Here is a 144,179-nt window from a genome sequence, read left to right as displayed (position 1 = left end):
GAACACGTCCGCAAAATCTGCATAACATTCTGGCAATCCTGGCAAACTTAGCTGCGAAAGCCTGACTGGAAGGCTCAAGCAACTCCTGAAACAATCAGTACCCCAACTAAGAATCTCCCCAGAGACCCAGTCAAATTGAAGATTGTGGGCCCTTAACCAGGGTAACCCCAACACCAATGGGGCAAAAGTACAGACAGTCACATAAAAGGACAATTTTTCAGAGTGTGTGGCTCCAATAAACAAAGAAATCTGGCTAGTGCAAGAGGTAATTTTACCCTGGGATAATGGTTCCCCGTTTAACCCACAAATCTCAATTTCCGATGCCAAGGGTACTAAGGGAACAGAGTGTTTCAGGGCGAATTGGCGGTCCATAAAAACCCCGTCGGCCCCACTGTCCACAAAGGCCTCAGTCTTGACAGTTTGACCGAGGATCTTCAAGGTCACCGGAATGATAAAAGTCTTCTTGGGAAATTCTGACTTCTGGCCTGACAGGATATTTCCCATCACCCTCAGGCCCTGAAGTTTTCCGGCTTTTCTGGGCATGATACTACCACATGACCTTTATTCCCACAGTACAAACATAACCCCTGCTGTCTCCTCCGCGTCTTCTCACGCGAGGAGAGGCGGGTAGCCCCAATCTGCATAGGCTCCTCGGAAAATTCCTCAGAGTCTGAGGTTCCCTTGGGAAAGAAGGAAACCTCGGTCTCCCTTTCAAGCCTGCGCTCTCTCAGCCGTCTATCCACCCGAATGGATAACTGCATGAGCTGATCCAAGCTATCAGGCAAGGGATATTGTACCAGTTGGTCTTTTAACTGGTTAGAAAGACCTCTTCGGTACTGGTGTCTCAGGGCTGGGTCATTCCACTGGGTATCATGGGCCAACCTCCGAAACTCCGTACAATAAACCTCAACTGGCCTTCACCCTTGCTTAAGGATCGAAATCTGAGCCTCGGCTGAGGCCGTCTTGTCAGGGTCATCATACAACATGCCCAGTGCCGTAAAAAAGCATCAACACTTTTAAGCGACGGACAGTCAGGCTGCAACTCATATGCCCAGACCTGTGGGTCTCCTTGTAGCAAGGAAATCACTATGCCCACCCGCTGAATCTCCGACCCAGAAGACTGAGGCCTAAGCTGGAAATATAGCTTGCAGCTCTCCTTGAAACAAAAGAACTGCGAGCGATCTCCAGAAAAATGATCCGGGAGATTTACTTTCGGCTCCTTAACCCCTGAAGGTACTGCTGCTGCGGGAGCTCCGCCAGCGGCCTGCGAGGTGTGCATTTTAATGGACAAATCATTAAATTGTCGAGTCAGGACTTGCACCTGATCGACCACCTGTTGCAAAGTATTTTGAGGGGTATGCTCCATATTCCCACAAAATTTCAACAGGAGTATTAGGCTGCTGAATATGTTATGCACACCAGTGCCAGCAGGAATGTACTGGTGTCTGAACGGAGAGGGATGCAAAACAAATGAACTCACAGACAGACTGGGGAATATGACATTACATACACAGAAGGTGATAGGGTAACAAAATAAACACAAAGTGAACAGAGAAGCCCAAAGGCTAAGAAACTGGGTGTCTCCCTAGTATTAGGAATGCTCAGATGGAAAGAAGCGAGATGTTGTGATTTAATACGTAGAGAATCCGAAATGCTGTTGCTAAGGGCAACAGCAAAACCCTAAAGGGTTACCAACGGGTGTGGCAGTAAACTCCTTGGTCAGAGATGGAATAATAGACACAAGGAGAGTCTCCACAATCCTAGTCTTCACTTGCAGTGCACTGGTTCAGCTTACTGCCACTAAACTGACACCTGAACACCTTGCACAGTGAGAAAGGATTTTGGCAGGCAAGTCTGAGAATACAGCCGCAAACTTGCTAGGTTCACAGAGTAGCAAAAGAACCCCAGCAGGTTAAACGACTGACTCCAGTCTTACTGCTAGGTCTGGATTGGCAGAGTGTAATACCAAATCCCAAGGCCTATTTGCAGTAAGCAACAAACAAATACAAAGTTTACACAGTACTAGCTAGCTTTCAGGAACTGACTAACCAACAAAGATTCAGCAGCATCTGCCTAACCTGAGAAGAGGGTTTATATAGCAGGTGCTGTCCATGCCCCACTCAGACCTCACAGACTGTGAGCACAAAAACCAGCACCGGATCCCCTGCCGTGCACAGAGCCTGTAACCACTGCACAGCAAAAGACCCGAACCGGAGTATCAGCTACGCTCAGGATACTCTGCTAGCACTTGTCTCCCGGTTGCCATGATGACGTGGCAGCACAGAGCAGGAGACCCTAACAGTACCCCCCCCCCTCTGACGAGGGGTCAAAGAACCCCTACCACCGGGTTTATCGGGGAACTGCGAGAAGAAAGAGCGTAACAGTCTGGGGGCATGAAGATCACAACTGCGCACCCACGACCGCTCCTCCGGGCCATACCCCTTCCAGTGCACCCAAAATGACAGCCGACCCCGAACCATCTTGGAGTCAAGAATCCTTTCAACAACAAACTCCCTCTGGCCACGTATCAGAAGAGGGGAAGGTCTTCCACTGGAAGAAGGATTACAAATCGCCCGTTTTAAAAGGGAACAATGAAATGTTTTATTGATACCCAAAGAACGGGGTAGATCTAACTGAAATGCCACCGGATTGATAACCCTAGTGATCTTATAAGGACCGATGAACCGGGGGCCTAACTTATGAGATGGCTGTCTCAACTTCAAATTCTTGGTAGACAACCAGACGAAGTCTCCTAATTTGAAGCTGCAGGGTCTCTTCCGCTTATCAAAAACCCTTTTGGTCACTAATGACACAGACACCAGGGCTTTCTTCACTTTCCTCCAAATACCTCTAAGGACCGAAACCACAGAGGAACCACCAGGCGTGGAGTCCAGGGGGTCAAAAGAATTGGCCTTAGGATGATGCCCATACACACAAAGGAAGGGAGAGATCCCTGTAGCAGAGTGAGCCGCGTTGTTATAGGCAAACTCCGCCATGGACAGATGAGCAACCCAGTCAGTCTGACACTTGGAGACATAACACCTGAGGAACTGCTCCAAGGACTGGTTCACCCTTTCAGTCTGCCCATTAGACTGCGGATGGTAGCCTGACGACAAGCTGACAGAAATCTGGAGATCGGAACAAAATGCCCTCCAGATTTTGGCCACAAACTGAGACCACATCAAGTGGCAACCCGTGGAGGCGCACAACATGCAGCATAAATAATTCTGACAGGCGTCTGGCCGATGGCAGCCCAACCAATGGAACGAAGTGCGCCATCTTCGAAAACCTGTCAACGACAACCCAGATGGCTGTCATCCCCGAGGATTTGGGCAAGTCCACCACAAAATCCATTGAAATGTGGGTCCATGGCTTAGATGGAATAGAGAGTGGATGTAATGGGCCAACAGGAACCCCTCTAGGAGTCTTATTTCGGGCACAGATGTCACATGCCCGAACCCACTGATCCACATCCCTAGCCACCGAGGGCCACCACACCGCCCTAGATAGCAACTCCCGAGTTCTGGCAATACCCGGGTGACCTGCCGACTTCTTGGCATGGAATTCCAGGAACACTCGCTGTCTTAACCTAGGAGGCACAAACAAAAGACCTACCGGAAGGTCTGGAGGAGCCTGCTCCTGTGCTCTAAGGACTAATGACAAGAGGTCCTGGGTAATGCCCACTTTAATACATGATGGGGACACAATGGGCAATGGCTCCTCGGTGGTCTCCTTGATTGGAGCAAAACTCTGCGAGAGCGCATCAACCTTGATGTTTTTTGACCCAGGGCGATATGTTATCAAAAAATTAAAGCGAGCAAAAAACAAAGCCCATCGTGCCTGCCTGGCATTGAGGCGCTTCGCTGACTCTAAATATGCCAAATTCTTATGGTCGGTGAGCATTGAGACCACAAACTTAGCCCCCTCAAGCCAGTGTCTCCACTCCTCGAGTGCATCCTTAATAGCCAACAATTCCCGGTTACCCACGTCATAATTCATCTCGGCAGGCGAAAATTTACGGGAAAAGTAAGCACAGGGATGAAGGCGATTATCAGACACCCCCATCTGAGAGAGCACTGCCCCAATACCCATCTCAGAGGCATCCACCTCCACCACAAAAGGACGCTCTGGATCTGGGTGTCGCAGCACCTTGGCGAGACAAATGCCCTTTTGAGACGGGCAAAAGCCGCTTTGGCCTCACAAGACCAGTGAGCAACATCCGCCCCTTTCTTAGTGAGTGCCACCAAGGGCGCCACTATAGACGAAAATCCAGCGATAAATCGTCTATAAAAATTCGCAAAGCCCAGAAAATGCTGAAGCGCCTTCAAACTAGTGGGCTGCACCCAATCCAGGACTGCCTGTACCTTGGAACCCTCCATTTGGAAACCTTCTGGAGAGATAATATATCCTAGAAATGCGATTTGCTGAACTTCAAATTCGCACTTCTCCAGCTTCGCCCCAAGCCGGTGGTCTCTGAGTTTCTGGAGGACTAAGCGTACATGCTTCCGATGTTCCTCCAGGGAATGGGAGAAGATTAGGATGTCATCTAAGTATACAACTAAGAATCTATCCAAATATTCCCTGAGCACATCGTTCATAAAGTCCTGGAAGACTGCCGGGGCATTACAGAGCCCAAAAGGCATCACCAAATATTCATAGTGCCCTGAGTGGGTATTAAAGGCAGTCTTCCATTCATCCCCCTCTCTTATTCGGATTAGATTGTACGCACCGCGTAGGTCAATCTTAGAAAAAATGGTGGCCGTACGAAGCTGGTCAAACAAGACCGAAATGAGAGGCAGTGGGTATGAGTTTTTAATCGTGATACGGTTCAATTCCCTGAAGTCGATGCAGGGTCGCAACGAACCGTCCTTTTTACCCACGAAGAAGAACCCCGACCCAAATGGAGACTGTGAAGGTCTGATAAATCCCTTAGCAAAGTTCTCCTGAATGTACTCTGCCATAGCCTGAGTCTCAGGACGTGACAGGGAGTACAACCTGCTCTTGGGAAGCTTAGCATTCGGCAACAAATTAATGGCACAGTCATAGGGGCGATGGGGAGGTAGTACCTCTGCAACTCTTTTGGAGAACACGTCCGCAAAATCTGCATAACATTCTGGCAATCCTGGCAAACTTAGCTGCGAAAGCCTGACTGGAAGGCTCAAGCAACTCCTGAAACAATCAGTACCCCAACTAAGAATCTCCCCAGAGACCCAGTCAAATTGAGGATTGTGGGCCCTTAACCAGGGTAACCCCAACACCAATGGGGCAAAAGTACAGACAGTCACATAAAAGGACAATTTTTCAGAGTGTGTGGCTCCAATAAACAAAGAAATCTGGCTAGTGCAAGAGGTAATTTTACCCTGGGATAATGGTTCCCCGTTTAACCCACAAATCTCAATTTCCGATGCCAAGGGTACTAAGGGAACAGAGTGTTTCAGGGCGAATTGGCGGTCCATAAAAACCCCGTCGGCCCCACTGTCCACAAAGGCCTCAGTCTTGACAGTTTGACCGAGGATCTTCAAGGTCACCGGAATGATAAAAGTCTTCTTGGGAAATTCTGACTTCTGGCCTGACAGGATATTTCCCATCACCCTCAGGCCCTGAAGTTTTCCGGCTTTTCTGGGCATGATACTACCACATGACCTTTATTCCCACAGTACAAACATAACCCCTGCTGTCTCCTCCGCGTCTTCTCACGCGAGGAGAGGCGGGTAGCCCCAATCTGCATAGGCTCCTCGGAAAATTCCTCAGAGTCTGAGGTTCCCTTGGGAAAGAAGGAAACCTCGGTCTCCCTTTCAAGCCTGCGCTCTCTCAGCCGTCTATCCACCCGAATGGATAACTGCATGAGCTGATCCAAGCTATCAGGCAAGGGATATTGTACCAGTTGGTCTTTTAACTGGTTAGAAAGACCTCTTCGGTACTGGTGTCTCAGGGCTGGGTCATTCCACTGGGTATCATGGGCCAACCTCCGAAACTCCGTACAATAAACCTCAACTGGCCTTCACCCTTGCTTAAGGATCGAAATCTGAGCCTCGGCTGAGGCCGTCTTGTCAGGGTCATCATACAACATGCCCAGTGCCGTAAAAAAGCATCAACACTTTTAAGCGACGGACAGTCAGGCTGCAACTCATATGCCCAGACCTGTGGGTCTCCTTGTAGCAAGGAAATCACTATGCCCACCCGCTGAATCTCCGACCCAGAAGACTGAGGCCTAAGCTGGAAATATAGCTTGCAGCTCTCCTTGAAACAAAAGAACTGCGAGCGATCTCCAGAAAAACGATCCGGGAGATTTACTTTCGGCTCCTTAACCCCTGAAGGTACTGCTGCTGCGGGAGCTCCGCCAGCGGCCTGCGAGGTGTGCATTTTAATGGACAAATCATTAAATTGTCGAGTCAGGACTTGCACCTGATCGACCACCTGTTGCAAAGTATTTTGAGGGGTATGCTCCATATTCCCACAAAATTTCAACAGGAGTATTAGGCTGCTGAATATGTTATGCACACCAGTGCCAGCAGGAATGTACTGGTGTCTGAACGGAGAGGGATGCAAAACAAATGAACTCACAGACAGACTGGGGAATATGACATTACATACACAGAAGGTGATAGGGTAACAAAATAAACACAAAGTGAACAGAGAAGCCCAAAGGCTAAGAAACTGGGTGTCTCCCTAGTATTAGGAATGCTCAGATGGAAAGAAGCGAGATGTTGTGATTTAATACGTAGAGAATCCGAAATGCTGTTGCTAAGGGCAACAGCAAAACCCTAAAGGGTTACCAACGGGTGTGGCAGTAAACTCCTTGGTCAGAGATGGAATAATAGACACAAGGAGAGTCTCCACAATCCTAGTCTTCACTTGCAGTGCACTGGTTCAGCTTACTGCCACTAAACTGACACCTGAACACCTTGCGCAGTGAGAAAGGATTTTGGCAGGCAAGTCTGAGAATACAGCCGCAAACTTGCTAGGTTCACAGAGTAGCAAAAGAACCCCAGCAGGTTAAACGACTGACTCCAGTCTTACTGCTAGGTCTGGATTGGCAGAGTGTAATACCAAATCCCAAGGCCTATTTGCAGTAAGCAACAAACAAATACAAAGTTTACACAGTACTAGCTAGCTTTCAGGAACTGACTAACCAACAAAGATTCAGCAGCATCTGCCTAACCTGAGAAGAGGGTTTATATAGCAGGTGCTGTCCATGCCCCACTCAGACCTCACAGACTGTGAGCACAAAAACCAGCACCGGATCCCCTGCCGTGCACAGAGCCTGTAACCACTGCACAGCAAAAGACCCGAACCGGAGTATCAGCTACGCTCAGGATACTCTGCTAGCACTTGTCTCCCGGTTGCCATGACGACGTGGCAGCACAGAGCAGGAGACCCTAACAGTACCCCCCCCCCCCTCTGAGGAGGGGTCAAAGAACCCCTACCACCGGGTTTATTGGGGAACTGCGAGAAGAAAGAGCGTAACAGTCTGGGGGCATGAAGATCACAACTGCGCACCCACGACCGCTCCTCCGGGCCATACCCCTTCCAGTGCACCCAAAATGACAGCCGACCCCGAACCATCTTGGAGTCAAGAATCCTTTCAACAACAAACTCCCTCTGGCCACGTATCAGAAGAGGGGAAGGTCTTCCACTGGAAGAAGGATTACAAATCGCCCGTTTTAAAAGGGAACAATGAAATGTTTTATTGATACCCAAAGAACGGGGTAGATCTAACTGAAATGCCACCGGATTGATAACCCTAGTGATCTTATAAGGACCGATGAACCGGGGGCCTAACTTATGAGATGGCTGTCTCAACTTCAAATTCTTGGTAGACAACCAGACGAAGTCTCCTAATTTGAAGCTGCAGGGTCTCTTCCGCTTATCAAAAACCCTTTTGGTCACTAATGACACGGACACCAGGGCTTTCTTCACTTTCCTCCAAATACCTCTAAGGACCGAAACCACAGAGGAACCACCAGGCGTGGAGTCCAGGGGGTCAAAAGAATTGGCCTTAGGATGATGCCCATACACACAAAGGAAGGGAGAGATCCCTGTAGCAGAGTGAGCCGCGTTGTTATAGGCAAACTCCGCCATGGACAGATGAGCAACCCAGTCAGTCTGACACTTGGAGACATAACACCTGAGGAACTGCTCCAAGGACTGGTTCACCCTTTCAGTCTGCCCATTAGACTGCGGATGGTAGCCTGACGACAAGCTGACAGAAATCTGGAGATCGGAACAAAATGCCCTCCAGATTTTGGCCACAAACTGAGACCACATCAAGTGGCAACCCGTGGAGGCGCACAACATGCAGCATAAATAATTCTGACAGGCGTCTGGCCGATGGCAGCCCAACCAATGGAACGAAGTGCGCCATCTTCGAAAACCTGTCAACGACAACCCAGATGGCTGTCATCCCCGAGGATTTGGGCAAGTCCACCACAAAATCCATTGAAATGTGGGTCCATGGCTTAGATGGAATAGAGAGTGGATGTAATGGGCCAACAGGAACCCCTCTAGGAGTCTTATTTCGGGCACAGATGTCACATGCCCGAACCCACTGATCCACATCCCTAGCCACCGAGGGCCACCACACCGCCCTAGATAGCAACTCCCGAGTTCTGGCAATACCCGGGTGACCTGCCGACTTCTTGGCATGGAATTCCAGGAACACTCGCTGTCTTAACCTAGGAGGCACAAACAAAAGACCTACCGGAAGGTCTGGAGGAGCCTGCTCCTGTGCTCTAAGGACTAATGACAAGAGGTCCTGGGTAATGCCCACTTTAATACATGATGGGGACACAATGGGCAATGGCTCCTCGGTGGTCTCCTTGATTGGAGCAAAACTCTGCGAGAGCGCATCAACCTTGATGTTTTTTGACCCAGGGCGATATGTTATCAAAAAATTAAAGCGAGCAAAAAACAAAGCCCATCGTGCCTGCCTGGCATTGAGGCGCTTCGCTGACTCTAAATATGCCAAATTCTTATGGTCGGTGAGCATTGAGACCACAAACTTAGCCCCCTCAAGCCAGTGTCTCCACTCCTCGAGTGCATCCTTAATAGCCAACAATTCCCGGTTACCCACGTCATAATTCATCTCGGCAGGCGAAAATTTACGGGAAAAGTAAGCACAGGGATGAAGGCGATTATCAGACACCCCCATCTGAGAGAGCACTGCCCCAATACCCATCTCAGAGGCATCCACCTCCACCACAAAAGGACGCTCTGGATCTGGGTGTCGCAGCACCTTGGCGAGACAAATGCCCTTTTGAGACGGGCAAAAGCCGCTTTGGCCTCACAAGACCAGTGAGCAACATCCGCCCCTTTCTTAGTGAGTGCCACCAAGGGCGCCACTATAGACGAAAATCCAGCGATAAATCGTCTATAAAAATTCGCAAAGCCCAGAAAATGCTGAAGCGCCTTCAAACTAGTGGGCTGCACCCAATCCAGGACTGCCTGTACCTTGGAACCCTCCATTTGGAAACCTTCTGGAGAGATAATATATCCTAGAAATGCGATTTGCTGAACTTCAAATTCGCACTTCTCCAGCTTCGCCCCAAGCCGGTGGTCTCTGAGTTTCTGGAGGACTAAGCGTACATGCTTCCGATGTTCCTCCAGGGAATGGGAGAAGATTAGGATGTCATCTAAGTATACAACTAAGAATCTATCCAAATATTCCCTGAGCACATCGTTCATAAAGTCCTGGAAGACTGCCGGGGCATTACAGAGCCCAAAAGGCATCACCAAATATTCATAGTGCCCTGAGTGGGTATTAAAGGCAGTCTTCCATTCATCCCCCTCTCTTATTCGGATTAGATTGTACGCACCGCGTAGGTCAATCTTAGAAAAAATGGTGGCCGTACGAAGCTGGTCAAACAAGACCGAAATGAGAGGCAGTGGGTATGAGTTTTTAATCGTGATACGGTTCAATTCCCTGAAGTCGATGCAGGGTCGCAACGAACCGTCCTTTTTACCCACGAAGAAGAACCCCGACCCAAATGGAGACTGTGAAGGTCTGATAAATCCCTTAGCAAAGTTCTCCTGAATGTACTCTGCCATAGCCTGAGTCTCAGGACGTGACAGGGAGTACAACCTGCTCTTGGGAAGCTTAGCATTCGGCAACAAATTAATGGCACAGTCATAGGGGCGATGGGGAGGTAGTACCTCTGCAACTCTTTTGGAGAACACGTCCGCAAAATCTGCATAACATTCTGGCAATCCTGGCAAACTTAGCTGCGAAAGCCTGACTGGAAGGCTCAAGCAACTCCTGAAACAATCAGTACCCCAACTAAGAATCTCCCCAGAGACCCAGTCAAATTGAGGATTGTGGGCCCTTAACCAGGGTAACCCCAACACCAATGGGGCAAAAGTACAGACAGTCACATAAAAGGACAATTTTTCAGAGTGTGTGGCTCCAATAAACAAAGAAATCTGGCTAGTGCAAGAGGTAATTTTACCCTGGGATAATGGTTCCCCGTTTAACCCACAAATCTCAATTTCCGATGCCAAGGGTACTAAGGGAACAGAGTGTTTCAGGGCGAATTGGCGGTCCATAAAAACCCCGTCGGCCCCACTGTCCACAAAGGCCTCAGTCTTGACAGTTTGACCGAGGATCTTCAAGGTCACCGGAATGATAAAAGTCTTCTTGGGAAATTCTGACTTCTGGCCTGACAGGATATTTCCCATCACCCTCAGGCCCTGAAGTTTTCCGGCTTTTCTGGGCATGATACTACCACATGACCTTTATTCCCACAGTACAAACATAACCCCTGCTGTCTCCTCCGCGTCTTCTCACGCGAGGAGAGGCGGGTAGCCCCAATCTGCATAGGCTCCTCGGAAAATTCCTCAGAGTCTGAGGTTCCCTTGGGAAAGAAGGAAACTTCGGTCTCCCTTTCAAGCCTGCGCTCTCTCAGCCGTCTATCCACCCGAATGGATAACTGCATGAGCTGATCCAAGCTATCAGGCAAGGGATATTGTACCAGTTGGTCTTTTAACTGGTTAGAAAGACCTCTTCGGTACTGGTGTCTCAGGGCTGGGTCATTCCACTGGGTATCATGGGCCAACCTCCGAAACTCCGTACAATAAACCTCAACTGGCCTTCACCCTTGCTTAAGGATCGAAATCTGAGCCTCGGCTGAGGCCGTCTTGTCAGGGTCATCATACAACATGCCCAGTGCCGTAAAAAAGCATCAACACTTTTAAGCGACGGACAGTCAGGCTGCAACTCATATGCCCAGACCTGTGGGTCTCCTTGTAGCAAGGAAATCACTATGCCCACCCGCTGAATCTCCGACCCAGAAGACTGAGGCCTAAGCTGGAAATATAGCTTGCAGCTCTCCTTGAAACAAAAGAACTGCGAGCGATCTCCAGAAAAACGATCCGGGAGATTTACTTTCGGCTCCTTAACCCCTGAAGGTACTGCTGCTGCGGGAGCTCCGCCAGCGGCCTGCGAGGTGTGCATTTTAATGGACAAATCATTAAATTGTCGAGTCAGGACTTGCACCTGATCGACCACCTGTTGCAAAGTATTTTGAGGGGTATGCTCCATATTCCCACAAAATTTCAACAGGAGTATTAGGCTGCTGAATATGTTATGCACACCAGTGCCAGCAGGAATGTACTGGTGTCTGAACGGAGAGGGATGCAAAACAAATGAACTCACAGACAGACTGGGGAATATGACATTACATACACAGAAGGTGATAGGGTAACAAAATAAACACAAAGTGAACAGAGAAGCCCAAAGGCTAAGAAACTGGGTGTCTCCCTAGTATTAGGAATGCTCAGATGGAAAGAAGCGAGATGTTGTGATTTAATACGTAGAGAATCCGAAATGCTGTTGCTAAGGGCAACAGCAAAACCCTAAAGGGTTACCAACGGGTGTGGCAGTAAACTCCTTGGTCAGAGATGGAATAATAGACACAAGGAGAGTCTCCACAATCCTAGTCTTCACTTGCAGTGCACTGGTTCAGCTTACTGCCACTAAACTGACACCTGAACACCTTGCACAGTGAGAAAGGATTTTGGCAGGCAAGTCTGAGAATACAGCCGCAAACTTGCTAGGTTCACAGAGTAGCAAAAGAACCCCAGCAGGTTAAACGACTGACTCCAGTCTTACTGCTAGGTCTGGATTGGCAGAGTGTAATACCAAATCCCAAGGCCTATTTGCAGTAAGCAACAAACAAATACAAAGTTTACACAGTACTAGCTAGCTTTCAGGAACTGACTAACCAACAAAGATTCAGCAGCATCTGCCTAACCTGAGAAGAGGGTTTATATAGCAGGTGCTGTCCATGCCCCACTCAGACCTCACAGACTGTGAGCACAAAAACCAGCACCGGATCCCCTGCCGTGCACAGAGCCTGTAACCACTGCACAGCAAAAGACCCGAACCGGAGTATCAGCTACGCTCAGGATACTCTGCTAGCACTTGTCTCCCGGTTGCCATGACGACGTGGCAGCACAGAGCAGGAGACCCTAACAGTACCCCCCCCCCCTCTGACGAGGGGTCAAAGAACCCCTACCACCGGGTTTATCGGGGAACTGCGAGAAGAAAGAGCGTAACAGTCTGGGGGCATGAAGATCACAACTGCGCACCCACGACCGCTCCTCCGGGCCATACCCCTTCCAGTGCACCCAAAATGACAGCCGACCCCGAACCAACTTGGAGTCAAGAATCCTTTCAACAACAAACTCCCTCTGGCCACGTATCAGAAGAGGGGAAGGTCTTCCACTGGAAGAAGGATTACAAATCGCCCGTTTTAAAAGGGAACAATGAAATGTTTTATTGATACCCAAAGAACGGGGTAGATCTAACTGAAATGCCACCGGATTGATAACCCTAGTGATCTTATAAGGACCGATGAACCGGGGGCCTAACTTATGAGATGGCTGTCTCAACTTCAAATTCTTGGTAGACAACCAGACGAAGTCTCCTAATTTGAAGCTGCAGGGTCTCTTCCGCTTATCAAAAACCCTTTTGGTCACTAATGACACAGACACCAGGGCTTTCTTCACTTTCCTCCAAATACCTCTAAGGACCGAAACCACAGAGGAACCACCAGGCGTGGAGTCCAGGGGGTCAAAAGAATTGGCCTTAGGATGATGCCCATACACACAAAGGAAGGGAGAGATCCCTGTAGCAGAGTGAGCCGCGTTGTTATAGGCAAACTCCGCCATGGACAGATGAGCAACCCAGTCAGTCTGACACTTGGAGACATAACACCTGAGGAACTGCTCCAAGGACTGGTTCACCCTTTCAGTCTGCCCATTAGACTGCGGATGGTAGCCTGACGACAAGCTGACAGAAATCTGGAGATCGGAACAAAATGCCCTCCAGATTTTGGCCACAAACTGAGACCACATCAAGTGGCAACCCGTGGAGGCGCACAACATGCAGCATAAATAATTCTGACAGGCGTCTGGCCGATGGCAGCCCAACCAATGGAACGAAGTGCGCCATCTTCGAAAACCTGTCAACGACAACCCAGATGGCTGTCATCCCCGAGGATTTGGGCAAGTCCACCACAAATTCCATTGAAATGTGGGTCCATGGCTTAGATGGAATAGAGAGTGGATGTAATGGGCCAACAGGAACCCCTCTAGGAGTCTTATTTCGGGCACAGATGTCACATGCCCGAACCCACTGATCCACATCCCTAGCCACCGAGGGCCACCACACCGCCCTAGATAGCAACTCCCGAGTTCTGGCAATACCCGGGTGACCTGCCGACTTCTTGGCATGGAATTCCAGGAACACTCGCTGTCTTAACCTAGGAGGCACAAACAAAAGACCTACCGGAAGGTCTGGAGGAGCCTGCTCCTGTGCTCTAAGGACTAATGACAAGAGGTCCTGGGTAATGCCCACTTTAATACATGATGGGGACACAATGGGCAATGGCTCCTCGGTGGTCTCCTTGATTGGAGCAAAACTCTGCGAGAGCGCATCAACCTTGATGTTTTTTGACCCAGGGCGATATGTTATCAAAAAATTAAAGCGAGCAAAAAACAAAGCCCATCGTGCCTGCCTGGCATTGAGGCGCTTCGCTGACTCTAAATATGCCAAATTCTTATGGTCGGTGAGCATTGAGACCACAAACTTAGCCCCCTCAAGCCAGTGTCTCCACTCCTCGAGTGCATCCTTAATAGCCAACAATTCCCGGTTACCCACGTCATAATTCATCTCGGCAGGCGAAAATTTACGGGAAAAGTAAGCACAGGGATGAAGGCGATTATCAGACACCCCCATCTGAGAGAGCACTGCCCCAATACCCATCTCAGAGGCATCCACCTCCACCACAAAAGGACGCTCTGGATCTGGGTGTCGCAGCACCTTGGCGAGACAAATGCCCTTTTGAGACGGGCAAAAGCCGCTTTGGCCTCACAAGACCAGTGAGCAACATCCGCCCCTTTCTTAGTGAGTGCCACCAAGGGCGCCACTATAGACGAAAATCCAGCGATAAATCGTCTATAAAAATTCGCAAAGCCCAGAAAATGCTGAAGCGCCTTCAAACTAGTGGGCTGCACCCAATCCAGGACTGCCTGTACCTTGGAACCCTCCATTTGGAAACCTTCTGGAGAGATAATATATCCTAGAAATGCGATTTGCTGAACTTCAAATTCGCACTTCTCCAGCTTCGCCCCAAGCCGGTGGTCTCTGAGTTTCTGGAGGACTAAGCGTACATGCTTCCGATGTTCCTCCAGGGAATGGGAGAAGATTAGGATGTCATCTAAGTATACAACTAAGAATCTATCCAAATATTCCCTGAGCACATCGTTCATAAAGTCCTGGAAGACTGCCGGGGCATTACAGAGCCCAAAAGGCATCACCAAATATTCATAGTGCCCTGAGTGGGTATTAAAGGCAGTCTTCCATTCATCCCCCTCTCTTATTCGGATTAGATTGTACGCACCGCGTAGGTCAATCTTAGAAAAAATGGTGGCCGTACGAAGCTGGTCAAACAAGACCGAAATGAGAGGCAGTGGGTATGAGTTTTTAATCGTGATACGGTTCAATTCCCTGAAGTCGATGCAGGGTCGCAACGAACCGTCCTTTTTACCCACGAAGAAGAACCCCGACCCAAAATGGAGACTGTGAAGGTCTGATAAATCCCTTAGCAAAGTTCTCCTGAATGTACTCTGCCATAGCCTGAGTCTCAGGACGTGACAGGGAGTACAACCTGCTCTTGGGAAGCTTAGCATTCGGCAACAAATTAATGGCACAGTCATAGGGGCGATGGGGAGGTAGTACCTCTGCAACTCTTTTGGAGAACACGTCCGCAAAATCTGCATAACATTCTGGCAATCCTGGCAAACTTAGCTGCGAAAGCCTGACTGGAAGGCTCAAGCAACTCCTGAAACAATCAGTACCCCAACTAAGAATCTCCCCAGAGACCCAGTCAAATTGAGGATTGTGGGCCCTTAACCAGGGTAACCCCAACACCAATGGGGCAAAAGTACAGACAGTCACATAAAAGGACAATTTTTCAGAGTGTGTGGCTCCAATAAACAAAGAAATCTGGCTAGTGCAAGAGGTAATTTTACCCTGGGATAATGGTTCCCCGTTTAACCCACAAATCTCAATTTCCGATGCCAAGGGTACTAAGGGAACAGAGTGTTTCAGGGCGAATTGGCGGTCCATAAAAACCCCGTCGGCCCCACTGTCCACAAAGGCCTCAGTCTTGACAGTTTGACCGAGGATCTTCAAGGTCACCGGAATGATAAAAGTCTTCTTGGGAAATTCTGACTTCTGGCCTGACAGGATATTTCCCATCACCCTCAGGCCCTGAAGTTTTCCGGCTTTTCTGGGCATGATACTACCACATGACCTTTATTCCCACAGTACAAACATAACCCCTGCTGTCTCCTCCGCGTCTTCTCACGCGAGGAGAGGCGGGTAGCCCCAATCTGCATAGGCTCCTCGGAAAATTCCTCAGAGTCTGAGGTTCCCTTGGGAAAGAAGGAAACCTCGGTCTCCCTTTCAAGCCTGCGCTCTCTCAGCCGTCTATCCACCCGAATGGATAACTGCATGAGCTGATCCAAGCTATCAGGCAAGGGATATTGTACCAGTTGGTCTTTTAACTGGTTAGAAAGACCTCTTCGGTACTGGTGTCTCAGGGCTGGGTCATTCCACTGGGTATCATGGGCCAACCTCCGAAACTCCGTACAATAAACCTCAACTGGCCTTCACCCTTGCTTAAGGATCGAAATCTGAGCCTCGGCTGAGGCCGTCTTGTCAGGGTCATCATACAACATGCCCAGTGCCGTAAAAAAGCATCAACACTTTTAAGCGACGGACAGTCAGGCTGCAACTCATATGCCCAGACCTGTGGGTCTCCTTGTAGCAAGGAAATCACTATGCCCACCCGCTGAATCTCCGACCCAGAAGACTGAGGCCTAAGCTGGAAATATAGCTTGCAGCTCTCCTTGAAACAAAAGAACTGCGAGCGATCTCCAGAAAAACGATCCGGGAGATTTACTTTCGGCTCCTTAACCCCTGAAGGTACTGCTGCTGCGGGAGCTCCGCCAGCGGCCTGCGAGGTGTGCATTTTAATGGACAAATCATTAAATTGTCGAGTCAGGACTTGCACCTGATCGACCACCTGTTGCAAAGTATTTTGAGGGGTATGCTCCATATTCCCACAAAATTTCAACAGGAGTATTAGGCTGCTGAATATGTTATGCACACCAGTGCCAGCAGGAATGTACTGGTGTCTGAACGGAGAGGGATGCAAAACAAATGAACTCACAGACAGACTGGGGAATATGACATTACATACACAGAAGGTGATAGGGTAACAAAATAAACACAAAGTGAACAGAGAAGCCCAAAGGCTAAGAAACTGGGTGTCTCCCTAGTATTAGGAATGCTCAGATGGAAAGAAGCGAGATGTTGTGATTTAATACGTAGAGAATCCGAAATGCTGTTGCTAAGGGCAACAGCAAAACCCTAAAGGGTTACCAACGGGTGTGGCAGTAAACTCCTTGGTCAGAGATGGAATAATAGACACAAGGAGAGTCTCCACAATCCTAGTCTTCACTTGCAGTGCACTGGTTCAGCTTACTGCCACTAAACTGACACCTGAACACCTTGCACAGTGAGAAAGGATTTTGGCAGGCAAGTCTGAGAATACAGCCGCAAACTTGCTAGGTTCACAGAGTAGCAAAAGAACCCCAGCAGGTTAAACGACTGACTCCAGTCTTACTGCTAGGTCTGGATTGGCAGAGTGTAATACCAAATCCCAAGGCCTATTTGCAGTAAGCAACAAACAAATACAAAGTTTACACAGTACTAGCTAGCTTTCAGGAACTGACTAACCAACAAAGATTCAGCAGCATCTGCCTAACCTGAGAAGAGGGTTTATATAGCAGGTGCTGTCCATGCCCCACTCAGACCTCACAGACTGTGAGCACAAAAACCAGCACCGGATCCCCTGCCGTGCACAGAGCCTGTAACCACTGCACAGCAAAAGACCCGAACCGGAGTATCAGCTACGCTCAGGATACTCTGCTAGCACTTGTCTCCCGGTTGCCATGACGACGTGGCAGCACAGAGCAGGAGACCCTAACAGTAGCCCCCCCCCCTCTGACGAGGGGTCAAAGAACCCCTACCACCGGGTTTATCGGGGAACTGCGAGAAGAAAGAGCGTAACAGTCTGGGGGCATGAAGATCACAACTGCGCACCCACGACCGCTCCTCCGGGCCATACCCCTTCCAGTGCACCCAAAATGACAGCCGACCCCGAACCATCTTGGAGTCAAGAATCCTTTCAACAACAAACTCCCTCTGGCCACGTATCAGAAGAGGGGAAGGTCTTCCACTGGAAGAAGGATTACAAATCGCCCGTTTTAAAAGGGAACAATGAAATGTTTTATTGATACCCAAAGAACGGGGTAGATCTAACTGAAATGCCACCGGATTGATAACCCTAGTGATCTTATAAGGACCGATGAACCGGGGGCCTAACTTATGAGATGGCTGTCTCAACTTCAAATTCTTGGTAGACAACCAGACGAAGTCTCCTAATTTGAAGCTGCAGGGTCTCTTCCGCTTATCAAAAACCCTTTTGGTCACTAATGACACGGACACCAGGGCTTTCTTCACTTTCCTCCAAATACCTCTAAGGACCGAAACCACAGAGGAACCACCAGGCGTGGAGTCCAGGGGGTCAAAAGAATTGGCCTTAGGATGATGCCCATACACACAAAGGAAGGGAGAGATCCCTGTAGCAGAGTGAGCCGCGTTGTTATAGGCAAACTCCGCCATGGACAGATGAGCAACCCAGTCAGTCTGACACTTGGAGACATAACACCTGAGGAACTGCTCCAAGGACTGGTTCACCCTTTCAGTCTGCCCATTAGACTGCGGATGGTAGCCTGACGACAAGCTGACAGAAATCTGGAGATCGGAACAAAATGCCCTCCAGATTTTGGCCACAAACTGAGACCACATCAAGTGGCAACCCGTGGAGGCGCACAACATGCAGCATAAATAATTCTGACAGGCGTCTGGCCGATGGCAGCCCAACCAATGGAACGAAGTGCGCCATCTTCGAAAACCTGTCAACGACAACCCAGATGGCTGTCATCCCCGAGGATTTGGGCAAGTCCACCACAAAATCCATTGAAATGTGGGTCCATGGCTTAGATGGAATAGAGAGTGGATGTAATGGGCCAACAGGAACCCCTCTAGGAGTCTTATTTCGGGCACAGATGTCACATGCCCGAACCCACTGATCCACATCCCTAGCCACCGAGGGCCACCACACCGCCCTAGATAGCAACTCCCGAGTTCTGGCAATACCCGGGTGACCTGCCGACTTCTTGGCATGGAATTCCAGGAACACTCGCTGTCTTAACCTAGGAGGCACAAACAAAAGACCTACCGGAAGGTCTGGAGGAGCCTGCTCCTGTGCTCTAAGGACTAATGACAAGAGGTCCTGGGTAATGCCCACTTTAATACATGATGGGGACACAATGGGCAATGGCTCCTCGGTGGTCTCCTTGATTGGAGCAAAACTCTGCGAGAGCGCATCAACCTTGATGTTTTTTGACCCAGGGCGATATGTTATCAAAAAATTAAAGCGAGCAAAAAACAAAGCCCATCGTGCCTGCCTGGCATTGAGGCGCTTCGCTGACTCTAAATATGCCAAATTCTTATGGTCGGTGAGCATTGAGACCACAAACTTAGCCCCCTCAAGCCAGTGTCTCCACTCCTCGAGTGCATCCTTAATAGCCAACAATTCCCGGTTACCCACGTCATAATTCATCTCGGCAGGCGAAAATTTACGGGAAAAGTAAGCACAGGGATGAAGGCGATTATCAGACACCCCCATCTGAGAGAGCACTGCCCCAATACCCATCTCAGAGGCATCCACCTCCACCACAAAAGGACGCTCTGGATCTGGGTGTCGCAGCACCTTGGCGAGACAAATGCCCTTTTGAGACGGGCAAAAGCCGCTTTGGCCTCACAAGACCAGTGAGCAACATCCGCCCCTTTCTTAGTGAGTGCCACCAAGGGCGCCACTATAGACGAAAATCCAGCGATAAATCGTCTATAAAAATTCGCAAAGCCCAGAAAATGCTGAAGCGCCTTCAAACTAGTGGGCTGCACCCAATCCAGGACTGCCTGTACCTTGGAACCCTCCATTTGGAAACCTTCTGGAGAGATAATATATCCTAGAAATGCGATTTGCTGAACTTCAAATTCGCACTTCTCCAGCTTCGCCCCAAGCCGGTGGTCTCTGAGTTTCTGGAGGACTAAGCGTACATGCTTCCGATGTTCCTCCAGGGAATGGGAGAAGATTAGGATGTCATCTAAGTATACAACTAAGAATCTATCCAAATATTCCCTGAGCACATCGTTCATAAAGTCCTGGAAGACTGCCGGGGCATTACAGAGCCCAAAAGGCATCACCAAATATTCATAGTGCCCTGAGTGGGTATTAAAGGCAGTCTTCCATTCATCCCCCTCTCTTATTCGGATTAGATTGTACGCACCGCGTAGGTCAATCTTAGAAAAAATGGTGGCCGTACGAAGCTGGTCAAACAAGACCGAAATGAGAGGCAGTGGGTATGAGTTTTTAATCGTGATACGGTTCAATTCCCTGAAGTCGATGCAGGGTCGCAACGAACCGTCCTTTTTACCCACGAAGAAGAACCCCGACCCAACTGGAGACTGTGAAGGTCTGATAAATCCCTTAGCCAAGTTCTCCTGAATGTACTCTGCCATAGCCTGAGTCTCAGGACGTGACAGGGAGTACAACCTGCTCTTGGGAAGCTTAGCATTCGGCAACAAATTAATGGCACAGTCATAGGGGCGATGGGGAGGTAGTACCTCTGCAACTCTTTTGGAGAACACGTCCGCAAAATCTGCATAACATTCTGGCAATCCTGGCAAACTTAGCTGCGAAAGCCTGACTGGAAGGCTCAAGCAACTCCTGAAACAATCAGTACCCCAACTAAGAATCTCCCCAGAGACCCAGTCAAATTGAGGATTGTGGGCCCTTAACCAGGGTAACCCCAACACCAATGGGGCAAAAGTACAGACAGTCACATAAAAGGACAATTTTTCAGAGTGTGTGGCTCCAATAAACAAAGAAATCTGGCTAGTGCAAGAGGTAATTTTACCCTGGGATAATGGTTCCCCGTTTAACCCACAAATCTCAATTTCCGATGCCAAGGGTACTAAGGGAACAGAGTGTTTCAGGGCGAATTGGCGGTCCATAAAAACCCCGTCGGCCCCACTGTCCACAAAGGCCTCAGTCTTGACAGTTTGACCGAGGATCTTCAAGGTCACCGGAATGATAAAAGTCTTCTTGGGAAATTCTGACTTCTGGCCTGACAGGATATTTCCCATCACCCTCAGGCCCTGAAGTTTTCCGGCTTTTCTGGGCATGATACTACCACATGACCTTTATTCCCACAGTACAAACATAACCCCTGCTGTCTCCTCCGCGTCTTCTCACGCGAGGAGAGGCGGGTAGCCCCAATCTGCATAGGCTCCTCGGAAAATTCCTCAGAGTCTGAGGTTCCCTTGGGAAAGAAGGAAACCTCGGTCTCCCTTTCAAGCCTGCGCTCTCTCAGCCGTCTATCCACCCGAATGGATAACTGCATGAGCTGATCCAAGCTATCAGGCAAGGGATATTGTACCAGTTGGTCTTTTAACTGGTTAGAAAGACCTCTTCGGTACTGGTGTCTCAGGGCTGGGTCATTCCACTGGGTATCATGGGCCAACCTCCGAAACTCCGTACAATAAACCTCAACTGGCCTTCGCCCTTGCTTAAGGATCGAAATCTGAGCCTCGGCTGAGGCCGTCTTGTCAGGGTCATCATACAACATGCCCAGTGCCGTAAAAAAGCATCAACACTTTTAAGCGACGGACAGTCAGGCTGCAACTCATATGCCCAGACCTGTGGGTCTCCTTGTAGCAAGGAAATCACTATGCCCACCCGCTGAATCTCCGACCCAGAAGACTGAGGCCTAAGCTGGAAATATAGCTTGCAGCTCTCCTTGAAACAAAAGAACTGCGAGCGATCTCCAGAAAAACGATCCGGGAGATTTACTTTCGGCTCCTTAACCCCTGAAGGTACTGCTGCTGCGGGAGCTCCGCCAGCGGCCTGCGAGGTGTGCATTTTAATGGACAAATCATTAAATTGTCGAGTCAGGACTTGCACCTGATCGACCACCTGTTGCAAAGTATTTTGAGGGATATGCTCCATATTCCCACAAAATTTCAACAGGAGTATTAGGCTGCTGAATATGTTATGCACACCAGTGCCAGCAGGAATGTACTGGTGTCTGAACGGAGAGGGATGCAAAACAAATGAACTCACAGACAGACTGGGGAATATGACATTACATACACAGAAGGTGATAGGGTAACAAAATAAACACAAAGTGAACAGAGAAGCCCAAAGGCTAAGAAACTGGGTGTCTCCCTAGTATTAGGAATGCTCAGATGGAAAGAAGCGAGATGTTGTGATTTAATACGTAGAGAATCCAAAATGCTGTTGCTAAGGGCAACAGCAAAACCCTAAAGGGTTACCAACGGGTGTGGCAGTAAACTCCTTGGTCAGAGATGGAATAATAGACACAAGGAGAGTCTCCACAATCCTAGTCTTCACTTGCAGTGCACTGGTTCAGCTTACTGCCACTAAACTGACACCTGAACACCTTGCACAGTGAGAAAGGATTTTGGCAGGCAAGTCTGAGAATACAGCCGCAAACTTGCTAGGTTCACAGAGTAGCAAAAGAACCCCAGCAGGTTAAACGACTGACTCCAGTCTTACTGCTAGGTCTGGAATGGCAGAGTGTAATACCAAATCCCAAGGCCTATTTGCAGTAAGCAACAAACAAATACAAAGTTTACACAGTACTAGCTAGCTTTCAGGAACTGACTAACCAACAAAGATTCAGCAGCATCTGCCTAACCTGAGAAGAGGGTTTATATAGCAGGTGCTGTCCACGCCCCACTCAGACCTCACAGACTGTGAGCACAAAAACCAGCACCGGATCCCCTGCCGTGCACAGAGCCTGTAACCACTGCACAGCAAAAGACCCGAACCGGAGTATCAGCTACGCTCAGGTTACTCTGCTAGCACTTGTCTCCCGGTTGCCATGACGACGTGGCAGCACAGAGCAGGAGACCCTAACAGGGACAAAGAGATGGCAAAGCTGTTATTTCTGGTCCCAACCCTCACAACTTCTACCCTAATCTAGCCCATCATACTATTTTCTTAACAACCATTGGCCACTTTCTAGTGAAGCTCCAAAGCCCAATTATGTTTGTGGCCCATAAAGTGGGACTGATTTACTAAAAGTGGGATAGCTGTGAAGTATACTGTACATAATGTGTACTCGTTTGATGCAGTCGAAATTTATGGGACATCGAATACAATTCTGTTATATCTATGACCTAGTTGGGTCAAAATCAGCATCAGTTTTGCAGTCTCTCAAAATAGGGGTTGATCCAATAGTGATAAATATTTTTAAATGGTTTTGGTGTTTTATTGGTTGTTACATCTATACTCTGCAGCATAGTGCAAAATCAATGACTGTGGCCAAAGTCCATACCTTGTGTAAGCTACATAATTTATCATATCTAAAGCAGAAATCATTGCATGTGTAACATTGCGCCCATCTGACAGCTCATTAAGTTGTGGATGCATACAGCACAGTAGTAATGGCTAGGAAGGCAGTGTAATATGTTCCCTAGGGCTGGAGAGGAAGTGAATTGTACAATAGTTCCGTCTGACCCTGCTACCAATAAATTACCAGAAAGAGGAGAGGTGAGCCAGAACCAGAGAGTGGCTAGAGGGGAAGTGTCCCTAGACAGTAATAGGGATAGATATAAATGTGCTCATTTTAACTTCTGGGGATTTTTTTTCTTTTAGCTGACCCTTTTGGGCAGTGAAACTGTGCGCTGTATTCTCTATCTAAATGCAAGCTTGTATTGAGATGTTATTGCATTGTGGTGTTCTGGAAAACAAGTTAGTACCTAATTACAATGTGTTCTTAATTTGGAGTAAACAACATCTTGTTTGTGGCACAACAATGCAGCTATGTCAGGAGAATAAATGCCTAATGTGAATGGCAAAACATTAAGTATAAAACAACACTGAGTTTAAGGGAGTCCAACCAAATGTTGTCCATCCATAAAGGGCTACATCACAAGCAATAACTGTCCACTGATCAACTCTGGTATCAATGCACATTCACATAATACAAGAGCAAATCATGAGTAATTGTTAGAGGTGTGACCATGAACCAGGATAACATGGTGCAAAATGCAAATAATAAGGCCGGCCATTTTGAAAATAAATCAAGAGGAATATTGTTGGACATAGGGGACTTTTGTGGCCTTCATTTTGTTTTTTATATAAGGACTAGATATTCACATTTGGTATATAAATTCCTTTTTTGAAATTGGATAAATATGTGGAACATTCGTGGAGGTTTTTTCAGAAATGCTTTGTGAGCGATATACCATGGACAGGCAACTCACCCAACTTCTCCACCAGTGGTGCAAGTAGAAATATTTTCTTAGTGGCACTGAGTGCCAAAAAATGGGCATGGTCACGTGTTGTGAGGGGGCTTGGCCATATGCTGCTAGTGGGAGTGTCTATATGACAATAGCGGCGTGGCCACACCACAGCCCCTTTTTTTGGAATCTGGAGACAAGGCTAAAAATATATAGTAATGCCTCCAGTATAATAGAAATATATAGTGATACTTCCGGTATAATAGAAATATATAGTAATGCCTCCAGTATAATAGAAATATATAGTGATACTTCCGGTATAATAGAAATATATAGTAATGCCTCCAGTATAATAGAAATATATAGTGATACTTCCGGTATAATAGAAATATATAGTAATGCCTCCAGTATAATAGAAATATATAGTGATACTTCCAGTATAATAGAAATATATAGTAATGCCTCCAGCATAATAGAAATATATAGTGATACCTCCAGTATAATAGAAATATATAGTAATGCCCCCAATTTAATAACAATATATAGCAATGTCTCCATTATAACAGGAAAATACAGCCACTGTCGCACTCCCAGTAACCCTGACAAAGTGGGAGGAGCCGTCATGCTGCCAAGAACCATGGTCTTGTTGCTTTGTGGCACATTATAATTGTGGTAATGGCAAAGTGTGTGGCAGGTGGTACTGCATACCCGCTGCCAAATCCTTATGGTACTTCGTACCCGAGCGTACCCGCATACTTGCACCGCTGTTCTCCACTAACCTCACCACTTATTTGCTTGCAAAACTCTGTCTGGACACATTTTTTCTCAAGCCAATGAAGCATATATTTGAGATAGGTGATGGCAATTGCACTATCTACATATAATAAAAACTGTGCCACACAAATACAGTCTCTTAATACAATAAAGTTCTCCAGAGGTAATATACTCCCTGATTTCCAAGTGGCAACTCTCAATCAAAGTCCATAGGTGGTTTATCTGAAAAAAGTGCCATGATCCATGTGATACTATCAAGTGCACACATAACATATTTGTCAGGAAAAAAAAAATGAGTAACTTTTTTATCTTTGCTCCCACTTCAGAATCCGGCCCTTGGTGTGTATTTCAAAGGTGTGTCCAAAGATCATTCTGCCAAAGTATGAACAGTATTCATGGTTCTAACCAATTTTCTGCGTATGGGTTTGATTGCAGTCCACTCTGTAACGTGACCCTTGCTTGCTTGGAGTACAGTGTTAGGACGCTGCTGGACACTTCTCTCTTTTTTATTTGATCTTTACTTATTTAGACTATTATTAATTTTTATCTTATTAAATATGTATCGCTTAATTTTTAGTTACTGAGTTGTAGTCATTTTTATTTTTATTGTTTGAATTTTATTAATTTATACTTGCTATCATTTCAGATATGTAAATGTGACCTGGGGGGTCCAGCGGAGTTTGGATGGCTTCGGTAGTTGTGTAAATGAGAATGCTGACCCGCAGCTGATCCTGGAAGAAATTTTAGGATGGAGATCTAGATAAGATTCCCTCACCTAGACTTACAGTCTCCATGGAGCAAAATGATTGGGAACTGCAATGTATCCAAGTATGAAACCCCTCCAGATGCATACATGTGCACAGTGCTTGCATCGGTATGGATTGGGTTATGAAACACGAGCTACCCCCTGTTGCATTGTGTTCTGAATAAAATAAGACCAAACAGTGTTTAAAATCTGAATTTCTCAATATCTTGTGTGCTGTGTATTCCCAGTACCTTCAACTGAGAATGCTGTCATAAGGACTTTTTATTAGTGCTAATAGACATCTACTTGCTTCCACACACCTGCATCTTCTTGTATTCTGTGAAAACCAGATAAACACCAAAGGCTTATACATTATTTGGTTGCCCTCAGCTTGAACCCAGTGTCCCCAAATTTGCCCATGCTTGCGACCATACACAGAACTGATCCATAATAAGCGACCAGTGGGGAAATGCCATAACCATGCAGTAGCTGGAGCAGATATACACCCAGAAGTAAGTGATTCCAGGTGCTGATGCAGGACCACAGTAGGATGAGGCAGAAACATTTGGTTACTGATGGAAAGGGAATACCTATACTCCAAGACTAGCAAAGTAATCCCACTCGAGTCACTCAGGAATAGTGACCCCATCTATACTGGCTGGCAATTTCAGCATTATACGAGATGTTAGATATACAGGGGATGTTCAATAATTTAGCATATACGTATAATCACTAGTATGGCCTTTGTGCAGAATTTTTTTTCCATTTAGTCCCCATATTAAGCATTTGTTCCAACGGTAAATCAGGCCTCTATTCTGGCATAGAATAAATCAGTGTCAAGCGCCTGAAGCCAGGACATGATTGTTTGATGAACTTCATCGTCGGTTGCGAATTGACTTCAACCCAGGTGCTTCTTCAATGGTCAAAAGTACTGGAATCACTCAGTGCCTGGTCAGGGCTGTAGGGAGGATGTTACATTACATGACAATGATAGCCCCATAATTACTCATTTATGCAGTTGGCTGAGTATGGCCTGCCATTATCGTGCCGCAATATGTCTCCTGTTCACTCCCAAGGTTTCTTTGCAGCTAATTGGATACCCCCTTAGTAGGCATATCTTTGTACTAATTTAGGGCAGGCGCACATAAACAATGATGATGATAATCTTCTGTGAAACTGGCACATTTGTGTGAAAATATGCTATTTAGGTGTGCAAAACAAATTGTTCGCTCCAGAAATTGTTAGACATTTGTGTTGGTGGAAAATCAGGAGAGTCTTAAATTTTCGGAAGTGACACTAGCGGGTCAGTGGTCAGAGCTGAGTGCAGGAATCTAGATGGCTTGATTTCATTCTTGTGAATGCTGGAGGATGAGGACTAGCAGTATTGGGGAGGAGCAGGATGAGACTGTCAGGGTAACACTGAATAGGAACTGGATGGATGAATGCTGAAGTCAGGCTAGGACTGACAGAGTTTCTTTAGCTGGACTGGAAGACAGACTGGAGCTAATAATGATTCTTTAGCTGGTTGGACCCAGCAGGAACAGTACTGGAGTCAGACTGGAACTGACAATGCTTCTTTAGCTGGACTGGGACCAACAGGATTGGTACTAAAATCAGGCTGGAACTGACAATGCTTCTTTAGCTGGACCGAAAATAACAGGACTGGTACTGAAGTCAGGCTGGAACCAACAATGCTTCTTTAAGCCAGACTGATTCCGGCTGGAGTGGAGTAGAAATTCAGCTGCAATACTGAGTACAAAGCAGGCAGATGGTATTTGCAGAGTAAGGCTGAAGCATTGGGAACTCCTCAGAGTAGTGCAGGCTGGGACTTGCAGTTCTACAAGCAGAACAACAGAACTACTATGGAGTGAGACAGAATCACAGGAGCCTGGAGCCAAGGAACACAGCTATGGGGTGCAACATTGTTCTGGGCACCTGCTGCTTGTCTAGACTGGCCTTTGCCCAGCTGTGATTGGAGGACTCAGTCAGCTGACCACTGTGGTGCTTGTGGTTGGAAGATTGGGAGTCTGTTAACTGCAAGTGTAATGGCGGCGCCCATCCGCTGGAGATCGTGGGACATGCCGTGGGGTACACACAGGGGAGAATAGGACACTGTGGCCAGCAGTGGGCTCCAAGGGTCAGACAGCAAGTGTGCCCACTTGATCTCCGCAGGTCAGTACACTAGTAAGCACTGTTGTGCAAAACTCTGTGTCCTGACAGTCTAGAGGAAATAGTTTTTAGCAGGTTTCCTGCTGTCATTTAACTATTGTGGGGGGTTTTGCACAAGGGCAATAGAGACTGTATAGTCTATCTGGGGCGCACTTGTAATATAATGTAAAGTAATAATGGTAGATCAAAATATTATATTAAAACGTAACTTTTATAATAAACGTTTAAAATGTAAAGACGATCACACACAAAAATTTTTTTTAAATTAAAAAGTATTAAATTAGTTCCTCCAATCCTTTTCTTTAATAGGTTGATTTTGCCTGGGATGGCTGCAAAAATGAAGACCTATGTAGTAGAATGTATCAGGTGAAGGAACAGCTTTAGGGTGAATAAAAAGATCACCTGTTAGAATATAGATAAGAGTGAAAATTTCTATCCAACTGTTCTCTTGTTAGTGTAATCAATCAGGACTGTGTAATAATCAGCACTTAAATAAGTTGAGAACAATTGCCGGGCTATATAACTCCACTACTCCCACAGTTGAAACCAGATTGAAGGTTCAGTCTTGAAAAATGTAATGACCGAACACAATCTTGAGTATGTTGTAATATATTTGTGGTAAAGTACCCGTTTTAAGGAAATATGTTCAAGTGAATAAGAAAAGAATATAGGTGAAATAAAGAGACCAGTCACTTCTATTTAGTACAAAGGTGTAAATTTTATATAAAGTAATGGAATTCTTTATTTATCATTGTGGTGCTCCGAAATAAGACAGGACCTACTCCACTGGTGGATTTAAGGTTACCGTCAGTCTGGGATTCATCTTGACATCCCATAAATGGCAAAATCTATCCAGAGTCCAGAGGCTGCTTACTCCTGGATAGGTGGTGTCTGGAATTCACAAGCCCCTGTGCCACTCTACCTACAGTACCTGCTGGAACACATCCGCTATCTTCCTCATACCTGCTTGAGTGCTTCAAGGTCCTATCATTATAAATCCCTCATGATGGAGCCTGAGGGATGTGGTGGCACATACAGGAAGCCAGGCAGGGACATATTCTGCAGTTCTTGGAGGAGCCGAGTCCTGGGGGGGGGAGGATTTACTCAGAGAGTTGCAGTCATTGGATTGCCAGCAACTCCAGAGGAAATACCATTGGGTAGATAAGACTTATGCTCAGGAGAGCAGCACCATGCAGTACTTAAATGATCAGAGGTGTACAGTACCAACTGAGTTTCTGGATAACACTAGAAAAAGTCCACCCGAACAGCTGATCTCCTGGGAGAAGGAAACTGAGCACTCTACATGCCCTAATATTACTATAGTATCAGTGTTTAATAAAGTCATCCAATGTCAGGTCTGGCAACAGAAATCTTAGGGCCTGGCACAATCATATTTTTGGGGCTCCCTATTTCTCCCTGATAGGTAAAGTCAAGTCATCAATCAGATCACCCCTCTCCCCCTGTGTCTCTCCAGTCTCATCTCCACTGCTGTCTCTCAGCCTTACTCCGCCCTTTGTATCTCCAGCATCCCAGCATCATCCCTGTAATATCACTCCAGCATTATCCCCCAGTGACTCCGCTCCCTCATCCCCTTTGTGTTTCTACAGCACCAAATCAAATGTATCTCTCCTGCTCCAACTATGTATCTTCTGCACCATTCCTTCTCTCCTGCCTCATCCCCCATGACTATCCATCTCTCAGCTAATTGCTCATCTGCCCTATTTACCTCATGCTCGTCCTTCCTCCATGTGTCTCTTAGCCTTATCCCAACATGTCTTTATGCCTCACCTCCCACTGTGTCTTTCAGCTTCATCCCTCCCCCTGTGTCTATAAACCTCATCCCCTACAGTGTCTCCAAACCTCATAGCCTCCCTGTGTCTCTCAGCCTCCAGCACAACAATCTATGTTGTATGCAGCTTCTGTGTACTGACTAGCTTCTGTGCTGACACACTGCCTGTAAACACTCTGTGCTGTCTTTAATATTTGCCATGTGGCATTCTGGACTGAATACATCAGTATGCTGCTCTGTGCATCCACAATCTATTGACAATGATATGTGGACAGGTGTTGTGTTATAGAGGCACACACCAGACGATGACTCAAACTATGAACAACCCAGTTATTTAACCAGTGGTTAACCGGGGGAGGGGTATTATCCCCTTGTACCCCCCTGTTGCCAGCCCAACCTGTGTGCCTCCAATAACCTGTGGCAGAGTACCCCACAATCCCAGTGACCCTAATCAACAGAGTATGCCAACAATATCAGTGTCCCTGATCCACAGACTGTATACCACAATCCCAGAGACTCTGATCTAACAGCTTAACATGCTTCTGTAACTGGGAGCATACAACAGCAAACCTTCAGGAGATCAATTTTGTATTATACATTGCCCAAGTTATTATTAGTTGTTAATACTTTTAATTGACATATCTATACAAATTAAGTAGTTAGTGGTTACATTAACATTAGATTATTATGCTCCAGATAACTGCATGTAAGTAAGCCTGTCAGACCCATATATTTTGCAGAAGCAAAATTCGGTTGTAAGAGTCCAGTAGTTAGAACAACAGTTGGACAAGTGTATACTCAGCTTTAGGGGGGGGGGGGGGGGGGCTCTGAGATATATGAAGACATGAGGAGCTTGGAGGCACACAAAGGGGCATGAGAGAGCTCTGATGCATATACTGTACATGTGGAGACTGGAGACTTAAAATCTGGGAAATAAAATGGTTGTAGCCTTACTGCAGTTTTGGCCATGACCCTTGACATGCCACTTGGTCATATCAGCCTCTCAATAGAGCCCGCTTAATTGCAGTCAATAATTCTTCTGTGTGGTATGATTTGCAGCATGACTGGGAATGTGTAGGCCAAATTCTGGTGGGAAGCCTGCAAAATTTTCCAATTAGGAATGGTTGCTCCTCTGCAGCCCATCAATGCTACAGAAAGAAACTGAGCTGGGTTAAAAGTTATCAATAGAGGTCACAGTTACAGTTGTGACTGTTGGCAGGGCATAACCACTTCTGTAGTCTGTGATTCAGATTGAATCTATGGTGTGTGCACTGGGGTGTGTTATCATGGCATCAGTGGAAGAGGGCATGGCTTTGCCTCTCCTGCCCACCCATACAGAGACAAGTCCCGAATAACACATACCTGCTCTTCTCTCCAGCTCATCATCCCTGAGTGCCAGAATCCAACTAAGTAAAGCAAATAATGTGGGTCTTATGCTAAGGACCACCACCGAAGTACTAATATTGGGAAGTGACGCAATTTTATTTTCTGTTATAGAAAATCCCTATAACTTTACATTGCTTTTTAATATACCGTACTTGGAATGGTATAAATAAATGATCTCACAGGAATAATAAAATAAAAACATATTTTGTCATGTAATTCCTAAATATGGTTTGATTTGAAAAGTATGATTGGTTACAGAATGTAACTCAAAGTTTTGGAGTTGAATAAGTACTTAGTGTTTCATTCAGTTTATGGTAAAGTCTAATCTATGGAAGTGAAGCATTTACTACATGTAATATAGAACACAGACACTTTCTCCTCATCTGCAAACAGAGCAATAAGCCAGAGGAAAAAAAATCCCACATGCTAATATTGACAGGAGTCAAGTATGGCAGCCATCTGAAACTTTACCTCAACAATGTTTGAAAGCATTACCAAGCCAGCGCAATGACAGTGTACATTCACTAGTGTGAAGCATGTGTAATAAAGACATTTCTAACAGATACAAATACCAGCGATTTTAGATGCTCAGTACAATTAAAGTCAAAATAGGCAGCTCTGTGTAATTAATTGCCAGGAGGCTAAAAAAGATGTTGACTAGAAGTCTTCACAGCTAAACTGGTAATACAGAACGTATGGCGAAAGGTCCAAGCTGCTCATTCCAAATTGGAATGTAAAAGAAATGTGTTGGAAGGTGATGACAGAAATGAAGTAAAACAGTTGTTTCCTGATCCGAGTGCCAGATGTGTCACATACTGTGATAAATAAGATCTGTGTCTTGCACTCCAGATATTGGGGAATATTGCAAGCGTTTATTATAATGAGGTACTAGAATTGCTTTGTTTCTGCTGGCACCAAGCAGGGAGCTGTTATTACACAATGCCTGGAGCTGCTAATTCTTTTGTTTAGGTTCAAGCCAACATGGCCTATTAAAAGCTTAAGTTCAATTTTATTGTTCAGGTATTTATTAACTGATTATGAAAAGACATTAAAAAAGTCATAATTAAGCTACCAATTGTTCTTACTTTGTATATTCTTTTTTTTTTTAACTCTTTTCAACTGCTCACATCAAGCATGTTGTATGTCACTGTATTTATTTTCACATTTTCCTCCAGCAGCTGGCCACTAAACTAAGTAACCGCAGTCCTTAAACCATAAAAATATAGCTATAACCACGGAAGTGAAGGATTTTACAGAAAAAAGTGTGCTCTTATAGTTGTCACACACGTTTTCTCTCAGCTGCCGTGCAGTTTTGCTCTGCCATACTGCATAGTACGGTGTTATTTAAAATAACTTAATTCTTATTTTATTACTCCGCCACAACTGTCTTGAACGATTGTGGGAGAACGTACAGCTATTAATATCACACATTCCCAGGCAGGCATAATATGGCTTAGATTTACTCAAGGGTGGATAGGGCTTAGTTTCAGGCATACACTAAAATTTAGTGAGGAAGGAGATCCGCTCATTTGCAAAAGCAGTTAGGTGTCTCCTGCTTGCACAGGTATAAGAACAGTCTTATGGGAAGGGAAAAGATGCACGCATATGCAAAGGCTTAAACAGATTTATTGCCCTAAAATAGGAAAATTAAGAAATACTCAATGTTTAACTATGTATGTTTGAATATGCTAGAACTACCCTTACTAAGTGAAATTATCCTACACTTAATATTGACTGGCTTGTAGTCTGTGGTTGAAGTGGGAATTTGGAAGTTGCGGTACAGTAAATTTAACCGACTAGTCAGTAGCCACCGAGCCACCATAGTTTAAGGATTTGATAGGTTTAAAGTTTGGTCCTTATTTTAACATGATTAAGATACAAAAAAAAAAAAAAGGTCAATTATAGCACTTATGGGGACATTTACTAAGCAGTAATAAGAGTGGAGAAGTGAGCCAGTGGAGAAGTTGCCCATGGCAACCAATCAGCACTGAAGTAACATCTATAATTTGCATACTATAAAATTATACAGAGCTGCTGATTAGCTCACTTCTCCGCTCTTATCACTGCTTAGTAAATGTCCCCCTAAGTATGTCTTTCTGTTATAGTAAAACGTGTTTAAAAGCATCTAGAATGATGGCTCTGTCACCCAATTCTATGTCACAAAGACACAAACACGATACAGTACACAGACTAACACATGAACACACACACATACTGACAGATGCACACATAACACTCAGGCTGACATAAAGACAGACATACACACAAATACACAGACTAACAGACAGACAAACAGACACACACACACACACACACACACACACACACACACACACACACACGAAACAGAGACTGAGAATAGCATCCATTAAACAAAAACCGGGCTCTGCAAAAGTACCCGTCTGTGACAGATTCTGAAATGGGATCATTAAACCATGAAGAAATAAATAGTAGACTGAACAAATTCCGGGTACCTTTGAATATAATCAGAAAAAGCACTACCATCCTTACTTTCCTTATCATCTGAAGATCTTCAATAACTGGCCAAATAATATCATACAGCAATACATACAATACAGTTGGAATTTCTTTTTTTTTTTTTTAAATATCCTTACAGCCCCCGGCAATCAGTGATCTGGTGATCTCCTCTGGCTTTCAATCATGTGATCTCCAGCTCATGCACTGTAACCCACGTCATCTACTGTAAGACGGCATTTACAGCAGTTTACAGCATCAGATGACCGGGTCACAGTGCAAGAAGCCAGTGATCACATGACCGGAGCTGGAGAGTGCACCGATCACTGGGTAGTTATGCGGGGAAGGGGGGGTTAGTGCCGATGTGGAGGAGGGTGCCTGCGATGCCTCAAGCAGTGGTGATGTTGGCAGGCTGTGCATAACTCAGGGTATTTTTCATGAAAAATACCCCGATAAGACTGCAGAGTGGCTTTCTCACAAGCTACGTCCCTGCATCTGATTACTTATACATCTATGTGATGTAATCAGTAATTGCACTACAGATTGGGTTGTTGTTATCACCTCATTTCCGCATCATCAGATGCGGATGATTATAAATCAGCCTCTAAATGTTAACGGATTGAATTCACCAAACAAGGAATAGTGGAACTGCAGTTTCTCAAGAGGGGCTGAACTGATACCATTCTGCTTCAGGAAACCTACAGTGCTGTACTTAAAAATAATCAAAGTTATTCCAAATGTTCCGTCTGCAATTAAATTATCTTTCTCAAAAGCCGACCAAATTCTAATCTCAAATGGCAGCTAAAATATGCTCCAGTTGCAAAAATGCAACAGAATCCATTCAACAAAAGCTCTCCCAGAATGACTTAATGTACTGCATAACATTTTCAAGTATTTTACATGAAGATCTATGATCTCCTCCATGATCTCCTCACTAATAAGTAAAACTCTAATATTGACACCCGGATATATCAGTTCCTGGAATCAGTTCCCTAAAGTACCTGTAATTTCCTTTTTCCAGTTGTACTTTCTTAATTAAAAGATTGCTTGGACCTTACAGTTGTAAAGCGCAATGGAATTTGCTGCGCTATATAAGAAACGGTTAATAAATAAATAAATAAATAAATAAATAAATAAATAGAAATGGTAAAAAACACATTTGCTTCTGGCCCTAACAGCCTCTAGCCATTTATAAAAATGTAATTTCAAAGGGTCCACATCACAGTCCTGGGAATAATCTGTAATGCCATATATTAACACAATCCAAGTTTGATAGTACCACGGCAGGGCAGAAATTACCTCAAAGTAAAATGCTTGCTAACCACTTCTCCAGGTTTTTACAGAATGTTAAGTTTTAGATAATATTTGAAAATCTCTTGACTAAATTCTAATTTTATGGGTACTCCTTCCTTGATGGTGTCTCTGGGTATTGAGAAGGCACTTAATAGAGTCTCCTAGACTTTTGTTAGTATGACTTTACATGACTATGGGTTTTCCAGAGGTTTCCTCTTGGGAGTTGAATCACTTTACTTTAAACCAATGGACTCTTGGCTAATGGTCTTGCCTCTTCACATTTTTTAATCAGTAATGGGACTAGGCAGGATATCTCTTGGCCATATTAATTCTTCCTGTAATGGCAGAATCATTAGCATCCACTATGATACACACCTTAGATATTACAGGGTAAATTTACTAAGATGGGAGTTCTCTTTAAGATGGGATGTTGACCATAGCAACCAATAAGATTCCAGGTATTATGTTCAAGAAGATGCTAGATAAATGAGAAGTAGAATCTGATTGGTTGCTATGGGCTTAGTAAATTTACCCCTACAAGTATCTGAATGTGGACCGTGGTCTATAAGATATCTCTTTACAACAATTTACAGACTTTCACAGACTAATCTGTTAATCTTTCTCTTAAACCTCTTGGCTTTGGTGAGCTCTCCAATTTCAAAATAAACTCCTCATAAACTCGAATCATGAAAATTCATATTTTCATGCAATTCCCCATTACGATCTTGCTGGGAGACGGGCTCCAATAAGTGCCCATCCCGGCAGAGAGCTGGAAGCATAGTGATAGCTTATGCTATCACTCTGCTTCCTGGTTTAGGTTATAAGTGCCTATCATGATCCTGAGCTTATAACAGCCGAGGTTCAAAATATACTTAAATTATTAACACACAGAACACAACACGTGCTTATCACAAAATATGTGTATCTGATTTCCAGTTTGTACATATGTATCTAGATTAGAACCTTGGGGGTAATTCAGACTGCATCGCTGCAGTGGCAGCGATCGCAGTCAGAATTACTTTGTGGAGTGCGCACATGCAACCGGGAGCCCAGTGAGATGATGCTATAAGCATCTCACTGGTGCGATCGTCTCTGCCTGATTGACAGGCGGAGGCGGTCGCGGGGCAGGAGGGGGTGTGCCAAAGGCATTAGAACGCCATTGGCGGGACGAGGTATGGACAACGAAGGCATGTCCGGCCATTGGGGGGCTGGGCTGCGGTGGCTGCGTGACGTCACATGCAGCTGCTGTGACCCGGGACGTGGCAGGTAGCGGCCTGCCAGCGCGCAGGAGCTGCGCTGGCAGGGAACTGCTCGTCATGTACAAGAGCATCGCCACCGTGTGGTGGGGTAGGGTCTGACATGCAGGGCAGACTAACCCTGTGCTGGGCATCCCCCCTGTCAGAGTAAATGATCGTAAATGTGCTAAATGTAGCACTTCTACGATCAGATCTGAATTAGGCCCCTTTTGCATATGTTGGTGCACACTCACTAAATTGGCTTGATTCATGTTTCTAAGGAAAGAAAAAAAGTAAGTATCTTTGTGTCAAACCATGTTGCCATGCAAGGGGAGCAAATAGATTTATATTTTTTTTCTGTGCAGAGTAGAAACTGTCTGCTTTTGCATGTAGACCACAAATGTTAGACATCCTTATTTTTACACTGCAAGTTAGATTTCAGTTTGTACACATCTCAACCAAATCTAAATCTCTCTGCACATGTCACATCTGCCCCATATGCAGTGCAACATGAGTTTGCCCGATTGCTTGTTTTTTTGCTTTACGTACAAATATGACTTAGGCCCTATAGGCTAGTTTCAAAGCGGCTATTGTACACAAATCGGTCATTGTCTTCTTACTGCGCGTGCGTTTGAGTCTCAGTGTCCATGTGCAGTGATTGAGTTGCGATTGTGACCACAATAAGCTATTGATTGCAAAGTAAGTGACAGGTAGACAGCATTTGGGGGTGGTAACGGGAAATGGTCAGGTAAATGTAAGCGTGTCATGGCCATTCCGATGGCGTTTTCTGGGCATGCAAAAATTATCAGTTGTGATCTTACTTGCTACTGAGGAGCTCTTGGCGTCCCAGGAGAGCAGCTTAAACTGAGGTACTCAGAATCTGCAACAAAACCCAATTTACCGATGAATCAGCAGTTGTACTCCGTCGGACGGAAATGAAGAGACAGCAGTGGGCATCCCATCCCTATGTTTAGATTAGCTTCCGCTCATATTAGCATATAGTCGCAATCAGGGCCGGTGCTAGGGTTTTCAGCGCCCCCTGCAAACTATAAATTTGCGCCCTCCCATACTTTACAAAGGGACAGCGCACATAATACCCTCTGTAGTAGTGACGCTTACACACGTAACTGGTATGGGTCGTTGGGTCGACACAACTTAGGTCGACAGTCATTAGGTCGACCTAGTCCATGTCGACCTAATGACCCTGTTGACCTAGTGACCCTGTCGACCTAATGCATGTCGACCAAAAGTGGTCAACCTAATGACTGTCGACCAAAGTGGTGTTGACCTAATGACCATATCCCCACGTAATGACCCCTGTAGTAGTGACGCTTGCACATGTAACACCGCCTGTAGCCGTGCCGCTTAGACATGTAATACCCCCTGTACCAGTGCCGCTTACACACGTAACACCCCCCTGTACCAGTGCCGCTTACACACGTAACGCCCCCTTTACCAGTGACGCTTACACACGTAACACCCCCTGTACCAGTGCCGCTTACACACGTAACGCCCCAGTGCCGCTTACACACGTAATGCCCCCTTTACCAGTGCCGCTTACACACGTAACACCCCCTGTACCAGTGCCGATTAGACACGTAACTCCTCCTGTACCAGTGCCGATTAGACACATAATGCTCCTTGTACCAGTGCCGCTTAGATACGCAACGCCATCTGTACCAGTGCCGCTTAGACACGTAACACCCCCTGTACCAATGCCGCTTACACACGTAACGCCCCATGTACCAGTGCAGCTAACACACATTATGCCACAGTCACACATACACACAGATACACACACCACATATATATATACATACATATACATATATATACACACATACACATACATACTGTACATACATTACACACATACACAGTCACACATATATACAGTATACACACACACACACACACACACACACACACACACACACACACACACACACACACACTCACTCTCTTTCCAGACACTTACCTAAGGAAGTCTGGCAACTGGCTGGCTGGAGCTAAGGCAGCTCATCCTCCTGCTGGAGCCTGGTCCAGTCTAGCTCTGCCCCTTAGTCCCATCTAGCCCGGGCCCCTTTTGATCCCTTCCGGCCACTGCATTATCACACAGGGTGGGAGAGGGGGAGATGTGCTGCCAGTGCCAAGGGGGAGAGGTGGGGGCTTTGTGCTGCCAGCGCCGAGAAGGAGAGGAGGGGGCTTTGTGCTGCCGGTGCAGCTGCATGTCATAGAGTGTGACAGCAGCAGCCGGCAGCAGTAGCAGGGACAGCAGCAGCAGCAGCTCAGCACAGGGATGCAGAGCAGGAAGAGCACCTCTCCCACCTATGAGTCCTGTTAATGCAACGCTTTATGGCCCTCATTCCGAGTTGTTCGCTCACTGCTAATTTTAGCAGAATTGCTAATAGGTTAAAATCCGGCAGTTCTGCCATGCGTATGCACAGCAGGGCGCACGCGCTAAGCAATTTTACACAAAACTATGCTATTTTACTCACGGGCGAACAAAGCTTTTAAATCGCTCTGCTGATCGTAGTGTGATTGACAGGAAGTGGGTGTTTCTGGGCGGAAACTGGCCGTTTTCTGGGAGTGTGCTAAAAAACGCAGGCATGCCAGGTAAAAACGCAGGAGTGGCTGGAGAAACAGAGGAGTGGCTGGCCGGACGCAGGGCGTGTTTGTGACGTCAAACCAGGAACTAAACGGACTGAGGTGATCGCAATCTAGGAGTAGGTCTGGAGCTACTCTGAAACTGCAAGGAAATACTTAATAGCAGAATTGCTAATCTTTCGTTAGCAATTCTGCTATGCAAAGATACACTCCCAGAGGGCGGCGGCCTAGCACGTGCAATGCTGCTAAAAGTAGCTAGCGAGCGAACAACTCGGAATGAGGGCCAATGTCAGGTGAAAAGTAAGATGACTATGACTCACACTTAGCCAACCAATAACTCTACTAATCAAATTGCAGTGTGAGCAAAAAGACAATACATGCTGCATACCACTAATAGAGAAGGAGAAAGTAGTAAAGCCTTTGGAGAATTAGTAATGCAAGTCATATTTCATCATTTTAAAGAATATATTTTGTCTTTGATATTAAATAACCTATGGATACATTATGACTCTTTTTAAAAGCTGTAGAAAAAGGAGAGTTTGCGGACCGCACAGTCTTGAGAACACTGATTTTTATCAAGGTCAAAAAAGGACAATATGAAAAATTTCAATGTACTCTTACCCCAAATTTCTATATCATGCACTCTCGTGCCTGTGTTTTATTAGAAAAGGATGGGGGGTGCTCCCTGAGAGTTATATTAAATTTTTATACAAAACTATACCAAGAGAGGTAAACAAGAACTCTCCTATAGTGGGGCACTCAGTTAGTATTTAAATCTGTATGCTACACCGTTGGATCAAATATAGGGAGGAAAATATAGAAAGGATAAAGAAAAGATGGAATCACATTCTACTAAGACTTAACTTTTATTAGATCATTATTAAAACGTAATTTAGAGATTACACTCTCATATTCTAAAAAGGCGAAATATAGACACACTACATACAATACAACATGTAACAAAATAAAAGGTACAGGTATTTGGTGAGTTCCTGCGGGCCTCAGCCCTTTCAACTATTGAAAATTGTATTAATGAGTAATCCTGTTGGGAGGTTAGCTGTTCCCCCCTCTGTGAACAAGCCACGGGCGAAACGTACGTTAGAGGAAGGAGTGTTAGGGCGCCCTGCCAGGGCGCACGGCGGGCTGCCCCCTGGTACAGGTTGTATGAAATGATCCAACGGTGTAGCATACAGATTTAAATACTAACTGAGTGCCCCACTATAGGAGAGTTCTTGTTTACCTCTCTTTTTAAAAGCTGCCTTCATGTACAAATAAATACTGCTCAAGCTAAATTCATTCCTACAGCTGTGGAACTTTGCAGTATGGTTTGTGCTTATAACAAAATCTCATAGCAAAAGCATTTATGAAATTAAATATATATATATATATATATATATATATATTTGCTTTTTGCTGCCCCTTCATAAGCAGAAAGTGAATAGTTGCCAATATGTTACTGTATTTGGTACTGAGGACGGGGCGTGAGCTCCGAAACGTCTGCCTTCAATACAATTCTTTTTTGCATATACAAGCCTCCAGTTCCGTTTTTCTTGGATCTATATATATATATATATATATATATATATGCTTTTTGCTGCCCCCCTCATAAGCAGAAAGTGAATAGTTGCCAATATTTCCATACAATTATGCTGCCTACATGCTTCATGCAAACCAATAACTTTTGTCCATACTAGGGTACATTTATGAATAATTGCAATTTTGTCCAATAAATATAATTTCTTATCTTATTGATATTGGGGGTCATTCCGAGTTGTTCGCTAGCTGTTTTCGGTCGCAGCGCAGCGATTAGGTAAAAAGCGGCACTTCTGCGCATGTGTATGGAATGCAATGCGCACGCGCGTCGTACTTTCATAAAAGCCAATGCAGTTTCAAACAAGGTCTAGCGACGCTTTTCAATCGCAATGCTGGCCGCAGAGGGATTGACAGGAAGTGGGTGTTTCTGGGTGGTAACTGACCGTTTTCAGGGACTGTGTGTAAAAACGCAGGCGTGTCAGATAAAAACGTGGGCGTGCCTGGGGAAATGTAGGCGTGGCTGGCAGAACGCAGGGCGTGTTCGTGACGTCAAAACAGGAACTAAACAGTCTGAAGTGATTGCTAGCTAGGAGTAGGTCTTGAGCTGCTCAGAAACTGCACAATCTTTTTTTGTAGAAGCGCTGCGATCCTTTCGTTCGCACTTCTGCTAAGCTAAGATACACTCCCAGAGGGTGGCGGCTTAGCGTTTGCACGGCTGATAAAAGCAGCTAGCGAGCGAACAACTCGGAATGAGGGCCATTGTCCCAGCAAAGCATTTTCAGTAAAATAATGGCAGAGGCTCTCTCTGTACTGCCAGGTTCAGGCCGGGCCATACCACTGCACAAGCAGGACCATCATCAGGCTGCACATGCAGACAGCGAAAGTGACTTTTTCCATAATTATTTTTATGGTATACCTTAAATTAGGTAAAGTGCCTGGTTCTAATATAAGAAATATCAAAAAAATTTTAGAAAAAAACATCAGTTATTATAAAAAATTATGTGGGACCTATTTATAATGGTGTGAATCCTTCAAAGTCTAATAATTCCTGTGTCCCCAATCTGCTTATATTCTTCACAGTTGGTGAAAACTTCTATACCCTTGCAGAGGCCACAATAGTGGATGTGACCGGATGCACATTGCTACCCGTGCAAATCGTTCAGGGATTGGTTTTGGGTTTCTCAGGACCTGGCCAATAGCGGATTCCATCTGACTATCAGTAACCATCTTATAGTGACTTCACCTACTGTGTATTAGGCTGACCCTGGAACTGCTTGCCTCTGTGTATGCATAGACATGCTGCTGCCACACTTCCTGACTGGCATCGATTGACCCCCTTTGGTCACTGACCTGAACCATGTCCTGCACATTAGCTGGCAGAGGACGGAGCTTGGAGATGCTGGGCTCACTCCAGGACAGCTGGAAAACAGAATAGTATTTTGTGCAATTCTGTTAGTCACAGGATATGGATGCACTTGTTGTAAAGGCAAGATATTTATAGCTCACAAAGTCTTAAAAATGACTAAGGGGGTCATTATGACCCGTTCGCTGCTGCTTTTTGTCGCAGCCGAGCGAACGGGTCTCTACTGCGCATGCGCCGGCGCACTACGAAGGCCGTAGCAGGGCTGCGATTGCCTCTGCCTGATTGACAGGCAGAGGCGGTCGCTGGGCGGGAGGGGGCGGAACGGCGGCATTCGTGGGCATTCAATGAATGTTGGACAATGTCGTGGGTGGGCATTCAACGATTGCCGTTTTGTGGGAGCGGTCCGGCCAATGCAGGCGTGGCCGGGCTGAATGGGAGGGGGCCCACAGCGGCTGCGTGACATCACATGCAGCCGGTGCGGGCCGGGGAGCGATGAGTAGCTCCCGGCCAGCATGCTAAAGCTGCGCTGGTTGGGAGCTACTCTTAAAGTGCAAAGGCATCGCTGCTGTGTGATGCCTTTGCACTTCTGCGGGGGGGGGGGGGGGGCGGCACTGACATGTGGGGCGGACTAGCCCTGTGCTGGTCGTCGCCCCGCATGTCAGTGTGAATGATCGTAGCTGTGCTAAATTTAGCACAGCTACGATCAACTCGGAATGACACCCTAAGTACATCACAAAAGGTGCTAAAGACCAGTCACTGCCTACAACAGGGGTGGGGAACCTCAGGCCCGGGGGCCGAATAAGGCCCGCAGAGCCACTTGATCCGGCACGGCCAGGCTCACCTAGCTGGGAGCCCGCTGAGATTTTGTTACTAGTGGGCGCCTGGCTTCTTACCCTCAGTAGCGCCGGAGGCAGGAGCTCACTCCTAAACTCTGGCTTCCGGCTCTGGCAGTGTGCGTGTGCTGCTGTGCGGTGTTATGGGAGAGATGTCATGACTTCTCTCCCATAGTTCTGAGGAGTGAGTGGCCAGGCGGAGGGCAACGATCTGGAAAGAGGAGCGGGGCTGGCGAGTATTGTAGTTTTTTTCTTTTAATGTATGTGTGTAAGCGTCGGTACTAGGGGGCATATCTAATGGGGCATAACAACTGATTGGTGGCATATCTAATGGGGTATAACAAGTGACTGGGGGCATACTTACTGGGGGCATATCTACTGGGGCATAACAACTGACTGGGGGTATATCTACTGGGGGCATAACTACTGACTGGGGGCATATCTATTGGGGGCAGGCTCATTTTTAAGTTGATCATTTTTGTATGGCCGCCGAAGGATTTTATAAATATCCAAAAGGCCCTTGGTAGAAAAAAGGTTCCCCACCCCTGGCCTACAAGATGTTTTCAGCAGGTGTCTCTCCTCTCAGTCTGAAGAGATCTCTCTTCCTATTTGGGGCTTACAGCCACTTATATGTAGTCAGAAGACACAATACAGCTCACATTACACAGGAACTGGTCATTTACATTCATCAGTTGATATATTTATCACACAGGTTCAAAGTATCTATACAGTTTATACAGCAATAATGTTGGCATTTGACCTCCTAAATAAACAAATGGTACAGGAAAACAGTTTGAAAATGAACAAATTGTTTTTCTCCCGTCATTGATGTATCTGTAGCAAATGTGCAGAAATTTTGTGAAAACAAACTCCTTTCTCCAACCCTGATGGCACATTTTACACACAGGAGAGTTCTTAGTTTACGTTTCAGAAAGTGCTTGTCTACAATGGACTTGGCTAATCGACACTTATCCCCTTTCTGAAGCTAGGCCAATGAATATATTATTTGCTCTGTGAGACTGTCCCATGAACTGTTTCCAAATGTCAATATATAATAAATTTTTACCTCTAAAATACATTTAAACACATCTGAAATATAAATAAATATAAACCTGCAATTCTACTACCATGCTTTGAGCACTAAGTATAACATATTGAAACACATTTACCTCTATACATTTACAGTATATGGTGCCTGGCACCGATTTATCCATTTAAAAAATTTAAATTGTCCCACGAGTTTCCCATGTGTGACGGGTCTTCGGCCACAGTGGACAATATTACAAGAGCGACCCAGATTTACTGATTGTAGCAAGCCCCATCACCTAAAATACTCATTATTATCCCCCCTCACTCACTGACCGTACTTTATAACAGCATTTTATAATACCCATTATTACATCCCTTAGTCATTGACAGTATTAATTATATATCAGTGCCCCCCTCCCTTCCTCACTGATTGTAGTGTCTGCTACAATCAGTGAGGGGGGGTATTGATATCCATATAATAGAGTCATAAAGGCACTGATATATAATCAATACAGCCACTGACTGAAGGGTGCAATAATGGATATTGTAATGGATGGGGGACCTGCTAATAGGTGATGGGAGATGTTCTATGATCAGTGGGGGGAGGCACTGATATAAAATACAGGCAACCATACCTTATAATACTTATTATTACACCCAATCATATTAGTGTTGACTGCATTATATTTCAGTGACTCCCTGCACCCCCTTACTGAGCGCAGTAGCATAGCAGGTCCCTCATCCTTTATAATACCCATTATTACACCCCTCAGTCAGTGTGACTGTATTGATTATATATCAGTGCACCACTGATTGTAGCAGGCATCTCCTATACACGGTAGTACTTAAAATAGAGTATAATGTCATATTGATATATCACCAGTCAGCGTGTGCCTCCACCCCAGCCATAATTGTAGCAAGAGATATACACTTTACTTAAAATAACACTGTCCACCCCCATACCCCCGCCTAATTAGAATTTGAAATAAGTTGATGCTATACAAAATTGAAAAACAATCACTGTACTAAAGTACACTAGAAGACCTCATGTTTTTCTCTGTTCACTTCCCGGGTCCTCTCTCTGTGCGTCTAATGTTATAAATATGTATGTCATGATGGGTCACATGCACAATACTGCAGGACTGGAGACACAGGTGTGCACTAGAGCCAGCACACAACAGCTGTCTGATCACTGACAGCCTGCCGGGAATATTCAGCCAGCCCAGCTCCCGGATAATTTCAGCGGAGCTCGCGGTCTGCCGGAAATACCTTTTATACAGATCTGTCAGTGGCCCCCCTGGGACCCCGTAGGGCCCTAAGCAGTGGCTTTGGTTGCTTGTGGTAAATCCACTACTGATTACTACTTCTTTTGTCCCCTCAAGGACTCTATATGCCTCTGGCCACAATAAAAGGCACTTTTTTTATTCCTGGCATCAGACATGTAACTACAGTATGCCAATGGGCTTTTTTACACCAGAGGAAATGGGGTGATTGCAGAGTCCACTGATGTACTGCACGTACTCTCTTGGTTGCTGCTCTATGGCTCATAATACATCATTGAAAACAGTGAATGGAAAATAAATCTGCATTGTCTACTACATTTACAATGATTTCACCATGAGAATAAATACATGTGTGCTTATTGGCAGCTTAATAATGGCTGCTAATTTCCAACACATCAGCAATGGTAGCTGTCCAGCTTTAGCAGACTTGGTATATTTGGCTCATTTAGTGTAATGGAAGAGTGCTAAAGATTTTATGTGCAACATATTGGCATCCTTGAATTTAATATGATCTCATTCTAGTGTGCCACAGCCCAAATTAACACATTCTCAGGCTCTGCTAGAGAAGAGGCTAAGTTTTCATTTGGCATCTCAGTAGGGATCATCTTTCCAAAAAACGCTTTTTGAGCAAACAAATTCATTTCTCAATTTGTATTTTCTTCTTACGTTTCTGTTTTTAAAATGTATTAAAAAGTCAACAGAGAACACATTATTTACTGGAGAGTAAATTATTAGAAAAATGTGACTAATGAAATTAAAAGCGTTAGTAAAGAGAGATTGTTTTTTTTAAGTATATATTTTCACGACCTTGCTTCAACCTTTTGTGCATACATACTCTATGGGTTTTAGGACAGGGATCACAATTGCAATGGAGCACTTAACCCACATTAGTACATTTGTCATATAATTGAGAATGAAGTCCAGTATAGGGTCTGTAACTTACCAGCTAACATATGAAAATGGCAAATTGGAGTAACCTGAAGATTAATTTAGCATCTGCTATTGGGTATTGCAAAGAAAAATCACATAAATATGAATCCACCAAAAATGAAATGAGTTGACTTGGTAAAGTTTGAGGCACCCAGTTAGAGAATTTTTAGATTATTATTATTATTATTATTATTATGATCATCATCATCATCATCTTTAATTTATATGGGGCCACCATGGGGTAAATTTACTAAAGCTTCTAAAACAGAGAATTGGTGATGTTGCCCATAGCAACCAATCAGATGCTGTCTATCATTTTCTAAAAGGCAATAGAGAAATGATAGACAGCTTTAGAAAATTTACCCCCAAGTGTCCACAGCACTGTACAAGAAAATTACAGCTCCCCTTCTCTCTCCAGCCAGCCCCTTTGGTTTCACCAGCCAGCCCCACTTCTGTGTCATCTATTCCCTTCTTTCTCTCCAGCCAGCCCCCCTTCTGTCTCACCAGCCATGCCCCTTTCTGTATCTCTAGCCAGCCCTCCTTCTGTCTCTCCAGCCAGCCCCTTCTATCTCAACAGCCTCCTTCTCTCTCCAACCAGCTGTCCATCTGTCTCACCTACTCCCTTCTATCTTATTGGGCCCATTGTATCTCTCCAGTCAGTCCCCTTCTGTCTCACCAGCCAGCCAAAACATGAAGATCATTATCACCTGTTTTGTATGATTGGTTAATTATACACCCGACTATAATCCTACAAAATCCTCGACTTTGAAGATTTGATGCTTTATTGAAGGCAAAGGGTGGTGTGACCAGACACCTTCTAACCCTCACTGGCTATGCCCAGTGATCACAGATCAGATTTTGGTCACATGGGACCTGGTCAATATGGGATACATCAGTAACTGCCTGGTACTGACTGCACCCACTGCGCAGAGGGTGGTTATTTTGCTGCCACCACCAGGCCCCTACCATTGGCACCTGGAACTGCATTGCTGCTGTGTATAGTGCATCCGGAAAGTATTCACAGAGCTTCACTTTTTCCACATTTTGTTATGTTATAGCCTTTCCCCAAAATGGAATAAATTCATTTTTCCCCTCAAAATTCTACACACAATACCCCATAATGACAACATGAAAAAAGTTTTTTTGAGATTTTTCACATTTATTAAAAATAAAACACTAAGAAATCACATGTACATAAGTATTTACAGCCTTTGATCAATACTTTGTTGATGCACCTTTGGCAGCAATTACAGCCTCAAGTATTTTTGAATATGATGCCTCAAGCTTGGCACACCTATCTTTGGGCAGTTTTGCCCATTCCTCTTTGCAGAACCTCTCGAGCTCCATCAGGTTGGATGGGAAGCGTCGGTGCACAGCCATTTTCAGATCTCTCCAGAGATGTTCAATCGAATTTAAGTCTGTGCTCTGGCTGGGCCACTCAAGGACATTCACAGAGTTGTCCTGAAGCCTATCATTGTCCTGCTGAAAGATGAACCGTTGCACCAGTCTGGGGTGAAGAACACTCTGGAGAAGATTTTCATCCAGGATGTCTCTGTACATTGCTGCATTCATCTTTCCCTCTATCCTGACTAGTCTCCCAGTTCCTGCCATTGAAAAACATCCACACAGCATGATGCTGCCACCACCATGCTTCACTGTAGGGATGGTATTGGCCTGGTGATGAGCGGTGCCTGGTTTCCTCCAAACATGACGCCTGGCATTCATGCCAGAGAGTTTAATCTTTGTCTCATCAGACCAGAGAATTTTGTTTCTCATAGTCTGTGAGTCATTCAGGTGCATTTTGGCAAACTCTAGATGTGCTGCCATGTGATTTTTTACTAAGGAGTGGCTTCTGTCTGGCTACTCTACTATACAGGCCTGATTGGTGGAATGTTGCAAATATGGTTGCCCTTCTGGAAGGTTCGCCTCTCTCCACAGAGGAATGCTTTAGTTCTGACAGAGTGACCATCGGTTCTTGGTCATCTCTCTGACTAGGGCCCTTCTCCCCTGATCGCTCAGTTTAGACGGCTGGTCAGCTCTAGGAAGAGTCCTGGTGGTTCTGAACTTCTTCCATTTACAGATGATGGAGGCCACTGTGCTCATTGGGACCTTCAAAGCAGCATATATTTTTCTATACCCTTCCCCAGATTTGTGCCTCAAGACAATTCCTTTGACTTCATGCTTGGTTTGTGCTCAGACATGCACTGTCAAGTGTGGGACCTTATATAGACAGGTGTGTGCCTTTCCAAATCATGTCCAATCAACTGAATTTACCACAGGCGGACTCCAATTAAGCTGTAGAAACATCTCAAGGATGATCACTGGAAACAGGAGGCAACTGAGCTCAATTTTGAGCTTCATAGCAAAGGCTGTGAATATTTATTTACATGTGATTTCTTTGTTTTTATTTTTAATACATTAGCATAAATCTCAAAAAAAACTTCAATATCATCATTATGGGGTATTGTGTGTAAAAATTTTTAGGGAAAAATGAATTTATTCCATTTTGGAATAATGTTGTAACATAACAAAATGTGGAAAAAGTGAAGCGCTGTGAATACTTTCCGGATGCACTGTATGTGTTGACACACTATTGCCACACCTGCTGTCTGGTGTCAGTTGACCCCCAGTGGTTGCCGACCTGGACTATATCCAGCACGGTAGCTCGGCAGAGGGTGGAGCTTTGAGACGCTGTGCTTACCCTAGGATAAGCGGAGAATGAGGTGGTGCCTTCTTGCTGGTCACAAGATGAAGGCATTCATCTTGAGGCAATGATGTTTTATCTCAATCCAACACACAATACCACAGAAGGTAGATCCGTCCTGTTCTCTCTAACCAGTTACTGTAAGTTTATGAGTCGTCCATGCTTTGGGCACATGAACATTTAACATTGTCCCCTATGCACAGTTGGGAGTACTTACTCCCCTGTGCCTGAGCCCGCCTGGAGTTTTTGTCGACACCCAGGAATCGGCTCGTCTGGTGTTGTGGGAAGGTTCCCTCCAAAAACTTCCTCCAGTAATCTGTATAGGGACCCAGCTCACCATCTCTAGCCTAAAACTGATCCTCCAGAAATGGCCAGCCCAGATCACCTGGCAGGGTTTCCTGCCAACTGAGGGGGGAGATCTTTGGCACTCCATAAAACCACTTAGCTGGCTGGGTAGCCGTCTCTCTGCTCTGTCTTCCTATGCAACTTCCAGAGTGGAGGCTATCTGGGAAGGCATTCCATTTTTTTGGCTGAGAACTGGGGTAGTCCAGCATCTCGCACAGCGCTCTGGATTCCCCTAGGGACACAAGTAAACCAGTAAGTACATTTTACATTTACATACATTTAAATACCCCGCACCTATATAGTTTGTCCCTGGTGCCCTGCACCAGGCGGTTATACAGGGTTCATACTCAAGCACTGCAGCCTGACTGCAATGCTTGGGTATTAAAATGTATTGTGACACTGCAATACATTTTAATACATTTGATTTTTCACTACCCAGCTCTCAGCGCTAGGCTCCCTTGCAGGTGGGATTGCTTGGGCTCTCCCTCAGGGCTGCTCTACAGCTGTCTGAGCTCTGTGGCCATGGGGACTCTGTTAGGGCTGCGGGTGCTCTTTTCTTCTTCTCTCAGTTCTGAGGGTGCGGCTCCTCCCGGACCTTAGCAATCAGCACGCAGTGCACATCTCTTCCGCCACCACACAGGGAACCAGCTAGCATGGTAACCTTGTGTGCTGAGCTCTCCGGGCAGTGTCACTGTTCTCCCTGCCCACTCTGATGCTGGGGTATAGGAAGTGGAACTCCCGGACCCCAGCAGCCAGCATACCAAGCCCTGCAGCTTTGGAACTGGCTTCTCATCCATCGCTGCAGCCACCAGTGCTTCGAGAGCTGCATTGCACACATAACATTTCGTTTTAATCATCTGGTGTGTAGTACTGGTAACACATTTGCACAGGGCTTCTAGCGCCCATTGTCCATTTTAAATATGGCACTGTGGTTAACAACCTTCAGTGCTGTGGCCGTCATTAACCACGTGGATGGGGTGAGTCACCTGCAGTGCTGAAAGTAGGGTGGTACAGGTAAGTATGGAGTACCATTCAGAACCATTAAGAGTAGGGGGGTAGTACGGAGTACCATTAAGAAATATGGTGGTGGTACTCAGTACCACCAGCCCGCCACTGGGACATAATTTATAATGGGACATAAAATGGTGTCAGTAGCATAACTGTGTGTGGCATATGTAATAGGCATTACGGTGTGTGGTATAATATCTAAGGCATTACAGTGGCCCTCATTCCGAGTTGATCGCTCGCTAGCTGTTTTTAGCAGCATTGCACACGCTAGGCTGCTGCCCTCTGGGAGTGTATCTTAGCTTAGCAGAATAGCGAACGAAAGATTAGCAGAACTGCTACTAAATATTTTCTTGCAGTTTCTGAGTAGCTCCAGACCTACTCCTAGATTGCGATCCCCTCAGTCCGTTTAGTTCCTGGTTTGACGTCACAAATACGCCCTGCATTCGGCCAGCCACTCCCCCGTTTCTCCAGACACTCCCGCGTTTTTACCTGTCACGCCTGCGTTTTTTAGCACACTCCCGGAAAACGCTCAGTTACCACCCAGAAACGCCCCTTTCCTGTCAATCACTCACCGATCAGCAGTGCGACTGAAAAGCAACGCACGAACACCAGTAAATCTACTAAGTTTTGTGCTAAATAACTTAGCGCATGCGCTCTGCGTACCATGCGCATGCACATTTAGCAAGAAATCGCAGCATAGCGACAATCGGCAACGAGCGAACAACTCGGAATGACCACCAGTGTGTGGCATAATGTGTAATGGGCATTACGGTGTGTGGCATAATGTGTAATGGGTGTTATGGTGTCTTGCATAATGTATAATGGGCATTATGGTGTGTGGCATAATGTGTAATAAGCATTACAGAGTGTGGCATAATGTGTAATGGGCATTACAGTGTTTGGCATAATGTGTAATGGGTATTACGGTGTGTGGCATAATGTGGCCATGCCCATATTGTCATGTAGCCCCTCCCCTTCTTTTGTGTGACCATGCCCCCTCATGACACGTAACCACACCAATTTTTACTATAAGTACCACTAGGGAAAAAATTCTACTTGCACCACTGGTCAACTACCACACATGGTCACACCAAATATTGGTATGATTTAGATTTCTCTTCTGTTCATTCACTTTGCATTTTGTTAATTGCTAAAAACTATCAACACTTCTATTTTTGAAAGCATTCTTACTTTCCACACCTGCCTAAGCATTTTTTCCACACCTGCCTAAAACTTTTGTACAGTATTGTACTTCTGTGACATCACATGTTGGAGAGAAGTTGGATAGTCTACTGAAAAAGTTCACTGGTTTCATTGCCTAATGAAAAAGTTGGTTAGGTGTATGGAGCACTGTTTTAGTTGGACAGACAAGTTGACTGATTGAATGGTTAGCCATACATCAGAAAGATATTGTTCCAACCAGCCTACAGGTTGGTTGGTCAGAATGATAATCAGGTAGTGTGTGTGAGCAAATTATATGGCCCTCATTGTTTTATTTGTTAATATAGTACATAATTAAGCTACTTGTGTTACTGTTAAGGTTGTAGTGTAAGGAGTACCATTTCTCCACTGCATATTGCAGCTTAATAGAGAGAGTTTGGCATGATGAAGCCTTAAGGGGGGTACACATGGAGAGATCCGTGCTTAAAATCTAAGCAATCTTGCTAGATTGCTTAGATTTTAAGCACGGATCTGCCGTGTGTATGCCCTCCAGCGATAGCGATGCGCGGCCCCGCGCATCGCTATCGCCGGTGCTAGATTGAGCCTGCATGCAGGCTCAATCTAGCGGGTCGCTCACTTCACCATTGTGTGAAGTGAGCGGCCCCCCGTCGGCTTTCCCCCTCGCTCAGCACATCGCGCTGTGCTGAGCGGGGTGAGAGATGTGTGCTGAGCGGTCTGTGTTAAGATCGCTCAGCACACATCTCTCCCGTGAGTACCCCCCTTAAGATGTAATCTGTGAACAAAGAGTAGATAGATAATGTATTTATAGTGCATTTACATCTCAAGATGTTTGTGTCAGTAATAATTAATCTGTAAGAATGATCTTGGCGGATGACAAACACTTATTTACCCCCATACAGTATACAACCAACATCCCTCTATTTACCATATGTAAATGAGTATTGTTACGCTGTTATATATGTGTATGGTGTGTGAAATGACAATTTAGACATACCTATATAATCAACTGTTAACACCTTGAACTAATCTGCCAACAAACAACAGAAAGTCCCTCGGCAGAAAAATATACCTCATCAAGTCTATTAAGAGGAGTATCCTTAAAATGAATGAGCAGATGACTGACTGCCACTCCATGGAGACTCAGAATCTTCTGACTAACCAATAAATCCACCCCTCCTCCTGGACAATTCAATTGCCACATTACCACTACTTTACCAACACACATGCCGAGGAATAATATTGGACCACAACACTCAGCAAAAATGCAACTTCTATGCCACCTGCTCCAAATCTCACCCAATATACTTTCTTTGGTATAAAGAAGTATGGGACGTGAAATTGTTGCCACCCAAATTAACAACCAAAAAGAGGGGAAAATCAAAGGAGGCAAAAAACTGCCACAGACAATCCCTAAAGGAATTCTGCCACATCTCCCTCCAACCTAACAGAAAAAACCAAGCTCAGGAAACATGGCAAAATTAACTGTTACCACAAACCAGGTAGCCCAATAAACAAATACATTTTTAATCAATGTGAAAACCTGTGAAAAAAATTAAAAGAGGGATTAATAAAAAAATCCTAAAGAACAAGGAAACAACAACTCAATGAATGCCAAACGGACATTTAATGTGAAGAAAGGATGAGGGGGGAGGGGAAGAGTCATAACTTAACCTGAGACAAAACAAAAACAACTTGCCAGTGGGGCATGAAGCCAATCGTTAATAAACACCAGTTTGAAAAATCAAAATACCTCATGGCAACCACCAAAGGTGGTGAGTGGTTAATCCTCAAAGTAGGACAAATAATAGCTAACAAAATCTAATGCACTACTTGTATGCATTAGATTTACATTGCCCTAGCGCATAAATCCCAGGAATAGAAAGTCAGGGACCAACTCAGGTCACAAAAAAACAAAGGTGCTGGATTTTAGGAAGGCTGATTTTGTACAGATGGGGAGATGTGTAAGTGATTCATTGGCAGATTACTGAAGATGAACTTGGAAGACGTGCAGGAGAGGTGGGAAAACTTTAAAACTGCATTGCTACAAGCAACAGATCTTTGAATCAAAAGAGTTAGGAAAAGCACAAGGAAAAGGAGACCAGTGTGGTTCACAAAAGAGATATCAACTAGTGTGAAAGCAAAAAACATGATCTTAAAAAATATAAGCAGACCCAAATAATGAAGAAAAAGAAGCATATATTGTTAGGCGGAAAGAGGATATGAAGGTAATTAGACATGCAAAGGCACAAGCTGAGGAAAAAAATGGCTCAGTCAGTAGGTATAGGGTGCAAAACTTTATGTATATAAGTGAAAGGAGAAAAGCAGACAGAGGGATAACAAGACTTAAAACAGAGAGAGAGAGAGAGAGAGAGTCTGGTAAAAGGAGACAAGGCAATAGCAGATCATCGAAATAATTATTTTTGCTCAGTATTCACTGCAGAGAGAGAGACAGACAGAGGAAGGGGCCACAGTTAAGTTGTAAGAACATTCAGAAAAATTAGATAGCAGAACTCTTAAACCTGAAAGTCAAAAAATCAATGGGGCCAAATCAGGTTAACCACTTGCATGGCATGGTCGCATCAGATGTGACCATGCCAGCAATTGCTCTATATGACCTGGTTGCACAGGATGCGACCAGTCAGATAGACAGCGTTTACAGCAGCAGGGAAGGGAAACGTCCCTCTGCTGCTGCTGTCAGAGGGACCGGATGGTCCATCTGCCTCCCTGTACCCTCTCCCAGTGTATGTCATGCTGCCGATCCTCCAGACATTAGCAGCCACTAGAAAAGTGTTAATTAAACCCCCCCCCCCCCCCCAAGTCTGCCAATTGTGTACCTGGTGGCTGTCCCTGCTTTTAAAAGAAAAGCCATGATGGTCACAATGTTTTGATGGTCACAATGTTCCAACAATTATTACAGGTGTTTCGTTGTTTGAGGGGGGAAACAATTTTTTTTTCAAATAACAAAAAAAAAAAAAACAACTTTTTTTTATTTATTTTTTTTACTAAAATCATTTTTGATAAGGTTAAATACATGTTCTTCACCTAATTCACTCATAAAAAAAAAATCAGACAATTTCAGAGCGTTCTTTGAAAAAAAAATCCTCAGTTAAGTGGTTAAAGGGGTACTGGTAACACTATTAACAGATTTATTCAACTAGTCACTAACAGGAGTGATTCCAGAGGACTGAAAAATAGTGCAGGTAGTTGCACTTCACAAAAGTGAAAGCAAGGAAGAGGCAAGCAACTACTGCCCAGTGCGCCTTACATCAGTAGTAGGGAAATTAATGGAAACAATATTAAAATTAGTGTGGAATATATCAAATCCAGCAATTTACAGGAGCCCAAACAGCAAGGATGTACAGTGGGGGATTTCATGCCAAACAAATCTTAATGACTTTTTTGACTGGGTGGCTAAAAGAATAGATAAAGGAGGGGCCATCGATATAGCATATCTAGGCTTTAGTAAGGTTTTGACATAGTCCCATTCTCCCACATTGTAGACTGCTGAAACCCCCCCCCTCCCCCTCCCCCCGAATGCATGGGTTTGGACTTTGGATTTCAAGATGGTTGAGTGGATTACAACTTGGTTGCAGGATAGGAAACAGGGTTGTAATAAACGGAGCACAGTCTAAGGAAGAAAGGTTACAACTGGTGTAACCCAAGTATCTGTACTTTGGCCAGTGCTTTTTAATATGTTTGTTAGGGACATTCCAAATGGTATAAAGAGACAGTATATCTTTTTGCAGATGACACAAAAGTATGCAATAGGGTAGACACACCAGGAAGGGGTGAAACAAACGATTCAGGATCTAGGTAGACTAAAGTAATGGTTAAAACATGGCAACTACAGTTTAATCCCAAAAAATGCTCAATAATACACTTAGGTCTCAAAAAACCAAAGGCTAAAATATAGTATCAATGGCAACATAAAGAAAACTACTGAGGTGGAAAGGGCTCTAGGAATCACTATTTCATGTGACTTAAAGGCAACTAAGTAATGTAACAAATCAATGAGGAAGGCAAGTCAGATAATTGGTTGCATAGTGAGAGGAATCAGTAGCAGAAAAAGAGAATACCATTGACCATTGACCATTGGATAGGTCATTAGTATGGCCTCCTCTGGAGTACTGTGTCCAGTTCTGGAGGCTATATTTTCAGAAGGATATAAATACATTAGTGACTGTACAAATAGGGCAACTAAAATTGTGCAAGCTATACATCACAAAACTTACCAGGAAAGACTAAAAGGGAGGGAGACATTCTTCAAAGGAAAAGAAGTATTAGAACATGTGGACACATGTTGAAAGTAGAAGGAGGTGTGTTCAAAGGAAACTTGAGGAATAATTACTTTACAAAAAGGTAGTGGATTGATAGAAAGGTGGTAGAGGCTAAGACAGCATAGCAATTTAAATATGCTCAGTTTAGACATATGAATAGCCTTACCAAGAACTAAAGATAAAACAGGGTTGAGATTACCAAAATGTAAAAAAATGAGAAGACTTGATGGTGGTTCTTATCTGCCAACAAATTCTATGTTTCTATGTTTCTCTCAGCTATTGCCTCTGCTACAAGAAGCAAGCGAAAATAGACAGATACAATGATCAGTGCAACTACACAGAGAAACCCACCGACCTTTGCCCAATTGATCAGTCTTGGAATGCAGTATTCTGCACAAAATAGAGTAAGACCAAACAAAAACATGAGACATGAGAGAAATAGCCTTTCTTGCTGATGCCACGAGTTCACCAACTCAGAAGGTCCAATGAAAGGCCATGGAAAAGTACAAATGAAACAGAAGCATTTAATAATGAGATGCACAAACTGAACAGCTGATAGAGTATAAGGGAGCTAGTGTGAGTCAATGGGATGTCTGGAATTCAGATGAGATGGAGCAACCTCTGCCCAACCTTTGTGCACCTTTACCTAAAGGAAACATTTAGTAATTTCCACTGCACCTGACAAATTCAGAAAAGATGCTAACCAGCACTTGCCCACAGCCAACCTGGGATTTCTTACTTTCAGTCTCATCATTGGCCTTGAACCACTTCCACTCTATCCAGGCCACTAGACGACCAATGGGATAAACCCTCCATGCCATACAGCATAAAGGATATATCTCACAAACTAAATAAGCATTCGGCGCAAGATCCCTTAACTTTGCCCAAGCAACCCAAGAAAGTACATCATCAATACCATTATTCACACCTGGAACATGTTGAGCATGGAACAAGATGCTAAATATGAGACATAACAGCAAATAATTAACAAAGCACACTGCGCAATATGATAGCAAAAAGAGACTTACATTCTACCTGATAATCGCTATGCAAAGAACTCATTTGCATACATTTGCAAATATGTGGAAAGCTGCCAGGCTTTCAAGTCATCTCTGTCCTGGTGGCCCCCATGCTACAGGAAAATAACACATATTCTGAGTCACATATTAAAGTATTTCTAAATTGAGAGCTAACTGACCTGCAGGCACACCAAGATCCCAGAATATGGCACTATGAAGATCACATTATCCTCCAACTACCGATCCCTTCCATGCCCCACAGAACAGTGATAAACAGAATGGAATTTGCTCAGATTAATTTATAAGACCATTAAAGGTTCATGTAAGGGGGGAGTTATTCAAGACTACTAGTCTAAGGTACCTTGCGCCAGCTACCATCTAAATAAGCTACAATACCTGAACAGTTGTGAGATCCTGAGGACAAATATTAGATTTTGGCAGACAGTTACTGTACAAAAAAAGTATCCTTTTGAAATGGGTCAAAAAAATCATCCCATACCATAAATTCATGGTGAATTTCTCTGGAAAGTCTAATAAAATGGTGTAGTCTGCGAACAATAAATGTTGCATACTCTAATTTCTTACAAAACACTGCTCATAGGTATTACTCTACACACAAAATTAAGAAGATGCAGCAAAGACTGCGATTACAGCAAAGTAACATTACCCAACGCCAAAGCAAAATGAATAGCACCAAAAATCATGGCTACTTTCTCAGCTGGAAGCAAACAACTGCCTTCCCTGAACTCAATCTTGATGCCCATGTCAGACTATAAAACATTGCACATGTCATCTTATCATTGGTGATGGGTACACTGAACTCTGTGAATACTGCCTGACCATCGAAAATAACCTGAGCCTAAAATGGAGAACCAGGAGGACCCACTAGTAAAAAATCTTCAAGGTACTGTAATAGTCAATGATAAATTCCTTTATATCGACAGACACACAACAATGCAAAAAATTAATAAACTTCTCAAAATACACGAACTAAACAGAGCAACCCATGGGCAGACACAAAAACCATCTTCCAGCCAAAAACCAACCTGTAACTTAAAAGTACTTGGATGCAAAGGTAGAAACCGAAAGGCAGAATCAACATCTATCTTATCCATAAGGGTCCCCATTACAAAGTATGTGGCCTAGCTGAGGTCCTCATCAAAATATTGATAGAATCACTCTCTGGAATGACATCATAACAGAAGAATCCTCAGGATAAGAGAGACACTGGATAATTCAAAATTTACCTGCTGATTATTTTTTTTTAGGAACTACTTCCACCGGAGAGACTACTAAATTATTAAAATTCGGATTAGGAAAAGGACCAATTGCACCTTTTCCCATAGGATGTCCAGAAACTCATACGTAGGGTAAAAATTCCTAAGCATCCTCGCAAGTACTTTACCCTCAGTAGGAAGAGGGAAACCATCATCAAAACCTTCCCACAAGAATACAGCATCCTGTCAACATCAGTATATACTAATCCACGGACATATGGCACCCACATACACCGGAGTTGGAACCCAGGTTAGAATTGCCAAGTCCACCTATGTGACTTGCTGGGGGAACACTGCAACTTCTGATAGAGCACCCAAAGTCTTTGATTGAATGAGACCTACTATTGCGGATACAGCAGTGCAGCAAATTACACCTCATCCCAAATGCATATTGCCCATTAATATAGGCAAAGCATTTACCTCAAGATCAGTCATGCTCCATGTCACAGGTGGCACTGGAACCAGCATGGATGCTACCTTGTCCCCTTACTCCCATAAGCAAAGGGGTCAGGTACAACACCAGACACCCACAGCTGAGACACTGCTGGCAAATTTGCAATTGGAGTAGACTCAGTAACTGCAATGGTGCTTGATAAAGCAGCCTTTATACTACCCGTGGCATTCCTGGCATCAGTGTCGGGGACCAGCACAGAATCAAGAGGGGCCTGCACTGCAACCTGGCCTTAAGAGCGCCCCCAGCTATATTTATGCAGCACAGTGCCTAAGGGAGCAGCAGCAGCACCCACACCACTCCCGCTATTAGGGCCAACAATTTCAGACATTGCTGTGGAAGTCCTGCTCCCAATAGACATGACCCCGGGATCTATGCGAACTCTCCAGGTTGCCACCTCATTCACCAGGAGAGCCATGACAGGAGAACAGCTGTGACTGAGAACTGCCATTACCAATTCCATCACTCCTGCAGGCTATGACTCAGATGCACACTCTGTCACCCCAGCAATTACAAACTGGTGACCCATTCTGGGTCGTTCACGGTGCCACAGTAGCTCCCAATACAAATGAAGAAGGTGAGCTTCCAGACGGAAGTCATTCAATGCTACACACTGGCCCAGGGACCCAGAGAGCCCCCAGACTAAAACCTGTATCACCAGGCCACAAAACTAGGAGGAGGTGGATCTGACCTGTAACATGTTGGCCAGATACCAGAAGAAAATAGAGTGAAAAGACCACAGACATACAGTATTCAATAAACCAGAAAACACAGTGAAATTCGGTATACAGTACATACACTACAGATAATCCAGCACCCTCTGTCCAGCACTGTGTTGGATTATCGGTTTTGCCAGATTTTCTGTGGTATCTTTGAAGGTGGTGTCGACGGCATCCTGACCCACACCCCCAAGCCTAATTCTATCCAGCGTGTCCCCCACAGCCTAACTCCAGCCACGCAGCCAGACTTCCTGCCCACAGTGCGAGTACGACTCCATGCCTCAGCCCGACTGCCCGCCCTTAGCCAGACTCCCCCACCTGCAGCCAAACTAAGCCTCCTGCTGCCTATCAAAGGCCTCCTGTAGCCTATCTATCGAAGTGCATCCCGCAGCCTATCTAGACCCTCCCGCATCCTAACTCCCACCTGTATCTTAACTTCCTCCAGCACCTGATGTCTGGATTAAAAGAGGTGCCGGACCATCAGGTGCCGGATAATCAGTGGTAAACCTGTACTTCCCTGTTCAATGACTGAATAAAGAATAACAATCCAGAACAGGGAAATAATATTATAAAACAAAAGATATACCCCTGCCACACCCATTGGTAGAGGTTTAAAATCTCCCAGGCAAACTTAATTGCCTTCTGTCCCTTTTCTAACAAATGAAAAAACTGTGGGGTTTATTCTGTTTATCAAAGTCATAAAGCTCGAAATTCAGTTAAATTGGAATATTTTTGCAGGATTTAAGGGCCCTACACACTTGACAATAATGATGATAGATATGAACGATATAGGCCCTCATTCCGAGTTGTTCGCTCGGAAGCTGCTTTTAGCAGCATTGCACACGCTAAGCCGCCGCCTACTGGGAGTAAATCTTAGCTTAGCAGAATTGCGAACGAAAGATTCTCAAAATTGCGTATAGAAATTTCTTAGCAGTTTCTGAGTAGCTCGACACTTACTCTGCCACTGCGACCAGTTCAGTCAGTTTCGTTCCTGGTTTGACGTCACAAACACACCCAGCGTTCGCCCAGACACTCCCCCGTTTCTCCAGCCACTCCCGCATTTTCCACAGAAACAGCAGCGTTTTTTCACACACACCCATAAAACGGTCAGTTTCCGCCCAGAAACACCCGCTTCCTGTCAATCACACTCCAATCACCAGAACGAAGAAAAAACCTTGTAATGCCGTGAGTAAAATACCAAACTTCTTAGCAAATTTACTTGACGCAGCTGCAGTGCGAACATTGCGCATGCGCAGTTAGCGGAAAATCGCACCGATGCGAAGAAAAATAACGAGCGAACAACTCGGAATGAGGGCCATAGTTCAAAAATGAACAGAAAATCATTCATATCATTCAGTGTGTATGCATCAACGATGAACGATGCGCAGCCCCTCAGTTATTCATCGCTGATCTATCCTAGACTAGAGATGTGCGGCGGACACTTTTAGGGTTTTGTGTTTTGGTTTTGGATAGTGATGAGCGGGTTCGGATCCTCGGGATCCGAACCCCCCCGAACTTCACCCATTTTACACGGGTCCAAGGCAGACTCGGATCCTCCCGCCTTGCTCGGTTAACCCGAGCGCGCCCGAACGTCATCATCCCGCGGTCGGATTCTCGTGAGATTCGTATTCTATATAAGGAGCTGCGCGTCGCCGCCATTTTTCACTCGTGCATTGGAGATGATCGTGAGAGGACGTGGCTGGCGTCCTCTCAGTTTCTATGTTCAGTGGGCTGCAAATTGTGCTGCAAATATCTGTGCTCAGTGTGCTGCAAATATCTGTGCTCAGTGTGCTGCAAGTGCAAATATCTATGTTCTCTGCCTGAAAAACGCTCCATATCTGACTGTGCTCAGTGTGCTGCAAATATCTGTGCTCAGTGTGCTAATTGCTTTATTGTGGGGACTGGGGACCAGCAGTATTATATAGTAGGAGGACAGTGCAGAGTTTTGCTGACCAGTGACCAGTGACCACCAGTATTATACGTTCTCTGCCTGAAAAACGCTCCATATCTGTGCTGCATTGTAGTATATAGTAGAAGGACAGTGCAGAATTTTGCTGACCACCAGTATAACTATATATATAGCAGTACGGTACAGTAGTCCACTGCTCTACCTACCTCTGTGTCATCAAGTATACTATCCATCCATACCTGTGGTGCATTTCAGTTTTGCACAGTTTGCTGACCACCAGTATATACTATATAGCAGTATGGTACAGAATGCCACTGCTCTACCTACCTCTGTGTCGTCAAGTATACTATCCATCCATACCTGTGGTGCATTTCAGTTTTGCACAGTTTGCTGACCACCAGTATAACTATATATATAGCAGTACGGTACAGTAGTCCACTGCTCTACCTACCTCTGTGTCGTCAAGTATACTATCCATCCATACCTGTGGTGCATTTCAGTTTTGCACAGTTTGCTGACCACCAGTATATACTATATAGCAGTACGGTACAGAAGGCCACTGCTCTACCTACCTCTGTGTCGTCAAGTATACTATCCATCCATACCTGTGGTGCATTTCAGTTTTGCACAGTTTGCTGACCACCAGTATAAATAATATATAGCAGTACGGTACAGTAGGCCACTGCTCTACCTACCTCTGTGTCGTCAAGTATACTATCCATCCATACCTGTGGTGCATTTCAGTTTTGCACAGTTTGCTGACCACCAGTATATACTATGTAGCAGTACGGTACAGTAGGCCACTGCTCTACCTACCTCTGTGACATCAAGTATACTATCCATCCATATCTGTGGTGCATTTCAGTTGTGCGCAGTATATATAGTAGTAGGCCATTGCTATTGATATATTACTGGCATATAATTCCACACATTAAAAAATGGAGAACAAAAATGTGGAGGGTAAAATAGGGAAAGATCAAGATCCACTTCCACCTCGTGCTGAAGCTGCTGCCACTAGTCATGGTCGAGACGATGAAATGCCATCAACGTCGTCTGCCAAGGCCGATTCCCAATGTCATAGTAGAGAGCATGTAAAATCCCAAAAAATAAAGCTCAGTAAAATGACCCAAAAAGCTAAATCAAAATCATCTGAGGAGAAGCGTAAACTTGCCAATGTGCCATTTACGACACGGAGTGGCAAGGAACGGCTGAGGGCCTGGCCTATGTTCAAGGCTAGTGGTTCAGCTTCACATGAGGATGGAAGCACTCATCCTCCTGCTAGAAAACTTAAAAGAGTTAAGATGGCAAAAGCACAGCAAAGAACTGTGCGTTCTTCTAAATCACAAATTCCCAAGGAGAGTCCAATTGTGTCGGTTGCGATGCCTGCACCTCTTGTTTCTTTCATTTTTCTTTGCATCATGTGCTGTTTGGGGACTATTTTTGGAAGTGCCATCCTGTCTGACACTGCAGTGCTACTCCTAGATGGGCCAGGTGTTTGTGTCGGCCACTTGGGTCGCTTAGTTTAGTCACACAGCTACCTCATTGCACCTCTTTTTTTCTTTGCATCATGTGCTGTTTGGGGACTATTTTTTAAATCTGGCATCCTGTCTGACACTGCAGTGCCACTCCTAGATGGGCCAGGTGTTTGTGTCGGCCACTTGGGTCGCTTAGCTTAGCCATACAGCGACCTTGGTGCACCTCTTTTTTTCTTTGCATCATGTGCTGTTTGGGGACTATTTTTTAAATCCGCCATCCTGTCTGACACTGCAGTGCCACTCCTAGATGGGCCAGGTGTTTGTGTCGGCCACTTGGGTCGCTTAGCTTAGCCATCCAGCGACCTTGGTGCACCTCTTTTTTTCTTTGCATCATGTGCTGTTTGGGGACTATTTTTTAAATCTGCCATCCTGTCTGATACTGCAGTGCCACTCCTAGATGGGCCAGGTGTTTGTGTCGGCCACTTGGGTCGCTTAGCTTAGTCACACAGCTACCTCATTGCGCCTCTTTTTTTCTTTGCATCATGTGCTGTTTGGGGACTATTTTTTAAATCTGCCATCCTGTCTGACACTGCAGTGCCACTCCTAGATGGGCCAGGTGTTTGTGTCGGCCACTTGGGTCGCTTAGCTTAGTCACACAGCTACCTCTTTGCGCCTCTTTTTTTCTTTGCACCATGTGCTGTGTGGGGACTATTTTTTTGAAGTGCCATCCTGTCTGACACTGCAGTGCCACTCCTAGATGGGCCAGGTGTTTGTGTTGGCCACTTGGGTCGCTTAGCTTAGCCATCCAGCGACCTTGGTGCACCTCTTTTTTTCTTTGCATCATGTGCTGTTTGGGGACTATTTTTTAAATCTTCCATCCTGTCTGCCACTGCAGTGCCACTCCTAGATGGGTCAGGTGTTTGTGTCGGCCACATGGGTCGCTTAGCTTAGTCATCCAGCGACCTCGGTGCAAATTTTAGGACTAAAAATAATATTGTGAGGTGTGAGATGTTCAGAATAGACTGAAAATGAGTGGAAATTATGGTTATTGAGGTTAATAATACTATGGGATCAAAATGACCCCCAAATTCTATGATTTAAGCTGTTTTTGAGTTTTTTTTGTAAAAAAACACCCGAATCCAAAACGCACCCGATTCCGACAAAAAAATTTCAGGGAGGTTTTGCCAAAACACGTCCGAATCCAAAACACGACCGCGGAACCGAATCCAAAACCAAAGCACAAAACCCGAAAAAGTTCCGGTGCACATCACTAGTTTTGGATCTGGATCTCCGTTCGTGTTTTGGATCTGGATTGGTTTTGCCAAAACCACCCTTTTGGGTTTTGGTTTTGGATCTGGATTATTTTGAAAACAAACAAACCCATAAAAACACTTATAATCACAGAATTTGGGGGTATTTTTGATCCTACAAAATTATTAACCTCAATAACATTCATTTCCACTCATTTCCAGTCTATTCTGAGCACCTCACAATATTGTTTTAAGGCCAAAAGGTTGCTCAAATAGAGAAAAGATCTATATGTTTGTCCCTGCGCTTTCTTGTTTAAACATGTATCAAGTGCAAATCGCCACAGTGAAATAAAATCACAAAGTGGAATCACAATAAAAATAGATAAAAATACTGAGCTTTTATAATTTGAAGTATTAATCCAACATCTGCTTCAGGTTTTTCATAAATGGCAGTAGGGATATGATGTATCCTTTGAATAGGAAACCTGAAACAACATATGTGCCTCCCTCACATAGGCTTACTCAGCAGTGAAGGGAAAGGCACAATAATAAAAATAATAGTGCAGTAGTCTTCACAAAAAGACAACAGATTTAATACAAATTGCACTTACAAGACAAAAGCTATAAATAGCATGTAAAACATCCTCTAATGGCACAAACAGCAACGCTTCATATAACTCACAGAGTCCCACTGTTGGTCAGCGTGGTGGCAGGCAAATGCAGGTCCGGTATCTGCAGCCGCGCCCCGGGATGATGATCAGCATTAAAGGATGTCCAAAGTGAGGAGTCTCGATTAAATGCGTTTTCGGACCGCACAGGATCCTTCATCAGACGGTACAGTTGGAGGGTATGTAATTACCACATTCCTGGGCAAACTGAGAAACTAGGGGCCAAAGCCTCCATATTTGTACCCCCTTCTCAATGTTCAGGGATTAAGATAATCTCGGATTTAATGCTTGGATGCAAATAAACTGGTGTATACAACAGGATCAAGATTGTATATTTTCCCCTCCACGGAGTCTGGAGACTTATTTTATGAAAATCTTATGGGTTTCTTTTTTTTCCATTTTTTATTACATTTATATTTACTACACCCCAGAATTTTTGCAGCATACAAGACAGGGCCAGTGTACATTTATTTTACTGCACCCCAGAATTTTTGCAGCATACAACACATGGCCAGTGTATCATTATTTCACTGCACCCCAAATTTTTTACAGCATACTAGACAGGGCCAGTGTACATTGATTTTCACTGCACCCTAGAATTATTACAGCATACAAGACAGGGCCAGTGTACATTTATTTTACTGCACCCCAGAATTATTGCAGCATACAAGACAGGGCCATTGTACATTTATTTTACTGCATTCCAGAATTATTGCAGCATACAAGACAGGGCCAGTGTACATTTATTTTACTGCACCCCAGAATTATTGCAGCATACAAGACAGGGCCAGTGTACATTTATTTTACTGCACCCCAGAATTATTGCAGCATACAAGACAGGGCAAGTGTACATTTATTTTACTGCACTCCAGAATTATTGCAGCATACAAGACAGGGCCAGTGTACATTTATTTTAACAACAGTCCCCCTGAATTTTTACAGCATACAGGACAGGGCCAGCACCTCTGCATTTTCACTGCATACAGGAGAACAGTGCCTCTGCCCCCTGTACAACACTGTGACAGCCAGGACAGCAAAAACCATGTACAGCAGCAGCACCCCTAATAGCACATGAAACACCAGTGACCGCCAGGACAGCACCCCTAACAGCACTGGTACACCACAGTGACAGGAACAGCACCTCTACAGAGCACACACTGACCCCACCCGATGCCACCACCCACAGAGAGAGATAGAGGTCTGTCTCCCTCACTCTCCAAGTCCGGAGGGAAAATGATGGCAATGCGCAGCTGTTTATATGGAATCCAAAACCTGCGAGAATCCGACAGCAGGATGATGACATTTTGCGTCGTTCTGGTTTCTGAGTCTGGCGAGAAGTCCCGTGCCGGACTCGGAAACTGGCTCGGAATGGGATGTTCGGGGGGGGGGGGGGGGGGGGGAGGGGGGTTCAGTTCTCGGAGATCCAAAGCCGCTCATCTCTATCCTAGGCAAATGTATTTTTGGAGGTGTCTTTATAAATAGAGCCCTGTGGACAAGTATTTAGGCAATGCTGAATCATACAGTATAATGTGCACTAATAGAATATGGCAAATTATTACAAAAGAGAAATATTGATTTTATTTTATCTGACAGGTTTAAAGGGGATGCGGTTACCATCCCGGCGGTCAGCAACCGACACCGGGACCCTGACCGCCACAATGCTGGCAGAGGAACCAGGGCTATTCCCACTCATGGGTGTCCTCGACACACATAGAGTGGGAATAGAACCTGTGGCGAGCGCAGCGTGCCACTGACCTGCAGCGTGGCGAGTGCAGCGAGCCCACAAGGGCCTTCGTTGAACTCGCCCCCCTGCCAGCATTCTGGTGGCCGGGATACCGGCATCAGTATGCTGACCGCCGGGATCCCAGCTGCCGGTGACCTGTACCCAACGCGCTTAAAGAATTACGGCAATATAAATATCCCGATTGAGTTTTCTAGCTCTGTCACAAAATAAGAATTTCTGTTGTTTCCAAGTAGCCTTTGTTACTTGTCCAGGGATGTGCTCTTTCCACCATGGAAAAGCCTGCATTCTTATACCATTTTCTTTCCTAATACCTTTTATGATGCAAGCTCGCCATACTAGCAATGCTGTGATAATATAAAGGCAACAACAGTTGTTCCGTTGCACTCAGTAACATATTGGAGACAGCTGTGGTCACTTGAATTAGTGCCAATTAATCTGCTGTGGTTTTTATTTGAGAAAGGGGAAGTTTTCCAAAAGAAAAGGATATTCCCTAATCTTTTCAAATAGTGTTTTAGATCTTTTAGGAAAACAGTAACTAAAAAGAAAGCCAGCTGGGATGAGAGTTATAACATTTTAGGGAAGTTTTGTATGATAATGATATAGCTCTTAAGTCAGGAATTTGAGATACACAATGGGTGAGCAGAGTTGGAGTGTAAGAATTCTATGCATAAGCTCCCCAAATGTTATGCAACATCAAACACAAAATATGCACAAGGATTTCCTGCGTAACATATACTATGTGTATGGATATAAGCATATTTGTAGAGATATACCTTTAGGTAATGTAAACAATAACTGGTTCTTAAACACACACACAAAAATATTACGTAAGTAGGGTTGCAATAATATCCCTTATAAGGGGGGTACACAAGGAGAGATCAGTGTTTAAATTCTAATCAATCTGTCTAAATTGCTTAGAAGTTAAGCACTGATCTCTACGTGTGTATGCCCCACAGCAATAGCGATGCGCAATGCTATAGACAGTTCTAGATTGGCTCTAGCACATTGCTCATTTCACCCACTGGGTGAAATGAGCGCCCCCCCCCCCCCCGTCTTGTCTGTCCCCCTCGCTCAGCACATATCGCGCTGTGCTGAGCGGGCTGAAAGATGTGTGCTGAGCGGTCTGTGTTAAGATCACTCAGCACACATCTCTCCCGTGAGTACTGGCCATTACTGTATTTGGAACACCTATGATTTACACAGATTCTGTGGCTGATTAAAAGGGTATGGGACTCAGGGGCAACACCAATTAGGTCGACAGTGGCTATGTCGACACTAGAAATAGATCGACACAGCCATTAGGTCAGCATGAACAAGGTCGACATAAAAAAAAGGTCCACATGAGTTTTTTTATGTTTTTTTTTGCTGTTGTTTTCTCCATCAAGTGACTGGAAACCCCAATTAGTGCACCACGTCCCCTTGCATGGCTCGCGGCTGCAGGCAAGGTGCCTCGCTCCGCTACCACTGCGCTCGGCCCAGGTTACCGTTCCCAATCGTAGGCCATGTGGATCATAAAGTATGAAAAAGTCCAAAAAACAAAATGTGAAAAACTCATGTCGACCTTTTTTCATGTCAACCTTGTTAATGTCGGCCTAATGACCGTGTCGACCTATTTCTAGTGTCGACCTATCCACTATCGACCAATCGGTGTTGACCCAGAGTCCGTATACCGATTAAAACCAGGGAAAATGCAAACCTAAATTTATCCAGCCACAGAACCTGTGTAAATCATCTTTTTCATTATATACATAATTTAAAGGATATAGGGCCTGATTCAGTACACATACTGAACTACTAATGCCCAGTGCACACGTGCAGCAGCCGTACTGCGCGTTCGCATGCAGTGAGATGCGATCGCATCTCACATATTCGAACGCCTTTGCCTGATTGAGCAGACTTTGGGGTAAATTTACTAAGATGGGAGCTCTATTTAAGATAGGATGTTGCCCATAGCAACCAATCAGATTCTACTTCTCATTTATTCAGCACCTTCTAGAATATGGGCCCTCATTCCGAGTTGTTCGCTCGGTAAAAATCTTCGCATCGCAGCGATTTTCCGCTTAATGCGCATGCGCAATGTCCGCACTGCGACTGCGCCAAGTAAATTTGCTATGCAGTTAGGATTTTTACTCACGGCTTTTTCATCGTTCTGGCGATCGTAATGTGATTGACAGGAAATGGGTGTTACTGGGCGGAAACAGGCCGTTTTATGGGCGTGTGGGAAAAAACGCTACCGTTTCCGGAAAAAACGCAGGAGTGGCCGGAGAAACGGGGGAGTGTCTGGGCGAACGCTGGGTGTGTTTGTGACGTCAAACCAGGAACGACAAGCACTGAACTGATCGCAGATGCCGAGTAAGTCTGAAGCTACTCAGAAACTGCTACGAGGTGTGTAATCGCAATATTGCGAATACAACGTTCGCAATTTTAAGATGCTAAAATTCACTCCCAGTAGGCGGCGGCTTAGCATGAGCAAATCTGCTAAAATTCACTTGCGAGCGAACAACTCGGAATGAGGGCCATAATACCTAAAATCTGATGGGTTGCTATGGGCAACATCCCATCTTAAATAGAACTCCCAACTTAGAAAATTTACCCCTTTTTCTATGGAGCAGACCCAGGAATTGCTAACAGTAAAGGGACCTGCGCGCTTTTTGTCTATGTACACATTAGAACGATGTGACATCGTTTGTGATGGGACCCCGGTATCGGCAAGTGCATACACAGTTGCCGATGTCGTGCTGCATTCGACAGCATGGCCCTGGTTGATGGGCAATGTCACAGATTACCTGGTGGAGTGTGCATTGTGATATACATAGTCTGTACATGATATACGATATTATTCTGAACTGGCTGATAGCAGCCGGATCGTACATGATATCACCTAGTGTGTATGCACCCTAAGATTATCTGTCCAATCTGGCTGGTTGGAATAAAAATTTGGAAATGTATTGTAAACACAATTTACCAATAATTATTTTAAACTAAACCAAAAGTCAGAGGGACTGGGGGCACGCCAGAAGCTCACAGAGCACTGGGTATGCTCCCACATTAACGGAAAAAGGGGGTGGCTCGCGAGAGCTGCACTCCTGTGAAGCCATGCCCCCTCTCCTATAGACCATGCCCCCTTTTTGGCTGGGGTGTCCTTTCTTAACATCTCCTGATGTTGGGAGGTATGCCAAAATGCATCATCAAACAGCAAACCATGTCTGTGGCAGAGTTAAGCTAGTGCACAGGAGGGAGGCGGTACCAAGCACATAGCAGTTCTCATTCCTGACCTAACTCATAAGTATGTATGAGCGTATCTGTAGTGAGAATAGAGAGAGTCAGGTGGCTGATGATACTCAAATCTACGTTTCCTCTCCTGACCTCTCCCAAGATCTCCTCACTCATGTATCCAACTGTGTCTCTGCTACAGTATCTCTTCTTGGATGTCCCAGTGCTTTCTTAAACCTAACAAGTCTGAAACTGAGCTGATCATCTTCCCACCCTCCTGCATAACCTCACCTCCCACAATTTCAATATCTATTGATAGCACTTCTTTCTCCTCCAGACATCTTGTCTAAGTGTGATCTCTTGACTCCTCTCTCTCCTTCAAACCACACATTCAGTACCTCACAAACCTGTCGTTTTCATCTCAAAAATATTTCCAGGATAAGACCCTTTCTCACCCAGGATGCCACTTATCCACTCACTGGTCATCTCCAGACTAGACTACTGTAATCTTCTTCTATCTGGCTTCTCTGACAAACTCTTTGCTACACTATAATCTATCATCAATGCAGCGGTCTGGCTTATCTTCCCCACCAAACATACTACATCCACCTCGACTCTCTTAAGTGCCCCCCTGGCCGCACTGCAGTGTGTGCTGGGCTGAGGAGAAGGGCTGTAGTTGCTTCTGCCAGGTAAGGGAAGGGGGGGGGGGGGGGACCTGGGCCACCGCTGGGCCCCTCCATCAGATCTGGTCCAAGGTAATTAGTACCCCCCTCTGCGCCACTATTCATAATAACCAGTGATACGTGCGGATCTCGCAGGCTTGAAATAATAAAGAACACCACAGCAGTAGTTTCCAACATTTTAATGATCGCTCATTTTCATCACTGATAACACAGACATAAGAAGAACAGCTTACCTTTCACTGTGTGAAAAACGCCTCTCCTGGTTCTGGGGCTGCCCATCCAGCCAGAGGCACACATCAATCACGCCATCACGCACCATATGCATTGGTCACCAGCGGTGACGCACATAGTGACATACCCATCCCCTAAACCAGTGGTTCTCAACCTCGGTCCTCAAGTACCCCAACAGTTCATGTTTTCCAGGTCTCCTCACAGGATTGCAAGTGAAATAATTTGCTCCACCTGTGGGTCTTTTATAATGTGTCAGTGAGTAATGAATACACCTTTTCAACTGCTAGGTGACCTGGAAAACATGAACTGTTGAGGGTGCTTGAGGACCGAGGTTGAGAACCACTGACCTAGACAACAATGTTTATACAAAGTACTGTAATAATATCAATTGGGTACTCAACATCTAAAAAAAAAAGTCCACAATAATTTCTAAATAAATAACACTGTTCAGATTAATAGCTATAAATGCCTGTACAAAATATCAATATATATAGCTAAAGATAAAGTGAACTAGGCTAACCTATTTCTCATAAATATTTAAGAAGTCATCCAGAGAAGAAGATATCCTTACACAATAATTAAGAAAGCTTCAATACTAACAAGGCAGTTGTTCATAATTGTCCCTTGGGACTTAATTTGTCCATCCATATAATCCACCCTGATTTCACAGCATAAAACTTTTAACCCACAGTCACCATCCCTGATTGACTTTAGTATATGGTCAATAATACGGTAACGGAGCAATGCCATATTGTGAGAAGCTTTCCCAAAGTGTCTTGCTACAGGTTACTATTCCCTGCACTCAGGTCATTTCTAATAGCAGATCTATGGGCTGTCATGCGCTCATCAAAAGGACTTTCCTATATGTATTGTGGTGAGGCAGGGTTAGTTTCACCAGGGAATGCAGTATTTCTCTTGTCACAACTTCCCTGTAGAGCAGTGTTTTTCAACCAGTGTGCCGTGGCACACTAGTGTGCCCTGAGCAGTCTCCAGGTGTGCCGCCATAGAAGCAAAGCCAGCCCGTCAGTGTTTTGCCGCTACTGAGGCCCTGGAACGATCAATACTGTTGGGTTTAGTGGTTGCAAAGCCAGTTCTAATTTTGGGCCCGGGCAGTGTTGGGCTCTTCTGGCTTTCTCAGATGTGACTCAGGCGTTACCTATGGAGAAGCTGTGACATGACATCCTAGGACATACAACTGCACCATGTATCACCATTATATTTGAATGTGCCCTGGCAATATTTAAATCTAGTTCAGTAAGTTGTACAAGGTTGGAAATCTCTGCTGTAGAGGGTTTAAAGAAAAGCCGTCCAGCCTCAGAGAAAGTGCTTTGTAGCCAGGTAAAAGAATCTGGTTCAGTGCAAAGCCTGGATAGGGGCTCTGAGGTGTGGTTGAGGGAGAGAAGGGTGGGCTTTCAACCACACTGCTCTGGTCCAGCTTTTAGGACCTTCCCAGCCACAGCTGGGAATTTGTCTAATTGTACTGGCAGGAACTTAAACCCTGCTCAGTCTACTCCTCAGAACACTGGTGCCAAAAAGCAGCAAGCAAGTTCCCCCCTAGTGCTAAGGACTTGGACCATCAGTGCCCGAAGGCACTGAGAGACCGTGCATATGGTCAGCGGTTTGGAAAATGTGTTTCTTTTGTTTGGTGTGAATGAAGTTTGTTTGCTGACTGTATGCCATTAAATACTCACACAAACTCTGTATACTGCCTGCTGTGTCCTGACTTTAATGCCAACCTTGTTACAGTATATATATATAAAAATGAGGGTGTGGATCGGCACTCCTAATAACAGTCACAGCTGCGCCGGTGCCCTCTGCCGAGCAATGGTTAAACAGTGTAGAAAGGAGGAAGCGGCACTCAGCGTTTTAAATAAGCAAAAGTGTGTATTTGAAATCACACCAAAGAGTCCAACGTTTTGGGGCTCTCATGCCCCTTTGTCACGGTGTACAGCAATGTGTGAAAGATAAAAACATACCTTTATAGTGAAGAGAAGAAGCCCCAAGGTGCACGCGCTGGACGCCGTCCGTACACGAGGACCGGCGATGTCCACTGATGTCATCAGTGTGCGACCGTTCGGTGCCATCGAAACCATCACTGAGCACCAGCGGCGGTGACGTTCCACACTGTTTTTATATATATATATATATATATATATATATACACACACACACACACACACACACACACACACACACACACACACACACACACACACACACACACACACACGATGAGGTGCTGGATCATTATGTATGGAAGTATAATTAATAAACCTAACTAGTTAGCCACTAGTCAACTCCTTTTGAAAATCTACTTTAGACATATTACACTTAATAGATTAAATAAGAGTAATTGACAAAAATTCTGCAGATTAGCAGAATTTACAATCCTTTGGATCGCATGCTGGGGCTGCCCATTGCATGGCAAGACCCCCCAGCATGCTGACTGCCGCCCCCCCCCCCCCCCCCCCTTCAACAAGCAGAAATTGTGATCCCTTGTTAGCAGAAACTGAGAATGCCTTCTGCCAGCGCAGCCCACGCTGCACCGCCCCCCATTTAGATGCCTCCGCCATCAAAAACACTCCATCTCCGCCTTGGAGACGGAGCGTTGCCGCCCCCGCCAAGCGACTGCCTCTGCCTGATTGACAGGCAGAGGAGATCGCATTTTCTGCAGCCACCCGTAGAAAGTGTGGGTGCATGCGCAGGACAGGTGCTGCGCATGCTCCCGCGGGGCGATCACAATAATTCCGGTTGGATCGCGATTTGCGATCCAACCTGATTTAGCCCCTGAGTTCACACACAAAATATATGCTTTTTTTAGAATAATGTTACAATTTAAACGATTTGACATTAATATATAGCCTAATGTGCATCACAATAAAAATGCTTCCTTTTTTTCCTGCTTTTTATTGTTTAGTGTGACAGTTAATAATTTAGCAATATCACTCCATACAATTAATTAAGTCAAGATATTGGGGGTAATTCTGAGTTGATCGCAGCAGGAACTTTGTTAGCAGTTGGGCAAAACCATGGCCCTCATTCCGAGTTGTTCGCTCGCAAGCTGCTTTTAGCAGCATTGCACACGCTAAGCCGCCGCCTACTGGGAGTGAATCTTAGCTTATCAAAATTGCGAACGAAAGATTCGCAATATTGCGAAAAGACTTCTCTGTGCAGTTTCTGAGTAGCTCGAGACTTACTCTGCCAGTGCGATCAGTTCAGTGCTTGTCGTTCCTGTTTTGACGTCACAAACACACCCAGCGTTCGCCCAGACACTCCTCCGTTTCTCCAGCCACTCCCGCGTTTTTCCCAGAAACGGTAGCGTTTTTTCACACACTCCCATAAAACGTCCAGTTTCCGCCCAGAAACACCCACTTCCTGTCAATCCCATTACGATCACCAGAACGAAGAAAAAACCTCGTAATGCCGTGAGTAAAATTCCTAACTGCATAGCAAATTTACTTGGCGCAGTCGCACTGCGGACATTGCGCATGCGCAATAAGCGGACAATCGCTGCGATGCGAAGAAATTTACAGAGCTAACAACTCGGAATGACCACCCATGTGCACTGCAGGAGGGCCAGTCAGATATAACATGTGCAGAGAGAGTTAGATTTGGGTGGGGTGTATTCAAACTGAAATCTAAATTGCAGTGTAAAAATAAAGCAGCCAGTATTTACCCTGCACAGAAACGAAATAACCCACCCAAATCTAACTCTCTCTGCAAATGTTATATCGGCCCCCCCCCCTGCAGTGCACATGGTTTTGCCCAATTGCTAACAAACTTGCTGCTGCGATCAACTCAGAATTACCCCCATTATTAAAAATTCCAAAATGAAAGGGATAATAGGCCTGATATTGACATATATAAAAAAAATATGCTGCAGGGATTCTTGCTTAAATTTTGAAAACGATGAATGTCCGTCTGGGCAACATGGCTGGACCTTTTCTGGTTCCTTGATTCCTGGATTCAGTGGGTTATTCAGCTCACATCGCAATCACAATGTAGTTTCTATTACATGCCTGCAATAGTGCTGTGTAAAATAAAGGTTTCATTTTAATTTCATTATTGTGTCTTTCCAATGTAATCCTATTGATTTATAAAGTTACCAGGGTAAAGCTTGATGAGCAGGCAGACTTTTGGGAAGTGCAGCAGTGAGATCCAGTGGAGGTTGCAATCTTTGGCAGCAGTGGGAATCGGCGGTGGTAGTGGGTATATGCAGCTGCAGTATTTGGCAGAGGTCAGGGGCATTAGCAGCAGCTTTACCCTTGGGCATGATGGCAGGCCTGGATCCTGAAGGATCCAGTCTCCATCACCAATTATGGCAGAGTTCGGCAGTGGATCACATTTCAAAATTGGAGCTATTGAGTAATTTTTTACATTTAAGATGGTTGGCATGAGCCTATCGCAGCACTTCATGTCATTGCCCTATCCCCTCTGGCTGCCTGATATGAGCCATCGTGAGGCAGCAACTGTCAGTCCGCCAGCGGGGAAGAAGCAGGCAAGAGCTTGCAAAGATAGAAGACAGCTGAAGTCCTGGTGGGTGGCCATGCAAAAGACCTTAAAGGCTGTCGCCCAGCAGGTGAAGATGCCAGAAGCCCTAGGGAGGCAGCCATGCAAAGAGCTTAACCACTTCATTGGTTAATTTTTTTTTCTAAACTGCTCAGAAATTGCCAGGGTATTTTTTTTATGAGTGAATAAGGTGAAGAACATATATTTAAACTTATCCAAAACAAGTTTAGTTAAAAAAAATATATATATATATATATTTATAATATATCATTTTTGTCAAACATCGGAACATCGGATCATCACCATTGGAAAATCTGATCATCAGTAACCATCATGACCATCGCAATTTTGATTTCTCCAGCAGCTTCTCATCTGGTACACACTGGGGGACTGGGGGTGGGGGGAGAATTTATATTCCCTGGATGGCTGCTACTCAGTGCAGCTGCCGGGTGGGAGGTCCTGCCATGCTGACCCATCAGTAGGGATTGGCATCATGGCAGACACTGTGGGCAGATGCCGAGAGACAGAGGGGCTGGGAGTTCCCTCTGTGAGTGGCAGCTGCTAAAAGATTATCTTCTGTGTATCTGAGTGATCGCATTGTTTGAGACCAGATCAGATAACACACTGACTGTTGTGGTTGATAATGAGGCAGTCATGCCAGTCATGTGATTAAAGGCCCCCAACTGAAAGGAGAAGATGCTGGAAGTCCTGAGGAGGTGGTGGCCACGCAAAAGAGCTCAAAGGTGAAGGTGCTGTCTTATAAACTATTACAACTTTAAGTGTCCAGTTTTAATTTTTATATTTTCTTTACAGGAGAACTACAGATGCCAGCGGGCCCTTAATATCTGGGCATGCTGACACTTGTGGTTTTCCAAGTGCCAAAATGCTGGGGCAGGCTTTTTGGGGCCTGTAAGCTACATTTACAGAACAATATTAACATACCATGAACCCCACTGCTATCAGGTTGTTGCTCAGATGGGGAGCTCCAATTGAATTTTTAGGGTCCACACTTTACAAGGAATTGCAGCCCTGGGCTGACAAGTTTAGGATTGGTTATTGTGATGGCAGGGGGACTTCACACTGTGTGCCCCCTGATGTGGCTTTATTCCCTTGGCAGGTTCAGCTTGATGCTTATTATTAGTAGAATCCCACAATGTTTTTCTTTTTCAAAACCAGACCAGTGTGATTTTTTTTTAAAGGTCAGGGTTGTTTTAAGTAGCCAGTACTTCACCAGCCATTGACCTCACCACACGTCATTGACATCAGTGATGTTATATATATATATATATATATATATATATATATATATATATACATACATACATGTATAGTATAGTGTATCTGCCTGTCCCTTCATCCCTGCCACCATTTTTCTCTTAGTTTTCTGTTATCAATAAATGATGACAAAATTTAAATACCATATAGTGTTAAGTTATGCTTACTATGTAAGATGTGTTTATATAAGGGGACAGCAGGGGCATATTAACAGAGGAGGAGGCTCATGTGCAGTCACTTCAATAGGTATTCGGTCTCTGTCTCAGAGTGAAATGGTTTCCAACGCGTTTCGGGTGGGGCCCCGGCCACCCTTTCTCAAGGATGAATCAGTGTCCTAAGAGTTTAACTTTTATAGCGCACCTGTATTGCTATACTTTATTCAATTTAGAAGTTAATTAGCTTAAAAGTAATTTTATTATAAAAACAGGTACCCTTTATTAAAAATAATGCTTAAAAGAGCATACAGGAACAGCGCAAAATAAATATAAGCTATATGTTATAATATAGGAAAATGTATAATATGATATAGGATATATGTTTAGGATAAAAAGAGTTTATAGGTTTAAAGAAAACAATTAAAGTTAAAATCTATGTTTAACCCTGAGGGTTCTAATGTTCTAATGTTTGTAAGTGATAGATTCATTTTTATTCACGTTTTTTTAGATCCTCAGTTATAATACTACCCCCCCGGTTTGGATTGACATTTTGAATACCAAAAAATTGGAGTCCCGTTTGGTTCTTCTCATGTGCTTCATAAAAATGTTTTGATACACTGTGAGTTAGCAGTCCTTTTTTGATGTTATAAATATGTTCTGCTATCCTCTTTTTTACCTTTCTTTTGGCTTGTCCTACATATTGTAGTCCACAAGGACATTGTAAAACATAGATGACACTTTCAGTTTCACATGTAATTGTTTCTTTGATGTTATACTCCTTCTTTGACATGTTGCAAATGAAAAAAGTTATAGGTTGAGTAGTGGTTTTCTTACATGTCTTACAGGCTGGGCAATTGAGACAGTAAAGATGTCCATTTCTCTTTTCTGAGACTGTTTGTTTTTTCTCCGGAATGAAACTCTTCACTAATTCTTGTCTCAGATTAGTTGCCCTCTTGTAGATGATGGGTGGTTTATTCTTGATAATGGATTTAATTGTTTATCTAACATGAGGATATATCAATTATTTTTTTAAGATTTTTTCCCATAGCCAAATGTAGGCTATTGTACTGAGTTTGATCCTGTTGTTCTCTATTCTCTTTATAATTGATGAGTTGTTTTCTATCCAAAGAATTACATTTTACAAGTTGTTTATTTAGATAATCTTCTGTGTAGCCTTTTACTAGGCAATCATTCTTCATTTTGTCTGCTTGTTCTGTGAATGTGTTGACATGTTTAATGACCACAGGGAATGTTGTTTATCCAGTTTTTTTTTATGATTGCTGTAAAATGGAAGCATACTTCCATGGAAACACTTACTTCCTTTATTTGTGTTTTTGTGTTTATGACATTGTCCTGTATGACTATCTCCAGATCTGGATAGACTACCATCTTTCTGCTTGTTGTGGATGTGAACTCCAGACCATAGGTATTTTTGTTGATGTATCCCAGGAAATCAGTTAACATTTGTTCTGTGCCACTCCATATAATAACAGGTCATTCATATATCATGTCCATCATTTTTTGTGTTGACCATAAGGATTGTCTTGCTATATTGCTTCCTCCTCCCACCTAACGATGAATAGATTCACATAACTAGGTGCAAAGAAGCTTCCCATCGCTGTCCCCCTTATTTGATACAAAATGAAGTTAACACAGCTCATATGAAAATTGATTTGTGCATTTGGTAAGGTAGTTTGGGTTGAGAGAAAGAATCTTGCGGCTTTACAGCCTTTCTCATGTGCTATGCAAGTATATAAAGAATTCACATCGCTTGTACATAAAATGTTATGGTCTTGCCACTCAATATTTTCCAAGGTTTGCAGGATCTTTATGGTGTCCTTCAAATAGCTTTTTTGGGACTGTACTAGTTCTTGTAGAAAGGAATCCATATATCTTGAAATATTGGTAGAAAGAAAGTCAATTTCTGATACTATCAGACATCCTGGTTTTTTTTAACTGTCTTTGTGTAATTTGGGCAGCTTGTAGAAAGTGGGGATTTATGGAAATTCATTGAATTGGAAGTCTTATTCCTTTCTTGTAATAATTCCAACTTCCATTCCTTCGTCCAGTAGTTGTTGTAATTCTCTTTGATAGATGGTCGGTGGATTGCCCTCCAAGGGTTGGTATGTCATTCTGTCCCCCAGCAAGCTGTCTATTTCTTCTACACAGGCTTCTTTATCAAGGATTACCAGCCCTCCACCTTTGTCGGCTGGTTTGATGATAATCGATTCATCTTCCTTTAACTTCTTTAGAGCATCTTTCTCCATTCTTGTTAAATTAACTTTTTTTCTTTTCTTTACTTGTTAATGATCTTATGTCCTTTTCTACAAGCTTTTCGAAGGTTTCAATATGTGCACCTTTCCCATGTGCAGGAAAGAAGTCTGAAGTTGGTTTGATAGAGGAATGGACATATTCATCCAGTTCGTTTTGTTCAGCTTGTATTGTGCTTTCTCCAGAAAACAATTTCTTTAAACATAATTTTCTGATGAATCTTTGAGTGTCTATGTATAGGTCAAATTGGTTCTAACCAGAATGTGTGAGAAAATTTGAGTCCGTTACTGGGTAGTGATATTTCCTGTTCTGTTAGGGATCTTATACTGAGGTTGTGTATTCCTGTAACCTTTTGTGTGAAGTTTTCTGTAATCAATTTCTTCTTTGCTTTCCCACCCCTTACACCCCTTCTCCTGGGGAAAATTAGATTTTTTTTGTTTGTTTTTTCTGATTGATTGGAGATCTCCATTGCTCTGGTGATTTGTCCTTCTTTATGAGTAGTTCTAAAAAAAATCAGTATCTTAATTGCTTTCATCATCTTCTTCCATCGTGTACACCCTTTTTCTTAGTCTGGTGTCATTTTTCATATCTTCTAGTGTGTTTCCTGTCTTAATTTTATTTATTAACGATTGGTATGCAGATCTTTCTTCCCTTTTAGCTGTTTCCTGTCCCAGTTTTAAGGAATTTCTTATCGATTGTTCCCTTCTCGGCTTTTGTGAATATTCAAAATTCTTTCCGGAGGCCAGGGACTCCCGCTTCCTGTACAGGTACAGTATACCTTTATGTGATTATGTTAATGGGGTCAATGACACCTGGTGTGCCTAATTAGGCCTCAACTTCATTCCCTGCCACCATTTTTATCTTAGTTTAATGTTATATATGTAAATGATCATTAAATTGAAAGAAAAATCAGACAGTTGGCTATGCTTAGTGCAAAGTAATATTTATTATATAAGGTGTTTTTTTAACAAAAGGGGACAGGCTGCCATGTGCATAAATAGTTAATTAATTTTGCTGGTTGTACCTCTATGTCTTATGTACTATGCTCTCTTTCCCCACCGTACAGCTGTGCAGAATTTTATTTAGTCATATAAATAATCAATATCTAAAAATTTTTTACAGATCCCTAATGTTATTAACTATTCTTTACTCATATCAGCCTGCCAAGTGTGTGCATCTTCTGAAGAGTATAACAAAAAAATTGGACTTGCACTAATCCATAGTTCACTAGAGAGGATATGGTGCTAAAGAATGTTTGCTGGTGCCAGGCAAACAACTTTATTCCAAATGATTACGAAAAAAAAGTTGCAGACACAAATATTGTCTCCATTTTGGTCACATCGATTCAGTCTAGGTCTATTGAACCTGATGTGTAGTGCAGGACACCCAAACTTAATGGAGCACACTTATATTATGTGGACACACCTGGAACTTGTTAGATGCCCATGAAAGGTTCTGTTTTGGATGCCTTACTGCACAACATTTGCTGTGTTCAACAATTTATCTGACCTGAACCTCATTTGCTAGTTTCCTGCTCTAAGCTCTGTCTGGAACTACTGTTTTGAAAAGTGACATTACACTCTGCAGTCAGACCACTGCAGAACTTTGAGATCATACTTTTAGTTGAGTAATTAATATCATTAAAATATAATTGACATTTTTTTTACTGCACACTACTAAAATAAGAGATCTCTCTCATGTATTGATTAGGTACAAAGAACAGCAAGAACAAAAACTATAAAAACACAGTATGCTATAGTATAAAAAGTGGGACAATATAGTAATTCAATGACATATGTAACTTTGAAAAAATACATTTAATAAAATGGTGACACCCCCGTTGCAATGTGGAGATATGTTGTATTGGATAATCCATAGATAACTTAGCGAATCTCAAGATGCAAAGAGAAAAACTCCACGATAATTGCAACAGAGAAACTTAAGCTGGTTGTAAAATCCAGAAGGATGGCAAAAGTGGAAATTAAAAGAACTAAAAAATTTAAAAGGGGTGTGATGACTTCTGCTGTCACTTGCAAGTCTCAAAGGTTGAGAGTCACAGAGAGCAGTAAACAAAGGTTGAGAGAGTCACAGAGCAGTCCAAAAAGAAATGTTAGTGAGGTCATAGATTTTGCATAGTGACTTCTGCTTTGCACCATTTGCTTATCACAGTAGAATATGGATACGAGAGTTACTGATGCATTTCTACCATTTTATAGCAGTCAGTAGGGAAAGAAAGGGTCAGCGGCGGATTGGGATAGAAAACCGGCCTTGGAAATTTATGGAAGCAGCCCTAATAAAGGTGGGGTCTGTTGTGGGGGCAGGGTCTATTGAGGGGGTGGGTTTTGTCCTCCTCCTTGCATCTTTTGCTGCAATTGCATCTGTGACTTTATGCTAATAACACTAGAGTGCAGTTCCTTAGTGTACATCTGCGCCTTGAGTCCCATTGGAGAAAGAGCATTATATAAATAAAATTATTATTATTATTATCTGTGCATCTAAATATGCAAAGACTCTGTGTGTCTTTAGACACCACCATCGTCACACCATTGAAACTTTCACCACCCCTATGCTAAAAAAATTCAACGTCTCTATGGGGGGTGATTCCGAGTTGTTCGCTCGCTAGCTTCTTTTAGCAGCATTGCACACGCTAAGCCGCCGCCCTCTGGGAGTGTATCTTAGCTTAGCAGAATTGCGAACGAAAGATTAGCAGAATTGCGAATAGAAATTTCTTAGCAGTTTCTGAGTAGCTCGAGACTTACTCACAAATAGCGATCAGTTCAGTCAGTTTCGTTCCTGGTTTGAAATCACACACATGCCCAGTGTTCGGCCAGCCACTCCCCCATTTCTCCAGACATTCCTGCGTTTTTACCTGATACTCCTGTGTTTTTCCGCACACTCCCAGAAAACGTCCAGTTTCCGCCCAGAAACACCCACTTCCTGTCAATCACACTCCGATCACTTCAACAATGAAAAGTCTTCATTAGGATGTGAGTAAATCAACTAAGTTTTGAGCTAAAATACTAACCGCATGCGCACTGTGAACCATGTACATGCGCATTTTTGCCTTAATCGCTCCGTTGCGAAAATTGTCAATGAGCGAACAACTCGGAATGACCCCCTATATGCAACCACTGTCAGCAACATGCCCACACTATGTTACATATGCGTATAATTAGCCAACCCCCTGTAACCACACAGGAATGCCTAACTCATTTCTAATCCACTTCTTGGTGTGTGTCTCTGGCTCTGCACAGCAACTTTGTACGAACACCACTGCATTGCATATATGTTCTGTGCAACTCAGAAGCAAGCGCAGATGAAAAACATAGCACAAGAAAAAAATTAGAACACATTGGTCCCCACAGGAAAAAACACACACATTGGCCCCCACAGAAAACAATAAAACAACTTGGCTCCCACAAAGGAAAAAAAGAAATACATCTATAATATACCTTTTGGTATTACAATTTGTTTCAAATGTCCATTGCTGTTTGAAAGGACAAATGACACCAAGAGATTTTATCATTCTTGACTGTAACATCTATGTATTCATTTATTTATTAACATTTATGTAGCGCCAGCATATTGCATGACACTTTCTTTCAAAGTCAGGCGGGAGTGAATTGGGTACTGAAAGTAGCCAGGAAAATTTTGTAGAAGAGGCCTCACATGGTCAGCACCAGTGGTATACCATGTAACCATGGCGGCAGCACCACCCATCACATGTCAACAAACAAAACAGGCCCCACAGGCACATTGGCCACCGGGGATCTTCCCTGTAGCCAATCCACCCCTGGGATATCCATATCAAGATGAATCATAATTTTTGCTTTACATTGTTTGCAAATAGCATTAGTCGGTGAATGAGAGAGTTAAAAATATATTTCACTGTCTAATGAGTATAACCACTGCAGAAGTTTCAGAATAGTTGACAATTTGGAGATGTTCAACAATATATATTTTATTATTGTTTTATTAATGTGTACTTACTCTTAAATGTGTTTATATATTACAGGTTGAGTATCCCATATCCAAATATTCCAAAATACGGACTTTTTTGAGTGAGAGTGAGATAGCGAAACCTTTGCTTTTTGATGGCTCAATGTACACAAACTTTGTTTAATACACAAAGTTATTAAAAATATTGTATTAAATGACCTTCAGGCTGTGTGTATAAGGTGTATATGAAACATAAATGAATTGTGTGAATGTAGATACACTTTGTTTAATGCACAAAGTTATAAAAAATATTGGCTACAATTACCTTCAGGCTGTGTGTATAAGGTGTATATGTAACATAAATGCATTCTGTGCTTAGATTTAGGTCCCATCACCATGATATCTCATTATGGTATGCAATTATTCCAAAATACGGAAAAATCCCATATCCAAAATACCTCTGGTCCCAAGCATTTTGGATAAGGGATACTCAACCTGTATATTATAATAAATCTTCTTTCATATTTGATGAGAGACTAGTTCTCGGCTGTTTTGAGACAACACTACCATTCTACTCTTTATTGCTGTTATTGAAGGATTGTACACACCTTCATTTTGGCAGCAGCCTTTCAGTCGCATATATAGCACCACATCATGGGACATATATTTTCTCTTAAAATTCTTCCTTGTATGATATACCTTCCATTGGGATTTCCTGTGTACCAGATCTCCTTAGTATCCTGATTCTGAGCCTTTGATTGTGACCCTATCTGGTATTGTTGCAATTATAATCCCCATCTGATTCTGTACCCTTGCTGCCAGCACATTTATGACCTAGCTTGTTCTGACCCTCCTGTTTACTCTGGTGTAGTAGCCTGCTATGCCTGGAACCTAGGCAGCGGGCCAATACCTGTGTGTCACCTTGGAGTGAAGCTTAAACGTACTAGCTGTGTTCCATGGTAAAGACTGGTGGAATGTTAGACTTTATGCCTCTACCTGTGGTACTGCTAATCCTGGTTGACAGTTTAGGATTCATAATTTCTCAATGACTCACATAGTGAGCTGGAAGGGAAAGTTGGTTGCTAAAAGGGAAGAACATATTGGTCTGGTCACTTGATAGGACTAGACCCACTGTTTAATGTTGCTTGGTTTTAAAGAACAAGGATGTTAGAATATTTTGGCATGTTGCTTCTCTCTTTATAATATGTTCCTATTATATAAAAATGCCTGCTTCATAACTGTATAGTTTCATTTACTGAGGAAAACTCAATCATTAAAATATCTAAGAACAATTCACCAAATTTTTCACAGAAAAATCCAATTTCAAAATAATGAACAAAAGGAAAACCCACCAATTATATATGAAATATCAAACTATGATGGTTTACAGCCCGTCATTGTGGTTTCCTTACCATTTGGGAAATTTAGTTAAATTATTTAAAAAAAATTCCCTAAAATTCTCAACAGAAATGTTGGCTTCTGTTTTCTCGGCAGAGCTAACTGGCCTGATTTGTCAGAACAGCTTGAAAATGAAGTGCTAACTGTTGGATTTTATTGAAAGGAAACCAAGTGGAACAACATATGTATTTTCTTAAGAAACTAAAAAGCTCACAGTCATGTGATGTTCCTTGGGGTAAATTCTTTGTTATGAATTACAACCTGCTTACTGATGAGTTGTTAATAAAAAGTAGACCCGTTGGCCATTATTTTTTCCACACAGTACACACTTTGAATTTTTTTTTAAAGTTTTCATTAATATAATAAGTGTGAATAAACCTGTTTCCAATTTGTGATTATTTTCTCTTCATCGCAAAATGCAATTTCTTGTTAAATCTAATTGTACACTATCAAAATTGATTGTATTGAAACTCCAAAAAAGAACATGATGGTTAAAATGTTTAATAGTAATAATATTGTACCATAACTTAGAATCATGGAAAAGGTATCCATGACAATTTTTGGCTTAAGAATCCGCCAGCTGTTGTTAAATTCAGTTGACCAAGTGGACAAAAGTAAACTGTTGAATAAAACTAGAAACAGATGGTAAACTAAGGTGGCAATATAAGTCTAGTTAGATGTTTTCCTTAATGTTAGCATCTGGTCACACAAGGGAGTCTGTATCTACTAATCAGGCTACCAAAACACCTTATTATTGCCAGAATCCCTAAATGAAATGTAATATTAAAATACTAATTGAACATTTTTTAACATTGTATTTATATTTCTAACATGGAAGTGGTTCTGACAAAACTACTAAGTTTGAATATTCCTTAGACCACTCTTTCAAAATCAAGCTCCACCCAGAAGCTAAAGTTTTAAATGTACACATTTTATTGGAACAGAAGTCAGATTCAGTCTCTCCCAACAATTTTATTTATTTTGACACTGTGATTTATAAAGTATAAAGAATCAAACTTTACAAAATCAAATGTGCTCAAGTGTAAAATGTGTTAATAACAGACCAACATATATATATATATATATATATATATATATAAATGAATTTAGAGGAGCTGAGTAGTACCAAGCCATAACTCCAATCTGCACAGCAAGGTTGGATCTTATCATGAGGCAAAATGCCATTATACTGGAAATCTCAGATCTTGTGTGTTTTTGACCGCATAATCCAATCATTAGGTGAAGCAGGTTAAATTGAATTCTCCCTTAATTACCTGTGCTTGTGGTTTTCTCTTCATATATGAGTGCATTGTGAGGATGCTCATCCGCCATTTTGACACTAGCTCGTGTCAGAAAAGGAAGAAAGGGGATCACTGTAAATATGGTACCAATGTACTGTGATAGAAGCACTGGTAAAGTAATAAACGTGAGGTATGTTTGACCCATATTTCTGGACTATGTATATTAAAGCCCCAGAAAGATGTTTGTGGTTACTCTGCTGAGAGCTTTTGGGCTTTTTTGTAAAAGCCGGATAAGGGCTCCTGGGGTGTGGATGTGAGAAAGAAGGGAGGGCTCTATTCACGAGGCCCATTTTGGCTCTTTTAGGCTTTCTGCCTGAGAGCAGGCTGATTAGTGCCTGCACCTGTAAAAGGCTGGTAAAAGCTGTGTCAGGGCTTGGCTCAGGGTCTCACTACCTGTGGGCACAAGCAGCAAGCCTGCTATCAGACACTGGGATTTGCTGATTGTAAGTACTGTGCATATGCCTGTGTTTGTGGTAGGAACACCATGTCCTACCACTTTAAGAGAGGATATCTATTATTTCTGGATAGTGCCCAGATGGGCTAAGATTCAGGTAAGTTCCGAATCCTTGCCAGTTGGACTGTGATATTGGATATGCTATGCAGGTACACCACAGATTTTCTGGCAACTGATGGTCCGGAACCTCTTTTAATCTGGGCACATCAGCTGCAGGCGGAGTTAGGCTGCTGGGGAGAATTAGGCTGCAGGGGGTGTAGGATTGGTGTGGGGAAATTCAGTGGTGTACCTGTACATCCTTACTTGTAAGAAGGAGGAAGAGAAGCAAGACATCACTTCCAAAGTCCGCTGCAGGGAACGTCGGGAGTTTTATTTCTTCTGCATGATTGATGTGTTCTAGAAACTACAACTACCCCAGAAGGCTGTGTCTTACGGCCAGATGTGGGCACTCACCCAGTGTCAGAAATAGCAGCAGGAGCAGGTTACCACTGATAGTGCGGCAAAATGAATAATCCAGCACAGTGCCGGAACCTGCACTGCAGATGGGCTGATGTAACATGTGCAGAGAGAGTTAGATTTCGATGGGGTGTGTTCAACTGAAATCTAAATTGCAGTGTAAAAATAGAGCAGACAGTATTTACCCTGTACAGAAACAATATAACCCAGCCTAACCTAACTCTCTCTGCACATGTTACATCTGCCACACCTGCAGTGCATATGGTTTTGCCCATTTGCTAACAAATTTGCTGCTGCGATCAAGTCTGAATTAGGCCCTTTCTCTCTTGTTAAGGCTTAATACATTTAGGCCTATGGGACTAATTCAGACCTGATAGCAACAGCAAATTTATGGGCAAACCATGAGCACTGCAGGTGGGGCAGATATAACGTTTGCAGAGAGAGTTAAATTTGTTTCTGTGCAGGGTAAATACTGGATGCTTTATTTTTACACTGCAATGTAGATTTCAGATTGAACACACCCCACTCAAATCTAACTCTCTCTGCACATGTTATATTTGCCCTCTCTGCAGTGCACATGGGGGTCATTCAGAGTTGTTCACTTGCTAGCAGTTTTTAGCAGCCATGCAAACGCTATGCCGCCTCCCACTGGGAGTGTATTTTAGCATAGCAGAAGTGCGAACGAAAGGATCACAGAGCGGCTACAAATTTTTTTGTGCAGTTTCTTAGTAGCTTCAGACCTACTCAGCGCTTGCGATCACTTCAGACTGTTCAGATCCTGTTTTGACGTCACAAACACGCCCTGCGTTCATCCAGCCATGCCTGCTTTTTTTCTGGCATGCCTGTGTTTTTCCGAAAACTCCCTGAAAACGGTCAGTTAACACCCAGAAACACCCTCTTCCTGTCAATCACTCTGCGGCCAGCAGTGCGACTGAAATGCGTCGCTAGACCTTTTGTGAAACTACATCGTTCGTTGTAATAGTATGATGTGCGCATTGTGCTGCATACGCATGCGCAGAAGTGACAATTTTTTGCCTGATCACGCACAGCGACCGAAAGCTGCTAACGATCAACTCGGAATGACCCCCATGGTTTTGCCCATTAGCTAACAAATTTGCTGCTGTGGTCTGAATTAGGCCCAATGGTGTCCTGTAGGCCAATAAAATGAATAGTACTACTTTAAAAGATTTACAGTAATTTAAAATATAACGTTGTGCAAATATTCTAATTTTGTCAGCATTATTTTAACAGACATTGTGTTTTTATTTTTCCAATGTATTTGAAAAAGTTTCACATTAGTCTACTTTTTCTTTTATCTACAGATGTAGACAGTCTCGAGTCCTGTTGGACACAACATAACAACAAATAAAAATAGCATGCAATGGATATCTTGGCATCCATATTCTTCTAAGCTAGTGAATTCAACAGGAACAATATGGAACCCATGTTCAAAGCCGGGGCTTCTCAGCATTTGTTTACAGATGCTAGTATAAACAAGGAAATCTAGCTTTAGAGCTCTCAGCGTGACTGCGACGTTGTGTTTTTCTTACAGGGACAGAAAACTATGCATAATAATCAGCAGGTTATTTGGTATTTAAATTCCAAAATGTGGTTTCAATTATAACCATCCAAAGACACGTTCGAATTAAGATTGGTTTTAATATTAACTCTATCATATTCTTGACTAAGTTGTATAGTCACATTTAGCAATCTACATCTAGAAATATCATGCACATTGCTAAATGAGGATATTTAATTATCGTTTTTATGCAGTGAAGAAAACTAACGTAGTAAAAAAAATCTTGAAATTCTGAATAAAAACCGTCATCTGTTGTACTGAGGATTTCAGCAACTTTTTTTGACTGTTCACAAAAATTCAAGGTCTAATCTTCAAAGTCACATTTATGCAACATATATATTTCCACAAGTATTTTGCATTTATAATAAGCATGGAAAATCATACCCAATGAAATGTGTTTTGAATCTTTCTCATACTACATCAAAAGCTGCACTGGCAATTTTAGCATCTGAAAGTTTATTAAAAGCAAATTGGACAAGGCAGAATCTTACAGTGATTTTGAGCCTGGGATGTTAACAGCTAGACATATTTTCATTCAAAATTGAAACAGAAAATTACTGTGATCAGCAGGTTTTATTGTCACATTCTGTAAGTAGTTTAAAGATGTCTCTATATATATTACGAGCAATTATTAAATCAACAAAGCTAAGTAACTCTAAGTAAGTGGTGTGGTATGTTAGGATGACATCCATCAGGTCAACATGGTTGAACTGTCGACATACAGCATGTTGACAGTGACCATGTTTGCACAGATGTCATGTTGACAGTATAAACTGTTGACTTCTCGTCCCTGGTGGCCCAGTGGTCAATTACCTGGCCATAGCAGCAGCTGCAACTCCAACATCTTCTTCTAAGTCCCAATTGTGATGTGAGCTGCAATTTTGGCAGAGTAGTGGATAAGCAATTATCAGGATTTAAACTTGGGAGCTTCTGACTCTGAAGACTGATGTTGTGCTGACTGAGCTATTCTGGGTGTTGGACAGTACCCTGCCTTCACTCTGTGTTCTAGCTCAGTTTACCTGTTCTCCTGATGTTTCTGCATGCCCTAGGTCCACCCGCTTCACTTCATATATAAGCGGAATTCTGGTAATTTCCTACTACCCCTAACCCTTACCCTAGTGCCTAACCCTAGCTCCCCCTTCTGCAGCTTTACTCTAACTTCCCCCATAGCCTAACACTTACCCTCCTTCAGGATTTAGCAGCTGGCGCCCATCACTCACCTGTAAGATGGGTGACTTTCCTCCGGCAGGGGTCCTGGCAATCCTGCAGGTCTATGGCAACAGCACATTATTCCAGGCTTTAGGCCTGCTCTGTCTTCATCTCTTTTCCCTCCAGATGGGTATGACCATCTTGGATTAGGTCAGATGACAATCAAACCACCAATTGTGCAACAGGACCCAGTCATGTGAGCCAGGCACCAATCCCAGTGCAGCAATTGGTATAAAATGCCTTTCAGGTGCACCCACAAGTTGCCAGTGCTAAATTGGACATATCCTACATCCTGTGGCTCCAGATATCTAGATTCTCTTTTAGAGTTCTGTTCTTGATATACCCTGCTGCTGCTACTTCTTGCTCTATTGGACCTGTAACTTCTCTGTTTGTGGCAACTGTGTATACCATCTGCTCTGCCTGAAATTCCGCTGGGTCTTATTCAGCACTCAGCGGTACCTGTACCAGTATTACCGGTCCCAGCATGGTGTCTAAGTTAGCTGGTTCCAGCCCTGCATACCAGCATTACCAGTCCAGCCCAATGTCCTAGTTTCCAATCTCAGCACAGCACATTAGTAAACATAGTTCCAGTCCAGTATTCTAGTCCACTCTATTACTACCCGACTTACAGTACTAGCCTCTCCCAGTCTGGCATATCACTTCAGTCTTCTACCAGTACCGACTTCAGTCCAACTTTTATTCAAAGGAGCTATGTAAGCAGAGCCGGATTAAAGCAGGGGCGACAGGGGCGGTTGTCCCTGGGCCCCCACACATTAGGGGACCCCACATACATCTGTGTCCTGGGAGTGAGCCGGCAGCACTGAGCACCAAAGCACTCAGCTGTCAGCTTGGAGTCAGACACTGCCCTTGTGCGATGCACCGTGTGACATCAGAGTTCACGCAGCGCATCCCCATGCTGACCCGCCTCTTCAGCCACGCCCGTGCAGCAGTGCTGTACTCAATGTCCCACTGCAAATGGAAGCTGACACTGGGACCCGGGACGGGACTCGGGAGAAGGAGGAGGGAAACCTATTGCTGCTGCAGACGAGACAGTGCCACATCCTGTTGCGGACTGGTGGCTGGGTGAGTCTATTAATTAGTTATTTTATTCCGGGGAAGGGGGGTGTGAGTATGTAACTATGATTATGTATTGTGAGTGTAGGGTGCTGGGGTGGCAGGCCTGTCTCCGTGCTGGTGCATGGGTGTGTATGTGTGTGTGTGTTACGCATGGGGAGAGTGGGTGGGTTTAATTATAAGCAGTTTTACTAGGGGGCCCCTCCACAACTTCATTACCCCTGGGCCCCCACCAGACTTAATCTGGCCCGGTATATAAGCCTGCCCAGTTTCCTGCCTACAGCACCCATTCCAGAACCAGTTCCAATATCATCCCTAGGAACACAAAAATCCAAAAGCCGGACCCCTCCTGGCAACACCTAAGCATCAGCATTGTGAGGATGTGGATGCTTGTTGAGGATGTGGATACCATGTTGACATTTTAGTGTTCACATTGTGGTGTTGATATTATGGGTGGGATGTAAAGAAGTCTCAATTTGGCTGCTGTGTGGGATGCCGGCCAAACTCGCACATTTTTTAAAGGGGCAATCACATACAAGGCATCGTTGAGCATTGTACATTGCCCCTTTAAAAAAAGTCAGAGTTCGGCTAGCATCCCGCATGGCAGCTGAACTCGGACTCCATTACATCCTAGCCTATGATACTCAACATGGTTACTGTCGGCCATCTGACCAGATATAATTTGTAAGGGGTTATTACTCTTACTAAAGCAGTCTATGTGTGCTGAATATTACGCATAGTGCACAATAGCCATTTGCATGAAGAGTTTTTGTTTCACTAACAATATGTTGTTGTTTTTTGGCTATTAGTAAATGTATGAACAGCTGCCAGCCATCAGCTTTTATGACTCCTGGTTTCTTAGTGACATCAAAGTTAGACAGACAAGAAAATAAAACAAATGATATGCAATATTTACATTCACAGCACACAATAAATACAATTAATTCTTACAAAGATCTACATTGGGAATAATACATAATATCACTATAATATTGAGTATTGTGAGAAGAATGTAACAATCTTCACAGCTACAGTATTTGCATGGAGGTACTCAATGTAAGTATTCTGGGACTGATGTAGAGTAAGACCTCTGCCAGCCTGCATATAGTATGTGATAGTCGCACCTTTACAGATGGACACAATTTGGTGTTTTTAGTGAATGCAACTGCAACCAAATCAAGCTTCAGCCCCAAGTTTATTGAGATCTATAGACTATAGCAGGGGTGGCCAGACTTTTGGGACCTGGGATCTACTTTTTGTTCACTTACTTACCGGTGATCTACCGGCGTCAAATAACACCAATAATAATGCTCACATTTAAAAATAGCATTAATAATGATGCCATCAAATAACAGCAGCAATAATAATGTGCACATTTAAAAATAGCATTAAAAATGACATCAAATACCCCCTCTGTGCAAATCCCCCCCTTTGCAGATCCCCCTTGTGCAGATATACCCTTCCACTCACCTGCATAATAGCCCCCTGTACAATACCGTCCTCCGTGCAAATCCCCCACTTTGCAGATACCCCCCTTCCAGTTCCCTGAATAATAGCCCCCCTGTACAATAATCATCTCTGTGCAGATCCTTCACCCTTTGCAGATCCCCCTTGTGTACAAAAACCCTTTGTGGAGATACCACACTCTGTGCAGATCCGCCCCTTTGCAGATCGTCCCTCCCATTGTGAAGAAATCCCCCTTTGCAAAACTTACCTGACAAGTTGTCACGCTGCCTAGCTTCAGTTCTTCCCTCTCCTCGCAGTCATGGCTCCTGCTTTCATGCTGTATGGCCTTCCACTGGCTGCTTCTCCTGTCGTCGCCACCGCCGTCTGGATCAAAGTGGATCCAACTAGAGCCCAGGCTCCTCACATTGCTGGTGACGTCATTAGGTCACCCACGCACCCTGCATCCCTGGGAACTGTGAACAGAAGCAGCAGCGGCGGCAGGCTCCTTACAGTTATTTTCTGTTAAGTCTGTCACGATCTACTGGCGGATGCTCCGCGAGCTACTGGTAGATCGCAATCTACCTTTGGCCACCTCTGGACTATAGAGATAAATGCTGTGGTCCCTCCATTTTCAATAGGATAGGTATATGGTGGCTGCTAAATTATGTAATTTATCATGGTATCCATTCCAGAGCTTAACCCGGCTACACCATTTTAAGATTGCATACCTCTCTGCCAGCATGTACCGGCACATGCACAGCCCAATGGTCATGCATGCACATTTGCTGGGTCCATAACCAGAAGCAAAGTGATAGTTGTAGCTATCACTTTGCTTCCAACCTTTCCCCAGGTCAGGTCTGTCTCACAAGGTCTGTCCCACACCTCAGTGTTTATAAAAAAGAACGCATTAAAGTGAGGATTGTGGGGCTGATTCAGATTGGATCGCAGAATGCGATCCAACTGCAAGAATTACAAAAAAGATGCGGGTGCATGCTCAGCTCCCGTCCCGCACATGCCCCCACATTTTTTGCGGGGGGCGCAGAAAATGCGATCACATTTGCGGGGCGGGAGGAGCGGCAGCGCTCTGTTTCCTATGCGGAGACGGAACGTTGCAGGGCGTGGTCTGAAAATAGAGGAGTAGAGACGCGAACTGGGGCATGACGGCAGCGTGATCGCGACAGCTGCGTGGCATCACATGCAGCCATTGCAATCAGAAAGATTGCGGTGAGTCTCCTGCGGGCGTAGCTTAGCTGCGCAGGCAGGATTCAACCTTAATTTCTCCTATCAAGCAGAAATTGTGATATGATCGCAATTTCTGCTTGATAAAGTGGGGAGGCAGTGGTCAGCATGCTGGGGGCCCCCAGCATGCGATCTCAACCTAAATCAGGCCTTGTGATAAATATACCCCTAAGTCTCCAAAGGAAGTCTTTTCCACACATTAAAGAATTGTATTAGTATAAGTACTGCATGGGGATTTAATTAAGACAAGTACTAGTTTCTAATACAGAATACAAAAATACAGATTTACCCTTATCTTGCGCTATATTGGGGCTGCACCTCTAGAATAACCCTACTGCTAGGACATGGTTCAAGGTAATAGAATAAATAAAACAAATTCAGAGGGCGCACATTGATGTCTAATTAAAATTCAATACTCTACCAGCAACTGAATAAAATTACAATAAAGTTTATTGTACAATTCAATTTGATCATTCATAATACATTCATACCAAATAGATAAAATAGACAGACCCCTTTATAACTGACAGAATTTTGGAGGGCTGACGTTCATAAGAAGAGAATTACTCTATGTACCCGACGAGTTTCGTCCTTATACGGACTTCATCGGGAAAATCAGTTTAAAGCTGGTATAGTGAGGAGGAAAAGAGAAAGACAACATTTGCATCAAAAAGCATCACAGAAAGATAATCATTTTAACTTTAGAATATTAATTAAGTTCCAACGTATGAGTGTATGTCAGAAATGGTAACAGGCTAATTCAAATAAAGTAGAAAAATCATATATTTTAAATAGACCTGATATTTAAAGTATCCTAATCTTTCACAGAACTAATTATGGTCCATCTTAATGACTTTTGACCATTGACTCCACTGATTCATCTCTATGGTCTAATTTAGCCTCTCTAAATTAGCAGTGAGTATATACCTCTTTTTCATCCCTATATCCAATAAAACGAGATTTATGGTAAGATCTTACCATTGTTAAATCTCTTTCTGTGAGGTACACTGGGCTCCACAGGGAATGACATTGGGGGTGTAGAGTAGGATCTTGATCCGAGGCACCAACAGGCTCAAAGCTTTAAATGTTCCCAGAATGCATAGCGCTGCCTCCTCTATAACCCCGCCTCCATGCACAGGAGCTCAGTTTTTGTTAACCAGTCCAATGCAGTAGCAGGCAAAAGAGACGACAACTGTTAGTAGCCACATACACCACATTCTCACGACAGGAGAAAGTGTCAGCGGCTAATGCCATACCAACCCAAAGAAACTATGTGCGTCAGGGTGGGCGTCCTGTGAAGCCCAGTGTACCTCGCAGAAAGAGATTTAACAACGGTAAGTTCTTACCATAAATCTAATTTTTTTGCTGCGGGGTACACTGGGCTCCACAGGGAATGACATTGGGGATGTCCTAAAGCAGTTCCTTATGAGAGGGGACGCACTGTAGTGGGCACAAGAACCTGGCGTCCAAAGGAAGCATCCCGGGAGGCGGAAGTATCGAAGGCATAAATGCCTTATGAACGTGTTCACTGAGGACCATGTAGCCGCCTTGCACAATTGTTCAAGGGTTGCACCAAGGCGGGCCGCCCAAGAAGGTCCAACCGACCGAGTAGAATGGGTCTTTATGGTAGCATGTGCAATCACCATTCTAATCCATCTGGCCAGGGTCTGCTTGTGAGCAGGCCAGCCACGTTTGTGAAAACCCAACAGAACAAAGAGAGAATCCGACTTCCTAATGGAGGCAGTCCTCTTCACGTAGATACGAAGAGCCCGTACCACATCCAAAGACCACTCTTTGGTATACGATTCAGGAGAGGCAAAGGCCGAAACCACAATCTCCTGATTAAGGTGGAAAGAAGACACCACCATAGGAAAATACCCGGGACGTGTTCTAAAAACCGCCCGATCACGGTGAAAAATCACATATAGTGACCTACAATATAAAGCACCCAAATCCGACACCCGTCTAGCAGAGGCAATAGCCAGCAGAAACAAAACCTTAAGAGAAAGCCACTTAAGGACTGCAGATTCAAGGGGCTCAAACAGAGACTCTTGTAACGCCTCTAGAACCACCGACAAGTCCCAAGGAGCCACAGGCGGGACATAAGGAGGTTGAATCCGCAACACACCCTGAGTAAAAGTATGAACATCAGGTAAAGTCGCAATTTTTCTCTGGAACCAAACCGACAAGGCAGAAATATGAACCTTACTGGAAGCCAGACGAAGGCCCAAGTCCAGGCCCTGTTGTAGAAAGGCCAAAAGTTTGGCCGTACTAAACTTGTAAGTGTCATGATTGTTAGATACGCACCAAGCAAAGTAAGAATTCCAGACACTATGGTAAATCCGAGTAGAAGCCGGTTTCTGGGCCTTCAGCATAATTTGAATGACCACCTCAGAAAAACCTTTGGATGGAAGCTTCAAGAGCTACGCCGTCAAAGCCAACCGGGCTAAATCCTGATAAACACAGGGGCCCTGAACGAGGAGATCTGGGTGCTGCGGAAGTAGAAGGGGACGCTCTATTGAGAGACCCTGAAGGTCTGAGAACCAATGCCGTCTGAGCCATGCGGGAGCGATCAGAAGTAGGATTCCTCCTTCTTACTTGAACTTTCTTATTACTCTGGGCAGGAGTGACACCGGATGGAACACGTATGGCAGCTGAAAGTTGCATGGAATTGCCAGTGTGTCCACGAACACTGCTAGAGGATCCCTTGTCCTTGCTCCGAAGACCGGAACCTTGTGATTGTGTCGAGACGTCATCAGGTCCACATCTGGAAGGCCCCACCTGTCCATGATGAGTTGAAACACTTCTGGATGGAGGCTCCACTCTCCGGTGTGTACGTCCTGATGACTGAGAAAATCCACTTCCCAGTTTAGGACCCCCGGAATGAATACTGCCGATATGGCTGGAAGATGGCCCCAACCTCTCAGACTGGCATCCGTCATCAGAAGGACCCAGTTGGAGATCCATAAGGGACGACCCCTGCTCAATCGTTGGTCCTGAAGCCACCAGCTCAGTGACAGATGGACCTCTGGAGACAAGGAGATCATTTGAGTCCTGATCCGGTGAGGCAGGCAGTCCCACTTAGCAAGAATCAACTTCTGCAGATGGCAGGAATGGAATTGAGCGTACTCCACCATGTCGAATTCCGACACCATGAGACCTTGCACTTGCATTGCCGAATGTATCGACACTTGTGGACGAGATAGGAAGCATCAAATCCTGTCCTGAAGCTTCAGGACTTTCTCCTGAGACAAGAACAACCACAGGTTGTAAGTGTCCAACAGCGCCAAGGTGCACCATGCTCTGAGCAGGGACCAGGGAAGATTTCTTCCAGTTGATGAGCCACCCGTGGGCTTGCAGAAACTGGATAGTCAGATCCAGATGGTGTAGGAGAATTTCTGGGTAATTTGCCAGGATCTACAAGTCATCCAGGTACGGTAGAATCCTGACCCCTTGACGGTGTAGTACAGCCATCATTACCGCTATGACCTTGGTGAAGACTCGTGGAGCCGTGGTCAAACCAAAAGGTGATGCCCAAAATTGGTAATGGAGGTTGCTATCCGCAAACCTCAGGTACTGCTGATGCGACACTGCAATGGGAATATGCAGGTAAGCATTCTGTATGTCCCCAGGTTCCAAGACAAGAACAATAGAGTGAAGAGTTTCCATACGAAACTTGGAACCCTCACAAATTTGTTCAACGACTTGAGGTTGAGAATGGGCTGGGAGGACCCATTCTGTTTCGGGACTAGGAACAGCGGTGAATAGAACCCCTTGCCTCTCTGAGCCAGAGGCACCTGTACTACCACTCCTGTGTCTAGGAGGGACTGTACCACCGAATGAAGAGTTTTTGCCTTCACCTGATCGTAAAGGGACGTCTGTCAGGCAAAATCGATGAGGGGGACGATTCTTGAAGGATATGGTGTAACCTCGAGTGACGACTTCCTGTACCCAGGCATCGGAAGTGGTCCTCAACCTTTCCTGGCTATACCCTAGAAGTCAGCCCCCCACCCTGGGATCCCCTAGAGGGAGGCCCGCCCTGTCATGCAGCAGGCTTGTCAGTTTTGGAAGCAGGCTAACGGGCAGCCCAGGACCTTTTGGGTTTGGGCTTATTGGGGTTGGAAGTGCAAACCTGTTTCGGGTATGCCTGACCTTTTGCTTTCCCTGAAGGACGAAAGGAGCAAAATGGAGTACCTTTAGCCTTCGGCACCGAAGGAGCAGTACTATGTAGACATGCTGTTTTAGCAGAGGCTAAGTCAGCCACTATCTTGTTGAGGTCTTCTCCAAAAAGAATGTCTCCCGTAAAAGGGAGTACCTCCAGGGTTTTCTTAGAGTCCAGATCCACAGACCAGGACCGTAACCAGAGAATCCGGCGAGCCAAAATGGACGTAGTAGAAGCTTTGGCTGCCAGAATACCGACATCGGAAGCCGCCTCCTTAATGTAATGATAAGCTGTGACAATATAAGACAGACATTGTCTAGCATGATCAGAAGCATTGGAAGGCAACTCTGCCTCCAGCTCCTGAGCCCACGCTTCAACAGCCTCTGCTGCCCATGTCGCTGCAATGGTGGGCCTATGTGCAGCACCAGTTAGGGTGTAAATTGCCTTTAAACAACCCTCCACATGCTTATCCGTTGGTTCTTTCTGAGACGTGACGGTAGTTACCGGCAGAGCTGAGGATACCACCAGCCGCGCCACCTGCGAATCCACTGGCGGGGGTGTTTCACAATTTTTACTTAGCTCCACAGCGAGGGGTTAGTGAGCCAGCATCTTCTTGTGAGGTGTGAATTTCTTTCCTGGATTTTCGCAGGACTCCTGACATACTGTGGGGGAGATTCAAATGTTTGAAAAGTCAGTTGGGAGCCTGTTTTTTCCTATCTAATAGACAGGAAAAAAACAGACACCCAACTGACTTTTCAAACATTTAAATCTCCCCCTGTATGTCAACTAAATGGTTAGAATGAGGTAAAACTTGTTTAACCACTGTCTGACTTTTAAACCTGTTCGGCTTCTTAGGGGCAACATCAGGCTTCGGATCATCAGTAATTTGAAGAATGGTCCTGATAGCCTCCAACAAGTCAGGAACATCTAAAAACAGAGGGTTGTGTTGATCTGCGCTCCTAATTTATGCAGCTGACAATCTAATCGGGTTACACCATACCCGTGGGATCATATGTAGAAAAAAGAAGTGAAGATTGCCTGCGCTGAATCTAATACTTTATGTATAGACAGTAAATTGCGGGTATAAAGATTATCCGTCTTGTTCAAGTGTGATATACCATTTAATACCATATGATCTAACCAAACACTTATGTTAAATGGCTGGTATTAATCAAACTATCTTCATCATAATATATCCTTATAGATAAAACCGTTTTCATGGATAACCACACTTCAGCTTGGTATCACTCCGTGGCTTGCCCTGCGGGCAGAAACTTACTTTAGAGTTCTCACCCGCAGTCACAAAAAGGTATCTTTTCCACGGAGCTCACTATGTGCAGTATGGTTTTCCAACGTAACACCCACTTATGTGCAATCAGGTTTATAACGACACACCAGACTTACATTTTATTTCGGTCTCGCGTGCACCAAAAGGTTTCTTTAGGTCCCCGTTTCTTTAATGGACTCAAGCAGAACCATATGGATCCAGAGATAAAAGTTTTATTTTAACATAAAATACGGTTAAAATCCAGGAACATCTTTTCAGTCACTAACAGGAAAGTCCAATAGCACGCCTAGCCCAGGTGTCCGTACGTGCTGCAGTCCACGATCGGCGCCGGGGCAACAGATGGTAAATGCGGCTCGGGTTCTCCCTGAAGTGGCTTCCGGAGCTCCTGGAGATGACGGCCTCAACGCGTTTCAGATAATACCTTATCCTTTTTCAAGAGATGCCGTCCTGCACATTTTCCCTAACATTTATCCTCCAGGGTCTCAGGTCATCTGACCTTTGTTCTCCAATCATAGACGACCTGTCCCTGGCTGTTTCAATTATTTCATCAGACAGACACACCTTCTAACTTTAAACCTCTATGTTACTAGTGAAACCTATTTTACATAGAGTCCACAGGATTTTACGTTCTCATCTAAACATAGTCTCACTATTCCGATTCTGGTTGAGATATCGGAAATATTACAGAACTATTAAAACTTACTACTATGATACATTACATCAATAAATACAATACCATAGCATCTAGCTATAATTATCACATCAATTATTTGTGTATATAAGACACATACAGCCAGGGATAAAGAAAGAGACAAAAAGAAAACAAGTATCAGATATTTCACCAACAAAACATCCTTCCCCCAATCTACAGCTTACATGTCATAGGAACCATTTAGATTCGAAATCGGCATTTAACCCATTAGGGGTCAATGTCCTCATCGCGTATATAGTGCGCATCTCCAGCCTTGCTAATGCAGCTTCCACATCTTTAGTGCGCCAGTTACATTTCCCTAATTTTATACCACAAAATGATTTTAAATCCTTAATATCGCATTTATGTTTGTCCCTAAAGTGCACGGATACACTATGGTTCTCAAACCCCTTTCTAATATTTCTAACATGTTCAGATAATCTTTCTTTCAATTTTCTACCTGTGCGTCCAATATATTGGACCCCGCACTGGCACTCTAGAAGATATATGACATTATTAGTATTACAGGAGATAAAATCTTTAATCTTATATTCCACATTAGTAATATTGGATTTGTACTCCGTTATTTTATCCTGGGTTTTGCAGTTTTTGCACATTGAACATTGGCCACACCTATAAAACCCTTTTGAGGTGATTCTAGTGGTCATTTTTTGTACTGGCAGAGCACTTTTAACCAATTTTGAACGTACATTTTCCGCTCTTCTGTATATAAATTTAGGACGATTTGAAATAAACTTTTTTAAAAGAGGATCTCTTTCAAGAATCCCCCAATGTTTTTTAATCATTTTTTCCACTTGTTGATATTGTGAAGAATATGAGGTAATAAATGACACCTCTTTATTCTGATTATATTTTGTATTTCTGTTCTTCCCATGCATCATTTTATGCCTGTCCATCTCAGAGCATTTCATTCTGACTTCTCTGATGGTATCTGATTCGAAACCTTTACTGAGGAACTGTTCCTCCATGATTTTTGCCTGATCTTCATAGGACTCTAAATTCGAACAATTTCTTCTCAGTCGTTGAAATTGGCTATTTGGTATACTCCTGATCCAATTTACATGATGATTACTACTAGAATCAATATATGAGTTACAATCGGTTGGTTTTGAATAATTTTTGGTCCCTAATTTATCCCCATCCGGGAATATCGTTAGGTCCAAAAAATTTATTTCAACCTTACTGCTTACAAATGTTAACTCTATATGTTTGTTATTAGAGTTAATGAGGGTACAGAATTCTAGAAGAGCACTTTCTGTACCTCCCCATATAAACATAATGTCGTCCACATACCGGAACCAAGACACTAGGCTGGCAACCCATGGGTGACCCGCCCATATATGTTCATTTTTCCAATGGGCCATAAAAAGTTTTGCGTAGCTGGGTGCCAGCCTAGTGCCCATCGCAGTTCCGGACGTCTGCATAAAGAAATCTTCCTCATACCAAAAAAAATTGTTATTTAAGATGAACGCTATTCCTTCCAAAATAAATTCCTGTTCTTTAGTAGTGACTTGATGTTTCTGTAAATGGTATTTAATCGCATCCAAACCTAAAGTATGTTGGATGTTAGTATACAATGAGGTGCCGTCAGCTGTCACCAATATATAATGTGGTAGCCATACTATTTCATCCAGTTTTTTAATTACAGCAATAGTGTCTTTAATATGAGATTTGGTAAGATGTACCATGGGTTGAATTTTATGGTCCAGAAAACAGGAAAGATTAGATGTGATTGAGTTCACTCCCGCTACGATTGGGCGGCCCGGGGGTTTATCCATATTTTTATGTATCTTTGGCAACATATATATCACCGGAATGGCAGGTTTATCCAGCCGGATAAAACCCACTTCTTCCTCTGTTAACACTTCCATGGTGATATATAGTGCCAAGAATACTTCTAATTTCTTTTGAATGTTACTAGTAGGGTCTCCCCTTAATTTTTTATATGTATCCTTATCAGCTAAATGTCTTAGGACCTCTTGATGGTAGTCATCCCTATTCAGGATTCTTTGAAGATAAGGAACATATACCACAATCAGATCTAAACGTAAAAGTGTTCCGCAAAAAATCTACCTTTTACCCCAAACATAAAAAAGGATGCTTCGTAGAGGCATTCGAATCATTAGTTAAAGAGGATCTGAGTCGCACTAAATTTACCACAAAAAAATCCCCCAATTTAACACGTGGGGAGAAAATGGCAATTAATACCCTTAAAAAGAACAATGAAATTATTATCAAACCTGCGGATAAGGGGGGGGGGGGGGTAGTCATCCTAAATAGGGATGACTACCATCAAGAGGTCCTAAGACATTTAGCTGATAAGGATACATATAAAAAAATTAAGGGGAGACCCTACTAGTAACATTCAAAAGAAATTAGAAGTATTCTTGGCACTATATATCACCATGGAAGTGTTAACAGAGGAAGAAGTGGGTTTTATCCGGCTGGATAAACCTGCCATTCCGGTGATATATATGTTGCCAAAGATACATAAAAATATGGATAAACCCCCGGGCCGCCCAATCGTAGCGGGAGTGAACTCAATCACATCTAATCTTTCCTGTTTTCTGGACCATAAAATTCAACCCATGGTACATCTTACCAAATCTCATATTAAAGACACTATTGCTGTAATTAAAAAAACTGGATGAAATAGTATGGCTACCACATTATATATTGGTGACAGCTGACATCACCTCATTGTATACTAACATCCAACATACTTTAGGTTTGGATGCGATTAAATACCATTTAGGGAAACATCAAGTCACTGCTAAAGAACAGGAATTTATTTTGGAAGGAATAGCGTTCATCTTAAATAACAATTTTTTTTGGTATGAGGGAGATTTCTTTATGCAGACGTCCGGAACTGCGATGGGCACTAGGCTGGCACCCAGCTACGCAAATCTTTTTATGGCCCATTGGGCAGATGAACATATATGGGCGGGTCACCCATGGGTTGCCAGCCTAGTGTCTTGGTTCCGGTATGTGGACAACATTATGTTTATATGGGGAGGTACAGAAAGTGCTCTTCTAGAATTCTGTACCCTCATTAACTCTAATAACAAACATATAGAGTTAACATTTGTAAGCAGTAAGGTTGAAATAAATTTTTTGGACCTAACGATATTCCCGGATGGGGATAAATTAGGGACCAAAAATTATTCAAAACCAACCGATTGTAACTCATATATTGATTCTAGTAGTAATCATCATGTAAATTGGATCAGGAGTATACCAAATAGCCAATTTCAACGACTGAGAAGAAATTGTTCGAATTTAGAGTCCTATGAAGATCAGGCAAAAATCATGGAGGAACAGTTCCTCAGTAAAGGTTTCGAATCAGATACCATCAGAGAAGTCAGAATGAAATGCTCTGAGATGGACAGGCATAAAATGATGCATGGGAAGAACAGAAATACAAAATATAATCAGAATAAAGAGGTGTCATTTATTACCTCATATTCTTCACAATATCAACAAGTGGAAAAAATGATTAAAAAACATTGGGGGATTCTTGAAAGAGATCCTCTTTTAAAAAAGTTTATTTCAAATCGTCCTAAATGTATATACAGAAGAGCGGAAAATGTACGTTCAAAATTGGTTAAAAGTGCTCTGCCAGTACAAAAAAATGACCACTAGATTCACCTCAAAAGGGTTTTATAGGTGTGGCCAATGTTCAATGTGCAAAAACTGCAAAACCCAGGATAAAATAACGGAGTACAAATCCAATATTACTAATGTGGAATATAAGATTAAAGATTTTATCTCCTGTAATACTAATAATGTCATATATCTTCTAGAGTGCCAGTGCGGGGTCCAATATATTGGACGCACTGGTAGAAAATTGAAAGAAAGATTATCTGAACATGTTAGAAATATTAGAAAGGGGTTTGAGAACCATAGTGTATCCGTGCACTTTAGGGACAAACATAAATGCGATATTAAGGATTTAAAATCATTTTGTGGTATAAAATTAGGGAGATGTAACTGGCGCACTAAAGATGTGGAAGCTGCATTAGCAATGCTGGAGATGCGCACTATATACGAGATGAGGACATTGACCCCTAATGGGTTAAACGCCGATTTCGAATCTAAATGGTTCCTATGACATGTAAGCTGTAGATTGGGGGAAGGATGTTTTGTTGGTGAAATATCTGATACTTGTTTTCTTTTTGTCTCTTTCTTTATCCCTGGCTGTATGTGTCTTATATACACAAATAATTGATGTGATAATTATAGCTAGATGCTATGGTATTGTATTTATTGATGTAATGTATCATAGTAGTAAGTTTTAATAGTTCTGTAATATTTTCGATATCTCAACCAGAATCGGAATAGTGAGACTATGTTTAGATGAGAACGTAAAATCCTGTGGACTCTATGTAAAATAGGTTTCACTAGTAACATAGAGGTTTAAAGTTAGAAGGTGTGTCTGTCTGATGAAATAATTGAAACAGCCAGGGACAGGTCGTCTATGATTGGAGAACAAAGGTCAGATGACCTGAGACCCTGGAGGATAAATGTTAGGGAAAATGTGCAGGACGGCATCTCTTGAAAAAGGATAAGGTATTATCTGAAACGTGTTGAGGCCGTCATCTCCAGGAGCTCCGGAAGCCACTTCAGGGAGAACCCGAGCCGCATTTACCATCTGTTGCCCCGGCGCCGATCGTGGACTGCAGCACGTACGGACACCTGGGCTAGGCGTGCTATTGGACTTTCCTGTTAGTGACTGAAAAGATGTTCCATGGATTTTAACCGTATTTTATGTTAAAATAAAACTTTTATCTCTGGATCCATACGGTTCTGCTTGAGTCCATTAAAGAAACGGGGACCTAAGAAACCTTTTGGTGCACGCGAGACCGAAATAAAATGTAAGTCTGGTGTGTCGTTATAAACCTGATTGCACATAAGTGGGTGTTACGTTGGAAAACCATACTGCACATAGTGAGCTCCGAGGAAAAGATACCTTTTTGTGAGTGCGGGTGAGAACACTAAAGTAAGTTTCTGCCCGCAGGGCAAGCCACGGAGTGATACCAAGCTGAAGTGTGGTTATCCATGAAAACGGTTTTATCTATAAGGATATATTATGATGAAGATAGTTTGATTAATACCAGCCATTTAACATAAGTGTTTGGTTAGATCATATGGTATTAAATGGTATATCACACTTGAACAAGACGGATAATCTTTATACCCGCAATTTACTGTCTATACATAAAGTATTAGATTCAGCGCAGGCAATCTTCACTTCTTTTTTCTACAAGTCAGGAACATCCACCTGTGAAACAGATTCCCCATTAGAAGCGTCGGGATCAGAATCTGTGGGGTCAGTATAAACGCCATCCTCATCAGACGAGGAGTCTGGGACCTTGGTGGATTGTAAGGAAGTAATAGCCTGCTTAGAGGACCCCTTGGTCTTAGGCGGGCGAGGGTTAAACTTTTGAGTAGTCAGTGATTGGTTCAATTGCTATAACTGAGCGGACAGTTGATCTGCCTATTGCGGGTTAACCGCGGGGACCATAAGCAGTTGTACTGGCACAGGAGGTTTCATAGGGGGCGTTAGTCTAGTTACTAGCATATTCAATAGCGTGGAGAAGGTAGCCCAAGGTGGGTCATTTTGAACCCCCGTTGCTACAGTCCCACTTGGGGGTAAGGATCCCCCAGAACCTGAACCCTCAGCTGCTATGTTTTCTTCAAATGTGTCTGCAGCGTCACCACCACACAATGTGGGATCAGCTCCAGCACTATTGCCCTTTGTAGCTGACATATCTGAAAGCTCAATACAAGGCAACACAGTACAATATAAGCAGCACAATACATGACAAGAACCCCCTGTGCAGGGTATTAGCACAAACAGGGAATTCAAGAGGTATATGGTGACTAGAAATCACAGAGAAAAATACACACTGAGTATATCCTGTGTACTGCCTATATTAAATGATAAACCTGACGCACTTAGGGGGTCATTCCGAGTTGATCGCTAGCTGCTTCCGTTCGCTGCGCAGTGATCATGCAAAAAAAATCAGCACTTCTGTGCATGCATATGCGGCGCAATGCGCATGCGCGTCATACTATTACAACGAACAATGTAGTTTCACACAAGGTCTAGCGAAGCTTTTCAGTCGCACTGCTGGCCGCAGAGTGATTGACAGGAAGAGGGCATTTCTGGGTGTCAACTGATCGTTTTCAGGGAGTGTCCGTAAAAATGCAGGCGTGCCAGTAAAAACGCAGGCATGGCTGGGCGAACGCAGGGCAAGTTCGTGATGTCAAAACAAGAACTGAATAGTCTGAAGTGATCGCAAGCGCTGAGTAGGTCTGAAGCTACTCTGAAACTGCACAAAATATTTTTGTAGCCAGTCTGCGATCCTTTCGTTCGCACTTCTGCTCAGCTAAAATACACTCACAGTGGGAGGCGGCATAGCATTTGCACGGCTGTTAAAAACTGCTAGCGAGCTAACAACTCGGAATGACCCCCTTAGCCCCCTCAGGTTATAGAATATAGGGATAGCAATTCTGAGTGAGATACACGTAATGGAGGTCACACAGCAGCTATATGCACACACACATAGGCCCTCATTCCGAGTTGTTCGCTCGGTAATTTTCTTCGCATCGCAGCGATTTTCCGCTAATTGCGCATGCACAATGTTCGCACTGCGACTGCGCCAAGTAAATTTGCTAAGAAGTTTGGTATTTTACTCACGGCATTACAAGGTTTTTTCTTCGTTCTGGTGATCATAGTGTGATTGACAGGAAGTGGGTGTTTCTGGGCGGAAACTGGCCGTTTTATGGGATTGTGTGAAAAAACGATGCCGTTTCTGGGAAAAACGCGGGAGTGCCTGGAGAAACGGGGGAGTGTCTGGGTGAACGCTGGGTGTGTTTGTGACGTCAAACCAGGAACGAAACTGACTGAACTGATCGCAGTGGCAGAGTAAGTATCAAGCTACTCAGAAACTGCAAAGAAATTTCTAATCACAATTTAGAGAATCTTTCGTTCGCAATTTTGCTAAGCTAAGATTCACTCCCAGTAGGCGGCGGCTTAGCATGTGCAATGCTGCTAAAAGCAGTTTGCGAGCGAACAACTCGGAATGAGGGCCATAGTCACATTGTACAATGCAGAAATTATGACATGCAATAAAACTGCACTGGACTAGCAATACAGAGTAGAAATATGTATAGCTATACACTCAATAGATATAACAATGCACAGTAAAGACTGGATGTATATCACAGGGTACTTGTACTATATAACCCTGACTAAATGCACTCTTTCTTAACTAACACTGTCAGCAGACATGTAGAATACTTAAGTGTCCTGTAAAATGCACAGCGCTGACATGCAGGCGGCTTTACAGAGGAGGATTTGCCCAAACAGTCCCAGGATCAGCTCAGCTTGTCCCAATGGTGCCCAAACGCTGACAGGGAGTGAGGGAGAGAGAGATATGCAGCTCCAGGGCAGGAACATTTACTCTAAATGGTGCCCTGGGGCTGGGGGAGGGGCTACTGGTCAAAGCCTCATCCACCTGCTGAACTTCACCACCGGGTACTGTGGGCTTATATAAACGGTTTATGAGAGAAAACCGACCTGTGCCCTTGCCCGGGTGGTCTAGTGGGGTCCCTGTACGGGTTCGCGATTTACAGCGTGTCCCACTGGGGGGACCCAGTTACCTCCTCCCTGAGTGCGGCCATGTGTTCCAGGAGAACAGCGGTCATGTGTGTGACTAACTGGAAGAAAACCGGAGCCTTCGCTGTAGGTACCCGGCAACCAGGGCGCGGGAGTGTACAGGGCCGCTGGGGGAGGTGATGGAGCTGCAGCAGGAGATGTCTGACTGACATCTAACACAGTCAGTGTCTCTGCTGCAGCCCTTAAAGTCTTAATTTTTCTTAAAAAGCTTCTTCTCAGGGCTGCTGTAGCAGCCCCCCTGTTGTATGCCTGCTTACTGCATGGCACCAACTACAAAATTGAGCTCCTGTGCATGGAGGCGGGGTTATAGAGGAGGCGGCGCTATGCATTCTAAGAACATTTAAAGATTTGAGCCTGTTGGTGCCTCGGATCAAGATCCTACTCTACACCCCCAATGTCATTCCCTGTGGAGCCCAGTGTACCCCATAGCAGAAAATTGGGTCAATCTTTGATGGATAAATGATTACTTATAGGTAGTGCTATTACTTCCAGACCAATTGTGATTTCTCTTCACTATTTGAGGACCTATTGTACTCAGGGGTGTAGCGAGGGTGGCTCCGGTGGAGTGCGAGCTCCAGGCGCCAGAATAGTTAGAGGCCGTGCCACAGAGCAGGAGGAGGAGGAGCAGAGGAGGCGCACACTGACTCGGACTCTGATACTAGGTAGTGAACTCGGCAGACAGAGGCAACAGCAAGAGGCACTGACAGCCAGCACATGCTGGAGCTCCCTGCCCCTCAAGCTGCTGTAGAGCAGCTATTTCTGCCCCTCTGGCAATTCTGGGACATTATTTTCATTGAGAAATTGGGAGATTATCAGGTCAGTTTTGGGGCATTATTTTCAATGACAGATTGGAGGGATTATCAGGTCTGTAGAAGGTCACATTTGGGGCATTATTTTCATTAAGGGACTGGGGGGGGGGGTTGTGAGGTCAGGTCAGTCGTGGCATACATAGTGTTTTTAATTTATTTGAATTAAAAAAGTAAATAATTGACTACAGCTACTTCCATAGTGGCTCTACTGTGGAGTAACGTGCATGAGGGGCTCTACCATGGCATAACATGTATAAGGGGCTTTAACATGATGTAACGTATATAACGGGCTCTTCTGTGGCATGTGACATAATGTGTTTAAGCAGCTCTACTGTGTGGCATAACATATATAAGCATTTCTACTGTGTGGCATAACGTGTATAAGCAGCTCTTCTGTGGTGTAATGTGTATAATCAGCTTTACTCTTTGGCGTAACATATATAAGCATTTCTACTGTGTGGCATAACGTGTATAAGCGGCTCTAGTGTATGGTGCAATGTAAATAACGGACACTACTGTGCGGTGTAATGTGAAATGGTACTATTATGTATCCATGCCCCAATATGTTAGTTGACTGTCCATATTTTATACATGAGGGCACCCAAAGGAAACTTTCGCAATGAGCTCTACAAGAACTAGAACTGACCCTGTCACCAATTTAAATATTGTTTCTTTTCAAATGTAACATGCCATCAGATGTTGGCCAGGCCCCCAATTCAGTACAGGGGAGAGGGGCGGTGAAACATACCCTTGCTCCGGGCACCATGGCACCTAGCTACACCTCTGATTGTACTCTATGCGGATGGTGCCTTCAACAGAGCTCTCTGTAAGTAAATTGGTGATGTGGACACTGTCTTTCTTCAACGATCTAAGATTACTGTATATTCTAGAAAGTTTATATTATCCATTTAACACTAGTGCAAAATGTGTCCATATATTGTTGATACACTGTAAAAATTGTAAACAACTGTATAAATAAATTGTAAAAAATTGTAAGAATTATATGATTTTCCTACTTTATTTAAATTAGCCTGTTACCATTTCTGACATACACTCATACTTTGGAGCTTAATTAATATTCTAAAGTTAAAATGATGTTTTTTCTATGATGCTTTTTGATGCAATTGTTGTCTTTCTCTTTTCCTCCTCACCATACCAGCTTTAAACTGATTTCCCCTGATGAAGGGGCCAATTCAGTAAGGTTAGCAAATTCTGCTAATCAGCAGAATTTGATAACCATTAGCACGCATGCTGGGGGCCGCCCAGCATGCTGACCAACGCCTCCCCCCCTGCTTCAAGCAGAAATTGCGAACAGCACGCAATTTCTGCTTGTTAGCAATAATTAAGGATGACTCCTGCTGGCGCAGCTTAGCTGCGGCCGCAGGAGTCCCGGCGCCATTTTTGTTGTTGCATCGGCTGCGTGTGATGTCACGCAGCCACTGTGGCCGCACTCCCGACACGCCCCCATTCGCGCATACCAGCCCACTGTTTGGACTGGCACGCCCCCGCAATACTCCATTACCACCCAGAAAATGGAGCATTGCCGCCGCCCTCCCGCCCCGCGACCGCCTCTGCCTGATTGACAGGCAGAGGTGATTGTAATTTCTGTGGCCCCCCACAGAAATTGCGGGCACATGCGCAGTAGGGCCTGCTGCGCATGCGCCCGCGGCCCCTCAGCAAAAATTCCGTACGAATCACTACTTGCGATTCATACTGAATTTGTCCCGAAGTACGTATAATTATGAAACGCGTCCGGTACAGAGAGTAGTTCTTTTCTTATGAATGTCAGCCCCCCCAAAATCTGTCAGTTATAAATCGGTCCTTCTATTTTATCTTTTTGGTATGAATGTATTATGAATGCTCAAATTTAATTGAACAATATATTTATTGTCATTTTATCCAGTTGCTGGTAGAGTATTGAATTTTAATTACTGTAGACATCAATGTGAGCCCTCTGAATTTGTTTTATTTATTCTAATACAGAATAATTTAATTTTTTACTTTTTTTTGTGTTCTTCCTAAAACACAAAAGTCTGTAAAAAAACAATCCATCAAGTAATCCACTGTGGCAGGAATAGCCTTTAACATCTCACCTATTGGTGGCACAAAGTGAGGCCAATAGTACCCCCCTCAAGCCCACAAAAAGGGGCTTGAAGTTCAGGGAGCCACCCCTGCTGATGCCACTGAGGGCTGTGGATAGTGGGAAGCCCCCCTGTTACCTTACTCTGGAGCTGTGCCAGCATACCCAGAGATGCTGGGCTGCCCCCAGAGCAGGGGCTGGCTGGCAACCTTTAGCCTGGGGGGCAAGTCCAGAGCACTGGAGGTTTTTGTTGAAAAAATATTTATTAATAAAAAAAATTAGGCCTGGTGTAAATTAACCCAAATATACTTTATTATAAATTTGTCAGTGCGGCTGCGGCTTCAGCAGAGTTGTGTAGTGCAGGGGTGGCCATCCAGTCAGTGGCAAAGAGCCAAAAAAGATCTGTAGTCAAGGGTAATGTAGTCACAAAGCCAGACCCCATTTTTATGCGCACACCTTTCGGTTTGACGTTTGTAGGAGTATGACCCTGTGTCATAACCCCATTTTTAGTCATGTTGTACAGTGCCACATACAAATAAAGTCCCTGTACAGTGCCACATACATATAAAAACACCAAAAAATGGGTGCTGCCACAGTGCCAAATACATATATGCCCTCACAGTGCCAGATACATATATGTCCCCACAGTGCCAGATACATATATGTCCCCACAGTGGAAAATACATATATTCCTTCACAGTGCCAGATACATATATTCCTCCACAGTGCCAGATACATATATGCCCCCACAGTGCCATATACATATACGTCCCCATAGTGCCAGATATGCCCCCACTGCCAGATACACATCTCTCCAGTGCCAGATATGCCCCCACTGCCAGATACACATCTCCCCAGTGCCAAATATGCCCCCAGTGTAAGATACACATGTCCCCCCAGTGCCAGATATGCCCACAGTGCCAAATAGACATGTTCCCCCAGTGCCAGATATGCCCCCACTGCCAGATACACGTCCCCCTAGTGCCAGATATGCCCCCTGTGCCAAATAGGCCCCCACTACCAGATATACATCCCCCCAATGCCAGATACACATGTCCCCCCAGTGCCAGATATGCCCCCAGTGCCAAATATGCCCCCACTGCCAGATACACATCCCCCCAGTGCAAGATACACGTCCCCCCAGTGCCAGATATGCCCCTAGTGCCAAATAGGCCCCACTGTCAGCTACACATCTCCCCAGTGCTAGATATGCCCCCACTGCCAGCTACACATCTCCCCAATGCCAGATATGCCCCAGTGCCAAATACACGTCCCCCCAGTGCCAGATATGCCCCCAGTGCCATAAATGCCCCCAGTGCCAGATACACATCCCCCCAGTGCCAGATACTATGCCCCCAGTGCCAGAAACACATGTCCTCCCAGTGCCAGATATGCCCCCAGTGCCAGATATACATGCCCCCAGTGCCAGATATGCCCCCAGTGTAAGATACACATGTCCCTACACTGCGCTCCCCCCCCCCCAAGTGCTGCTCACTGCTGCACTGCTGCTCTGCTCAGTCTGCTGCTTGTGAGGGGAGAGAGCGCAGAGTGCACCTCTCCTGCCCCTCAGTCTCCACTCTCTGGCAGTGTTGATTCTCTCTAAATAGGCGCCGGTCCGTGAGCCAATCAGAGTTTGCGGACCGGCAGCTAAGACTCCTGATTGGCTGCCGGTCTGTGAGCTCTGATTGGCTCATGGACCGGCTCATGGACTAGGGCACTGGGAGGCACAGCGGGAGCTTACGAGCCGCATGCGGAGATAGAAAGAGCCACATGCAGCTCAAGAGCCATGGGTTGGCCACCACTGGTGTAGTGGAAGGTGGCGGCTGGCCCGTGATGCTTGGCAGTAGCATGGCACGGGGGGCACATGGCACCCTGCCCCCGGGCCAGCCCACCTCTGCCCCAGAGACTAGTGACTGCAATGCCAGCTCCTTCTCAGTGTCAGGGGCCGGTTGCTGGAGGATACCTCACTCTGTAGCACCCGGGTGTGACCTGCACCCTCCCTGTGATGCTTGTGTCTATCAGAATATGTTGACTTTTTTTCCCTAAACAAATGTGTTAAAGAACTATTCTTATTGTGAAGTATACCACAATTTTTCAAATAATGGAAGAGTTTAATTGCCATGGTACGTATATGTGCAATCTTCATACGCATTTAATAACCAAGATATATACTATAAACAATATTTAATAACTGAATCCACACTAAATCACCCACATAAAGGGAGGAATGAATAGATTTTGCTTTTCTGATACTTTTTCCCTTGTGGCAAATTGAGGCAAGTTTATGGAGAATTTAAACTAAAAGGCACATGAAGTAATAGTGGGTGATTTAGAAGGTACTGTATCGACAATTTCCATCAATTGGCTGCACGCTGAGACTCACCAAAAACTTGTCAGCCATACAGCAAATTTCATTACATAGGGCACATTTGTGGTTAATTCATCATAAGTATTATCCCTATTTAATCCTTGTTTGTGCAGATTACAATTTAAAAACTTTGGGAAGACCTCTAGCTGTATATGGCTAGGAAAAAAGAGTAGAAAATGTGTTCTCTTCCATCATGGTATTTTCCCTCCTCCTTTTATACCACAATCACCTCCCCACTGCCCACAACAGCACCAAACTATTGGGTTCAACAGCCGGCGCTACTTCTGTAGATGTGTACGAGACAGAGGGGTAGATGTATTAAGCCTGGAGAAGGGATAAAGAATTGATTAAGCAGTGATAAGTGCAAAATGATAAGACATCAGCCAGTCAACTCCTAACGGTTATTTTTCAAATCCGTAATGATTGGCTGGTGCGTTATCACCTTGTGCTTATCGCTGGTTTATCACTTCTTTATCCCTTCTCCAGGTTGAAACATCTGCCCAAATGGCCCAAATGTATTAAGCCTTAACAAGAGATGAAGTGGAGACAGATAAAGGGAGATAAATAGCCAGCCAATCAGCTTCCTAAGTGACATGTAACAGACTGTGTTTGAAAAATGACAGTTAGGAGCTGGTTGGCTGGTCATTTATCACTCTTTATCCATCTCAACTTTATCTCTTGTTAAGGCTTAATTCATTTAGGCCTATGGGTCCAATTCAGACCTGATCACAGCAGCAAATTTGTTCTCTAATGGGCAAAACCATGTGCACTGCAGGTGGGGCAGATATAACATGTGCAGAGAGAGTTACATTTGGGTGGGGTGTGTTCAAACTGAAAACTAAATTGCAGTGTAAAAATAAAGCATTCAATATTTACCCTACGCAGAAACAAAATAACCCACCCAAATCTAACTCTCTCTGCACATGTTATATCTGCCCCCCCCCTGCAGTGCACATGGTTTTGCCCATTAGAGATCAAATTTGCTGCTGCGATCAGGTCTGAATTAGGCCCTATGTTGGTATAGCTTGTTTCCCAGGGAAAAGGGGGAAATGTGCAAATCTTTGTAGCAAGACTTATGAAATTCAGTCATCTGAGTTGTGCTCTAGTCTATCAGAAAGTGACACAGGACATTTCTAAGAAATACGTTCCATTCTTCCAACTAAACTATGTAGATTATTGTAACAGGATACAAAGATACACAAATGAAGGTTGCACAAAAGGCAAATCCCATCACTACCACAGCCCTCAGTTTGAATCATGCATCCTAAAATCTTTACGGAGGACATTGCTACAGATTTTCTTCACACATTAGCAAGATTCACATAAATTTTTCTCTCTGCATTCCAAAACACAAAACCAGCCCTAATACCTTATCCCTAATACTGTAGGGAACTCCGGTAATAGCGAGTACTTTGTAGCCAGACATTTTGCTGTTACACCTCATTCAATGGCATCAATGTGGTATAGAATTATAGCCCAGAAACAAATACACCAAGTTTTTTGGAAGGTATACAACCCTGAGCGCTTATATTCAATGATGCAGAAACCAATACAGTGCAATCACTGTTCCGAAGGTTTCAATATTGTCCTCCTCAGTCGATTGTGTGCTTAATTTCGATTCAAGATTATATAATACATGAAATAAAGAAAAAAATATACATAGTGTAACACCGTTTTGCATAAAGTTAATTTCCTCGTGACTTTTATAACACAAGGTGACTCTGTGTATGATGTTTTATCCAATATTAGCCAAAGCGTACCCCACTATCTATATGAATGATGTGGAGTAAACACATAAAGGTATCTTTTAATCAATGAAGGATGGCATACCCCACTCACAGTATGATGGATGATATGAAGCTCATCAGGGTATCTTTCTTATGGGATTTGGGACTTGTCCTCCAACCCAGAATTTTTAATCCACGTATACCCAAAACAATAAAGACAATCCCCAATGTGTAGTATAATTTTCACAATCACAATTTTCTCGAGATTTTTTGTAATACACTGTGACTCTGTATATGATGTTTTAGCCAATATTAGCCAAAGCGTACCCCACTCACTATGCAAACGATGTGGAGTAAACACATAAAGGTATCTTTCATTGATAACAGATGGCGTACCCCACTCACAGTGTAATGGATGATGTGAAGCTCATCAAGGTATCTTTCTTGTGAAATTTGGGACTTGTCTTCGAACCCAGATTATTTTGATCCACGTATACCCAAAACAGAAGAGACAATCCCCAATGTGTAGTATAATTTTCACAAGCGTGTGGGTCATAGAATCACTATAGGGTGACGTACTTTAGATTCAATATCTTATGATTTAGGAAATAGGCGTACCCCACTCACATAATTAAAATGGTTTCTGTATACATCAAGGTATCTTTTGTGAACTTGTTTTCAAGAACATAAAAATGCGTACCCTACTCACAGTGTTATCGGGATTTCAAAAGCCCATCAAGGTTTCTTTCACTTTCGAATTCCTCTCAATAAAAAAAGGGGCTAGATTTTCTTAAAAACCATAAAAATTTATTGCACAAAGTCCCACGCAGTAAACACAAATAAAATGCCAAAAAAAGAATTAAAAACATGAACCATCCATGCTAAAACTCTGGGGTATATCTCCAAAAAAATAAAAAAAAGATCAATAATTTTAAATAGAGATCACCTGATCCAGAGTTTAGCTGTGTTTTGTGGATGGAAGAAAAAAAGCTGGCTGTCCACACTCCTTTTTGTCAGTCAATACATTTCGGTCTAAATTACCTTTTTCAAGAGTTTTAGCATGGGTGGTTCATGTTTTTAATTCTTTTTTTTGGCATTTTATTTGTGTTTACTGTCGTATTGGAATTTTTTCCCTACTGCTTGGGACTTTGTGCAATAAATTTTTATGGTTTTTAAGAAAAACTAGCCCCTTTTTTTATTGAGAGGAATTTGAAAGTGAAAGAAACCTTGATGGGCTTTTGAAATCCCAATATAGTAGGGATCCCTTCTTTACTTGTCTAACGTCAGAATTATATCCCACATCATGTTGAAAATATGGGGTGGCATGACGCCATTAAAAATGCTCCAATATGATTTGCGCTGGTTCAACTGCTTAAGAACACATACCTCCAAGAGTTTCAATGACCAATTGATGTCACTGTCCCATGACACAGTGCAGGGACGCCATCAGCCCCCCACCCCCCGGTTGCCATGGCTACATGGGAAGGCAGAGATACAGCTGCGATACCGGTGGACGGACTGCCTTAAAGGGACAGTCATCATGAAACAATGTAACTGTATGTATATAGGGCCTACTTCAACTTGGATTACTATTGAGACAGAAATTGCAATTTTCTCAACCCTGCTTCTGCTAAAAATCACATGTGGAAAGCAGCCCAGAAAGGTAAAAAATGGCCACCGATGCAATTGCAAAATTGCATATGCAATCGCAGAAATCGAGTACCATCGACAATTGCAGTTGACCAAAGGTTTCTCAGAATAATGAGAATGCAGTTGCAGCGGTGCTATGTTTTTAGTCGTAATCCATTGCAACTGACGTCATATACATGCCCCGAAAACTGCCATAATCCGCCTGCATTTTCCAACCACTCCCCACAAATGCCATGTTAACACCACAAACAGTCATTTCCTGTCAATCACATTGCTATCACAATCTAGCCACTATACACGCGCAAACCATTCACAATGCATGCACAGTCTGTCAATAATCGGCTGATTTGCTATTTTGCAATTTTGCAACTGAAGCTGAATAAGGGCCATAATACAAAGTGTATACATGTAGTGAAATACAGTAAGACAAAAAAAGAGAACTGTGTTGCCTACATAAGCCATCCCGCGAGGAAACTTAATCATGTACAGCATGAAACGGCTATTGCAGCTTAAGACATGCTTAATGGAAAACTACTTTCCCGAATGTGGGTTTACAATGTGATAGCCTGCTTCCATAAAGCTACTATATATGTGGTGCACCCAATGCACTGATAGCATCCAGGTTTCCTTGCAAAGTGTTTTGTAATTGGTTGTTCTCTTGTTCCAATGTCATTATGTACTAATCATTTCTTTAAATTGTATCCATCCACTTAATATCCCATCATCAGTATTATTTTTTAATGGTTTAATAGCAGGATCTGTGTTGATCAAGGGCCATAGTCTCTTAGATGTTATACTGACCACTGGACTGGAAGTGTTAAATTCATTAACAAAAAGCATGGCATTCTTTGAATTGGTATAATTTTCTTTGGTCACTTTGATATTTTCTCCAGCGCAGTTCATCACCTTCTGTATTATTTTATCAAAATCTGTGCGGTTATTCTCTCTCCATGAACTTTTAGTTAATTTAGTCATTTTCTTCTGTTGCTGCTTGATAATCATTAGTGATTCTTCTAATGTGAAGGAATTGGTAGTAAAGTAGCCCCTTCCTGAATGAAATAGGATGCAGGCAGGGCTGTATTACAGTCCATAGAATTGTGAAAAATCTGGGTCTTAAAACTGGAACCTGTCCAGTCAATTCATAAATCTGTTATGGAACTCCAGCACAATTGTGTAAGACCTCTAGAGCCCTAGTGAGGTCCTCCTTCCTTTTACAAATGCCCGTTGTTCCCTTAGAATTCTAACTTAGAGAATTCTAACTATTTGAAGCTTACCTTATACTTTGTAAAACAATAATCAACAATGCAGCTGATCTGATCTATGTAGTCTGTGTTTGCAAATGATTGGATGTGTGGCTGCACACTACGTAGATCTTCTCAGTTGCAATGCTGATTTTTTTTACCATGTACAAGTATAGTTAGACATATAGTTTTATGCAGGATCAAATACCTCAATGAGTAGGGTGTTTGATTGAAATGCAACAGGTTATGGGTTTGAATCCTGGGTTTGGCAGTGTATTGAAATGTGTTTTTTAATAAAGGGTATTGTAACTGAATAACAATGAGCTCTTACGTTAAGTGCATGAATGTGGTATAAAGGTTTTCTGTCCAAATCTCTTGCAGTGTTCTATAAATCTGTGTTTACAATCTATCTATCTATCTATCTATCTATCTATCTATCTATCTATCTATCTATCTATCTATCTATATATTTCACTGGATCAGCACTCTTTCCTACATTGGCTAGTTGCTCTGGGGTGCTCTCTGGAAAAACTTGATCTAGAGATCTGCACAAACCACTCAGTGGTACTCAGAGATCTAAAATACAAGATAGAAAGGAACCCATCACCCATGTATGATTATATATATAATGTGGGAAGGGAGATCATAGCATGGGCTTTCTCCAGGATCAGTTTTATCATACCCATTTCCCATGAGGGCATGTGCCTTATGTCCCTATTCAAAAAATAATTGGGGTAGGGGCGGTCGATAATTCTCTTTCTGGCACAGGGCACCAAAAATTCTAGTTATGGCTCTGCAGCAGCTTACACCACAATATTAACTATAACTGTTAGGGATGAGCTGGCCTGGCTGCCTTATAACAGGGAGATCAACCAATCAGCACAGCCAGGGAGAAAGGGACTCCTAATTACACAACTGAATGCAGCTGCAGTGCTGCACATAGCACACAACACTGCTGACAATATGTCATTATATTGCATCCTGGTTGCAGAGTGACGGGCAGGGACTGCCAGCAATTGTCATCAGAAAACATGGTCCCAATTGCTAGGTAACAACTGGAACTTGCAAGTAGTACAAGCTACACATTAGCTTGTAACAACATCCAAATAACGAACTACTTTCAAATGTAAACATGATATGTTGTTGTGTGATATGATATTCACTGTAGTCATGGCTTCAATGAAGTCTTGTTTTATCTCAGACCATAGTATCAAGATGTCATCTATATACCTGGTGTAATATACCAGGTACAGTATAGTGCAAACATCGATTTGACAGGAATAGCTCCTCTTCAAGATGAAATGTAGATATTGGCTAAACAGGGGGCCACATCTGACTCCATCACACAACTATGACATAGCAGAAAAAAAATCATTATTAAATAATTGCATGCTAATGTCTTCTTCAATAATTCCAGAAGCAACAAAATTGAGGGAATTCATGATGTAACAATTCTTCAACACCTTTCAACCCCTTTGTATGGGGGATACTGGTATAAAGAGACACCACATCAACTGTACACAATATTATATCAGGAGGAAAATCTTGTAAATCAAACATTTACAAGCATATTCGAGTCCCAAATAAATTATTTTTGTGTAATGATGAAAGGTTGGACAAATTCATCTAAATGCTTTGAAATTGGACTGTACAGTGAACTTTTGCTGAGATTATTGGACTGCGTGGGGATGCTGTCAGAGACTTATGAATTTTAGGGAGGGTGTAAATCAAAGGTACAACCAGATAATCTGTAGTGCAGTTGTTAACTGTATTCTACCAAGGACTGTTGTAGCAGTTGGTACAACTCATTTTAAAATTGATCAGTTGGATCTTTTTCTAATTTTCTATTCACCGTTTTGTTGCCCAATTGTCTGTACATTTCTGTTTTATATTTGTCCAAGTTTTGAATTACCAAGGCACCACCGTTGTCGGATGGTTTCTGTTTTATATTTGTCCAAGTTTTGAATCACCAAGGCACCACAGTTGTCAACAATACTGTGATCTTTGATCAAATTCAGAAGTTCTTTATTTTCCTCAAATGAGAGGATACGCTGTATGTTTACATTCTTATTGTGTTGTGTAACTTCTTAGTGCATATTTCAAGCCTTTCTTTAGTACAATTCAAGAAATGCTTGAAATATGCAAGCAAGCAACAGCAGAAACAAATTTAATATGTACATAAGGCTACACAAATTCACCAGAAAACTAACCTTTAAAAAATATTTCCTGAACAAACAACATACCACCACTAGAATGACCAATAAGGAAAAGAATTTGTACATACAAAACTGGGGAAAAGTCCACCTTCTATCCAAGCTTTCTAAAATAACCATTTCTGCAAACTTTCCAGAGAATGGTTGAAAATGACCTAGATAAATTACCCAAAAAGAAAATGAAAAGAAACCTGACAAAAGCAAGAAAGAAATGCTCTACAAGAACTAGAGAGGACCAAAGACATTTTTATAAAACCCACCAAAAAAGTGTATTGTCATTTTAAACAAAGAATATTAAATAGAAGAACCAAGAAACATTTTAGAAGATGGAACAACATATGAGCAACTCAACAAAGACTCTATGAATGAATGTTAGAAAGAATTGGAAACACTACTTGAATAAGCCCTGTCGTTAGGAATCCTCAACAGGAAAGAATATGAATACTTGTTCAGCAAAATCTCACAATGTTGGTATTCTATTGGCTACCAAAACTCCACCAAAATGCAATAAAACCAAAAGGAAGGCCTATTATATATAACTCCATGACTTCAAATTGGAAAAAACCTACAATATGGTGACATGGAAATCACCTCTCTGTTTAGTGTCATTGAACATGACAGAGGATGCAACTACATATGTGAAGTACTTGGAAAATACTAGAGATGAGCGCCTGAAATTTTTCGGGTTTTGTGTTTTGGTTTTGGGTTCGGTTCCGCGGCCGTGTTTTGGGTTCGAACGCGTTTTGGCAAAACCTCACCGAATTATTTTTGTCGGATTCGGGTGTGTTTTGGATTCGGGTGTTTTTTTCCAAAAACACTAAAAAACAGCTTAAATCATAGAATTTGGGGGTCATTTTGATCCCAAAGTATTATTAACCTCAAAAACCATAATTTACACTCATTTTCAGTCTATTCTGAATACCTCACACCTCACAATATTATTTTTAGTCCTAAAATTTGCACCGAGGTCGCTGTGTGAGTAAGATAAGCGACCCTAGTGGCCGACACAAACACCGGGCCCATCTAGGAGTGGCACTGCAGTGTCACGCAGGATGTCCCTTCCAAAAAACCCTCCCCAAACAGCACATGACGCAAAGAAAAAAAGAGGCGCAATGAGGTAGCTGTGTGAGTAAGATTAGCGACCCTAGTGGCCGACACAAACACCGGGCCCATCTAGGAGTGGCACTGCAGTGTCACGCAGGATGGCCCTTCCAAAAAACCCTCCCCAAACAGCACATGACGCAAAGAAAAAAAGAGGCGCAATGAGGTAGCTGACTGTGTGAGTAAGATTAGCGACCCTAGTGGCCGACACAAACACCGGGCACATCTAGGAGTGGCACTGCAGTGTCACGCAGGATGTCCCTTCCAAAAAACCCTCCCCAAACAGCACATGACGCAAAGAAAAAAAGAGGCGCAATGAGGTAGCTGTGTGAGTAAGATTAGCGACCCTAGTGGCCGACACAAACACCGGGCCCATCTAGGAGTGGCACTGCAGTGTCACGCAGGATGTCCCTTCCAAAAAACCCTCCCCAATCAGCACATGATGCAAAGAAAAAGAAAAGAAAAAAGAGGTGCAAGATGGAATTATCCTTGGGCCCTCCCACCCACCCTTATGTTGTATAAACAAAACAGGACATGCACACTTTAACCAACCCATCATTTCAGTGACAGGGTCTGCCACACGACTGTGACTGATATGACGGGTTGGTTTGGACCCCCCCCAAAAAAGAAGCAATTAATCTCTCCTTGCACAAACTGGCTCTACAGAGGCAAGATGTCCACCTCATCTTCACCCTCCGATATATCACCGTGTACATCCCCCTCCTCACAGATTATCAATTCGTCCCCACTGGAATCCACCATCTCAGCTCCCTGTGTACTTTGTGGAGGCAATTGCTGCTGGTCAATGTCTCCGCGGAGGAATTGATTATAATTCATTTTAATGAACATCATCTTCTCCACATTTTCTGGATGTAACCTCGTACGCCGATTGCTGACAAGGTGAGCGGCGGCACTAAACACTCTTTCGGAGTACACACTTGTGGGAGGGCAACTTAGGTAGAATAAAGCCAGTTTGTGCAAGGGCCTCCAAATTGCCTCTTTTTCCTGCCAGTATAAGTACGGACTGTGTGACGTGCCTACTTGGATGCGGTCACTCATATAATCCTCCACCATTCTATCAATGTTGAGAGAATCATATGCAGTGACAGTAGACGACATGTCCGTAATCGTTGTCAGGTCCTTCAGTCCGGACCAGATGTCAGCATCAGCAGTCGCTCCAGACTGCCCTGCATCACCGCCAGCGGGTGGGCTTGGAATTCTGAGCCTTTTCCTCGCACCCCCAGTTGCGGGAGAATGTGAAGGAGGAGATGTTGACAGGTCGCGTTCCGCTTGACTTGACAATTTTGTCACCAGCAGGTCTTTCAACCCCAGCAGACCTGTGTCTGCCGGAAAGAGAGATCCAAGGTAGGCTTTAAATCTAGGATCGAGCACGGTGGCCAAAATGTAGTGCTCTGATTTCAACAGATTGACCACCCGTGAATCCTTGTTAAGCGAATTAAGGGCTGCATCCACAAGTCCCACATGCCTAGCGGAATCGCTCCGTGTTAGCTCCTTCTTCAATGCCTCCAGCTTCTTCTGCAAAGCCTGATGAGGGGAATGACCTGACTCAGGCTGGCAGTGTCTGAACTGACTTCACGTGTGGCAAGTTCAAAGGGCATCAGAACCTTGCACAACGTTGAAATCATTCTCCACTGCACTTGAGACAGGTGCATTCCATCTCCTATATCGTGCTCAATTGTATAGGCTTGAATGGCCTTTTGCTGCTCCTCCAACCTCTGAAGCATATAGAGGGTTGAATTCCACCTCGTTACCACTTCTTGCTTCAGATGATGGCAGGGCAGGTTCAGTAGTTTTTGGTGGTGCTCCAGTCTTCTGTACGTGGTGCCTGTACGCCGAAAGTGTCCCGCAATTCTTCTGGCCACCGACAGCATCTCTTGCACACCCCTGTCGTTTTTTAAAAAATTCTGCACCACCAAATTCAAGGTATGTGCAAAACATGGGACGTGCTGGAATTTGCCCATATTTAATGCACACACAATATTGCTGGCGTTGTCCGATGCCACAAATCCACAGGAGAGTCCAATTGGGGTAAGCCATTCCGCGATGATCTTCCTCAGTTGCCGTAAGAGGTTTTCAGCTGTGTGCGTATTCTGGAAAGCGGTGATACAAAGCGTAGCCTGCCTAGGAAAGAGTTGGCGTTTGCGAGATGCTGCTACTGGTGCCGCCGCTGCTGTTCTTGCGGCGGGAGTCCATACATCTACCCAGTGGGCTGTCACAGTCATATAGTCCTGACCCTGCCCTGCTCCACTTGTCCACATGTCCGTGGTTAAGTGGACATTGGGTACAACTGCATTTTTTAGGACACTGGTGAGTCTTTTTCTGACGTCCGTGTACATTCTCGGTATCGCCTGCCTAGAGAAGTGGAACCTAGATGGTATTTGGTAACGGGGGCACACTGCCTCAATAAATTGTCTAGTTCCCTGTGAACTAACGGCGGATACCGGACGCACGTCTAACACCAACATAGTTGTCAAGGACTCAGTTATCCGCTTTGCAGTAGGATGACTGCTGTGATATTTCATCTTCCTCGCAAAGGACTGTTGAACAGTCAATTGCTTACTGGAAGTAGTACAAGTGGGCTTACGACTTCCCCTCTGGGATGACCATCGACTCCCAGCGGCAACAACAGCAGCGCCAGCAGCAGTAGGCGTTACACGCAAGGATGCATCGGAGGAATCCCAGGCAGGAGAGGACTCGTCAGACTTGCCAGTGACATGGCCTGCAGGACTATTGGCATTCCTGGGGAAGGAGGAAATTGACACTGAGGGAGTTGGTGGGGTGGTTTGCGTGAGCTTGGTTACAAGAGGAAGGGATTTACTGGTCAGTGGACTGCTTCCGCTGTCACCCAAAGTTTTTGAACTTGTCACTGACTTATTATGAATGCGCTGCAGGTGACGTATAAGGGAGGATGTTCCGAGGTGGTTAACGTCCTTACCCCTACTTATTACAGCTTGACAAAGGGAACACACGGCTTGACACCTGTTGTCCGCATTTCTGGTGAAATACCTCCACACCGAAGAGCTGATTTTTTTGGTATTTTCACCTGGCATGTCAACGGCCATATTCCTCCCACGGACAACAGGTGCCTCCCCGGGTGCCTGACTTAAACAAACCACCTCACCATCAGAATCCTTCTGGTCAATTTCCTCCCCACCGCCAGCAACACCCATATCCTCCTCATCCTGGTGTACTTCAACACTGACATCTTCAATCTGACTATCAGGAACTGGACTGCGGGTGCTCCTTCCAGCACTTGCAGGGGGCATGCAAATAGTGGAAGGCGCATGCTCTTCACGTCCAGTGTTGGGAAGGTCAGGCATCGCAAACGACACAATTGGACTCTCCTTGTGGATTTGGGATATCAAAGAACGCACAGTTCTTTGCGGTGCTTTTGCCAGCTTGAGTCTTTTCAGTTTTCTAGCGAGAGGCTGAGTGCTTCCATCCTCATGTGAAGCTGAACCACTAGCCATGAACATAGGCCAGGGCCTCAGCCGTTCCTTGCCACTCCGTGTGGTAAATGGCATATTGGCAAGTTTACGCTTCTCCTCCGACAATTTTATTTTAGGTTTTGGAGTCCTTTTTTTTCTGATATTTGGTGTTTTGGATTTGACATGCTCTGTACTATGACATTGGGCATCGGCCTTGGCAGACGACGTTGCTGGCATTTCATCGTCTCGGCCATGACTAGTGGCAGCAGCTTCAGCACGAGGTGGAAGTGGATCTTGATCTTTCCCTAATTTTGGAACCTCAACTTTTTTGTTCTCCATATTTTATAGGCAGAACTAAAAGGCACCTCAGGTAAACAATGGAGATGGATGGATTGGATACTAGTATACAATTATGGACGGACTGCCACGGTTAGGTGGTATAAAAAAACCACGGTTAGGTGGTATATATTGTAATACAATTATGGATGGACGGACTGCCTGCCGAGTGCCGACACAGAGGTAGCCACAGCCGTGAACTACCGCACTGTACACTGGTTGATAAAGAGATAGTAGTATACTCGTAACAACTAGTATGACACTATGACGGTATAAAGAATGAAAAAAAAACCACGGTTAGGTGGTATATATTATAATAATACAATTATGGATGGACGGACTGCCTGCCGAGTTCCGACACAGAGGTAGCCACAGCCGTGAACTACCGCACTGTACACTGGTTGATAAAGAGATAGTAGTATACTCGTAACAACTAGTATGACTGACTATGACGGTATAAAGAATGAAAAAAAAACCACGGTTAGGTGGTATATATTGTAATACAATTATGGATGGACGGACTGCCTGCCGAGTTCCGACACAGAGGTAGCCACAGCCGTGAACTACCGCACTGTACACTGGTTGATAAAGAGATAGTAGTATACTCGTAACAACTAGTATGACTGACTATGACGGTATAAAGAATGAAAAAAAAACCACGGTTAGGTGGTATATATTATAATACAATTATGGATGGACGGACTGCCTGCCGACTGCCGACACAGAGGTAGCCACAGCCGTGAACTACCGCACTGTACACTGGTTGATAAAGAGATAGTAGTATACTCGTAACAACTAGTATGACACTATGACGGTATAAAGAATGAAAAAAAAACCACGGTTAGGTGGTATATATTATAATACAATTATGGATGGACGGACTGCCTGCCGACTGCCGACACAGAGGTAGCCACAGCCGTGAACTACCGCACTGTACACTGGTTGATAAAGAGATAGTAGTATACTCGTAACAACTAGTATGACACTATGACGGTATAAAGAATGAAAAAAAAACCACGGTTAGGTGGTATATATTATAATACAATTATGGATGGACGGACTGCCTGCCGAGTGCCGACACAGAGGTAGCCACAGCCGTGAACTACCGCACTGTACACTGGTTGATAAAGAGATAGTAGTATACTCGTAACAACTAGTATGACTGACTATGACGGTATAAAGAATGAAAAAAAAACCACGGTTAGGTGGTATATATTATAATACAATTATGGATGGACGGACTGCCTGCCGACTGCCGACACAGAGGTAGCCACAGCCGTGAACTACCGCACTGTACACTGGTTGATAAAGAGATAGTAGTATACTCGTAACAACTAGTATGACACTATGACGGTATAAAGAATGAAAAAAAAACCACGGTTAGGTGGTATATATTATAATAATACAATTATGGATGGACGGACTGCCTGCCGAGTTCCGACACAGAGGTAGCCACAGCCGTGAACTACCGCACTGTACACTGGTTGATAAAGAGATAGTAGTATACTCGTAACAACTAGTATGACTGACTATGACGGTATAAAGAATGAAAAAAAAACCACGGTTAGGTGGTATATATTGTAATACAATTATGGATGGACGGACTGCCTGCCGAGTTCCGACACAGAGGTAGCCACAGCCGTGAACTACCGCACTGTACACTGGTTGATAAAGAGATAGTAGTATACTCGTAACAACTAGTATGACTGACTATGACGGTATAAAGAATGAAAAAAAAACCACGGTTAGGTGGTATATATTATAATACAATTATGGATGGACGGACTGCCTGCCGACTGCCGACACAGAGGTAGCCACAGCCGTGAACTACCGCACTGTACACTGGTTGATAAAGAGATAGTAGTATACTCGTAACAACTAGTATGACACTATGACGGTATAAAGAATGAAAAAAAAACCACGGTTAGGTGGTATATATTATAATACAATTATGGATGGACGGACTGCCTGCCGACTGCCGACACAGAGGTAGCCACAGCCGTGAACTACCGCACTGTACACTGGTTGATAAAGAGATAGTAGTATACTCGTAACAACTAGTATGACACTATGACGGTATAAAGAATGAAAAAAAAACCATGGTTAGGTGGTATATATTATAATACAATTATGGATGGACGGACTGCCTGCCGAGTGCCGACACAGAGGTAGCCACAGCCGTGAACTACCGTACTGTACACTGGTTGATAAAGAGATAGTAGTATACTCGTAACAACTAGTATGACTGACTATGACGGTATAAAGAATGAAAAAAAAACCACGGTTAGGTGGTATATATTATAATACAATTATGGATGGACGGACTGCCTGCCGACTGCCGACACAGAGGTAGCCACAGCCGTGAACTACCGCACTGTACACTGGTTGATAAAGAGATAGTAGTATACTCGTAACAACTAGTATGACACTATGACGGTATAAAGAATGAAAAAAAAACCACGGTTAGGTGGTATATATTATAATACAATTATGGATGGACGGACTGCCTGCCGACTGCCGACACAGAGGTAGCCACAGCCGTGAACTACCGCACTGTACACTGGTTGATAAAGAGATAGTAGTATACTCGTAACAACTAGTATGACACTATGACGGTATAAAGAATGAAAAAAAAACCACGGTTAGGTGGTATATATTATAATAATACAATTATGGATGGACGGACTGCCTGCCGACTGCCGACACAGAGGTAGCCACAGCCGTGAACTACCGCACTGTACACTGGTTGATAAAGAGATAGTAGTATACTCGTAACAACTAGTATGACTATGACGACGGTATAAAGAAAGAAAAAAAAATACCACGGTTAGGTGGTATATAATTATACAATTATGGATGGACGGACTGCCTGCCGAGTGCCGACTGCCGACACAGAGGTAGCCACAGCCGTGAACTACCGCACTGTACTGTGTCTGCTGCTAATATAGACTGGTTGATAAAGAGATAGTATACAACAATATACTACTATACTGGTGGTCAGGCACTGGTCACCACTAGTCACACTGGCAGTGGCACTCCTGCAGCAAAAGTGTGCACTGTTTAATTTTAAATTAATATAATATTATGTACTCCTGGCTCCTGCTATAACAACCTGCAGTGCTCCCCAGTCTCCCCCACAATTATTATAAGCTTTTATACATTGATGTGCAGCACACTGGGCTGAGCTGAGTGCACACAGACTGAGTCACACTGTGTGACTGCTGTGTATCGTTTTTTTCAGGCAGAGAACGGATATAGCAGAGAACGGATATATTAAATAAAAGTTAACTTAACAACAACTGCACTGGTCACTGTGGTAAACTCTGTCTGCACAATCTCTCTCTCTCTCTCTCTCTTCTAATCTATTCTAATGGAGAGGACGCCAGCCACGTCCTCTCCCTATCAATCTCAATGCACGTGTGAAAATGGCGGCGACGCGCGGCTCCTTATATAGAATCCGAGTCTCGCGAGAATCCGACAGCGTCATGATGACGTTCGGGCGCGCTCGGGTTAACCGAGCAAGGCGGGAAGATCCGAGTCGCTCGGACCCGTGAAAAAAAAAGTGAAGTTCGTGCGGGTTCGGATTCAAAGAAACCGAACCCGCTCATCTCTAGAAAATACAGCCAGATCCTGACAAGACAGATACATTTTCTGATTGAAGCAACTGACTTTATCTTACAACACAACTTCTTTTATGAGCACAAAATGTACACCCTGATATGCAAATGTATTCATAGTGCAGTGGGAAATATTGAATATATGAGTAAACAATCCTTATAAAGATCAAATTATACTATAGAAGTATTTCTTTGATGATGTAATCCTTATCTGGGAAGGTGAAACAGAAGATTTGGACAACTTTATCAAATTTATCAACTCAAATGACCTTAACCTCATCTTCACAGAAAGCATAAGTAAGACAATTATGACATATCTGGATTTGGAGATATCATTGAAAAAGGTCCTTGGAATCGAAAACTTACGTAAATTGAATTGTAACACATATATTGATCAGAAAAGCAACCACCAACCAATATGGTTAAGAAATGTTCCAGAGGGACAATTTAAGAGGATGAAATGGAATTGTTCAAGAAACGAAGACTATGTAAAGCAAGCTGCAGACCTAAAAGAAAGATTTATAGAAAAAGGCTATAATGCAACCACCATTAACAAACAGATGATGAGAGTAAAAGAGACCAAAAGAACAAAATTGCTTCAACCAAAGGAAAAAACAAGGGAGGAAGATAACAATCTACTATTCATCACCAACTACAATAGTCAGTATAAAGACATAGGGGGTCATTCCGAGTTGTTCGCTCGCTAGCTGTTTTTAGCAGCATTGCACACGCTAAGCCGCCACCCTCTGGGAGTGTAACTTAGCTTAGCAGAAGTGCGAACAAAAGATTAGCAGAATTGCGAATAGAAATTTCTTAGCAGTTTCTGAGTAGCTCCAGACTTACTCAGTTATTGCGATCAGTTCAGTCCTTTTCGTTCCTGGTTTGATGTCACAAACACACCCAGCGTTTGCCCAACCACTCCCCCGTTTCTCCAGCCACTCCTGCGTTTTGCAACTCGAACGCCTGCGTTTTTCCGCACACTCCCATAAAACGGCCAGTTTCCGCCCAGAAACACCCACTTCCTGTCAATCACACTACGATCAGCACAGCGATGAAAAAGCTTTGTTATGCCGTGAGTAAAATACCTAACTTTTGTGTAAAATAACTAAGCGCATGCGCTCTGCGAACCTTGCGCATGCGAAGTAAGCGACTAATCGCAGTATAGCGAAAATCGGCAACGAGCGAACAACTCAGAATGGCCCCCATAGAGAGAATCATAGAAAAATAATGGGACATCATCAAGAAAGAGATATTGTGTCTGCAATAGAATAAGAAACATTAAAACATCTATAGTAGAGATGTGCACCGGACATTTTTCGGGTTTTGTGTTTTGGTTTTGGATTCGGTTCCGCGGCCGTGTTTTGGATTCGGACGCATTTTGGCAAAACCTCCCTGAAATTTTTTTGGCGGATTCAGGTGTTTTTTTTCAAAACCCCCTCAAAAACAGCTTAAATCATAGAATTTGGGGGTAATTTTGATCCCATAGTATTATTAACCTCAATAACCATAATTTCCACTCATTACCAGTCTATTCTGAACACCTCACACCTCACAATATTATTTTTAGTCCTAAAATTTGCACCAAGGTCGCTGGATGACTAAACAAAGTGACCCAAGAGGGCGGCACAAACACCTGGCCCATCTAGGAGTGGCACTGCAGTGTCAGACAGGATGGCACTTAAAAAAAATTGGCCCCAAACAGCACATGATGCAAAGAAAAGAGAAAAAGAGGTGCACTGTGGTCGCTGGATGGCTAAGCTAAGCGACACAAACACCTCAATATCACAGGAATTATTCGTTCTAATCAATGGTATTATTGGTCTAAATCACTGGAAGAAAATGACAAAATCACTGGAATTATTCGTTCTAATCAATGGTATTATTGGTCCAAATCACTGGAAGAAAATGACAAAATCACTGGAATTATTCATTCTAATCAATGGTATTATTGGTCCAAATCACTGGAAGAAAATGACAAAATCACTGGAAATATTCGTTCTAATCAATGGTATTATTGGTCCAAATCACTGGAAGAAAATGGAATGGATGGATACTTGCAGTGACACAGAGCTGCAAGATACAGCAATGGCCTACTGTACACAACTATATACTGTTGGGTCACCAAAATGCTGCACTGTAATACTATATATACTGCTCACAAAAATGCCGCACAGATATGGAATGGATACTTGCAGTGACACAGAGCTGCAAGATACAGCAATGGCCTACTGTACAACTATATACTGTTAGTCACCAAAATGCTGCACTGTAATACTATATAAACTGCTCACAAAAATGCCGCACAGATATGGAATGGATACTTGCAGTGACACAGAGCTGCAAGATACAGCAATGGCCTACTGTACAACTATATACTGTTAGTCACCAAAATGCTGCACTGTAATACTATATATACTGCTCACAAAAATGCTGCACAGATATGGAATGGATACTTGCAGTGACACAGAGCTGCAAGATACAGCAATGGCCTACTGTACAACTATATACTGTTAGTCACCAAAATGCTGCACTGTAATACTATATATATTGCTCACAAAAATGCCGCACAGATATGGAATGGATACTTGCAGTGACACAGAGCTGCAAGATACAGCAATGGCCTACTGTACAACTATATACTGTTAGTCACCAAAATGCTGCACTGTAATACTATATATACTGCTCACAAAAATGCTGCACAGATATGGAATGGATACTTGCAGTGACACAGAGCTGCAAGATACAGCAATGGCCTACTGTACAACTATATACTGTTAGTCACCAAAATGCTGCACTGTAATACTATATATATTGCTCACAAAAATGCCGCACAGATATGGAATGGATACTTGCAGTGACACAGAGCTGCAAGATACAGCAATGGCCTACTGTACAACTATATACTGTTAGTCACCAAAATGCTGCACTGTAATACTATATATACTGTTCACAAAAATGCAGCACAGATATGGAATGGATACCTGCAGTGACACAGAGCTGCAAGATACAGCAATGGCCTACTGTACAACTATATACTGTTAGTCACCAAAATGCTGCACTGTAATACTATATATACTGCTCACAAAATGCCACACAGATATGGAATGGATACTTACAGTGACATAGAGCTGCAAGATACAGCAATGGCCTACTGTACACAATTATATACTGTTAGTCACCAAAATGCTGCACTGTAATACTATATAAACTGCTCACAAAAATGCTGCACAGATATGGAATGGATACTTGCAGTGACACAGGGCTGCAAGATACAGCAATGGCCTACTGTACAACTATATACTGTTAGTCACCAAAATGCTGCACTGTAATACTATATATACTGCTCACAAAAATGCCGCACAGATATGAAATGGATACTTGCAGTGACACAGAGCTTAAAGATACAGCAATGGCCTACTGTACTGTACTACTATAATTATTATATACCGGTGGTCCCCAGTCCCCACAATGCAGCACACTGATCAGATATTTGCAGCACACTGAGCACAGATATGGAGCGTTTTCAGGCAGAGAACATAGATATTTTCAGCACACTGATCAGATATTTGCAGCACACTGAGTACAGATATTTGCATCACACTGAGCACAGATTACGGAGCTTTTCAGGGAGAGAACGCTGCCACGTCCTTTCCGTTCAATCTCCAATGCATGAGTGAAAATGGCACCGACGCGCGGCTCCTTATATAGAATACGAATCTTGCGAGAATCCAACAGCGGGATGATGACGTTCTGGCGCGTTCTGGTTAACCGAGCAAGGCGGGAGAATCCGAGGCTGCCTCGGAACCATTTAAAATAGATGAAGTTCGGGGGTTTCGTATCCCGAGGAACCGAACCCGCTCATCTCTAATCTATAGTATATCGCATTGGAAGGAAAAAGGGAGGCGTAAGTTACCAATACCTGGTTTAAAAATGGAAAAACCTGGATTCTACTACTGTATCAACTGTCAGTATGTAAACTGAGAAAATCTAAATGCACAAAAGAAGTTAAAGAATTCAAGTCGAACAGAAATAAAAAAACATACCCATAAAGAAAAGAATTACCTGTAACAGCAAAGCGGTGGTTTATCTATTGGAGTGCCCATGCAGTATGTTGGAAGAACAACAAGAGAAGTCAAAACACGAATCTTGGAACACATCCGAAATATCAAAAAAGGAGAAGAGACACACAGTGTGTCTGCACACTTTAAAGTAACTAAAATATTGAAAACTAAAATATTCAAAACTGTGCGCAATTAAAACAGAAATTGCAGCAAATAATGCACAACAAAAGTGGTCATCAACTACTCAATTTTACAATACTGCACACTTTAAAGAAAACCACAATCTGGACCCCTCAGGACTCTGATTTAAAGGCACTATCAAACATTTAAACCCTTTTAGGGGAGGGGATACATTAGCAAGCATCTCAAGAGAAAAGCAAATTGAATATATTGTACAACCAGGAAAACAGTACACCACATTGATTAAACCTTAATTTTGATTTAGCCACCTTTCTTTAAACAAACCTCAAGGTACAATACTTCAAAGAATTGTCTTTCAAAAATTTTTTAGAATTGGTATCACTCATAAAATGGATTCACTATAAGCACTTTTCACTATGAGGACAACCATATTAATGTTTTATATAATTTTACACTATATTTATACTGTATAATTATTTTAAACAAACACAGAACATTTGAAGCTTATAATTGTCTGCAGGTATTCTCAATTTTTTTTAATTTTATGTAACATATACTGTACCACTTTTTATATTATATTTTTTTAATCATACATATATATATATATATATATATATATATATGTATGTATGTATGTATGTATCTATCTATCTATCTATCTATCTATCTATCTATCTATCTATCTATCTATCTATCTATCTATCATACATATATTTTTAACAGCCTTAATGTATACTACTTTTTACTAAAACATTAATTAATTATTTATTTATTTATTAACAGTTTCTTATATAGCGCAGCATATTCCGTTGCGCTTTACAATTAGAACAACAGTAATAGAACAAAGCTGGGTAAAACAGACAGACATAGAGGTAGGAAGGCCCTGCTCGCAAGCTTACAATCTATAGGGAAATAGGCATAGATACACAAGGATAGATGCTATCTATTGCATAATGGTCCACCACATTGCAAGGTTCTTAATGGGTTGTATGATTTAATTTGTTAAATCATACAATGTTTAATTTCTAGGTAGAAAACACACTGCAACTAGGGCAATGTGGAATAATTTACGGATGAACAATTATTGCTATTTAGCCAAAAATCCACTGGATTGACATACTCTGCCCTTAATTATAAAGCATTCTTTTGCAATAGATTCCTTATACAATTAAATTAAATAAAATGTAACCTTATACAGTTAAATGGAATTAAATGTAATCACTAATCTCCTGCCGGTTAATTAACAGACACATCGCAAACATGAACACATCACAATACACCATTCACATAAAACACAGCCTATTTATCACTATCCGCATCCAAGGATGTGGAATGTGGTGTGATAAAATCGCTCAAATCCGCACTACGATAACTGATTACATCTCACGAATGTATCAATTTATTGCATGCCGGGACAAAGCTTGCGAGAAAGCTCTGTCCTTGCGATGACAATCTGCAGCATCATCTGGGTATTTTTTGTGAAAAATCCCCCGATGTCCTGCTGCGCGTGCCCCACCACTACAGCTGCTACCGCTGGGTACCCATTGTGACTACTCTCCCCCCACCACGTGTTCCATGGACCCCCCTCGTAAATATACAAACTAGTCCAGGGAGCCGGTGATCGCTGCTCATGCAGGTCTGCTGGGCACCGGATCCTGTGCGCTGCTGCAACCCCCGTTGCTGTAAAGTGAGCTGCCATTTTACAGCATCACTTTACTGCATCAGGGGTCACAGCGCAGCACATGCAGGACCCAGCGCCTGGGAGCCATCACTGGTGCACCAATCACTGGCTCCTAGGACTGTTAAGTATGTTTGTTTTTTTTTACTTTTTTTTTTTTTTAAAACAGTGATCAGCTTCTGTGTAAATCGAACACACATAGGTGATCACACTCGCCGGTCCCCACACAGCTTTCTCTGCCAGGGGACAGAGAAAGCTGGGCATAGGCTGCATATCGCAGTGTTGCAGGGCAAACTGTGTTTTAAAAAAAAAAAAAATAGTAAATTTTGCCATATCGCATTTCCCATTATAGGTATGGTAAATGCAATGTGGGATTCTAAAAAAATGACAATTAAAGGGTTTGGAGCAGTTTTTCATGAGAAGCGCTCCAAATACCCTTTAATACATTGCAGTCCAGGTAGTCAGTGATCGGTGCTCCGGTACTGGTGGCCTGGTGCCGGGTCCTCCATGTGCTGTGCTGTGACCCCCGGTGCAGTAAATTGACGCTGCAAAGTGGCAGCTCACTTTACAGCAACATGGGTCACAGCAGCGCAAAAGATCTGGCACAGGGCAGCCCTGCAGGAGCAGTGATCACTGGTTCCCTGGACTGGTAAATATATTTACCATGTGGGGAGTGTCTGCGGCATGCGTGGTAGGGTCGACCAGGTGGGGGGTCGACCAGGTGGCGGCGGTAGAGACAATGTCGGCAGCAGGACATTGGGGTATTTTTCCAGAAAAATACCCCAATACTGTGCAGATTGTTATCGCAGGGACAGAGCTTGCTCGCAAACTCTGTCCCTGCATGCGATAATTAATACATTCGTGCAGTGTTATCAGTTACCGCACTACAGATTTGGTTGATTTTATCACATGTCATCCCTTGGATGCAGATGGTGATAAATAGGCCTCTTAGAATGTACAATGGTTTTTACATATTTTTTTATGCATATGAAAAGGAAACCACCAGTTAGCATAACTTAAATGTAACTTAAATGTATTGAGCACGATCAGCTGATCACCATGGCAACTGGCCATGGCCCGCAACCCAAAAGTAACCACACGCCATGGACCCCTGGCCCCACAACGGGACCCACAGAGCTCGGGAATGGAGGTGTATACACACTTCAGAGGCAAATTACAGGTCCATTTAGATCATGTTATTCCAGGGTGGAGCCACATAGCTAGAGATTTATCAAAGTTAACTTAAAACCAGATAAGGAATCAATATCAGAAATTTTAGCCATCAATGGGATGAGGAAGACCTCAAAATTGGAGATGTAAATGAAATGATCACCATAGGTAGATATCCTCACCATGCTAAAGTCAATTAAGATACCGTAAAGAATACACTATTGTTAAAGTAAATGAAGCATGTGGTCAAGTATTAGGTTGAACAACAATGGGGAAAGTGGACACCCCTGTTGTGTGCCTTCAGAGATATACACTGGGTCACTAAGGAGGCTTTTCTCTTGGCCAGCAATTTGCAATCAAGGTTTAAAATAGCTATATGGTGGTAGGGGGCTTCAATTGAGGATCCAACTCAGGTTTAAGATAATATTAATGTATGCCGGATTAAAGCTTGGAAATGACAGGCAGTACAGGAGAACATGGCAAAAAAGTTCCAACAATACTGGAATCATTACATCTTCAAGACATTTATAAAATATTTAACAATAGAATCATCCTGGTGACTTATGTAGCAACAGCAAAGCAGAAAACAGTTTCTGAGATGTACAATAAAAAAAAAAACCCAACACAATAGTGTAAATTTCTGGCGCAAGTTATCAGACCAATCTCAATCCTCAATCCGTCTAAATAACAGATCAAACAATAATAGACAAAAAACAATGAGAGGGTAGATCAAAGGCGATAACAAAGCGAATGAATAAATGGATATACGTCACATGTTAAGATGTCCTTTTCTGAATGATCACTCTTTTAATCGCCTCACAACATCCAGATAATAGACATGAAAAAAAGAAAGATAATACACATGCATGGGTGGTATTGCTTTAAGAACTAATTGTATAGTCCATAAGTGTCCAGAAAAGGAAAGCCTAAAGTGCCGGACCAATTTTGATAGGAGATGAGGACAGTATCTCGCCACCACTCTAATATATTCGTAGATGTACCGAAACTCACATCAAAAAGGATAGGAACAGGTATATAAAGGTATCTTTTGATGTTATATCCCACGTGATATAAGGCAGAAGGGAGGCTACTACAAATGACGTACCCCACTTACTTGAGAAGGGGGATTATTCCCACGTATCAAGGTTTCTTTCAAGCCAGGAACAGAAATGACATCCAGAATACTTCAAAAAGGTTTATTTGAGAAAATGTTCATAAAACAGCAATCTAATACTTTTCTATGTTGTTTCCACTCTCTGGTTTATACAGAAAGCATGCAGGTCAGATGTAATAGACAATGCAACTAATGTAATCCGGTTTTACACCAGTGCTATCATGCTGCACATAGTTCCAAAGTGGTGTCCCATGAAAAGAACAGAATGTCTAGTTTAAAAACGGATAATAATAATAATAATAAAAACTCACTGCCTGATTTCACCAACGGCGTTTCGACCTCTTGGGTCTTTTTCAAGGTGTGGGTTTCTGAGATGTAATCTTTAAATCTAGTAATGAACACTGGTAAGAAGTCAAAGGAAGTCATCTCCTTAACATCAAAAATTCATCCAAGACCTGAGGTTCAGGAGAGTCACCAGTATAAAAGTCTGAATAGTAGTTGACAAAAAGCCTGCTAATATCAGTAGATTCAATACTTAGGACCTTAGTCAGGTTGGATCTTCAGGAGTGGAAAGGCCAAGGACTACGACACTGACACAGTTTCCTTGGTGTTGCTAGCCTCCCTGCAACTGCAAGTCTGAGCAAGGTTGTGATGTTCATCCTGAACTGCTATAGTATTGCAGTTTTTAGTGAATGCAGGAAGGAGGTGGTATGCACCGCGACCTGCATTTGCATTACTAAGGATCGTAATGCAAAACTGCTAAGAGCATCTTTGCAATTACGATCAAACATGAATAAGGCCCTTAGAGTGGATTACAGATGATGAAGGGCAACTATATGGCTCAGTTCCTTAGAGGTCCTGACAATCTAACAATTTCCAAGCTCTACCCCCCAATTACGTCTTTTTTTTAGTGCTCACTAAAAAAAATTGGATCATCCCATTGGCTAATATTGTCATTGAATTCCACCCATTTCAATTTCAGAAGTATTTGGAAATTTTCCAATTGATATAATTAACAATGGAAGTGGTAAAAGCAGGAAGATTGGCAAATCAGAGGTGACTTAAGCCTGAGAGAAATAGGGGCATGGTCTGAGATGAGGATATCAATTACTGAAGCTCAGAAATAAGATTGTCACTTTGTAGCAGCAGCAATGTGCTCTCTCTCCCTGTTGCCGCTGTCTACAATGGGGATGGGGGGGAGGGGAGGCAGCGGGACCCAGGCCACCCCCAGGCCCCTCCAACATGCTCAGGCCCGGGTAAAGTGTACCAGTTCCCTTCCACCTCTCAGCTCCACTGAGTGGGCCAAGGGATTCAATAATGGCCATGGTTTGGTTAGAACATGGGACATCTTCAACTGAAAGATAGAGACATGCTCCTGGGTCATTAAGTCACCACCAAAAATCAAATTTGGGGAGTTATATTGAAGAAACAATCGGGAGATATCCTGAAAATGTAAAGAAAGGGGCAATTAAGGCAATAATGTTCAGCAGCATATAGGGAGTTTCATGGGTGAAGAGTTATATAAGAGTTACCATAAGGTTAAAAAAAGGCAGTCTAGATGGGTCAAGTGGTTCTTATGTGCCATCAGGTTACAGTGACAAAACATTCCTCTCTCTCCCAGTTATCGAGCAACAAGGAAAGTAGAGATGTGTAAGATGGGTTGTGAGTAGCAATGTTACATACAGAGATAATATAAACAGTGAATGACAAAGTAAAATAATTTTTTTAACACAATTTCAGAAAACTTCCTTACCAAAATTAGAAACGGATGGACTCTAAATGGTATTTAAAAGCAAAATAGATAATACAACAAGAACAATTCACAAAAAATAAACCACATAATATGTGTAAGAAGAAAAAAAAAGCTAATGTGCGTTACCAAACCTTAGAAAGGTAAGCAAGAGACATAAGAGTAGACACTCATTATTCAAGTCTCAGACCACACAATGAGCAGATGCAGCCACAGATTCAACACTACTGTACATCATATAATAATATGAGGAGAGAGATGGAGAGACTGAACGTATAGGAGAAAGAATACAGCGAAAAGAGAGGAATAGAGGGAGGGAGAATGGAAGGTGGGAGAAGAGGGAGAAAAAATTCCCTGAACCAAGGGCGTAGCTACCATAGGTGCAGGCAGTGCAGCTGCTATGGGGCCCAGAGCTGAGAGGGGCCCACCTTCCCTGTCAAAGTTACATGTGTTATATACAGTTTTTGCCATTGGGTGGTATGTAGGGGTCCTTTCAAACTTTTTCCTTGGGGCCTGCAATATATCTAGGTATGCCCCTGGACCTGCTCATTGTAGCGTGGTATAAAATGAACTGGAGGGCATTTTAATGTTATATAATATGAACTGGGGCACTGTAATGAGGCACAATATGAACAGGGAGCACTATATATATATATATATATATATATATATAAAATAATGTGAACTGGGGGTACTGTGCGGTATAATGTGTATTGGCAGCTCTGAAATGTGACATATGGTGAACTTAAGCACTACTGCGATGGCACTACTGTGGAGCATAACATTAAATAAGGCTCTACTATGGTTCAGAAAATTAACTAGGGCACTATTATAGGGCATAAATTAACAACTGCTGCAGAGAAGTATCTCTCTAGAAGCATTGGGATGGAGGGCCCTTGAAAATGTGGGTATGGGGCCCACAAAGTTCTGGCTATGGCCCTGCCCTGAATAACATCTAACAATCCAGCAAATGATGGGTCAGTGGCACAATACTAGATATATACAGAATATATAAATTTTACTGTATTTATACCTTCACAAATATTGCAGGGCAGTTTCTATGTCATTGTCTTTATTACTTTTATTGAAAACATATTTCAACTGTAATATTTTTATATTACATAGAACACAGAGAATCAGCTGGAGTCCTGTTTACTGATCTAGGAAGCTGTACAGACCAAATGTGTTAATATTAATAAAATAAACAACACTGATGTCATTTGAGGTTGGAGTAATACAGCTAGATTCCTTCACCAAATAGTAAGTGCAGTTTCAGCTTGTTGGCTTTAATAGAGACATTTAATGTGAAATGTTAAAACACAGTGGGTGATATTTATATAAAATCTCCAAGAACCATGGTATGTTGCTTATGTGGAATATGATGGCATTTTGCCTAGATCAAGCGACCAGCAGATTAGCACATTAACACTTTTAAGAAATATGCATTCATGCAGTCCTCTCTGAATGTGGTCTTTGACTTTTTGTAGCCATGCCTAATCATTTTCAAATTGACACTGTTACTCATAAAATTTTACATAATGTCCAAAGGTTTTATTCCTAAATAACACCTGACAAATTGTTTCTGGTAGTTTTTATACTCTGGTATTGTAAATATAGATGCAGATGTATAGAAATCACCAAACACTTAAACCAACTGGTATAACTATTTACGTTTTTTTATTAATTGCAAACTTTACTTTTTTTAAATTTCAACTGTGTGGAAAAAATTAAATGTAAAATAATGTCTGTTACCTTCTGTCATCAGATTTCTGCAGTTGATAGTGTATTTGTGTATACAGAAAGCTGGAAAACGTGTTTCTTCTGGCTCACATTTCCCTCTCCTCAATAGTCTGATATCTATAGCATGGATAAGGAACGGTGAGGACGCAGGTGAGAAGGCTGGGGGCTACACATTGGCCCTCATTCCGAGTTGATCGCTAGCTGATGTTTTTCTCTACGTAACAATCATTTTAAAAAATGTCTAAACTGCACATGCACCGCAATGCGCATGTGCGGCGTACGGGTACAATGAGCATAGTGGTTTTGCACAGGTCGCAAGGAGATTGACTGGAAGTGGAAGTTTCTGGGTGGCAACTGACCATTTTCTGGGATTGTTTGAGAAAATGCAGGCGTGGCCGGGCGTTTGCTGGGCGAGTATCTGACATCATTACCGTGTTATTCGTCGCAGCAATCATCGCACAGAATAAGTAACTACAGGGCTGGTCTTGTTCTGCACAAGATGTGTTTGCAGCTACTCTGCTGCACAGGCGTTCGCACTCCTGCAAAGCAAAAATACACTCCCCCGTGGGCGGCGACTATGCGTTTGCACGGCTGCTAAAAACAGCTAGCGAGTGATCAACTCTGAGGGCCATAGTGTATTGCATGAAAAGGCCTTATCTGGCACACAATGAGCTGTCTGTACTGTTTGCATTGCCAGTTATTTTCTGGAAAAATGCTTACAGAAATCTTTGACATTTTTGACTATATATTTTAACTATATCCAAGAGATTGTGCATTACTGCATTTAGGAAGTGAAGTTGTTGCTACAGATTAATACAAGTATGTCTTAATGTGTGACCTGCATTGCTGTAAGTAAATGATACATAGTGAAAAAACAATAACATGCCAGGGGGTTTATTTACTAATATTCGTATTTGAGTCGGTTTGTGTAGAGTTTAAACTAATTTTTTATCGGGTGCATTTTCATGCAACTTTTTGAATCTATCTATGCTAATTTACAAAGCTGTCGAGCTATTGGTTTTCGTATTTTCCGATGTTGATGTATGTCGTATTTTTTTCCTCCATTTACGGCCGTCAATCACATTTGCGTTCGTGTTTTTGTTGTTTTTACTAGAATATAGTCAATGTTGAATGCGGCAGTGTTTTTAAACAACTACGGCCGCATTTGTACTTTTATTTTCAGCCACGTTTGTGATTGGTTGTGTTTCAGATGTAGGAGTGTCTGTGCGCAACCATATAAATACGCCCCAAACCGTCCGCACCTCGTGGGTTTAGTTAGTGGTGAGGAGAGAGGTTGTGCTGTGGAGGTTGGTGAGTAGTTGGTTTTGTGAGGAGTTTTAGTTGCGATTTCTGAGTGTAGTATTGTGTTTGAAAGTCGTCTTCTCATTCTTGTAGTCTTGTTTTTTTGGGGTTTGTCTTATTTTTTGTCCGAGTTTATTTTATTTGTAGTTCCTTGTCAGTGTGTGTGTGTGTGTGTGTGTGTGTGTGTGTGTGTTGTGTAGTGGTAGTGGAGGAGTGTGTTGTTTGTCTTATTATTTTTCTGTGTTAATTGTTTAACCACACAATTATGTCTGACTCAGAGGTGGCTGAGGTGGCTGAGGTGAGTGAGGTGGAGGGTGTGAGTGAGGGGGAGGAGGTTGGTCAGGTGGAGAGGTGAGTGAGAGTGAGGTTAGTGAGGTGGAGGAGGTGGGTGAGGTTGCTGCTGCAGCCTCAAGTGAGAGTCAGACAGCTCCGCAGCCACGCACCACTACTAAGACTGGGCGGAATGTAAAATTTAGTTATTCTGAAAATGTGGCATTGGTGAGGGAGCTGATGAAATATCAGCGGCAGCTATTTGGGCTTGAGTCCGCCAAGGTGCCAACATGGAAGAAGAGAGTGTTGTGGGCGAAAGTTGTTGCTGCTGTAAATAGTGAGGCGGTGGTCAAGCGGATGGAGGACACGTGCCGCAAACGGTACTATCACATAAAGCGCCGTGTGAAGTCCAAAAGGCCGAGGCGAAGTCGGCTCGCAAAACCGGTGGTGGACAGCCCTTCATTGCCAGATATCTGGACTATGAGGAGCCCATGTCTAATACCTCCTGAAGTAGTGTCAGCAACCCATGTCCGTGATTCCGATCGGCCCAGGAAGGATGGTGAGCATGTGTTTTCTTCATAACATTGTATTACATTTGTTATGTATTAATGTATTTGGAAAATGTGTGCCATGTAATGTAGCACATTACTACCATCTTCAAGTGCGCATCAGCAAATACTGATTTTTTGAAATAATATTTTGTACAAAATCCAATGTAGCATATAACAGTATTGTATGTGATGTTGTATTTTAACAATACATTTAGCATGTGTATTTGTGAGTTTGTGTGTTATTTAATTGTAAAGCAGTAATGTTGTCCTTTAGCACATTGTAGTGTTTTAAAGTTGGACTCTGATTTTTTCTGCATTTATCCATGTGCAATGTTCACAAAACAGTGGGTGACATGCTAGAGCAGGCATTCCCAACCACGGTCCTCAAGGCACACCAACCGGGCAGGATTTAGTGATATCCAGGTTGCAGCACAGATGGTTAAATCAAAATAACTGAGCTACTAATTAAGTCACCTGAGCTGAAGCCTGGATATCACTAAAACCTGCACTGTTGATGTGCCTTGAGGACCGTGGTTGGGAATGCCTGTGCTAGAGGCTGGAGTAGTGCTAAGACACTTTTAAACCAGTTACATGTGTTATTTAATTAGGCCAGAATGTAACCATGTTTAAAGCAAACACACTATTTGGTGGCTCATTTTGAGGCTGTATTTGTACCCGGACACAACACTGCTGACTTAGTTACAGTAATACTATGATGATTATGATTTATATACAATAGTTTAATTCTTTTATTGCTGATACTGTGCTAGTGTGTGTCTGTAGTGGCACATCACAGAGGAATTTCCATATTCCATCTTTCATTAAATACATTAGATAATAAAACCAAGATGTGTGTGATTTGTATTGCTAGTGTATGTATTTGTAATTGTGTCCTATGTCTGTAGCCTCTACATCAGGGGTGGCCAATCAGTCAGCGACAAAGAGCCAAGAAAAATCTTTGGGCATGCCAAAGAGCCGACACCATGTGCACGCCAAAGGCACGTGTGCAAAAATGGGGCGTGGTCTTGTGCCCGCTAGGCCACGGCCGTTATAAAATACATTGAAAAAGACAGATTCAAAATAAAATACATAGAAAGGGACAAATCCACATAAAATACACTTTAAAAGCCACATCCACATAAAATACATTAAAAAAGCCAGAGCCAAATAAAATACATTTAAAAGCAAGATTAGCATAATACACTTCAGTTCCTCCATGTGTCACTCCAGCCCCCCATACCACTGTAGTAGCCCTTCTTGTGTCCAATAGCCCCTGCTTCCAACCCGTGGTGGTCCATGCTGAGGTAGCTGTAGTCCCCCTTTGCTTGCCCGTGGGTTCTCACCTAGTATCCAGCTCCCCCAGTCCACTGAAGCACAGTGGTTTCTGGATCTATTGCGGTCATCTGACCTCAAGTGTCAGGAGCCGCATCTGAATGAATAAAGAGCCACGTGTGGCTCAAGAGCCACTGGTTGACCACCGCTGCTCTACATTATTTCCTGTGTTGCACTTTCCATAGTGCATATGGCTATTGAGCAATATTTATGTGTTAATGTGTGTGTGTGTTTGCAAGATCAGAATAAATAATATATTTTTTAATTAAAAAAAACAACACAATACAACATTTTTTGTGTAATGTTTATAAACATAATGGATGGAACTTACATCAATTACATGATTACATGTTTTTTGTATTTTGTTTCCTGACAGTGTTGAAAAAAACCACTACTGTTCGGCCTACAGTCAGTCCCATGACATATGATGATGATGACGCTGCGGAAGCAGGTAAAGTGTCCATTGCAGTACAGGTTATGTTTGTAAAGGTATGCGCATACCAGTTTTTTTCTTTAAATACTAGGTCCATCAAGAGAAGTCTTGAGCAGCAGAAGGCGGCCTCTATAACCACACAAAAAATGGAAACATGTGCCAACAAAGAAAGCAAGGTCTGATGGCCACTAACCAACCACAGCAGGCTACCCCGCCACGAAGATTGTGTGCAGTTTCTTTGGTCCCACCACTCCAAATTTTGGACACACCTCCAAGATGCCAACCACACTCCCCTCGTTTTGATGGTGAGTAAGAATCTATAACATAATACAATATTAGTCATCTCTTAATGATCCATTTAATTATACTCATAAACTGGCCAAGCAGCCAAATCACGCATACTTACCGAAGGAAAAAAAACATCAAATGGAACCAAAGCCAAATTGCCTTTTCAACATCCAGTAAAGATATGTATGTCCACTTCAGCCATACAGTAGCAGATTGTCTGGAAGATGCTGCAACATAAACACATGTGTAAGCTTGTCAAATAGTAAGGCTGTAATCCTCTGTTTAACATGTGTGTTTTAACTAACATTGCCTCCAACATGCAAAAACATTACAATGTTTTTGGTTTACACAGTAAAAGGCAACACAACCAGCCACATTTGCCACAAACAGGCATATGTATGTATTGAAGTTATGATTTATGTTGTTGCTATGCAGGATATCTACAATCACCATTCAAATACATATGTTCCACGTTTCTTGCTTTAGAGTAATTTTACAATTACTAAACACAAAATCATTGTTATTCCAGATTCAAGTACATCTACCAGCATCCCTCCGCAACACCAGCAACACAGTGACATGGATGAGACAATAATTTTACAAATGCAGCCAGTAATTGAAGGAATCCCCCCAGCACCTGTGAGTACACCACCACCGCAAAACACACCACCACCACAACACAGCCCAACAACACCAGTAGCACAAGGCCCTGATCAAGTGTTTTAGGACAATTGAGCTACACAGTAGGCCACTAATCAGGATTGCCTGCGCAGGCAGACCTAAATATTTTCAAGCCTAACATCTCACCTCAGCAGAATCAGCAGAAATATCAGCCACCAAAATGAACCAACCGCGAGAATTGCCAATACCATGGAAATCATACGGGCAGATATGACACATGTCACGGGCAACTTACAATGCATAATGGAAGAACAGCACAGACAACAGCAAAGCTACCTCAACATTTTAGAAACAAATCAAATGATCAATGAATCTATCACCAGAATTTTAGAAAATCAAAATGCTGCTACACCTGAACTCAATGCCACCCTCACTAACCTCAATGAAACACTCAGATCCCAGCACCAACAGCAACCAAGAAGCAGTTCTGGTACGAGAACTCCAATTATATCACCTGTGTCCTCACCACCAAGGCGCTCCACCAGAGCACGCCAACACTACAGTGGTAAAGGCAAAGGCCCGTCCAAGCAGCCGCCAAAAAAAACATAAATAATATATATGCAGATTTCTGTTATGAGAAGAAAACAAACACAGTTAGTAAGTGTATGATTGCCTGTATATATATATATATATATATATATATATATATATACCACTTAGCACATTAATAATTTATACAACATTATTAATTATAACTGTTACAAACAACAAAAGGACTTTTTTCCTGACAATGATTAGTGACATTCTTAGTATTTTTTTGGAGGAGGAAAATGTTTTCTGAGCTCCACATTGTTCTTAGCATGCAGAAATAAGTCCACATTATTTGATTATCTAATGAATACTTCTTGATTCCAATCAGTCTCACACCCTGCAGTTTTACTAATTGCCAGCCATGCAGAATGTCTTTAGCATGCAGAAATAAGTCCACATTAATTGATTATCTAATGAATACTTCTTGATTACAATCAGTCTCACATCCTGCAGCTTTACTAATTGCCAGCCATGCAGATTAACCCAAGACCCATACAATTTACAATGTGAATTTTTACTCATTGACATTTTTTAAATATACGACATTACAATAATACCACTATTATGTTACAAGAGAGTGTCCTAATATGTTGTTTCAAAATTGAGCTCATTATTATAACAAATGATTGACATTATTGTTCCGCCATGTTTGTGTGTTTTAAAAAGGAGTAATCTGATTCTAAAACATGAAGCATAACAAAAGAAATAGCAAACATTTCAACATCCAAAGTAATGTGTGTAATATTGGATATATCTTGTTTACTGTGTTGTGTCTTACAAATCTGTAGGTTTCCCCCAGAAAACAGAAACAAATACATTTTTTGGGAT

This window comes from Pseudophryne corroboree, chromosome 4, assembly GCF_028390025.1.
Source record: "Pseudophryne corroboree isolate aPseCor3 chromosome 4, aPseCor3.hap2, whole genome shotgun sequence".
Lineage (NCBI taxonomy): Eukaryota > Metazoa > Chordata > Amphibia > Anura > Myobatrachidae > Pseudophryne > Pseudophryne corroboree.
Note: the sequence above shows the minus strand (reverse complement) of the source record.